The sequence below is a fragment of the Callithrix jacchus genome, chromosome 14 (genome assembly GCF_049354715.1).
Source record: "Callithrix jacchus isolate 240 chromosome 14, calJac240_pri, whole genome shotgun sequence".
NCBI classification, from domain to species: Eukaryota; Metazoa; Chordata; class Mammalia; order Primates; family Cebidae; genus Callithrix; species Callithrix jacchus.
In genome coordinates this window covers 53,391,868-53,536,046 of record NC_133515.1, presented here as the reverse complement: position 1 = coordinate 53,536,046, position 144,179 = coordinate 53,391,868, and the positions used below count along the sequence as shown (strand labels likewise).

General features: G+C 43.6%; 1 protein-coding gene and 1 non-coding gene across 6 annotated transcripts; one reads left to right on the top strand and one right to left on the bottom strand.

Moving 5' to 3' along the window:
* Positions 1–60,262: 60,262 nt before the first annotated feature.
* LOC128929630 (uncharacterized) lies at positions 60,263–115,933 on the bottom strand. 5 transcript variants are annotated; one of them, XM_078349288.1, is made up of 4 exons: positions 115,791–115,933; positions 94,060–94,191; positions 72,493–72,668; positions 60,263–65,048 (listed from the first exon to the last, which is right to left on the bottom strand). In XM_078349288.1, the coding sequence occupies exons 2-4, from the start codon at positions 94,113–94,115 to the stop codon at positions 64,885–64,887; spliced, it is 396 nt and encodes a 131-aa protein (XP_078205414.1). In that variant the 5' UTR covers positions 94,116–94,191; positions 115,791–115,933; the 3' UTR covers positions 60,263–64,884. The 5 variants fall into 5 exon arrangements, 3 of the variants coding, with proteins under 3 accessions (XP_078205414.1, XP_078205412.1, XP_078205413.1); XM_078349286.1 differs by having other exon boundaries at positions 115,870–115,933; XM_078349287.1 differs by lacking the exon at positions 115,791–115,933 and adding an exon at positions 98,627–99,421.
* A 1,577-nt stretch (positions 115,934–117,510) lies between these two features.
* On the top strand, positions 117,511–117,619 carry LOC118147559 (U6 spliceosomal RNA). Its single transcript, XR_004734010.1, has one exon. It is a non-coding gene; the product is annotated as a U6 spliceosomal RNA (small nuclear RNA).
* Positions 117,620–144,179: the final 26,560 nt, after the last annotated feature.

Here is a 144,179-nt window from a genome sequence, read left to right as displayed (position 1 = left end):
ATCTGATGTTCTCTGATTAATCAGTGTTGGCCAGCTACACACTGTTCTTTCTCCTCCCTCCCTTCCCTCCTTGTTTATCTACTCAGGGTCCATCATTTGCATATGTCTACTCCGATATGCATATATTCATAAGAAGGTATATTAATTTCCTAGGGCTGCCATAACCCTAGGAAATGACCACACACTGGATGGCTTAAAGCAACAAAATTTATTCTGTCACAGTTCTGGAGACCAGAAGGCTGAATCAAGGTATTGGCAGGGTTGGCTCCTTCTTGGGCCCTTGAAAGGAGAGTCTGTTCATGCCTCTCCCCTGGCTTCTGGTGGTTGCTGGCAATCTCTGGAATTCATTAACTTGGGGCAGCATAACTTCAATCTCTTCTGTCATTGTCAGATGGCATTCTCCCTGTGTGTCTGTGTCCGAATTTCCATCTTATAGAGACACCAGTTCCGTTGGATTTGGGGCCCAACTGAATCCAATATGACCTCATCTTTATTTGATTATATCTGCAAAGACACTATTTCCAAATTAGGTCCCATTCACAGGTGCCATCTGGGCATGAACTAACTTTTGGGGGACACCATTTAACCCAGATCAGAAGGTGAATATCATCAGGCATGTGGTCAGTTCCCTTTCCCCTCACCATAGGCTCCCCGAAGGAGGCCGTTCAGATCGAAACCAGTGTCAAGGCAGCAGAGCCAGGTGGCTTCTAGATTCTCTTAGTTAAATAAATGGGAACCAGCTTATACCTGGGGCGGAAACCTGATTGGATCTCAAGTCCCCAAACAATAATAAAATTTTGATTCTGCATGAGAAGTAATTCCACCATGTTCCCACCCTGGGATACCACTGGGCTTCCAGGGGCTCTGGAGCCTGCCTTGATGTACTTGAGTCACTCAGGGCTGCTGCAGACCAAACCATCTCTGTTTGCTGGAGATCTGGTTGCCAAGTCAGCTCACAGAATCTGGATGTTATTGATTTTGCTCTCTTTGAGATACTAAATCATGAAGGGAATCTAGAGAATGACCTGGTGAATTTGTAGGGTTCATTTTCCAGAGTAGTTGAGTCCAACAAATAACTAGTACAGTCCATTTTTTCTTTTTTTAAAAAATATATTTACAGCTATTAACATAAAAAGCTGTCTGCAAGCTGTTATGTTAAAAGGATTGTAAGTGTCAAAGAGTGTATATAACTTGATCCCAATTGTGTGAAAAATAAATATGAAGATATATTCAGAAGTAATAATAATAACAATAAACAAATATTGAACACTTTACACTATGCCGGGCCCTGTTCTAAGAATGTCATGTAGCTTAATCCTCACAACAGCCCTACGGAAGTCTTATTTTTATCCTTATTTTACCACTTTCGGTAGAGTTGGCTAATCTGCTACATATTAAGTGTGACAATAGCAATATTCACAAATTAGGAGAAATGAAAGAGTTTCATATAAATATTTTAAGGTAGAAATTAAATCCCGTGAATCATTAGAAAAATCACAAATATAAATTTTAAATAAGCCCTGTGTATTTCTCTTTTATTATGGGGTTTTTTGGACATATTTAATTCTTCCCAAAGTATAAACTATTCAGGAAGATTCTCACATTTTGAACTCATATTCCTATCCTTTGATTCATTGAATTTTTGGCCATTCTCTCAGTAGGTTAAAAAAAAATTCTTGTAGGGCGGAAGTTAAGAGTTGCTCAGAGTTTCATGGGGAATAGCCAACTTCTTTTCCGAGACCTGCCTTGTACTTCCTGCTTCTCTCACTGGGGGCAAATAAAAAACAGGAGATTTAGGAGACAAATTATCCCAGAGAAAGCCTCCTAGTACAGAGTAAAAATAATTGAAAAATGATAACAAGTGGCTGAAATGTTCAGAGAGATCAATGTGATTTATCATAGAGCGCATAAGCACAGACGTGAAATTGTAACTGCAGACTTCCCTTCACATCTGGTGACCTTTGGAACTTTCAGAAAAACTTCCATCACACACAAACACCTATGGATTTCTAGCTAGACATGAACCCTGGTTTGTGTTCCACATTCCTAGATGTACCTTTTAATTTTCCTTGTTTTGTATTTTAGTCCATCTTGAGAAGTACTTCTTAAGAACATAAGCAAAAACTAAAAACAAAACCAGTCTGCCTCCAACACTGTAAAGTCAATTTGAGTTTCCACGATGAAGATGTGAAAGGTTGTTTCAAGTAAGACATTTTTCCTTCTCAACATATTTGCTAAAGAACGAGGATAAAAAGAACATATGTGTATTGCTTCATTGTTATCAGCAAGTTAGTTTTAAATTTCTGTCTTCGCAGCATTTTCTCCTTGTATAGCTGATTTTCTCACCATTCTGTTACAGAATATGAGACAAGCACCACCACAAAAGAGATAAAGGTTTCCAATAAGAGTCTATTGCTCTTTGGTATGGAAATTTGGGGTTTATGCTTCTTTGAGTTTTTTTTTTTTTTTTAAGTGTAGCAGCCAAGAATTCAAGAGTTAAGGCTGATAAAACTGCATTAAGATTATCTCACCTGCCCAAGTGTGGGAGAAAACATGAGTCCAGAATAAGTTGCTTTTCTCAAAATAGAAAGATTTTTCTGCTTTTATTTGGCCTGGGAACAAAGCTGAAAGGTAGGCGGGGCTTCCCCCTCTAACATCTGCTTCTTGGATCTCTAGGAGGCTCAGAAACTCGGAATCCCCTAAGCACCTTTATGGATGAAGTGAGGGCTCCAGCTTCCCAAAGAGCAGTGGGCAGGAGACAGTCACCCTGGGCAGCTCCTGCTGCCTCCCTGAAGCAGCTTCTGTACCCCCAAATCTCACAGACTCGCATAACATCACAAATCCAGATGCAAAACAGAGTAAGACCCCAAATAATATCTTGAACTATGATCTAATACATATATCTGTAGGTGTTTTAAAGACACAGCTAAAATTATGGCAAGGCATGGTGGCTCATGCCTGTAATCCCAACACTTTGGGAGGCCAGGGCAGGAGAATCCCTTGAACCCAGGTGTCCAAGTTTGCAGTGAGCTAGGATCACACCACTGTACTCCAGCCTTGGCAACAGAGCAAGACCTTGTCTCAAAAAATAAATAATTAATTAATTAGAGAAAATATATATATAAGCATACACACACACACATATTATAAAACCAACACAAATCCCAACAAACATGCTAAGTGTGTATACTGTTACTGTCCCCATGGCAATCCGTCATGCACTTAGATGCTGAGGAAGACTCATTACCAACATGCAGTACTAATGGTGCTGTCAGTCGGGTCCACTAACCCTAACTGCTGCTATATCTCCTTGAATTGTTCTTATCCAAATCAACATCTTTAAATTCCTTAACTGTGTTGGTCAGTCAATTTCGCAGTTCCTTTTAATATACATCTTCAAAACCCACCATCTTCCCTAACCAGGCCTATTAACCAGAAATCAATTCTGAAACATTGTTTGTTTAAATTTTTAAATTGCAATTTAACTGCACACACCATGGGATCATGGACCAAAAGCCCAACTGGAGAATAACCATTTTTTAAAACAGCTCTGGGTAAAAATGACCTTGTGAAAATGTATTTTGCACATGTTCCATTGGTGAATTTTTGCTGTTCTTTTTTTTTTTTTAATGGGAAGCCGTCATTTTAGGAAATAATATAGTAACCTCAGTTAATTCGTATGCCGCTGTTCAATCAGAGTCTGAAAGCTGAAGGCCACAAGGTTGTGCTGTAATGGAAAAAAGCTTTTTAACTGAAAGCCAGGAGACCTGGGTTCTAATAGCCGAGCCGCTGCCTCGCTGTGAGACAGTGGGCAAGTCGCTTAACCTGTCTACGTCTCAGTGCCTTCATCTCTAAAATGGGGATAGTGGCCCCGTCCATGCACACTTGAGGTTCTTGTAGAGATTAAAAGCGGTGATGGAAGTAGAAGCCTATCATGAATTAGGAGTGCATGTATTTGCTATGTTGTTGCCACTGTAGGGTTTTATCCATGCCTTCTTTAGACACGAGGGAGCCAGGACTGGATTCAGGGTACCTTTTCAGAGCATCCCACTACAGGGCTTTTGACATTATGGACTGAGTCCAACCACCCTAGGTTTAAATACTGGCTCCGCTATTTACAAACTGAGTGACCTCAGGCAAACTGCATAATTTCTCCAGCTCTCAGTAGCCACACTGGTAAAGTAGTCATCATGATATCTACCTCTTAGGGTTGCTGTGTGGACTAAATGAGTCATAGGGACTAAATGTACCTAGTGAGCACTTAATCCCATCATCATACTTCTTAGTTGTAAGCATATAAGGAGATATTATTTTATGGAAATAACAGTCAGTATAATATCCCAAGTCAATCTGGTCCCTGGCTATGTTCAAGTAGCTCACCCATGAATAAGTTTGAAATAATTGGAGACCAAAATTCAACCATTTTCTGATGTAATCCAAAGAATTCAGATAGCATTCAGCTAGGGAGTTACCACCATCCCTCCAAAAGCCAGTGACAGATAGGACAACAGGCAGAGGTGATTTTGCAGAGCATGAAGCAGACTGATATGGACCTTCTTAAAATAAGTTCCAGCACAAAACAAGTTCAAGTCAGAAATGGGATCATCTGGAGCTGCCTAAATATTTATTAATGGCTCATGGCTTAAAACACAAACAGATTCTGAAGACAGAGATATACAAGAATTATTCACAATCTGCTTAAAAATTCAAATAAAATAAGGTTGCCGTCCAATACCTCCACTGTCTCCTGCATACAGTTAGTTCTCAAATTTCCTTTTAAATCTCCAAACTGATCTTCTCTACCAAGTTCCAGAGCAACACTCCAATTTATGCTAAACAACAGATAATCACAAATTCACACAGCAAATAGATGGTGAGTACCTACTGTTTGCCGGGCAAGCCACACAGAGACCTTGCACCCTGGTGGGACATATAGAAAGATGAACAGATAATTAGGGTATGAGCAGGACCGCAGGGTGCTTGGGGCAGCTACATGGGCTGCTCCCATCTATGGGAAGTAGAGCACTTCCTTCCCTTTCTGGAGGGACTGAGATCTCAGTTGATACAGGAAGGGCAAGTCAACCAGGCATATGGAAAGGGTTCAGAGGAGTGCTCAAGCAGAAGGAACTGCCTATAGAGACCCTGCAGCAAGAGAAGCCACACTGAAGTGACTGGGAACCATAGTTAGCTTCACAGGTGGAAAATCTCTCTGAAAACTATGTGTATTTGAAGGAGGCAAGACTAGAGGTAGGGAGACCAGTTAGGAGGCTGTAGGGTAACCCAGGCAAGAGATAGTGGATGGCAGCAGTTGAGAATTGGAGAAAAGCTCATTAATTCAGGGTTATGAAAGAGGTGCAACCAGTCAGAAGTGGAGGTGGATTGGATGTGTACTGGAAATAGAGATCTGAGAGTCATGATAGAAATCATAAAAATAAACCAGATCATCTAGGGAGAGTAGAAAGTAAGAAGAGAAGAAGGCCAAGGATGCAATCCTGCAGAATGCCAGAGATTAATTGATAGCAGAGGGAATGAAGCAAAGGTGTGACTGGAGAAGTAGGAAGAAACCAGAAGAGGATAATTCTCTAGAAGCCAAAGCAAGAGAGTGCTTCAAGAAGGCATTCAGCGTCATCAGTGTCAAAAATCCAAGTGAAGGGAATGGGGGCTTGAGGGGTGGCTAAGGGGTGTGAGTTTTCTTTCTGGAGTAATGAAAATGTTCTAAAATTGATTGTGGTGATTAATATCTAGAATGTATGCAGAATTCCTACTAATGAACAACAACAAAACAAAATTCAAAAATGGGCAAAGGACTTAAATTATTTTTCCAAAGAACGCACACAAATGGCCAATAAACAAATTAAAATATACTCGACATCACTAGTCATTAGGAAGATGCAAATCAAAATCACAATGAGATACCACCTCACATCCATTAGGATGGCTACTATTTTTAAGGAACAGAAAATAAATGTTTGCAAAAATGTAGAAAAATTGAAATATTTGTGCACCATTGGTGGCAATGTAAAATGGTGCAGTTTCTGTGGTAAACAGCATAATGGTTTCTCAAAAAATTAAAAACAGAATTATTGGCCAGGTGTGTTAGCTCACACCTATAATCCCAGCATTTTAGGAGGCCTAAGGGGGAAGATTGCTTGAGGCCAGGAGTTCAAAACCAACCTGGAAAACGCAGCAAGACCTTGTCTGAAAAAAAGAGAAAGAAAGAAAAAGAAAAGGAATTCTATGATCTAACAATTCCATTTCAAGGTATACACACAAAATAATTGAAAGATGCAACTTAAAGAGATACTTGTACATCAGTGCTCATAACAGCTTTTCTCACAATACCCAAAAGGTGGAAACAACTCAAGTGCTTTCAATGGACAAATGGATAAACAAACTGTGATACACACACACACAATGGAGTATTACTCAGCCCTAAAGAGGAAGGACATTCTGACGCATGCTATAACATGGATGTACCTTATGGACATTATGCTAAATGAAATAAGCCAGTCACAAAAGGACAAATACTGTATGATTCCACTTACATGAGGTGCCTACAGTAGTCAGATTCATAGAATCAACAAGCAGAATAGTGTTTGTCAGAATAGTGTAATCCCAGCACTTTGGGAGGCCTTGGCAGGTCAATCACTTGAAGTCAGGAGTTCAAGACCAGCCTGGCCACCATGGTGAAACCCTGTCTCTGCTAAAGATTAAAAAAAAAATATCCAGGTGTGACGGCATGCACCTGTAATCCCAGCTACTAGGGAGGCTGAGGCAGGAGAATCACTTGAACCCGGGAGGCAGAGGTTGCAGTGAACTGAGATTGTGCCATTGTGCTCCAGCCTGGGCAACAAGAGTTAAAAAAAAATGGTAAATTTCATATTTTGGGTATTTTACCAGAATTTAAAAATATATAGATAATAATTAAAGAAAATAGATTGGTATGGGTGTACAACTCTGAATATATTAAAATGTGAATATACTTATTGTTCAGTTTAAATGGGTGTGTTACATAGTATGTGAATTATATCTCAATAAATCCATTCAAAAGAAAACCCAAGGATAGTCAAGTAAGAAAACGGATCAATATTTGTTATGACAGCTACAAAGAGGTTGTTAGTGACAGTGGTAGCAGCGGTTTCAGTAGAGTGATGCAGAAGGAAGCCAGACAATGGAGTGAGGAGTCAGCAGAGAGCAAAGAGGTAGGGAGAGAGGAACCTACCGTGCATGTACACTGCCGGCATGAACAATTCTTTCAACAAGCTTGGCTGGGGCAGGGAAGCAAGAGGAGTGGTACTGAAAAGGATATGTGGCCAACAGAGAGCTGTTTCTAAGAAGAGAGAGATTTGAGCATCTAAAAGTGTCCATAGAAAGAATGATAAACAAAAGTCAGTGTACAGGAGAGTGAGGAGATAATTGATCATTCCAGGTTCTAAAGGAAGTAAGTAGGTAGAGTTCAGGTGTGCATTAGTTCATTTGGGCTGCTATAACAAAATGCTAGCTAAGCACAGTGGCTCATGACTGTAATCCTAGCACTTTGGGAGGCCAAAGCGGGCAGATCACAAGGTCAGGAGTTCAAGACCAGCCTGGCCAACATAGTGAAACCCCATCTCTACTAAAAAATTTAGCTGGGTGTGGTGGCGGGCATCTGTAATCCCAGCTACTCTGGATGCGGAGACAGGAGAATCACTTGAGCCCTAGGTGGAGGTTGCAGTGAGCCAGAGATTGTGCAATTGCTCTCCAGCCCGAGTGACAGTGCAAGATTCCAACTCAAAAAAAAAAGAAAATATTTTTGTACAGCTGTACAATATATTCATTGTTTTAAGATATTATTATAAAACAATCAAAATGTTTTTTAAAATTAAAAAGTTTATAAAGTAAAAAAAGTTACAGCAAGCTAAGGTAAATTTATTGAAGACAGAAATTATATTTATTTTCGTTTTTTATTTTTTGAGATGGAATCTTGCTGGAGTGCAGTGGTGCAATCTCGGCTCACTGCAACATCTGCCTCCCAACATCAAGCAATTCTTATGCCTCAGCCTTCCCAGTAGCTGGGACTACCGGTGCATACCACCATACCCAGCTAATTTTTTTTTTTTTTTTTGTATTTTTAGTAGAGATGGGGTTTCACCATGTTAGCCAGGCTGGTCTTGAACTCCTGACCTTAAGTGATCAGCTTGCCTCAGCCTCTCAAAGTGCTAAGTAACAGGCATGAGCCACCATGCCTGTCTGAATGAAGAAAAATTTTTAAAAAAAATTTGATGTAGCCAAAGTGTATCATTTTTACACTTTTTGTCCTAGGATTTCACTTTCACTCACCACTCACTCAGCGACTTACCCAGACAACTTCTAATCCTGCAAGCTCCATTCATGGTAAGTGCCCGCTAGAGCTGTACTATTTTTTATCTTTTATACCATATTTTTACTGTACCTTTTGTATGTTTAGATGTGTTTACATATACAAATACTTACCGTTGTGTTACCGTTGCTTGCAGTATTCACTATGGTCACATGCTACCCAGAGTTGGAGCTTAAGCAACGCATGACTGTATTTATTATTTTAACCCATTTGTAAGTGTATAATACAATGCCATTAAATATATTCACAAGGCTGTGCACCCATCATCATTATCTATACCCAAAACTTTCTCATTATCCGCAACGTAAACTCTGTACCCACTAAACAGTAACTTCCTTTTCCTCCTTCTCCCTAGCCCTTGGTAACCTCTTCCACTTTCTGTGTCTGTGAATTTGCCTGTTCTAGGAATCTCACATAAGTAGAATCCTATACTACCTGGCCTTCTGTGTCTGGCTTATTTTACTGAGTATTATGTTTTCAAGGCCCATCTATGTTGTATCTTATATCAACATTTTATTTGCTTTTATGGCCAAATAGTACTTCATTGTGCATATATGCCGCATTTTGTTTATTCATCTATTGTTAGACATTGGGGTTATTTCCCCTTTTACCGATTGCAAATAATGCTGCTATGAGCATTGGTGTACAAGTGTATGTTTGAATCCCTGCTTTCAACTCTTTGGCTATATATCTAGAAGTAGAATTGCTGGGTCGTATGGTAATTCTATGTTTAAGTGTTTGAGGATCTGCCAACTCTTTTCCACAGTGGCTACACAATTTTACATTCTCTCTGACAACACACAAGGGTTCCAATTTCTCCACATCTTCACCTATACTTGTTATTTCCTTTCTTGAAAAAAATGTTATTATAGCCACCCTAGTAAGTATGAAGTGGTATCTTATTGTAGTTTCAATTTGCCTTTCTCTAGTGACTAATGATTTGAGCGTCTTTTCGTGTGTTTATTGGCCATTTGTATTATCTTCTTTGAAGAAATGCCTATTCAAGTTCCTTTGCCCATTTTTTAATTGAATTGTTCGTCTTCTTTATTGTTGAGAGTGTTTTCTTTTTTAAAAAGGTGTCTAGAGCTGAACACAGTGGCTGATGCCTATAATCCCAGCACTCTGGGAGTCCACGGTAGGCAGATCACCTGAGGTCAGGAGTCTGAGACCAGCCTGGCCAACATGGTGAAACTCCATCTCTACTGAAAACACAAAAATTAGCTAGGCATGGTGGCAGGCACCTGTAATCCCAGCTACTCAGGAGGTTGAGGCAGGGGAATCACTTGAGCCCGGGAGGCAGAGATTGCAGCGAGCCAAGATTGTGCCATTGCACTGCAGCCAGCCCAGGTGACCGAATAAGACTCCTTCTCAAAAAAAAAAAAAGTTGTCTAGGAAATACAAAAATATAAAATATAGAAATAACCTGTGGTCACTTCACGTTTGGTGAAAACCCACCATCCAGTATGAAAATTTTCTATAGTCTATTTAGTTCCCAAATATGTACATCCATTTTCCCTATATTCTCTTCATTTATTGAAGTGTTCAGATTCTTGGATCTCTTAGATCCGAGAGAATCCACTCATTGAGATAGTTAAACCCAGACCTTCCAGGCAGCCGCCTACGTTCAAATCTATACATGGCATTAAAACATAACAGAGCAACCTGGAAATATTACATCAGTTAACGTGGACTTCACCCTGAACTCATCGTAACTTGAAGCAATGTAATTAGTCCTTGTTATGAATTGGACTGTGTCTCCCCCAAAATATATTTGAAGTCTTAATTCCCAGAATCTCAGAATGGACCTTATTTGGATATAGGGTGTTCTCCTATCTGCGGGTAATCAAGTTAAAATGAGGTTATTAGGCTGAGCGCTAATCCAGAATGACTGATGTCCTTATAAAAGGGTGAAATTTGGGGCCAGGTGCTGTGGTAGATGCCTGTAATCTCAGTATTTGGGAGGCTGAGATGGTAGATCACTTAGGGTCAGGAGTTTGAGACCAGCCTGACCAACATGGTGAAACCCTGTCTCTACTAAAAATACAAAAATTAGCCAGGTGTGGTAGTGCACACTTTCAGTCCCAGCTACTCAGGAGACTGATGTAAGAGAATTGCTTGAGCCCAGGAGGCGGCGGCTGCAGTGAGCCAAGATCATGCCACTGCACTCCAGCCTTGGAGACAGAGTGAGACGCCATCTAAAAAAAGGGTGGAGAGGGGATGAAGGGAAATTTGGACACAGACATGCACAGAGGAAGAAAGCCACATGAAGATGAAGGGAGAGGCCAGGCATGGTGGCTCACACCTGTAATCCCAGCACTTTGGGAGGCCGAGGCAGGTGGATCACAAGGTCAGGAGTCCAAGACCAGCCTGGCCAAGATGGTGAAACCCCATCCCTACTAAAAATACAAAAATTATCCCAGCACAGTGGTGGGTGCCTGTAATCCCAGCTATTCTGGCGGCTGAGGCAGGAGAATCACTTGAACCCAGGAAGTGCAGGTTGTAGTGAGCTGAAATCATGCCTCTGCACTCCAGTCTGGGTGACAGAGCAAGCCCATCTCAAAAAAAAAAAGAAGATGAAGGAAGATGAAGGCAGAGATTGGACTGAGACATCTCTACAAGTCAAAGAATGCCAAAGATTGCCAGCAATCACCCAAAGCTAGGACAGAGTCAAGGAACACAGTCTCCCCCACAGCCCTGAGAAGAAATCAATAACCCTCCCAACAGCTTGATCGTGGATTTCTGGCTTCCAGAACTATAAGACCGTAAATTTCTACTGTTTATGCCACCTAGTTTGTGGTACTTTGTTAAGGCAGCCCTAGCACACCAAGATAGTTCTTTTCCTTCAGAAACAGATCTGGAGTGGTACAGCAGAGTCATTTAGAATGGAAATTTAGAGAGAGGATCCAAGATGGCCGATCGCTAACATCTCAGGACTGCAGCTCTCAGTGAAGTCGCGGAGAACTAGACAATGCCACACTTTCAGACAAATTCTGGTCGCTCACGGAGCAGAAGATCCTCAGTGGAGGAATCACACAGGTCGCCAGCCAGCGCGACTTTTGTGGCTGGCGCAGCAGTTTGGCCGGCGCCTCGGCGCAGCAGCTCTCGGAGCAGAGTAAACAGGTTCGGAGGACCCACAAGGGCCCCCAGCATGACACCAGAGCCTGGTGCAGCGGCTGTGACGGCACCTCGGCGCGGCAGCGCTCGGTGCAGAGTAAATGGGACCAGCTCCCCTTCTGACCGAGGTTTGGAGCCCCGGGAAGGCAGAGTCACCCACTATGGACACAAGAAGGAACTCAAACAAGAGAATCCTGGGCAGAAAAGCACCATCAGTTTTAACGTGGCTGCTCTGGCCCTGGGAACTAACAACCTCGACGCCCACTCAAGAGACCTAATCTGAAAGTTGGTAAATTCAAAGACCACAGGAGGATAAACTTACAATGACGGGAAGAAACCAGCGTAAAAAAGCTGAGAACACTCAAAGTCAGAACGCCTCTCCTTCTAAAGATGATCACAGTTCCACATCAACAATGGAACAAGGCTTGATGGAGAACGAGCACATCCCAATGCTAGAATATCGCTTCAGGGAATGGATAATAACAAACTTCAGTGAGTTAAAAGAACATGCTGTAGCCCAACGTAAAGAAACTAGGAACTTTGAAAAAAAGTTTGATGAAATCCTATTGAGAATAAACAGCTTAGAGAGGAGTATGAGTAAAATAATGGAACTGAAGAATACAATACAGGAACTCCGAGAAGTATGCACAGGTTTAAACACTCGAATTGTTCAAGCAGAAGAAGGGATATCAGAGGTCAAAGTCCAACTTAATGAAATAAAACGCAAAGAAAAGATTAGAGAAAAAAGGATAAAAAGGAATGAGCAAAGTCTCCAAGAAATGTGGGACTATGTGAAAAGACCAACTCTACGTTTGATAGGTGTACCTGAATGCGACGGAGAGAATGAATCCAAGATGGGAAATACCCTTCAGGAAAATTTTCCTAAACTAGCAAAGCAGGTCAATATTCAACCCCAGGTAATACAGAGAACACCACAAAGATATTCCTCAAGAAGAGCAACCCCAAGGCACATAATCGTTAGATTCACTAGGGCTGAAACAAAGGAGAAAATACTAAGGGCAGCCAGAGAGAAAGGTCAGGTTACCCACAAAGGCAAGCCAATCAGACTTACAGCAGATCTCTCAGCAGAAACTCTACAAGCCAGAAGAGAGTGGGGGCCAATATTCAACATCCTCAAAGAACAGAACCTTCAGCCCAGAATTTCACATCCAGCCAAACTAAGCTTCACAACTGAAGGAAAAATACAATCTTTTATGAACAAGCAAGTACTCAGAGATTTTATTACCACCAGACCTGCTTTACAAGAGCTTCTGAAAGAAGCATTACACACAGAAAGAAACAACCAGTATCAGCCCTTCTAAAAATATACCAAAAAGTAAAGAGCACCAACATAAAGAAGAATTTACACCAACGAATGGATCAAACAGCCAGTTAACATCAAATTGGAGTAACCCTAAATTTAAATTGACTAAATCCCCCAATCAAAAGACACAGCCAAAACCCAACGGCATGTTACATCCAGACCTGTTTCACAGGCAAGGATACGCAAAGACTCAAAACAAAGGGATGGAGAAAGATTTACCAACCAAATGGAGAGCAAAAATAAATAAATAAATAAAAAGCAGGAGTTGCAATTCTCGTGTCGGATAAAATAGATTTTAAAGCAACAAAGATATAGTGGTAAAAGGATCAATGCAACAACAAGAGCTAACGATCCTAACAGCCAGTTACATAGAGACTTAGACACAATGAGACAGAAAATTAATAAGGATATCAAGGACTCGAACTCAGATCCGGAACAAGTAAACTTAATAAATATTTATAGAGCTCTCCACTTCAAATACACAAAATAAACATTCTAGTCAATACCACATCACACCTACTCATAGGTTTAAATGAAACATTGATTGGCCATTATTAATACCCATTTTTTTTTTCAGAATAAAGCAATATTTCCATTCACTCTCCCTCTTTCTCTTCCTCTTTCTTCCTCTCCTTTACTCATTTTTTTCTTCTTTCCTTCACTCAAAAAAAAGAAATCAACTTGTAAACCTCTAGATCCAGGTCGCCAATGTCTCTCTCATTGCTTGAATTCCTTCCTTTCCTTCCTTCCCTCCCTCCCTCCCTCCCCACTTCCTCCCTTCCTCAAAAAAAAAAAAAAAAAAAAAAGAATGGAAATTAAAAAAAAAAATCCTGGTAGTATGTGGAAGTTGTTTATGGTGATGAAACAGCTCCATGTGTTGATTGCAGTGGTGGTTACACAAACCTATACATGGAACAAAAGTCCATAGAACTATACACACACTCCAAGGAGTGCAGGTTTAAAACACGGTGAAAACTGAATAAGGTCTATCTCTAGTTAACAGAAATATGCTAATGTCAACCTCTTGGCTTTGATAGAATACTTCAGCTGTATAAGATGTCACCTTGGGCTGGGCAGTGTGGCTCATGCCTGTAATTCTAGCACTTTGGGAGGCAGAGGTGGGCAGATTACCTGAGCCCACCTCTGGTTCAAGACCAGCCAGGGACACATAGTAAGTCCCTGCCTCTTTAAAAACTTAAAAATTAGCTGGACGTGGTAGTGTGTGCCTGTGGTCCCAGCTACTCAGGAGGCTGAGGTGAGAGGATTGCTTGAGCCCAGGAGTTAAGGCTGCAGTGTGTCATGATCACACCATCACCCTCCAGCCTAGGTGACAGAATGAGACTCTGATTTAAAAAAATTTTTTTTAATTAATAATACAATGTCATCTTTGGGGGAAGCTGACTGAAGAGTACACAGAATTATTTTACTGTTTTGCAAATTCTTGAGTTTGTAATTATTTCAAAATACAAAGCTTTGGAAAAAATAAACAGCAATGTTCCTGACCAAAGCTGTCTTCTTATTTTTGCACCACTCATGTGCAAGCTGCACACCAACAGAGACCCCAGCCCTGAAGTCGGCCAACTCACAGCAGCTGTCTGAAACTCTGAAACTGCATAATGCTAAGCACAGGGTGACTATCAGGAACAAGTGCTACATTCTGGTCAGGTGCAGTGGCTCACACCTGTAATCCCAGCACTTTGGGAGGACAAGGCCAGTGGATCACTTGAGATCAGGAGCTTGAGATCAGCCCTGGCCAACATGGTAAAGTCCCATCTCTACTGAAAATACAAACATTAGCTAGGTATGGTGGTGCATGCCTACAATCCTAGCTACTCAGTAGGCTAAGGGAGAAGAATTGCTTGAACCCAGGAGGCAGAGGTTGCAGTGAGCCAAGATTGCACCACTGCACTCCAGCCTCAGCAAGAGAGTGAGACTCCATCTCAAAAGAAAAAACAATCTGAAAAGAGGATAAGAACAGAAGGATAAGAAACATTATGCTGCCTTTCTTTCAGAACTGCACTCCAGCCTCAGCAAGAGAACAAGACTCCATCTCGAAAGAAAAAACATTGTTGCTACTTCACCCCAAATACATTTAGTAAAAAAATTAGCCTGTGACTATAATTTTCATTTCTAGAAAATCAACGTTTTCCATATCCTATTAAATACAAGCTAAGCAATTAAAAAAAAAAAAGATTGGTTTGAAGGGAAGTCAAATTATTGTCATACCTAGAGCACTTTCGTGTCTCTAAACCCAACTCTACAGGTAAGACTTTCAAAGCAACACGTCTTTAATAAAACAAATTGAATGTGGGTGCAAAGGCATGTGAGAGTCAAATTGCTGAGAGAGACCAATTCCTCTTGGCTCTGTCACCCCACCACTATCTCCTACCTCCTCTTTGCTTGCTGGCTTTCTCCTTTTCCCACCCCTCTATTTTCCTATTCATTGCATCATGGAGAAATGCTTGCAAAGGGTCAATTCTGCCCAGCATGGTTCTAGTGGAAACACGAATCACCATCAGCAGCAACTACAAGAAGTGACTAAAAATTATAGGATGCTTTTCTTAAAGGGGGTTACAGATATAGAATATGTCACAACCTTCCTGAAGATTCAGACCTGATCAACACTTGAAGGGAATGAAGCCCTAACTCCTGGGGCTATGTCTTTGGTCAAAGGTAACCATTATCCTGGGATGATTAACTCCAGTGTCTCCACTGAAAACAGGTTCTCTGTCAGATGGAAAAATGAAATTCTTCCATTTCCAGAGAAGGCAATTACTATGAATACTTTTATCCAACAAAATGATTTTTTGTCTGCCCTCCTGGGTCTGGAGGCTGCACGGGCTGGCTCATGGGGTAGCTGTTTCAGTGGGAAGAAACCTCTCATCTGGACTCTGTTGCTTTCAGGCTTGGTGCTTTGTTTCTTGGGAGCCTTTAATGAAAACAAGTTCACTGGGATTTTAACATAAGTAAATTTATCTTTTTTCCTTCTGAATAAATGTATCAAGAATGGCGTCCACAAAAGTATAATGCCAGCTGTGCCTGTAGTTTTTACAAAGCTTTGGTCCTTCTTACTTGTGAGAAGTTGAAAACAGTGATTAAAAGTAGTAATGCTGGCCAGGCATGGTGGCTCATGCCTGTAATCCCAGCACTTTGGGAGACTGAGGTGAGAGGATCACATGAGATTAGGAGTTCAAGACTAGCCTGGGCAACATAGCAAGACCTTGTCTCTATTTTTTAAAAAATTTTTCTTAAATAGTAATGCCATGAAGAAGTAATAAAGAGCTTCAGCAAACATGCGCCAAAGGATATCAAGTTGATTCCCACCTTTACCTCCTTTATATCTGTCCCTATCCAGGTGACTTATGTAACATCACCCATATCCCTGTCAGTTCACTAACAGGGCCCTCCTGCTTGAGACACCGACCATTCCTTCTGGTTTGCCACAGAAGGTTTGTGCTTCCCGTAGCCAGTAGGCTTTCTGATTTAGCCTGAATTCTAGTCCTGACCTTGGGTGAATCACTTAGCTTCTCTGGGCTTTCATTCAACAAGCACTCACTGTGCATTCACCTTATACCAAGCACCATGACAGCAAACAAAGAGAAGGTCCTATGCTAAAGAAGTTTCAGTTTCAGTAGGAGAACAATAAAAAAAAAGAAAGAGAAAGAGAAGGAAGAAAACAGGATCTGGGTTAAGTTTTGAAAGAGTGACAGGATTTAGTTTTTTAACAAATCTTTTTTATCAACAATGCCAAAAGAAGGCACAAAGGGAACTCTTTGTCCCAGGCCAGCCTCTTCCTTCTAGAGACCCTCCTCCTCCTCTTCTCCAGAAGCACCTGAGTACTGGAAGCCACTATAACTGGAAAATGGGGCAGATAGAAAGTCTGGTAATACCCAAAGAACTTCAGGAGGTAAGCCAAGAAAACACATACGTATCAAATCCACAATGACTGCAGAATGTGAATGCTTATTTTTAACAATCTTTATTTCTTTTTATCATAAGAGCAATTGATATGCATTCGAGAAAGAGAAGACAAGAAAGTAAGAAATCAGAAAACACTCATGATCCCATGCATCCAGATAACCACTATCCACACCTTTTTTGATATAGACCATTTCCCTAATTCTAAATGTACATATTATTGCTACAGTTCAAAGTGGGTTTACACTATTCTTATCATTCTCACACCTATTTTTCTTCCTCATATAGAAAGACAAAACATATTTTAGACACATTAATAAAAAATAGTTCTTATATGTTGACTTTAAATTAATGTATTTTGCCCGGGCAAGGTGGCTCATACCTGTAATCCCAGCACTTTGGGAAGCCGAGGCGGGCAGATCACAAGGTCTGAAGATCAAGACCAGCCTGATAAACATGGTGAAACTTTGTCTCTGCTTAAAAAAATTAGCCAGGCATGGTGGCGAGCGCCTGTAATCCCAGCTACTCAGGAGGCTGAGGTAGTAGAATTGCTTGAATCTGGGAGGTGGAGGTTGCAGTGAGCTGAGATCATGCCACTGCACTCCAGCCTGGGCAATAGAGTGAGACAAGACTGTCTCAAAAAAAAAAAAATAGCGTATTTTAATTACTCGCTGTGACCAACTTTGTAGAGCAAACAAGTCTATTTCAACAGATGACAAATTCTTCTCCCACCCAGTATATTTAGAAAAGAAGAAAGGAAATCTACTATGGAAAGACTATGCATTCATTTTTAGTGTCAAAGTTCCAAGAACATGGACCTTACTGCATGTATTCTCATTCAGCTTTGAGGAGAAGGAAAAAATATTTATGAACTAAGATGTTTAATGATTACAAAAAATATATCTATTAACTTTTTTTTTTTTTTTTGAGACGGAGTCTTGCTCTGTTGCCCAGGCTGGAGTGCAATGGTGTGGTCTTGGCTCACTGCAACCTCTGTCTTCCAGGTTCAAGCAATTCTCCTGCCTCAGCCTACCATGTAGCTGGGACTACAGGCACATGCCACCATGCCTGGATAATCTTTGTATTTTTAGTAGAGACGTGATTTCACCATATTGGTTAGGCTGGTCTCAGACTCCTGACCTCAGACAATCCACCCACCTCAGCCTTCCAAAGTGCTGGATTACAAGCATGAGACACCGCACTTGGCTAGCATTTATTCTTAAAGGGGTAAGAGAGAAACTTTTGAGATTTTCTGGAAAAGCCAAGGTTCCACCATTGTACCTTGGCTTCTCTTGTGAGAAAGGAGACTTAAAGCAGCCACAACCTGATGGCTTTTTATGGACGGGTGCCATGACTCTCTTTGGCTTATGTGCCTTTGAGTACTGCGATTTATCTTCACATCCCCTGACATTGCTGTCTCATCAGCTGGAACATAGAAGTAACTCTCTTTCTTTGTAGGCAGATCTGGCCCAGTCTCAAACTTGATAGAAGCCTTTGCATCCTGCATGAGGATGTTGGTGATAAGAAAAGATGCAATTCAGAATGTCATTCGTGCACACTGTAGCTGAAGACAGCTGCAAGTGGGCCTTAGTGGTGTTGGGTCACCTGAACTTTCTATGCCTCTGTTTAGTTTTACAGAAGTTGAACGCTCTGCATTGAGTTCTCCTTCCCTCTGTTGTTTAAGTTACATTTAATTCCTCCTTCCATTTTCATTTTACAACTGCTCCTTCCCTTGAGTAATCCACCTCCCACCTTCTCTTCACTGCATCTTATGCCTCCATGTAAGGAAAGCAGGAACTATAACATGCAGCACTGTAGGCTATGTTCTGAAAGGACCCCGTCCTGGAACAGAAATGAGGTATCTCTTATGCTTGATGTTAGAAAGCCATTGTCCTGGCCAGGTGCGGTGGCTCACACCTGTAATGCTAGCACTTTGAGAGGCCAAGGCGGGTGGATCTTCTGAGGTCAGAAGTTTGAGACCAGCCTGCCCAACACAGCAAAATCCTATCTCTACTAAAAATACAAAAAATTAGCTGGGCGTGGTGGCAGGCACCTGTAATCCCAGCTACTCAGGAGGCTGAGGCAGGAGAATGACTTGAACCCAGGAGGTGGAGGTTGCAGTGAACCAAGATAATACCACTGCACTCCAGCCTTCTAGCCTGAGTGACAAGAGCAAAAGTTCATCGGGGAGAGAAAGAAAGAGAGAGAGAGAGACAGAGAGACAGAGAGAGAGAGAGAGGAAGAGGAAGAAGGAAGGAAGGAAGGAAGGAAGGAAGGAAGGAAGGAAGGAAGGAAGGAAGGAAGGAAGGAAGGAGAGAGGGAGTGAGGGAGGGAGGGAAGGAAGGAGGGAAGGGAGGGCAAGGGAAGGGAAGGGAGGAAGGAAAGGAAAGGAAGGAGAGAGAAAGAGAGAAATATAAATAAAGAAATAAAGAAATCTATTGCCCCTGGGACTTTCACCAGGGACCAATGGAACAAGTGCAGATGACTCTGGCCAGGGCCCCTTCTGTGATAACATCAATTCTGATCTGGAAGTCAAAACAACTCAGGAGGTTATAAAAATAGCCCAAAATTAGCTTATCTAGGTTCAAAGTGAAAACAAAAAAGCCGAAATTCAGCGACACTGCCCTTGACGTTGGTAGACAGAAGTAGAAAGCTTGTGTTTGTGCTTCACTGAGCCTGGCACTCACTGGCTGAGTCAAATACTAAACACGATCCATCTGCCCACTCCCCAGTCTCTTAGTAGTGCTTGTACTGTTGAATAGAAGAAGAAATTTCAAGGCTCAATTAGTGCAAATGAAGAAGTGTTGACAGTAGTTAATGTACCCAGCCAACGGTAAAAATTTTATTAAACATACTTCACACAGATGCAATCTCTATCACCTGCTATAGTTACATTACTATCTGGCATTAATAAGTGTAGGACTGCAGAGGTAGTTAAATAATAGATATTACCATTACTCTGTTTTTAGCCAAAGCTTATGACATTCATTGATTCAACAAATATGCATTGAGCACCTACCAAGTGCTAGGTACTGTGCTGCATACTGAGAATAAGCACTGAAAAGGCAGATCCCTGCTGTCCTGGAGTAATACAGGCTGTTGACCATGAAAACGGTTAGTACAAGTAAGATAAAAAAAAGGAAAAGGTAAATTTTCAAAAGAAAAACCCTCACTGCCTTTCGGTTTTAAAAGGGCCTTCCGGGCCGGGCACGGTGGCTCACGCCTGTAATCTCAGCACTTTGGAAGGCCGAGGCAGGTGGATCACAAGGTCAAGAGATCGAGACCATCCTGGCCAACATGGTGAAACCCCATCTCTACTAAAAATACAAGAAATTAGCTGGACGAGGTGGCGTGTGCCTGTAATCCCAGCTACTCAAGAGGCTGAGGCAGGAGAATTGCTTGAACCCAGGAGGTGGAGGTTGCAGTGAGCCAAGGTCGCGCCACTGCACTCCAGCCTGGTACCTGGTGACTTAGTGAGACTCTGTCTCAAAAAATAAAATAAAATAAAAAAGGGCCTTCTGAGACCATGAGGTCCAGTGGTCATCCATTCTGCACAAACAACTCTCATGTCATTCGTCTTTTTGAAACACTCTTTATCACTGGTCAGTTGAAGGCCAGGCTTGAAGAGCTTCTTTGATTTTTTGATTTTTCTGGTTTCCTCATTCTGTCTTTCAAACCACAACAGAAAAGGATTAATAGCCAGGAGAACAGAGAGCCTGACAACTCAATTCCATCACCCATGAGTCCTTACTGAGCTCCACCTGGACAGAGCCCATTGCTAGATGCTCTTGCTAATAATAGGTATGTGTGTCTTCTTCCTGCAGGGCCTTGGCACACACAAGACTTGACAGGAAACTGCTCAAGAGTCCATGGTGGGTGTGTTATTAGGGCCTGAGATGAGACTTCATGTGTGAATCTTTGGGGGGAGCAAGGAAAAATGAGGCAAATATGAGCTAAGGTTAAGTACATCCCAGGGAGCTCACACTCTGAGCAACATTGTGGGGAAGCGCTGGCTGGTGACCATCTGAAGGTTAATGACACTATTATATATTCAAAGAGTCTATATTGTTCTATGACAATTAATTATAAAGAGATGGACTTCTTTTTAACAATAACATAATTGACCATAACCACTCTTCTGGTGCACAGAGACATGGCAGTAAAAACGAGGAACATTATTAGAAGACAAAAATGCACATACACATACACACACACACACACACTCACAATCACACACCCCAAACACTTTGCAAGGAGACTCACTTCACTATCTTCGGCCTCTCAAATGATTGTGGCATCAGTTAAAACTGGGAGAATTTAATCATTCCTTTGGTTATTGAGTGATAAGGTCTGCCTCTGTGTCCCCACCCAAATCTCATGTTGAATTGTAATTCCCAGTGTTGTGGGAGGGACCTGCTGGGAGGTGATTTGATCATGGGGTAGGTTTCCCCTTTGCTGTTCTCAAATAATGAGTGAGCTCTCATGAGATCTGGTTCTTTGAAAATGTGTCATGCTTCCCCCTTTGTTCTCTCTCTCCTGCCACCAGGTGAAGACATGCTTGCTTCCCCTTAACCTTCCACCATGATTATAGGTTTCCTGAGGCTTCCCTAGCCTTGCTACTTGTACAGCCTATAGAACTGTGAGTCAATTACATCTCTTTTCTTTATAAACCACCCAGTCTCAGGTATTTCCTTATAACAATGTGAGAACAGACTAATGCATTGGGTGAAACTCATTTGAAGATACCAAAATGCTAAAGCTTAGCATGTAAAGAGTTTAAGGTTTCCTTAGAGTGAGACTTTTAAGGCAATGTATGTTTCTGCATTGGACTCATTGGGAGACAGTCAACCAGGCACACTTGGAAACTGTGTCTGTCTCACTCTCTCCCTAGCATGCAACATCTACTCTGTGAATACCAGCTAAATGAAGACTCTTCAAATCCCAGAAAAGTGGGCAAGGCTGCTTCTGCATCACCCTGGGGGCAAGACAAGAGCAGAGACAGAAAACTGACTATTGCTTGAAGCCTCGGCTTTCTTTCCTTTAAAGGACTTGTCCTCTAAACAATTTTTTCCCCTAAAACTGGAGACTAATATTTGAATCTTGAATTTATAGTTTAAATGAGGCTATTACTCCAGTTTTGAGAATTACATGGGACAATAGTTGAAATTATTTTTTAATTATTAAAGGGATTATAAATTTAAGAATTTATTTTTACTAGTTTAAACACCTGTTTAAATGTTTCACCTTATTAAGGGTAAGAGTATAATGCTTTAAAGAAGATGTTCAGTCTGGAATATATGCATCATACAGTGACTCTTAGTTCACCCAGGTCGTGTAAATGGGGGTTAAGGAAAACAAGTGCAAAAGAGTTTTCAGTGTCACTATTCATTCCAGTTTGCCCAGGACTAAGAAGTTTCCCTGAGTGTTTTCAGTGCTAAAACCAGAACAGACCTGAGAAAACCAGGATGAGTCATTCACCTGTTCCTGTTCAACTCTCTTAATTCCATGAGCTCCAAGTTTAGTTTTCTTATTTCTAACAGAGTGTTAATAAACCTATGAAAATAAAGACAATATCCTTGAGTGATGTTGGATATTGAATGAGTGGCAGAAAAGCTGTCCCTGTGGTCCTTGGTGAGACGGTAGGGGTACCACAGGAGCAGATGAAAAAAATACTCTCTTTCCTTCTGTTTCTTCTCCCAGACCCCTGTTACCCATCTTTGAGAAGAGCTGTGAGTTGCACAATGCACACTCAACACTGGCCACCTGAAATCAGTCACTGTGTGCCTCCCAGGCTTCTCCAACCACAGATACGCAAGAATAATGTTTCCAAAGTGTCAGTGGAGAACCTAAGTTCTACTGAAAACAAATTTGGGAGGCGAGTAATCAAGTGGTTTACCTGACGAATGAAGTGGGGAAGAAGGTATTATCGTTTCAAATATATTTAGCACATTCCCATTAAGCCACGGAACTTGCAGTTATTAATCACCAAAATAAATGCACCTTGCCCTTAGGTAGGTGCAGCCTTGCACAAGAGAAAACTACCAATACAGTGCTTTTCTTTTCCATCAAATTATCAAAAATGAAATGAATTTTGAAACAATATCCTAGGTGAATTAGCCATTCAGTTACTTAACAAGAGGTTTTGCTGGGACCCTCATTTATTATTTTGAGAAGCTAAGTCAGTTCCTGCCAATAATGCAGTAGCATTCTGTTTACATCTCCATTATTTTACAGGCAGGAGATTCCGTGGCTAATGGCCAGTTCTATTACATCTCGAGTTTGGCATTGGAAATGGTTACGAGAGCTTCCCACTGAGCCAACAGTCAAGTTAGAGATCTCCTGTGCAGAAAGGGGTGGGCATTCCATTATTCTGCAATATAGCAGAGTAAAATAAGTAGGATTTCATTTAGGCTGTGTGTTTTTGTTTTTTGGGTTTTTTAGATTAGGTTAAATAGCCAAGATACTAAAAGCCTCCTATCTTACACAAATCGAGTACCTCTGTCTGCTGATTCTGACCGTTCTGGCTGCATATTCTGAGAAGCTTTTGTTAAGCGTCTTAAGTGTAGACAGACATCTCATGTGTCTTGCTAAGCACAGGCACGTTTTCATATTGAAAAGGTGCTGCACCTTTTTAAAATCTCCCTCTTCCTTCAGGGGTACTTTATAAGCAACACAGAAAGTTTTAAACTAAACTGTAAATTTGAGACTCAAACATTGGTTTCCTGTTTGAGGGGGAAAAATGTTTAGAGGACAAGTCAGAACGTCAATATTTTGAAGTGTACCCCCCAGAAAGATATGTGTTCTTGAAACAGAGAAAGCTCATTTCGCAGTTTAAAGAAAAAAAGAAAAGGCACAAAATGAAAAGAGAACAAGCAACCTGGGTCTACTGTGTGTAGGTCCACCCATCTGCAATCCGGCCTTGCCCTCCCTGGACCATCCTCCTCTCCCTTCAAGGCCAGAGGAAAGGTCCCTCTGGCAGCAGAAAATCCTCTTCCACCCACTGGCTGATGCTCAAAATTCTACTATTAGGACATAATCCCTTTAGTTTCAGTTTTGATCCCTGTTAAAATGCAAATACCTCTGGGTGGGGTAATACTTAAACTGTTATCAGCCCTTTACAGTCCACCGAGGAAGAAGGAGCTGGGCAAATTTCACTAAGCTTTCCAGGGCAGCTCTGGAGACCGAAGAGCCATGGAGGGTAACATGTGGGCACCCAAGGAAGATCCAAAGGCCAGAAAACAAGCCGCTTCTCCCATGTTCCAGATCATGGCTGGACCTGAAAACAGGAATCTTATTTTGTCTGAATGGGACAGCATACATTTATGTGGAAATCCATCCACCTGAGAATCTAAGAAAAGCACTAGCTGAACAATGGGACTAGCTATCATTCTACTAAAAGATAATTCAAATGTTGGGGCTCATTCTGCAATAAAATATAATGGCTAATCCTCAGGGTTCAGCCTTTCTGTTCTAACTTTAACTAAGGAAAAAAGTTTAGCCTTGTTAAAGCTATTATCTGTTCCTAAATTGCATAGTATATAAAATGTAAATGTGATCACACCACTCTTAAATTATTATAACAATACGCCATTCTGTTTTCTTCCCCTTGACATTTACAAAATTCATTTGGAAGAGTGGGATCTACCTCACAGAGATTAGTGATAAATCATGTATTTTTAATGAATATCAATAGGAGAAACCCCATGACATAGCCCACCATCTAATTTGATTAAACTGTGCTTAAGGCAACACTACCTCTCTGGCTAGGGAATAGCTCCATAATGACTTTGTGAGCATTATTGCAGGCTGTTTTAATGATTTAATGAACTGCCTCTATATTTAGTTCAATAGCCTTAAAATGATTAGTGTTTAAGAAAAATTAGCTCACTTTGATTTGATTCTATTTGATGGTAAGTTTAAATAACCTAACCCTTCAAAACACAGTGGAAAAAAAAATCCTACAATCCCAGCCAGCTAACTGCTAGAAAACATTATGACCATCATTAATAACCATTCATTTATGTTTAGCTACAGTATCTAGCCTGACATGCTCATCCGAGGAGCTGGGCTATAGCAACAAGGGCTAATGCTGCATTTCATCTTCCCTTTCTGTGACCGGGAAGGGGAGGGAGAAGAGAGGAGATGGGAGAAGCAAGACAGAGCCTTCGATTTCATATGTTGGGCTATAAGGAATTTTCTCTAGTTCAGGTCAAACTTGGGCATCTGTCTACACTTGGGAGAAGTTCTAGGTTTGTTAAAGAGAAGAAGGGGGAATTGGTGTGAGGTTTTGAGCCAACCTCTCCTGCTGTGTTGTGGGCAGCCAGCATGCTTAGGTTTGAGCAGTGTGGTCAAGAAGCTTCCTGGGACACCCCGATGGGAGTCAGGGAGGCTTTCTGCAAAGAAGACTGAAGCAGATGGCTTTTCACCAGGGAAAGTGATCTGAGAGTTGGTGTGACACCACAGGGACCAAAGCTATCTTCTTACTCAAAAAGAAAGAAGGTCACAGCACACACACAGAAGTCCATTCTGCAATATCCTCGTGGGTGACCACTGCATGTCCACACCCCAAAACATGGAAAATAATTGCCCATTGGGGAACCCAGTACTGCACTTCACCTGAAACCATCTAGGCCAATTAACTTCTGTGAAAACCACAACGTTAGGAAACCATTATCGGGAGAAAGAGACAAATTGGGAAGTCTGTTTAACTTTGAACTTTGGAATAATAATAGGTAACATCTATTAAGCACTCACCAAATGCCAGGCCCTGTTTACTCTTTACATAAACCCAAGAGGTAGATACTGACTATCCCCATTTTCTGCAGAGGTCAGAAAGACTAAGCAGCCTGCCTAAGGGCACACAGAGAGTGTGGGGAGGGGACAGGCTTGCACCCAAGTCTCCTTGACTTCTGGTTCTTACCCATTCCATCCCATGGCCTTCATTTCACCATCTGTGCCATGTGACGTGCTGACTGTATTCTGCATTACAAACAGGGATAGATTTAAAGAAAATGGATGTTAGAGGAAGGTTGGTGAGTATCCAATGAATAATTCAGTAAATGAGGCCACTCACCCCAGTCTTCATTACTCAGAGCTGTCGCTGTGGATTCTTGGGCCTTGGGGCAAGAATGCAATCCACTAACCATTACTACTCCTTGTCTTTGGGAAGAGAGAGGAAATATTTCTAGATGAGCCATTGTCATCTAAAGAAAAAGCCCTTTATTTCTTGGCATGTATTGGGTACTCCCAAGATACCTTCCTCTTCTCTCTCTCTTTCTGTTAATGTTCACCCTTCCCTCACTTTCGTAACCTGCCCTTTCTCACACTCAGATGTATGCACACAGATCCACACAATGTGCTCACACATGTGACACAGGTACATATGCACACACGCACAAGCACACCGTTCAGTCCGATTTCATGGACATCTACTGAGTCCACAGTGTGGGGCAGGTACTATGCTGATATGGTTTGGCTCCGTGTCCCCATCCAAATCTCATCTTAAATTGTACTCCCATAATTCCCATATGTTGTAGGAGGGACTTGGTGGGTGATAACTGAATCATGGGGGTGGTTTCTCCCAGACTGTTCTCATGATAGTGAATAAGTCTCACAAGATACGATGGTTTTACCAGGGGTTTCCATTTTTGCCTCTTCCTCATTCTCTCTTTGCCTGCTGCCATTCATGTAAGATGGAACTTGTTCCTCCTTGCCTTCTGCCATGATCATGAGGCTTCCCTAGCCACATGGAACTGTGAGCCCAATTAAACCCCTTTCTTGGCCAGGTGTGGTGGCTCATGCCTGTAATCCCAGCACTTTGGGAGGCTGAGGTGGGTGGATCATGAGGTCAGGAGTTTGAGACCAGCCTGACCAACATGGTGAAACCCCATCTCTACTAAAAATATAAAAATTAGCTGGGCATGGTGGCACGCGCCTATAATCCCAGCTACTCAGGAGGCTGAGGCAGGAGAATCACTTGAACCTGGGAGCAGGAGCTGAGATCGCACCACTGCACCCTAGCCTGGGCAACAAAGCAAGACTCCCATCTCAAGACAAAACAAAACCCCTCTTTCTTTTGTAAATTACCCAGTCTCCAGCAATTATAACTCATCAGCAGTGTGAAAACTGACTAATACATATGTCAACCTGGAAAACAGAGAAGAATGAAAAAGGGTGCCTGCCCATGACTCTGTACTTGAAGGAGGGCTGAGTCCCCTAAGCAGGAGGAAGTGGTGCAATAATCATGCCCACCATCCCATGGACTTATATAACTCTCTTGGTCTAATCCCAGATAACCCAACACTTTTTCAGAGTCCTTTTTGCAAAGGTGTCAACCTTCCTCCACTTCTATTTTTTTTGTTTGTGACAGAGTCTTGCTCTGTTGCCCAGGCTGGAGTGCAGTGGTGTTATCTCGACTCACTGCAACCTCTGCCTTCTGCCCCTCGAGATAAGTGATCCTGCCACCTCAGCGTCCTGAGCAGCTATGACCACAGGGGCCACCACTGTGCCTAATTATTTTTTGTATTTTTTTGTAGCAACTGGTTTTTACCCTGCTGCCCGGGCTGGAACCTCCCTTCTGATATCACCTTCCCCAGTGCCTCAGAGCAACCCTTTGTCTTTCCCACCCTGACTTTAGATTTTTCTCTTCCTTCCCCATCCCCTCATCAAAAACAAAAGAAAACAAAACAAAAAATCCTGAACCCACGACTCACTTTCATAAGGCCAGTTGTTCTGACACACTCACCCTAGACTTACACGTAAGTAACTGAGAATATCTTTAGCAGCTTTTCTCCTCCCAGAGAGGCTATGAGCAACCATTTTATACCATTTAAGAGAATCAAGCCATTCGTGTGGACATCTCCTGGTGGCGGAGCCATAAATTCTTGTATAAGGCAGGAAATGTAAATACATGAAGTAAGCTACATGAGAACAGACCAACTAGACCAGCTAGCTTCATCTAAAAGGGGCAGCAACACTCAGTGACAGCCCATGGGTACCAAGCAGTGTTCCCAGAGCACCCCAGCTTTCAAGGAAAACACAACATCCTGATTTTTTTTTTCGAGTTGGAATCTTGCTCTGTTGCCCAGGCTGGAGTGCAATGGCACGATCTTGGCTCACTACAACCTCTGCCTCCCGGGTTCAAGCAATTCTCTTGCCTCAGCCTCCTGAGTAGCTGGGATTACAAGCGCACGCCACCATACCCAGCTAATTTTTGTATTTTCAGTACAGACAGGGTTTCACCATGTTGGTCAGGCTGGTCTTGTACTCCTGACCTCGTGATCTGCCCACATTGTCCTCCCAAAGTGCTGAGATTACAGGCGTGAGCCACCGCACCCAGCCAGATCCTGATTTTTATTCAAAACATTCTATTTTTTTTATGTTGGCTCAGTAAAAAATAAAATCAAATCCCATACAGGCTCAACAAATACAGTCCACAGCTGCCAGTTTGCAACCTCTTCCCTACTGTTACACAAGCAGCATTGACAGACCTAGCTATGTGATGGCCTATAGAGCAGGAGTCTCCTATGCCACAGCCATGACCACCCTCCGTGGGAGGGGTGCTCTGCACAGGCTTGCTTTCTGATTTTGGAACGGGGTCTCCCTCTGTCCAGGTTGGAGTGCAGCAGTGTAATCACTGCAGCCTCAACTTCCCGTGCTCAAGTGATCCACCCACCTCAGCCTCACAAGTAGCTGGGACTACAGGCATGTGCCACCATGCCTGACAAATTGTTTTCTTTTTGTGTTTTGTTTTTTTCACCCAGACTGGAGTGCAGTGGTGCAGTCTTGGCTCACTGGAACCTCTACCTCCTGGGTTCAAGTAATTATACTCCTTCAGCCTTTTAAGTAGCTGGAATTACAGGCACCTGCCACCACACCCAGCTAATTTTTGTATTTTTAGTAGAGACAAGATTTCACCATGCTAGTCAGGCTGGTCTCAAACTCCTGACCTCAGGTAATCCACTCGCCTCGGGCTCCCACAGTGCTGGCATTACAGGCATGAGCCACTGCACCTGGCTGTATTTATTATTTATAGAAACGGGGTCTTACCATGTTGCCCAGACTGGTCTCAAACTCCTTGACTCAACCAGTCCTCCAGCCTCAGCCTCCCAAAGTGCTGGAATTACAGGTGTGAGCCACTGCGCCTGGCGGCACAGGTTTCAAGAACAGTGGTTCACGCCTGTAGTCCCAGCACTTTAGGAGGCCAAGGCAGGCATATCTCTTGAGGCCAGGAGTTCAAAACCAGACTGAACAACATAGTGAAACCCTGTCTCTACTAAAAATAAAAAAATTAGCCGGGTGTGGTGGCCACATGCCCAGCTACTCAGGAGGCTGAGGGATGAGAATTGCTTGAACCCAGGAGGCAGAGGGTGCAGTGAGCCAAGATCACACCACTACACTCTAGGGGCAACAGAGCAAGACTCTGTCTCAAAAAAAATTTTTTAATTAAAAATAAAGAACAGTGCTAAAATAAGCACGTAGCAGCACATGTGTAAGCATATATCGTGTGTGTACATGCACGTATTTGAGTGTGGAAAGGGGCAGGTTGGGAGAGTAGATGAAGGGTGGTCATTAACAGAGAGACAGAGAGAAGAGGCTGACACGTGCCTCTTGGGTGAACCTAGAAGACCCTAGATGTTGCTGCTAATAACTTTCCTGTAACCCACTCAAATCTCCAAATCTCTAATTCTTGATGAAAAAAAAAAGCTCCTGGCTATGCATATGCAATATCTTCCAATTGGAATTAAAAATTACTTGACCTACATTTAGATCTTCTGACTCTGTTTTTGAGCACTGTGTTCTTGAAACAGCTGCTGCTGATTCAGAATTCTGACCCGACTTATTTGCCTCTGCTCTGCCTCTGAGAGCTTTCTGTAATCACAAATTCAGTTGTTTTAACAGAAAATATGAAGTTTTATGCAGAAGACAGGACTTAAAATTTAGAAAGCTTTATGGGAAAGTGACAGACTGTGATTTTCAAAGAGTGGGGAATCCCATAAATTTTCCACTTTAAATTCCATCATCTCCTGGCAAGTGGAAAACTTACCCTAAAAACTGGGGTAAAGAGATGGATCAGCGGTTTTGGACCCAAAAGGGAAAATCTCAACAGGTTTCCTGTATGTGCAAAGCCACTTGAAATTGAGTATGTGTCAACACAGATTTAATTAACTCCCAGCCAGGACCTATTGGAAATGATCCCAGAAAGTTGGGACAAAGGAGAAGGTGTTAATTTCTCAGCAGGAGAGAAAGTGCCTTTTAACTGCATTGGATTATGGCTTAGGGCCTGGTGATAGAGCCGCAGTACATTTTCAGATGATTCATTTCAAGTGGGCTGAAAACAGGTGGCAATAAAAATCAACAAGTCAGTCCCTGCCGGTAAGGCCGGAAGATGCAGGATGGGGTCCAGCAGTCAACACCACTCACATTATTCACTTATTCCACACACAGGTAGTCCCAGAATCAGAGATTCTGGGAAGACCAACAGGAGAGTGTCCTCAAGAATTTGAAATCCAGGTTACTTTGTAAGAGTTAAACCAGTTTTAAAAAATGAAAAATGACACACTAATATGATAACCCTCTTGTAGGAGAAAGCCAGGAGACTGGGAAGTTTAGAAGCTTCAAATCCCACTTGATAACAGCAGCCCCTAAACCGGGATCTTCCCTGACATCCTCAGAAAGCCACACAGACCCACGAGGACAGCAAGCAAACCGCACAGAAGCAAGAAATTCAGCATAACTGGGATGAATTCTGTGAATTTCAAATTACCTCTAAGTAATAGATATTGATTGATAGATGATAGGTAGGTAGGTAGGTAGATAGATAGATAGATAGATAGATAGATAGATAGATAGATAGATAGATAGAAGCAAGCATCAGTTGAACTGAGTGAAGTCATCAGAATATAATCTTGGAGGAGCAGAATTGGCTGTGATCGTAATGTAGTAAGCAGACACAAAATCAATTATATGGTACCCTGTTAAGGGAAAGCCTGGAACATAGAAAGGAAACTCTAAGGAGAGGGAAGTTGCCCCTGTTTATTCATTGGTGTTCAAGGAGAGAAGGCATTGAAGTCAGGGGATTGTGAACCTCCAACTCCCTGGAGAAATTGACTTTGTTGTGAGGTAGGAGTGACTCACGAAGCCACATGGTAGGCAAGATTGAACACTTTTCTTAAGAGTCCACTTATCCACACCGGGGTTCCAGGCTCACCAAGCAATCTTACCCAGACAAACCTGGCTTCCCAATCATGCAGGTACCCAGAAGGGGCTAGGCAGGATGTATGAGCATTTCAGTGATCAGAAAGCAATTCTCCACTCTAAACAATAAGCTGACATCTGGCTGCTATGTCTGCATCACTCATCTGTGAGCTTGATTGATGTGGGTCTGCCTCCCCATGTCCAGTCAGCTACAATGACGTGGCAAAGGGCTAGACCCAAGACAATAGTACACTTACCAACAAATTACCTTTTGTTAGATAGTAATTCTGACCCAATCTATGCCCCTTTTTGTACCTAAAATGCTTTCTGTGTGCCCAGACCTGTTCTAGGCACTTGAACATTATAAAATAAGGTCCTACCAATCTACTCAGAAGACTAAAACTTGACACGCAAAACAATTAGAGAATAAAATACAGTAATAAGTAATTGAGTATTAGGTAGGGCTCATCAGACAGTATTTGCATGAAAGTTGAAAGAGAAGCATATCTCTTGGGGACTAGAGCTGTGATATGTTTAATTGTATCACATTTCATCATCAATAAAGCAATTACACATATTTGATCTAATTTAATCCCTCTCACTAACCAGTCGAAGAAAGTGCTATCAACCCCTCATTACAGACAAAAAACCCAAAGACCAGAGAGCTTCAGTTACTTGGTACAAGTCTTAAAGCTAGCTAAAAGTCAAGCCACATCTCCTGATTCCAAAGCCAGTGCTCCAATACTCAGCTGAAAACAGGAAAGTAAATGAGTAGATACTGAGGACCTTAGTGAGGGAAGAAAGACGTGATCCCCAACATCAGGGGAAGCTCCCTGGAGGAAACAAGATTTGGAGGAGAACCTGCAGGTAAATGGGCATAAGACAGAGGGAAGAGAACATATCCCAAGCAAGGTCAGACTCTCCCCTGACCCCCAGATGTCCTGAGGTGTCTCTGGGTCATGTTGTTGCAAATCAAGACTAAATCATCGCCTACACCAGAGCTGGATCCAGATTTTGTGGAGCCTGGGGTTTGTAATATTGAAGAAAAAGAACACAAATTACGAATACAAATCCCCCCAGACCCCCTGGAATAAGTCTCTACAAGTCTTTAGCATCACATAAACCCATCTTTGGCTGGGCATGGTGGCTCACACCTATAATCCCAGCACTTTGGGAGGCCAAAGCAAGGCAGGAGTTTGAGACCAGTCTAACCAATATGACGAAACCCCATCTCTACTAAAAATACAAAAATTAGCAGGGCGTGGTAGCATCAACCTGTAATCCCAGCTACTCAGGAGGCTGAAGCAGAAGAATCACTTGTACCTGGGAGGGAAGATTGCGGTAAGCCGAGACCGCACCACCGCACTCCAGCCTGGGTGACAGAGCGAGACTCTCTGAAAAAAAAAAAAAAAACATCTTTCGTCATCACTCTGATATTCATAAACCCCAAGATCCTATTAAGAACCCATCTGCTAATCTGCCTCCAAAACCAGGAAAGGCTCCTGCCCTTCCCTGGAACCTGATTTAAAGAAAGGATCTATTTTAGTTTGGATTAGGCTCCACTGCCAGTGACAACAATAAGAGCAACACCAAAACAGTGACATAGGTGAAAGAGAAGGTGATTTTTCCCAATATAAATGTAGACCATTTGGGGTTTATATGGTAACTAATGATCAAGATAAAAGAGACTTACACCCCTTCTATCTTGTTGCTCCACTGTCCTTAACATACAGCTTCTACCTCATGGTCGAACATGGCTGCTCAAGTCCACCCATGATCTGTCTTCAAGCCACCACAAAAACAGTAATTTCTGGAAGATGTGCATACTTTTCTCTTTAAGGACACTTTCTTGGAGTTGCACACACTTCTTATGCTTGCAACCTATTGGTTAGAATTTATCAGATGGCCACACCACACTGCAAGGGAGATTGAGAATAAATACGGTCTTTATTATGGATAGCCGTGTAACACACAAAACATCCAGGGTTCTATTACTAAGGAAGAGGAGGAAATGTATGATAAGAAACAACTCACAACAGAACTCAAGTTCCTTTGAGGAAGACTGTGGAACTCACAGTGAAATCACTAAAAATGGACATGGCAATGATTGTACAACTTGGAGGCAAGATCACAACCAGGCAAGAAGCAGTTCATTTCATTCACCCTACTTCAAGCCCGAATGAAAACCACCAGGGAGGAACACTGAACATGTGCAGCTCTCACAGCCATTGGTGTACTCGGGGACCTTTGGAGGACTGAGCTCAGGTTCCTTGGGCAAACTTAGGTTTAACTCCCAGCTCCACCAGTCATGAAATACATGACATCAACCAAGTTACTGAACTGCTACATTATTCAAAATCCTTCTGGTTGCAAGTGATAGAGGCCAACTCAAATTAGCTTACATTAAAAAGGGAATTTATTTCCCCCACAATCCAGAAGTTTAAGAGGTTGTCCAGTTTAAGCATGTCTGAATCCAACCACGTGTCTCTGTCTCAGTCTTGGACTCTGCTTCTCTCTAGGACTGGCGTCATTCCCAGACAGGTTTTCTTACCATGTGTTAGCAAGCCCCCCAGCAAAGCTTCACATCTCATTACTTAGCAACCGCAGAAGAAAGAGGGCCCCTTTCTGATTATCCCAACCAAAGACCCAGGTCAACTCTGGTCCAGCAGAGGTGATTCGCACAAGCTTGAGCCAATCCTGGTGTCTCTGACTGGCCTGGAGCTGGGTGGGGCTGGCCTCACCTGAATTACAAGGGCTGAGAGTGGTTTTCCAAAGGAAACTGAGGATGCTATTAGAAGAAAAGGAGAGAATCATGCTGGTTAAGCAGAAGCAACAAGTCTTTGCCCATTTTGTGTTACGATAACAATACGTGAGGCTAGGTGATTCCTAAAGAAAAGAGGTTTATGTAGCTCATGGTTCTGCAGACTGGGAAGTACAAGAAGCAGGGCAGCAGATGGCTTGGCTTCTGGTGAGGGCTCTCATGCTACATCACAATATGGCAAAATGTGGAGGGGGAATGGGCTCATGGGAAGAGGCAAAACCCAAGAGGCGTACTGGCTTTACAACAGCCCACTCTCATGGGAACATTAACTCCGGAACTAGTCCAGTCTCCAGAGAGCAAGAACAGCCCCAAGCCATTCGTGAGGGATCCCACAACCCAAACACCTCCCACTAGGCCCCACCTCCCAGCCCCATCCCCTCAGGGATCAAACACCAACATGAGTTTTGGTGGGGACACACTCAAACCATGATATAACAGAAGCTTATTTTTTTCATCCCTTAGTATAATACTTACCTCATCCAACAATTATGAGAATGAAATGAGATACCACGCATTAACACACGTAGCATAGTGCCAGGCACATCGCAGGAGCCTAACACATACATGTTTCTAGCTTTCAGGGGCTATAACAGAGTGGGGAACCAGCACACACACTTCAAAGCAGAATGCCAGTCAAGTGTGTGGCCCAGAGCAGAGGCAGTGGGGAAAAGAGGGACAAACTGCAGGGTGTGGCAGGACAGAGGAGAGAAGTTCCAGAACAAAGCGTGTGGCAGCATCCCTGGAGTAGGCCAAGCAGCTATAGCAGGTCAGAGGCAGACCTGATGGGGAGACAGCCTAGGGGACAGGAGTAGGGTGGCAAGGTCAGGTAGGGACCTGGCAGGAATCACAACCCATGCAGAAGGGTCCAACTGAAGAGTTTAGTCAACTGTTCGGTTGATCCAATTACTTTTGCACCAACCTAATATTTATAGATGACTTACAGAGGCGTGGTCAAGGTTAGGCAAACTCCTGAGAGGCTTGTGGGTCCTACAGACCAGCAAGAGAGGCCCATGGTTTTTTTCATCCCCCAGGTTGAGGGGGCCAGGGGGAAAATTGAATTGCTAGAAGCCAGTGATAGCTGGAGTCCCTCCAAGAGGAGAGGCCACCCAACAGGAGCTTAAGTCACCGAGGGACACAACCCCTGCCAGGCCCGGGCTCTCTCTCACCTACCTCAACCTCCTGCTGATGCTTCCTTTTGGCTAACCCAGAGCACAAAGGAGCCAGGTGATGTGCTCTGCAGAGGTTGGCCTCCCAGGGCACAGAGCAAGCAGAGAAGGTGGACAGAGATCTGGAGGGACAGTGAAATACCCAGCCCCACCAACACTGATGGCTCCTGGGAACCCTAACTTTCTGGAATCTTCTGCCCCTAATAATAATAATAGGGAAAGACATGGTAGTGATCTTTCCTCCTTCTCAAAATCTCTCAGCAGTGGGACAGAGGCATGGCTTCCAGAGGTCCAAGAAGGCAGGAACTCCAAGCAGACTATAATTTCTCATCGGCAAATACACTCCAGAAAACTGTCCTTGCCTACCCTGGCATGGCCAGCTGACCTTACAATTACCCTCTACTTATGGGCTCTACCCCAAGCCCTGAGCCAATGAGACCATGGCAGGCAGCAGGGGTAGAGGGTGGCAAGGCCCTTAGTAGTCATGCCGCATTCCTGGAGAAAGCCTCAGAGGATCTGCATGCCTGCAGAGCTGTGCCCCCGACCCTCATCTCCCATCTCCTATGCTTCGTCCACAGGGTTGGGCTTTCATTTCCACTCCTGGTTTGTTCTCCAGTCCCCAGCAGGCGTGGGAAGCACCTAAGCTCCAGCCTGTTTGGCCTGACCCTCTGAGACCCCACTTTCTGGACATGATTCTGCCCCACTGTACAACAGTGCTTGGTACTTGTTTTTTTTTTGTTTTTGTTTTTGTTTTTGTTTTTGTTTTTGTTTTGAGACGAAGTTTTGCTCGTGTTACCCAGGCTGGAGTGCAATGGCGCGATCTCGGCTCACCACAACCTCCACCTCCTGGGTTCGGGCAATTCTCCTGCCTCAGCCTCTCGAGTAGCTGGGATTACAGGCATGCGCCACCATGCCCAGCTAATTTTTTGTATTTTTAGTAGAGATGGGGTTTCACCATGTTGACCAGGATGTTCTCGATCTCTTGACCTCGTGATCCACCCGCCTCGGCCTCCCAAAGTGCTGGGATTACAGGTGTGAGCCACCGCGCCCAGCGGTACTTGTTTTTTTGAGATGGAGTCTTACTCTTGTTACCTAGTGCAGTGGTGCGATCTTGGCACGTTGCAACCCCCACTCCTGGGTTCAAGCAATTCTCCTGCCTCAGCCTCCCAAGTAGCTGGGATTACAGGTGCCTGCCACCATGCCCAGCTAATTTTTTTTTTTTTTTTGTATTTTTAGTAGAGATGGGGTTTCACTATGTTGGCCAGGCTGGTCTCAAACTCCTGACGGCAGGTGATTCATCCACCTTGCCCTCCCAAAGTGCTGGGATTACAGATGTGAGCCACCACACCTGGTATTTGTTTTTTGAGAGAGGCTTAAGGTAACAATTTAAAGTACTAACCCTGTGGCCAGTGGCTCCTCCACTCACTGTGCATCCTTGGGTAAGTTACTTGACCTCTCTTCTCCCTAGTTTCCTCATTTATAAAATGGGGACAATAATAGTACCTGTCTTAAAATTTTATTGTGATGATTAAATTAATTAATAGCTGTAAAATGCTTAGAACATGCTTCACACATTGTCAGCAACCAGTAACTTTTAACTAATGTTACTATATTTTCAACGAATGAGAGTTAAATTAGTTATGGCAGAGATGAGGACTGAATTCGGGAAGCTGCTCTTGAATTATGAAGCTGCTCCTCCACTGGTGAAAGAAATGACCAGTATGTCTTCTCAATTATATTCAACTTGGATTTGAGAGGATCTCCCTGGGAGGTTCATCCTTTGATGACCCAAAGCCATGCTCTGCGTGCTTTTGTGGTTATGTTTATTAACAGGACCAGGAGCAAAGTTATTTTTAGTATGCCTGGAGACCAATCAGAAAGTCCATAAGAACTAAAATTAATCTTCCAAAAGTCTCCATTGGTGATCAGCGTATATTTACACAGGCTTTTTGAGTATGATGAAGGCTCAATATGTATCATACACTCTGCTAAAACCAGCTTTCTGAAGGCTGAGGAATTTCTATAGAACTTGGGGAATTCATTATTTTAAACCAGAGACAATAAACAACACCCTCCCTCTCCGTCCTCCCAGACTCCACCCCAGTGACAGTCCCATGTGGTGGGGATGTCTCAGCCCTAAGATCAGGGAAGCTGAAGATGGAAGAAATTGAGGCTCCCTCACCATGTCTTCAAATGTAAAGCAATGAATGAGGCGACTCACCGCTCCTTCAGATCATGGTAAGATTCAATAATTTTATTTATTTATTTAGAGAGAGTCTCCCCGTGTTGCCCAGGCTGGAGTGCAGTGGCACAATCTTGGCTCACTGCAACCTCCACCTCCCGGGTTCAAGTGATTCTCCCACCTCAGCCTCCCGAGTAGCTGGGATTACAGATGTGTACAACCATGCCTGGCTAATTTTTATATTTTTAATAGATTTGGGGCTTCACCATGTTGGCCAGGCTGGTCTCAAACTCCTGACCTCGGGTGATCTGTCCACCTCAGCCTCCCAAAGTGCTGAGATTACAGGCGTGAACCACTGTACCTGGCCAATAATGATATTTAATTCACATAGAAAGTTCACCTTCTAGGGCCCTGCCCGCTGTTTATTATTTAGAAAGACAAAACAGCAAGGATTTCAAGTTGCAAGCAATGTCAGACATGGTGGCGAGCACCTGTGGTCCCAGCTACTTTGAAGCCTGAGGTGGGAGAATCGCTTGAGTCCAGGAGTTCTGGACTGTAGTGCACTGTGTCAATTGGGTGTCCACAATAAGTTCGGCACCAACATGTAACCTTCTAGGAGCAGGGGACCACCAGGCTGCCTAAAGAGGAGTGAACCAGCCCAGGTTGGAAACAGAGAGGTCAAATCTCCCATGCAAATTGATACTGGGATGACACTGATGAGTAGCCACGTTACTCCAGCCTGGGCAACATAGTGAAACCCTGTCTCTATTTAAATAGAGTTGTGGGTAGGCTTTGCTGATCCCTCTCTTGTGCCCTCCCGTTCCTCATTTTCAGCCTCCATGCCATCAGCAGCAGTGTAGGGTGTTCCTTAAGAATCACCTGAGGCTGTGAGGGTCTCTTCCACCATTTCCTTCTGTCCCTAGAGCTCTAACACCAGAGATGATTCTCAGAGTCATGTTCATGCTCATGTTCATCCATCCAACCAGGAGTAAAAATTGAGTTCTGGAGGTGTTGGATCTGAAAGACACCTCAGATGCCATCTAGAACCATCACTTCAACTTACTGAAAAGTACACTGCAACCAGAGAGGAGACAGGATTTATACAAGATTATAGAGCTAATAACTCTCAGCTCAAGAATGTAATTTAGACCTCAAGACTTTCAAGTATGTGTGCATGCATTCATTCTTCAACTAGGGTATTTGACAAGCATTTCTTTTAAGTATTTGTGGTGTGCCTAGCACTAGATGAGCAAGACAGGCAATGCCTGCCCTCCCGGGGGACATAAGGCAGCAAATGGACCATTTCCACATACATTTATAGCCCAGAGCTCCTTCCCTACACCTCACATCTGGTATTTGAGCACAGAATCTGCTCCCTCCACATCTATAGAGGTATACCTGCAATTGAGATGCATATCACTTATAAGAATGACAAGAATAGCATGAAACCACTCACTTTAATCCAACTGACCTGTGATGACAATAAGCAAAATGAAAATGTACACACCAAAGCACCACCCTTCCACAGAAGGGTTGTGTGCTTAAAGAAAGAGCATGAACTTAGAAATCAGAAAGCCCTGGATTTGAAACTGATCTACTGTTAAAAGCTACTAGCTGTGTGATGCTGTGTAAGGGACTTCGCCTCACTGGGCCTGTTTCCTCACCTTTTAAAAGTGATAATGCTGTTTCATAGGGTTATTGCAGGACTCAATGAGGTAAAGGACCGATGGATGCAATTCACGCAACACTGTCCCTAACACACCGCAATGCTCAAAATACATCAGCAACTTTTCTTTCTCCCTCTGCTATAGTTAGCACTGCAGTTCCATTGCCAGCCCCTTTTGAGGAAATCATGGGCCAGGTGCAGTGGAAGGTAGAGGCAGGTAAATGTCTTGAGCCTAGGAGTTTGAAACCAGCCTGGGCAACCTGGTGAAACCTCATCTCTACCAAAAATACAAAATTAGCCAGTCATGGTGGGAAGATTGATTGAGCCCAGGAGGTCAAGGCTGCAGTGAGCCATGATCACACCAGGCACTCCAGCCTAGGTGACAGAGAGATCTGTTAAAAAAAAAAAAAAAGAAAGAGAAACCATGGCATTTGGAAGACTTAATAAAATGAGTCACTTGAAAGGGTGATGTGATTACAAACAAAACCCCAACCAGTTTTCCTTTTATTTCCTGGAATTTTTTTTTTTAAAGCAAATTTCTTTGCACACTTATTAATAAGTGTTAGAGTCTTCCCCCTAGTGGTCATGTCACACAGTGTGGGCTTTTGCAGATGACAATTCAGCCCCCAAAACATTTCCCCCATCTGTGTCTGATTAACCTTCTGTGGTGCCTCTTGGCCTAGTCACAACAGACTTTTATCTCAATAAAAAAATTAAACAGGAACAACTGTGACTAAAGTTAATAAGATTGATTGGCATAGAGGTTAATCTTGGCTGCACATTAAAATCATACACAGGTGCGCGCGCGCACATGTCAGTGGTGCCTGGGCCCCACCCCAAACCAGTTCAATCTGAATGTCTGGGGGAAAGGTCCCAGCACAGAGAGTTTTTAAAGCTCTCCAGGTGATTCTGATAAGTAGCTGGGACTCAGAATTGGAGATTTCAAAACTCTATCAGAACTTGACAGATGACAGCCCAGGCCATCCCCTGGTAGGCTGCTCTCCCAGACCCCGCTTTTGCTCTGCAGAGATATTGCCCTCAATCAGAATGGTTTTGGTCCCCTCTGAGGAAGCTACTTTCAGATCATATTGCATATATTTTGGAGCACTCTCAATACTGGCAAATTTTTGTCTTTTGACAGTGGATTTGAGTTTGAATAAAAATCCTCAAATGATTCCAAAATCAAGCTCGCTGACTATGCTGGACCATTTTGCAGGATAAACTGGGTAAGACCATTTTTGGTCAAACACAACATATGGCCAAGGGGATGGATCTGTCTCATGCGCCTCATAATTGACACAAAAAGCAATTCCAAAAGAGGGCCACAAACATTTTTATTAGTAACAGCTGTATTGGAGCCCGCTCGCTGCTCCCCAAAGCACTGTCATTAAAAGACAATGTTGATCTGGACCTGTGAGGGCTGGTGGGACTATTAAAAACTTGCCTCATTATGTAAGGGTCAAACCCGAATTTAGAATTGAAAAGGGGAAAACTGGTGGAAGGGTCAGAACCAAACCCTTTATGGTCCTCTCTGTTCATCACCCTACACTGTCAGAATCCAATCTGCCGCATCTAAGAGGGACCTCATTCCAGGCTGGCAAAGCGATGGCCAACCCTGGGAGCTGCTGAGGATCTCTGTTCAGGGATACCAGACGTTTCTTCTCAGGAAACTCTGCGACCAGGTAAGACGACTCAATATTACGTTGTGGTTTTTGTTAGTCCTCTAAACCCTCATAATGAAATTCCCTCACATTCTATCAGATAAATCCTAACTGGTAATAACACAACACATTGTTAAATGCAAATAGTCAATTATAAATAATCGGACTTCACTTCCAGCTCCAACATTTTGTAGTTATGTTCTTTCCCAGAGGAGATTTTATTTTGCTCTCATACCTCCGCAGTCTGCTGTGGACATTAACCATTGCACCCTCCTGTCTGGAGTCTTCTGTCTCTAGGATGGAGTTTCCCAATGTGTATTCCAAGGAACACTATTCACTTGGTGCAAAAGTAATTACAGTTTTTGCCATTACTTTTGTAACCACAGTTACTTTTGTTCCCACCCACCATTTGTTCATCCATTTATCCAATAATGATTTGTTAAGCACCTAGTGTGTTCTAGATAGGGGTGGATCCAGCTTTCGTGAGGCCTGAAGCTTATAAAAATTATAACAGTCTTTTTTTGTTTTTTGAAATGTTAAGATCTCGCTCTGTCACCCAGGCTGGAGTGCAGTGGCACCATCTCGGCTCACTGCAACCTCTGCCCTCCCAGATTCAAGTGATTCTCCTGCCTCAGACTCCCGAGTAGCTGGGACTGCAGGTGTGCACCACCACGCCCAGCTAATTTTTTGTATTTTTAGTAGGGACAGGGTATGTTAACCAGGATGGTCTCCATCTGCTGACCTTGCGATCCGCCTGCCTCAGCCTCCCAAAGTGCTGGGGTTACAGGCATGAGCCACCACACCTGGCCAAAAATTATAACAGTCCTTTTTAAGGAAAACAACACAAATTTGTGAATACAAAATTAGGCACAGGGTCTTGGAAGGGGCCTGTGCAACTGAGGGACCCCCAAAGCTTATGCTGTATCACTTCACAGCACTTTCACCTCTGGTTTCAGGCACTGTTCTGGGCTGTGGAGCTATAAATACAGATGAAATGGACAAAGACCCGCCCTTGTGAAGCTGACATTCTAAAGGGATAGAAATGGGAGCTGGAGACCAACAGAACTTAGAGCAGGGAAAGATCCATGGTCATAGGTTTGGAAATGAAGGTGCTAAACAAAATTAAACAGTCTTCGAACACAGCGGGGGGCATCACACTACCGAATTTCAAACTATACTACAAGGCTACAGTAATCAAAACAGCATAGTACTGGTACCAAAACAGAGATATAGACCAATGGAACAAAACAGAGGCACCGGAGGCAACACAACATATCTACAACTATACAATCTTCGATAAACCTGACAAAAACAAGCAATGGAGAAAGGATTCCCTGTTTAACAAATGGTGTTGGGAAAACTGGCTAGCCATGTGCAGAAAGCAGAAACTGGACCCCTTCCTGACACCTCAGACTAAAATTAACTCCAGATGGATTAAAGACTTAAACATAAGACCTGGCACCATAAAAACCCTAGAAGGAAATCTAGGCAAAACTATCCAGGACATAGGAGTAGGCAAGGACTTCATGAACAAAACACCAAAAGCATTGGCAACAAAAGCCAAAATAGACAAATGGGACCTAATCAAACTCCACAGCTTCTGCACGGCAAAAGAAACAGTCACTAGAGTGGATCGGCAACCAACAGAATGGGAAAAAATTTTTGCAGTTTACCCATCTGACAAAGGGCTGATATCCAGAATTTACAAAGAACTCAAACAGATTTACAGGAAAAAAACAAACAAGCCCATTCAAAAGTGGGCAAAGGATATGAACAGACACTTTACGAAAGAAGACATATATGAGACCAACAATCATATGAAAAAATGCTCATCGTCACTGGTCATCAGAGAGATGCAAATCAAAACCACATTGAGATACCATCTCACGCCAGTTAGAATGGCAATCATTAAAAAATCTGGAGACAACAGATGCTGGAGAGGATGTGGAGAAAAAGGAACACTTTTACACTGTTGGTGGGAGTGTAAATTAGTTCAACCATTGTGGAAGATGGTGTGGCGATTCCTCAAGGCCTTAGAAATAGAAATTCCATTCGACCCAGCAATCCCATTACTGGGTATATATCCAAAAGACTATAAATCGTTCTACTATAAGGACACATGTACACGAATGTTCATTGCAGCACTGTTTACAATAGCAAAGACCTGGAATCAACCCAAATGCCCATTGATAATAGACTGGATTGGAAAAATGTGGCACATATACACCATGGAATATTATGCAGCAATCAGAAATGATGAGTTTGTGTCGTTTGTAGGGACATGGATGAATCTGGAGAACATCATCCTCAGCAAACTGACACAAGAACAGAAAATGAAACACCGCATATTCTCACTCATAGGCGGGTGATGAAAAATGGGAACACATGGACACAGAAAGGGTAGTACTAAACACTGGGGTCTATTGGGGGGAAAAGGGGAGGGCCAGTGGGAGGGGGAGGTGGGGAGGGATGGCCTGGGGAGAAATGCCAAATGTGGGTGAAGGGGAAAAGGAAAGCAGAGCACACTGCCATGTGTGTACCTACACAACTGTCTTGCATGCTCTGCTCATGTACCCCAAAACCTAAAATCCAATAAAAATTTTAAAAAAAAAAACAGTCTTCTTCATGTGAGGGCTTCTCAGAGCCACTAAAATGCTGATGCATTCCATGAGTCTGTAAGAGGGGAATTGTGATGCATCATTCCCCAGATTTATTTATTATAGAATTCTACTTTTGTGAGGCATCCCCATGGACAGGATTCTGTGAAGGCCACTTGGGGAAATCCTGCTCTGTTGTGTAGTGAATTGCTTGGCACATGGACATCATCTGTATGTCATCATCCATGAAACTGGGTCTCCTTCTTGTTTGGGGAAAAGCATTTGGTTTTTGCACTAGAGAAATAATTTAAATCATTTTTCATTATTGTAGTTTTCTAACTCCTCTCCTACTGTTTTAGGCATTTTGAACACTTATCTCATCTCCTCTGCCTCTAACATTTCAGACTATAAGTCTCAAAATACATGCTTTAAAAGCCTTCCAATCAGGCCCTGGATTTTACATAGCATAGGTTCCTCTGAAAGTAACAAGAATTCACCTTATGAAGGATTTCCATATTTAGAAATGCAAAATACCAGGATACCTTGTGGCTTTAAAACCAGACGTTATTCTTAAGAATCACAGAAGAGTCACCATTTGGGGTCCTCAATCTGCCTTCACACCTCCCTTGAACCCCTCCAACAGGGCGAGAAGGCTCTTGCGTGGGGCCTTGCTTTCCAGTGGTAAGAATTATATTTGTCTCAGTGCTGGTTTCAGAGACATCTGTCATGGCAGCTCATCCAGCTCTGTTCTCAGGGAGCTAACTTTAGCAGCAGATTCTGCATCTGCTGGCAGAGTTTGACACAGCATATGTTTGCCAAAGCAACCCTTCCCAATGGCTGACTCTCTCTCGTGTGAGGACATTTAATATATCCTGAGAACTAATCATCCCCCCACTTTCCTAACGTGTAAGCTATTTTTAATTTCATCCAATTTAACAAGCAGTCCTATCTGGAGCCCATCTTCTGAATTCAAAATAAATAAAAAAGATTTTCTGTAACTCAGATTTCTCTCGGCAGGCCAGCAAATTCATCCTCACCTTTCTCCAAATAAAGTCCTTCTTTCATAGGCTCCCTGACTCTCCTGTTAACCTTCTAACCACTTGAGGAGATTAAGTACAAGTGAACCACCACTGTGGTGGTCTTCGAATACATCCACAGTTTCTTTAACATTTCTTTCTTTGAAGGTCAGAGTTTCATTACCCTTCCCTTGCGTGTGAGCTGGACTCACTGATAAACTTCTAACAAACAGCGAGTGACGTGTTTGACTTCTGAGGCTGGGTTATAAAAGGCACTGTGGCCTCTTTTTCTTGGATCACTTGCTCTGGACAGCCAGGTGCTGTGTCATAAAGACACTCAGGCAGCTCTATGGAGAGATCTGCAGGGTAAGAAACCAATGCCCTCTGCCAATTGCCAGGAAGGAGCTGAGGATTTTGCCACAGCCATGTGAGTGCGCCACCATGGAAGTGGATCCTCCAGCTCCAGTCCAGCCTTCAGATGAATGCAGCTCTGACCACATCTTCACTTTGACCTCAAGAGAGACTCTGAGACAGAATTGCCCCACTAAGGCCAGGTCTGGTGACTCATGTCTGTAATCCCAGCACTTTGGGAGGCCAAGGCAGGTGGAATCACTTAAGACTAGGCGTTCAGAACCAGCCTGGTCAACATGAAACCCCATCTCTACTAAAAATATAAAAATTAGCCAGGCATGGTGGTGATACCTGTAGTCCCAGCTGCTTGGGAGGCTGAGGCAGGAGAATCTCTTGAACCCAAGAGGTGGAGGCTGCAGTGAGCCAAGATCCTACCACCACACTCCAGCCTGGGCAACAGAGTGAGACTCTGTCTCAAAAAAAAAATACACTAAAAAATAAAAGAATCACCCAGCTAAGCTGCTCCTGAATGTCTGACCAACTGTAAGAGAGAATAAATGCTTATTATTTTTTAAGCCACTAAGGTTTGAAGTAATTTGTCATGCAGAAATAGGTAATACAACCATCTTATGGGCTCTCATAGGATGGTCCAACTGCATTACCCTGGAGCACCTGTCTCATCCACCTGCAGCAGCTGGCACTGGATTGGCCTGGAGTATAATTACTTGAGTAATGGGAAGGATTTCCATGGACTTTACCCTGTGGGTAAAGTTAAGTCCTGTCATGAGAGGGGCACTAGCTTCTATTAGTCCCAAGGCCTGCTTTCAAGATTCCCAGGCCCCTGGTGGGAAGGGAGGGCGGTACCCACAGCACTCCCAGTTTAACCCTGTCTGCTCTCTACACACTAGACAGCTGCCCCTGCACATCTCCAGGGCCCCTCTTCATGCTTCCCCAGGCCACCAGCCAAGCTGCTACCATTGCCCACTGCTTGGCTGCTGAGAAGGGCCCTGTCATTGTCACTGGATGCTGAGCTATCTGACAGCTATCCTCTTCTCTGTATCTCTTAGAGGGGCCCCAACACAATGTTAGGGCTCCTTGAACTTTATACACACAGCCTTGCTTTCTGTGGGGAGGCTGCCACCACAAGGTACCACATACAGGTAGCAACCAGCATGCCAGAGAGGAAGCATCACTCCCTTTTGACCTCCAGAGCCCTGTTGCAGAATTTAGCTAAACACTCCTAACACTTCTGTTCTTCAGAGTAGATTCTCTCCCAGAGCCAGCAGCCTCCTTCTTCATTGCTTAGTAATCCCACCAGCAGCAGACACAAACAAGCCCATCAAGGTTTCCTGTACAAATATATGAATCCTAGTCATTTATCTTATTTATTTTCCTAAAAAGTTCCTTGGCCCCTATAACAATGAGATGACTCTTTCTCTGAGTGGGAAAGCTCTCAAGTTTTAATCGTAATAGCCCCATTTAAAAAATTATTTCTAAGATAAGTACATACATGTGTATATTGCAGGATGTAACTGCTAAGCACTGATTGGCCTCCAGATGGGCTCCTGTTGAAAGGAACTATGGCTATATTTATATGTCACCAAAACCTCCAACTTTTAAAATCTTTCCAAATGTGTTGTACAGCACACCAGCTCTTCATGATGCTGGGGTTCTGTGGTCATTGGGAGAAATGCCAAGCCTAGTGTTTCTCTGCTATTGGCCCTCTCCAAGCCTTTAATACGGAATGTTCATTATGTGACACCAAAAAAGGGTTTCGATTAGATGTGTAATGTTTCCCAAACTCACCTCATCACAAAGAACTCATGGAACTAGTATTATATGGAGCATACTTTGTAAAATGCTGGGTGAGACCTGCCCCAAAGAAAATGGAATGTAGCAAATTTGCTACCTGTCCCAGATCATGCAGCTTTGATCTGCTTCCAACAAGTCTTAGGAATGTACAGGGGAAATAGTTCCTTAAAGGCATAGATCTGGAGTTCAAAGCACCTTTAAACCAAAATAAGCTCGTTAGCCCATTTTCTCCCCAAGGACAGAAAGAATACAAGAGCACTCAGTGGATATCTATGGGTAAGTCAAATCCAATTTTGCTCTCAGTCATTAAACTAAGACCAAATGTTCCACCTCAAGCCCCAGACTGAAAGCCTGGGATACCTAGACAGAGAATCATCAGAGCCAAGGCCCCTATCCCAACCCTCCTTTTCAAAAAATCCCCATAAAGACTCTCAAATGAAGGAAGGTGAGATGTAGGGGAGGGGGAGAGAGAAAAAAAACTTTATTCTTTCAACATTGACCCATTTTGTTCAGGTCTAACAACTCAAAAGCAGCAGAGTCATTGAAACACAATTGTAAAACTATAACACTCCTCAATTACTTCTTGTTGGCCAGACAAGCAAACCTATTATTTGACAATGCATCATGCTCCAAGATAGTAAACTTTATCATACAGAGGTCATGAGAAAAAGACCACAGGTACAGTTTGCTAACCTCCACTAGATAATTTTTCACAGTTATCATCCAAGCACTGTAAAAGCACAAAAGATATGTTATCTTCAGGCTCAGTTTATTATAACGTGTGGGTGAAACTCCCTATAAAACCACTTACTAGGTAACTGTTGCACGTTCTCCTGCACAGAAAGTCAAATCAGTAAAACATCTTTTTGACAGTGTCTTTTTAAGTGTCAGAAATAAAAGGACGTGCTCTTAAAGGAGAGGTTGCCGACGATTTATCATCCCCCCTCACTTTCCCACACGTACACAAGAAGATCCCCATCGCCTCTCTGCATGCCAGAGACACTCAAAAGAATCCTTCTCAGTAGTCTCGTTTCTTTTACAGCTGAGTATTTCACAGCAGAATTGTTCCTGGATAAAGCTGCAGGTAACATTAACTCAAAATACTATAGGTGCCAGCCTCTCAAATACTAGTCATGGTATTTTTTTTCCCTAGAGTCATAATATTGAGTGAGACCCAGGAAATACAAATAAAAGGATGATGGATTTCCACAGCAAATGCTCTCAAGAGTCACGGATTTAATATTAGAGCCTAAGAGAGGTCGTCTAACTATAGCTCAAACCTTGGATTTTTAAAAGATCCTACCTCTCTCCCACGATAATGGCTTCATGGTCCCCAGGGACAATTCAGGGGGAGGGAGGAAGTCTTGGGTGATTAAACCCTAGGATACATAATGACATTCAGGAAGCTCCGGGTTCACAATTCTATCCCCAAAAGGAAAGACAAGTTAAAGAATGTGAGATGGGGAATTCCTCCCAGAATGCAGTTCTCTTTAGAATTCACTTCTTCCCATAGTCCAACAAGTCTAGGAGCTTTTTATCCATTCAAAGCAAAGAAACAGCTTTCTAGATTGGTACACACTAAAGCAGTGATTTTTCAAAGGAAATCAGCAATACTTTGGAGGGTTAGTTGCATCTCCCCACAAAAATCTGCTGAATAAATATTGAGGGGTTTTTATGTTTCTAATACAAAATAGAGGCTTTGGAAGAATAAAAAGAAACAGAACATGCGATTGTACAGCATAGTGACTATAGTTAATAACAATGTATTGTATTCTGGAAAATTGTGAAGAGAGTAGATTTTAAGTGTTCTCACCACAAAAAATGATAAGTATGTGAGGTAATGGATATGTTAATTAGCTCAATTTAGCAATTCTGTGGTATATACATACTTCAAAACAATATATTGTACACAATAAATAGATATTTTTATTTGTCAATTTCTAGAATTCAAAAATAAAATAAAAGCCCCCAGCCAGGGATAAGAACTACTGGTATAGGTTTGATTTGAGGCCAAATGAATGGGGGGCAAAACCAAAATTAACAAAACAAAACACCTATTCCCATAGTGGATCTCTTAAGGGTTTGCCAAATTGGCCAAATTGGTTTCCTGCTATTCTTTAGAGCAGTGTTTTCCAAAGTTCAGTATGCATCAGAATCACACACACACATACACAAGAAGGAAGGGAGGGAGGGAGGAAAAAAGGAGGGAGGGAGAAAAAAGGAAAGAAAGGAACAGAAAAGAAAAAGAAATAGACTAGGTACTCCCTATGCTTTTAAAGTTTACAGTTTGGTTGACAAGATAATACTTTTACAAAGAGAACAAAGAAAAACTAGCAAAATGCTAAATTGGTTGTCTAATAGTTAAAACGTTTCCTCATAATCAAAGTATGCTTGGGGACCAAGAAGAGGGTGTACAAATTTTCTTTTCCTGGAGCTCAGCTCAAAAACCAACTCAAGGAACCTGAAATACAGCCACAAACCTTTAACAGGTAAGCAAAGCCTCCTTTCCAAATCTTTTTTCTATATCCACTGTGTTGAAAGACCTTTGAAATCTTCCTAGTGAATGCCTCACGTAGTCAACCTTAAGTCTTTGAATAGACATTGATGGAGCACTCTCTGTGGTCTAGGTACAAGGAACACAGGATTAAAGACCCAGTCCATGCCTCCCAGGGCCACAGAAATAGCCCTGGGATCCATTCTAGGCCCCGCATCATCATCCATTGGGATTTCTAAGCCAGACCAAGTATGTCAAAGAAAACTTCTGGAAAGGAAATAGTACCTGAGTTGAAGCATGAAGGTTAGTGGGAGTTAGCCATTGGAAAAGGGTAAAGGAAGAAAAGCCAGCATGCACGAGGCTTGGGAAAGCATGGGGTAGCCACAGAGCGGCCAGTCACTTGATTTGCTTAGAGAAGAAGGTATCAGAGATTTCAGAAAAAAGGACGGCTAAATATTTGGGGAGGCTTTGTGGAGGAAGTGAGGTTTAGAGCTGAGCTTTGGCAAATGGGTAGGATTTCAGTTAGACAAAATAAGATGGGAAAGGGAGGTGGTGTTCTCCAGTTTCCTGTACATTGCCTGGCAGGAACAGGTGTTCAAAAAAATTATTAAAAGTTGAAAAGGTGGCCGGGCGCAGTGGCTCATGCCTGTAATCCCAGCACTTTGGGAGGCCGAGGCAGGTGGATCACGAGGTCAAGAGTTTGTAGACCATCCTGGTCAACATGGTGAAACCCCGTCTCTACTAAAAATACAAAAAAATTAGCTGGGCATGGTGGCGCGTACCTGTAATCCCAGCTACTCGGGAGGCTGAGGCAGGAGAATTGCCTGGACCCAGGAGGCGGAGGTTGCGGTGAGCCGAGATCGAGCCATTGCACTCTAGCCTGGGTAACAAGAGCAAAACTCCGTCTCAAAAAAAAAAAAAAAAATTTGAAAAGGTACCAAGGGAATATCCGAAAGCAGAAAACCCAGCTTAAGGTATCCAGAACAGTGAATAACTAGTTTGTTGGACGCATAGAATCTTTATGGAGAAGATATGGGAGATAATGTAGGGAAAGTATTCAATAAACCAAGGCCAGATTAATGTCTTGACTGTCAATTAAAGAACATGGGAAAAATCTTCTAAGCAATGAAGAGCCATCAATGAATTTTGAGCATGATAGTGGCAAGACCAAAGTATGCCAAAGAGATCTTTTGGTAGGCTGGAAGAAGGCAGGAATCAAAGTCTAGAGGCCAGTTAACATGCTAACAATAGGTCAGGCTCATGCCTATAATCTTAGCACTTTGAGAGCCAAGGTGGGCGGATCACTTGAGCTCAGGAGCAACATGGAAAAACCCCAATCTCTACCAAAAAAATAGCCAGACATGGTGCCTCATGCCTATAGTTCCAACTCCTTGGGGTATTGAACCGGAAGGATCACTTGAGCCCAGGAAATCAAGGCTGCAGTGAGCTGAGATCACGCCATTGTACTCCAGCCTGGGCAACAGGTCAAGACGCTATCTGAAAAACAAAACTGCAATTCAACTTTGTGCTATTTACAAGAGACATATTTAAGAAGAAATGACACAGAACAGTCAAAAATTAAATGAAAAAATGCTATGTCAGCAAACACTAATAAAAAGAAAACTGGTATGGCAAATTTAATAGCAGAAAGAAAAAAAGATGCTAATGATACAACCCAAAGTGACATAATTAGGTGCCTGGCCAGGTGGGACCATAAGAAAGAAGGAGACTGTGGACTGACCAGTTATAGGTAGAAAGGAGGGACTGAGGAGAGAGGAGTTACAATGCTCTGAAGGTTTAAGGCTCTGTATTTTAAGAATGTCTAAGCCTACATCAAACACCAATCACTAATGGCTGAAAACAACAATCACTATTTTGCTCAAAAATAGGCCAGGGGTGGTGGCTCATGCCTATAATCCCAGCACTTTGGGAGGCCGAGGTGGGTGGATCATGAGGTCAAGAGATCGAGACCATCCTGGTCAACGAGGTGAAACCCCGTGTCTACTAAAAATACAGAAATTAGCTGGGCATGGTGGTGCGTGCCTGTAGTCCCAGCTACTCGGGAGGCTGAGGCAGGAGAATTGCTTGAACCCAGAAGGCAGAGGTTGCGGTGAGCCAAGATCATGCCATTGCACTCCAGTCTGGGTAACAACAGCAAAACTCCATCTCAAAACAAAAAAATGCAGTTTGAGTAGGGCTCAGGAGGGAGAGCTCGTCTGTGCTCCATGTAGCATCAGCTGGGGCAAATGACTGAGCTTGAGGGTCCACTTCCCAGATGGCTCAGTGGCATGGCTGGCCCCTTGGCGCTGGCTGTCTCTAGGAGCTCAACCAAGGCTAAGGGGAGGGGACCCTCAGCCTCCCTCCATGTGGTCATTTCTGTGGGCCTGGGTTTCCTCAGAGTATGGTGGCTGCAGTCCAAGGGCAAGTGTGGCAAGAGAGGCAGGCAGAAGCCGCATGTCTTTTATGAGCTGGCCTCAGGAGTCACACAGCGTCATTCCACCATACTCAGTCGAAGTGATTGCCAAGGCCCACCCAGTTCAAGGAGAAGGGGCATAAGCTTCACTTGTTCATGGGAGAGTAGCAAGATTCTGGAAGAGCCCAGGGCATAGGAAAGATTACCTGTGTAATGTAACAGGTTGAATGGACCCCAGACACACACATACACACAGGCACACTTCATGTTACTGGGGACCTCGGAACATGATCTTATTTGGAAAATGGGTCTTTTTAGATGTAATTTAGTTAAGATGAGGTCATATTGCATTAGGATGGGCCATTAATCCAGTGACTGGTGTCATAAAAAGAGAATTTGATGTGCAGGCTCAGAGACAGAGACACACAGGGAAGAGGTGGAGACTGGAGAGGTGTACCCACAAGCCAAAGACAGCCAGGAGCCACCAGAAGCTGGAAGGGGATGAAAGCCTTCTCCCCTAGCACCATTAGAGGAAGCGTAACCCCACCAACACTTTGATTTCTGACTTGGGGCCCCCAGGCAACACATTTCTGTCGTTCTAAGCCATCAAGTTTACGATAATTTGTTTCAGCAGGCCTAGGAAATTAACACAGAGCCCTTTTTGGAGAATGCCATCTGCCACACCCAGTAACCTGAAGATTTGGAGGATGGTCTTGAACGTAACATCAGGAAGAGGAGCTGATCTAGGTGGGCAGGTTTTATTGTCAAGGTTAGCTCTGTGGAGTTCGTCAGGATGGTGCTGGTGTGAAATGTGGGACTGTTGCTTGGGACTGGGCTGGGACTACAGAGGCAGTTTTAAAATTTAAAATCCCGGCCATCGGCAAGAAGCTCAGCACAGAGTCAGACATCCTCTGTGTTGCCACGTCCCATGGGGGCTACATCAGGTGACTGCACATGTTTCCACGTTTTAATTATTTATGGTGCGCAGTCTAAAGTGGCGTTCAACCAGCCTAATGACTTGGGGTGATTGAATCAAAGAGGAAGGAGATTGGAGCCGCACGTGGAGAGTTTCTAATAGACTTCTCCAGAGTGCGCAGCTGAAGGGAAGAGCCGCTCCCTCTGCTTCCTAATAGACTAACAAACCTCTCTAAATCTTCTTCTGAGACCCCAAAGGTACCCGCCAGTTGCTCTTTCATTCGAGAGCCAAAATGAGTACAATAAGTTTTGTGGCTGGCACAGATGAAATTAGGAATTTGTTAGTGAAATGTTCTATACGCTGATTTTCCTGACAACCCTCTCATGGTCGCAGATAGCAGTCCCTGATCAACCGGAGGCCAATTAACAGAGAGCAGCCGTTTCACTCATCCAAATATTTCCACTTCGCTCAAAATGGATTCCAAACAGTCCTGGGATTCTCACAGATGCTTTCAATTCTTTTTCCAAGCTAGACCGTCTTTTAGATTTTCTGCTTAAGACCCTCGCCCTTCATCGCAAAGCTTAAATGGAAATTAGACCTCAGTTTGGTTGCCCACTGCCCTCCCCCACCCTCCTCCTCTCCACACCCCATGATAGGGCACTTATTAATTTAGATTTCCTGGGAACTCGGGTCCCTCCTGGCCAGGGCTAGTAAAGAAATCCTATTAAAGATAATGGATTTTTTTCCCCTAAACTTTTTGGGCTGGTAGTTTTCCTGAAAGGTGCAGAGGGACAGAATTTTCTTCGTAAGGCACTAAGCTGCGACCACTGTGGATGAGTCCTTAGAGAACTCAAGATGAGGATAAGATGGAGAGAGGAATCAGAGGGGAGTCCATGGAGGGTGGGGCGGGGGAGGCAAAAAAAAAAAAAAGGCGAAGAGGAGGGAGCAAAAGTGGTGAAAAAGTGGTGAAGGGGAAAGAAAGACACAAGGATGCCTTGCTGCCACAAAACCACGGGCGGTTCCACGAGTGCTCCACAGATTTGTGGGGCGGGCAACCAGAAAGCTGCACACAGAGCACCTGGATGAGGGATTACTGGGAGCAAGAGAGACGGGTCCGTGGATTCCAGAAAGGCAGGGAGGGAGCAGAGCATGAGCCAGCCATAGGAAGGACTACTGCAGAGCCCAAAAGGGTTTCTGTCCTCACCTTCCCCCTCCCATGGAAGGCAAACACCCTCGAAAAACTTAGGGTATGGAGAAAGGAAAAGGTTCTCCACCTTTCTATACCAGTCTCTAAATCAAGATCAATTTTTTATTTTTTGCTGGGAGAAGTGGTTTGCTAGCTAAACTTCCCACAGAAATTTAAGCCCACAGTTTTTCTAAGTTATAGCAAATAATAAAATTCATAATACAGCTAACATTTAGTATTTAGTGTATACTAAGAATTGTATTAAGCTTCTTTGGGGGTGTTTTGGGGGACAGAGTCTCACTTTGTCACACAAGCTGGAATGCAGTGGTGCGATCTCGGCTCACCACAATCTCTGCCTCCTGGGTTCAAGCAGTTCTCCTGCCTCAGCTTTAGTAGCTGGGACTACAAGTGCCTGCCACCACACCCAGCTAATTTTCATATTTTTTTTTTAGTGGAGATGGAGTTTTGCCATGTTGACCAGGCTGGTCTCAAACTCCTGACCTCAGGTGATTCACCCACCTCAGCCTCCCAAAGTGCTGGGATTTCAAGCATGAGCCACCGTGCACAGCCCAAGCTTAATTCTCACAAGTTTCCTATGAGGTTGGTGCTATTATTGTCATGCCCACTTTTAGAGGAGGGAACTAAGACATAGACAGGTTGCATATTTGCCCAAGATCACTCAGAGCCAGGATTTAAACTAGGAAGTCCAACAACAGAGCCAACCCTTTGACACTTACTCTACTACACCATTGTCTGGGCTAGTGTAACAAATAATCAGAGGTGTAACATACTGAACAAAGTGAGCTAACTATGAGGCTCTTCAATGAGGATCTCCAGACTGGCACATTATGGAGTGGAAGTTACAGGATTATGCAATAGCATTTAAAACTGAAAAGACTTCAGCAGTCCATTGTCCCAGTTACCGAGGCTGAGGCAACAGGGAGGACTTGCCCAAGGTCAAGGTCATACAACTACTTTGGCAAAGCTGACTAAGAATTGGAGCCTACTAACTCCTGGCTTGTTGCAGGGATGACTGATGTGTTAATATCGCTTGGCTCCTAGAATTAACCAATGACACGATCAGCCCAGAAGACATATATGGAAACATTCAAGTGTGCCCCCGCAGAGGGAGAAGAGTCTACAAGCATGGGCTGAGCAGAGGTCCGCAGAGCTGTACTGCGGACACAGCATCTTTGCTTTACCTTCACCTTCTGTGAATGTAGACCCCAAATCCCAAATCTGTCATTGGGAACACAGAGGGAAAGAAGCTGCTGATGAGCTGACCCTCCAGGGGCTGGAAAGTTTATCTGCACAAACGAGAAAGGAATTGGAGCTGCAAAGAGAGCTGAGCTGCACAAGGGCTTCTTATTTGTGTTAACAAAATAATCAAACCTTTCCTTGTATCCCTTTATGGCAGATTAAGAAGGCTTTGGGGGATCCCGGCATACCTGTCACTGAGCATTTGCATTTCACACAGCAAAAACCCTTTAGATTAATGACCTCCCTATCTGCAAGATATTCTTGTCTTAATAGTCAAGTTATGTGTAATGTCAATCCCACTAAGATTAAAGAGGAAAGCATTTCTGATACAAAATTTTGCTAATGACTGACGAAGACATAAAATCTTGCTGCAATAAATTAACACTTGTCTTTAATATGGACCTGCTGATTTACTCTAGGCAAAATTGCTCTGGAACCACACACCTGGGCATCGTCGGACCCCCCTTAGAAACAGTGGGTTTGATATTTATGCTCAGCTGCAGTGAACCCTGAGGACAGCCATCTGGCGCTGAAAGCACCAATCGCCCTGAAGAGGAAAGTGGCATTTCTGTAACACTGCAATTAGTAATCCTGCAGGCAGGGTGTGGCAGAGAGAGAAAAAGACACCCCCTTAAACCCATCATTACCACCTAGGCCCCCATGCTCTCCTTTACTGGCCTCTAGGCACTAGACATTGTTACCCATTTTGTGGGTATTGCATGCAGGTAAAACAGTGTGCCAAATTCTGTGCATGCTCTATTCCATAACATCTCACAGCACAGCAGGAGGCCAGAATAGCCTGGCCCCTAAGAACAAGGATTCTGATCCTACCCTGACTTGGTTCAGGTCCCAGTTCTGCCACTTATTATTCATGTGGCCTCAAACAATTGACCTCTTTATGCCTTAGCTTCCCACCTGTTGTTAAAAAAAAAAAAAAAAAGGAATGAGGTGGGTGAATAACCATACCTATATAAGTCACTTAGAATATAGTTCCCTGGCAGATAGGAGGACATTAGAGGGCAGGCATAGCACTGAACTCCCTCTTCTAATTTTTCAGCCCCAGCCTGCATGCAGAAAAAGCAATTGACCTCAGTGCTCGCCAATAATGTAGCACTGTTCATGAGCGACTTTGAAGACTATGAGCTAAATAAGCTTTTCCTCTGCTGAGCATTTATTTAAATACTGAGCCTAGCAAGGAGAATGTGAGGCATTTTTCACGTCACTATTGAGTGAGACTAGCCACCCTCTAGGCATTAGGTTGCCCACAAAACTGAGAGGCTGAATCTTCACCAGACACCTCCGCTCCTCCACTGTTCTCTGAGTTCCCCAGTGCTGGGTGGCATTAAGCTCCTGCAGATCCCGGTATTCCAGTTCTGTTGCTTTTTTGGTTCCACCAAGACCTTTCCCTGATGCTGACAGTTTTCAGTAGTTGCAAAAGGAAGTCTCTCCATCAGCTTTGTGACTATGAGTTTAACCTGTTCAACCTATAGCATAAGACAGTGGCCCTCAAAGCCTGGGATTTCAGAGGCTAGGACCTGAAATGTGCCCAAAGCCCAAGTCTCCATGTCTGAATTTATACCACCAGTTACCATGATTACAAGGATTCCTGCTTCCCTCCCTATCCCTTTCCCTGCTAGTGTCTGGCTGAATAGGGCATCTCTTCAGGACCAAAATGCCCTGACATCTCGCTCCCTTCCTCTCCCTTCATTTTTATCACTGAAGGATGTGGAGGGAGCCCTTAGCAGCTTGAGATTCACAAGGTAAAAATGTAGTCCTGTCTGTGTAAGACGGTGACAAATGAGACTTTCAGCATACGGCTTCACTGACCTGTCCACAGAAACTCTGGCAGGCAAGAGAGCATGGAGCAGGTCTAGGACCAAGCATACCTTATCAGTTGCCTTCTTATACACAACATTCTGAATGTCTATTAAGAGTGAGTGGAGGTGGGGCATGGTGGCTCACACTTGTAATCTCAGCACTTTGGGAGGCCAAGGCAGTCAGATCACTTGAGATCAGGTGTTCGAGACTAGCCTGGTCAATATGGTGAAAACCTGTCTCTACTAAAAATACCAAAAAAAAAAAAAAAAATTAGCCAAGCATGATGGTTGATGGCATGCACCTGTAATCCCAGCTAGTTGGGAGGCTGAAGCAAGAGAATCACTTGAACCCAGGAGGCGGAGCTTGCAGTGAGATGAGATGGTGCCACTGCACTTCAGCCTGGGTGACAGAGTGAGACTCCATCTAAAACAAAAAAAAAAAATGTGTGTAAGTGTGGAAGGGAATGCTGAGCTCCAGGTGAGAATGCAGGCCTGTTGACAACTTGATTTTAAGACTCTGAGCAGAGAACCCAGTGTTCAGACACTGTGTCCAGACCTCTAACCTACAGAAACTGTGAGATTACAAGAGGGTGCTGTTTTATGCCATAAAGGTCATGGGAATTTGTTACACAGCCATAGAAAACTGATACACTCACCTTGGCACTTGATCACACCACACCAGTTTTAAGGTAGGGCTGGCTGTAGGTCTGTTTCTGTGCAGCTTGGTTGTCCTTGGCCTTTTCCCTCCAATACTTCTCATGTGTCTCTCCATTTTGAGTTGTCTTTCTACCAATACACTCTCAGGTCTTGGCTCATTATCCTGCTTTGAAACAACTGTGAAATCCTCAGCTCACCCAGCCTCCTATCTGCTGGGACCTGCTAAGTTCTCTGTTTGATAGCCAATGTGTTTGGCTGGGTCACCACCCAAATCTCATCTTGAATTGTGGCTCCCATAATTCCCACGTATTATGAGAGGGACCCAGTGGGGGATAATTGAATCATGGGGGCGGTTCCCTCATACTGTTCTCATGGTAGTGAATAATTCTCACGAGATCTGACAGTTTTATAAAAGGAAACTCCTTTCGCTTGGTTTTCATTTTTTCTCATCTGCCACCAGGTAAGACATGCCCTTCGCCTTCTGCTATGATTGTGAGGCCTCCCCAGCCACGTGGAGCTATGAGTCCATTAGCCTCTTTTGCTTTATAAATTCCCAGTCTCAGGTATGTCTTTATTAGCAGCATGAGAACAGACAACACAACAGGCCAGCATCTGCACGCAGCGCAGCACAGCTTTGTTTCTCTCCGCTCGTCTCCATCGGCACCACGCTCCCAAGAAGAGCTCTTATGGATTGCCCAAGTCTGGAGATTGCAAAGTTCTCTCAGCAATACCCCTTAAGAATTTCAGGGGGCTAGCATGCCTTGGAGTTCCACACAGAATACAATCTTTGGTAGAAATAGGAGCTGGGATTTCTCAAAGTGAGATATGTGAATGACTGACACGAATCATGGGGACAGTGAAGTTATTTGATGAACCAGTGGACTCTGCATATTGAGGTTTTACTGTATTTGATTTAAATTGCAGAAAGTTTCTCCACGGCCCACACAAGTCTGTGATTAGTAGTTTCTAAATGAAAGAATGTGTGAATGAAGGAACCAAACACTTGACTCAGTCAGTGATAGAACTATGGGCCAGTAAGAATGGTACCTAATAAATATCAGCATCCATGGGTGAATTTCACCTCTTGATGAAATTCACCTGTTTAAATACACTTGTCAAAAATAATAGTTACTCCTTTCGCCTAGTTATTTAAATAAAATGACTTTTTAAAATAACATTTAATTGAGAGGGAGGACACTCTAGCTTCTCTCTGCATATGCTCATAGGGAGAATAGCTAGCCAGTCCACAGAAGTGTAACTACACCCCTAGAGGCAACAGACACAGACATGGAGGAGGGGAGGAGGGTAAAGCACCCTACAGAAAGTAATTGGCCAGCTGAATACTGTCCCTGCAAAATTCCAATCCAAAAAGTGATAACAAGCAACTCAAAATTTATTTATAAATATTTTATCATTCTCAAAAACTTGAAACAATCTAAATATTCATCAATACAGTTTCCATTAGATAATTTAGCTACACTTGAAGTAGTACACAGTCATTAAAAATAATAAGGATCTATATTTATTGGCACAAAAGGATTTCGTGACATATTGTTAAGTAAAAGGAAAGCAAATTTGAGAATATTATTTATAGAATAAGCATAAGGGAAAAAAAAAAGACTAGATGGCTATGTAACAGAAATGCTAACTGTGGACGTCTCTGGAGAGGGGACCTTGTAGGTGGGGTGACCATACATCCTCGTTTGCCAGGTACAGTCTAATTTTTGGAACACTGGTTCATTCTGGAAAGTGTTCCTGGTTGTGTGACAAATTATATGGTCACCTTAGCTATTGGTCGTTTTACTTTATTCTTGTATTTTTACATGTTAGCCTGATTTCTTTTTAATAATCAATTCGGTTGGTGCAAAAGTAATTGCGGTTTTTGCCATTACTTTCGATCTGCTGTCTGATGTTCTACTGCTGAGCTCCATCCCCGCCTTTTGCCATTACTTTAAGCAGGTATTTTCATTTCTGAGGGGGAAAGCACTTTATACTTTTTAAATGGACTGTCTTCCAGGTTAATCCAAAGTATGTGTTTTGGCTAAATTCCATGGTGTCGTCTAAACACCAGGTACTGTGCTAGGCACAGAGGATACAAGAATAAATTCAGCAATCCCCGTTCTCCACAGCTGGAGGAGCAACCACCACAGACCACCGTCCATGTACCAGGCGAATCACTATGTGGATGATCTCGTTTGAGCCTCACAACAGCTCTATGAGGTGAGCACTATCATTATTCCCTTTTGATAATTACTATCAAACAGGTTGCACTACTTCCTCAAGTTTACATAGCCAGAATTTAACTCTAAGCCATCTGCTCCAGAGCCCATGTCTTACTTTGAGCATGTGGCCGGGGGGTGTAGGCAGTGGAGAGTAACAGGTAAATGCAATACCTATTGTATTGCATCATGGAAAGTCCTATGATAAAAGCAGGCAACAAGTGCTATGAGAGCACCCAGACTGGACAGGTAACCCAGCCCAGGAAGGCGGAAGTTGGGCCCTTCAAGAATGAGCAGAATGGGGATGTAGACAGTGTGAGTTGGGGGAATGTGCCAGACAGAGGCAATAAATAGAACAGTATCGTTGGAGTCCTCAGGGAGTGGCAGGTAATACACGATGGCAACCTGTAAAGTGCAAAGGGGGTAACAGGGGTACCAGACTGGCCCATGGAGGGTTTGATGTGCCCACTGTGGAGCCTCGCCTGTGCCCAGAGACAATGGGCTACTGGTGAAGGATGCCACAGAGGATCCTTCTTTTTTTTTTAATTTTTTAATTTTTATTTTTTAAATTTTTTATTGAGATAGAAATTCAAGACCTTGCCATGTTGCCCAGGCTGGTCTTGAATTCCTGGGCTCAAGCAATCCTCCTGCCTCAGTCTCCCCAGCTGCTAGAATTACAGGTGTGAGCCACCACATCCAACCCCAAACAGGGCCCTTGGACAGCTGATGCTGGAGGCCATATGAAGGAGCACTGGAGGAGCTGGACAGATCAGGGAGCCCCTGCCACATAATCACAGAAGGATTTACTGTGATGCTTCTGTGGCTGAAGTTTCAGGGACTGCCACCAGCAGAGGTCCCTTCCAGGGCTTATTTCCTTTTTTCTTTCTTTTTTTTTTTTAATAAAAAATAAAGATGGGGTTTCACCATGATGGCCAGGCAAGTGTTGAACTCCTGACCTCAGGTGATCCATCCACCTCGGCCTCCCAGAGTGCTAGGATTATAGGCATGAGCCACCGTGCCCAGCCTCCAGGGCCTATTTCTAATTTCGTATCCATAATTTTATAGCCTTTCTCTTATAAGCCCCCCCAAACCTGGTTAAGCTTCAGGCCCCCAAAAATCTAGATCTGCCCCCCTGTGAATAGTAATTGTTTTCTTGTGCCAGCTTCCAATTCCCAGCACTGTAGTAAAATTCATCTTCTTTAAATTCCTCTTTTGACTTAAGTTTCTCTTCCGTTTTTTAAAAAGAAATACCTTGTTTTTCTTAATATCCTAATCTATTCTTATCTTCTTGTTTTCATTTTGCCACCTAGTTATATTTGTTACTGTCAAACTTCTGCTGCTTTTCATACCATTTCCCTCTCTCTGCTGCACCTCATAATATTTTAAAGTGTAAACAACAACAGAGTCTGGTGAAATGGAAATAGAATAATGCCATACAGACCCCATCCATCATGGAGCAGAGCCTTCTGCTGGCAAAGACTTCCTCTGCAAGGCCCCTCTGCCCCTGCTGCTCAGCTTCTGACCAGCTTCTCCTGTCTCTGGAGTTCTCCCTTCCCCCTTACCTTCTGTCTCCAAATTTTCTGTTAATTTACTTTCCTTTTCCGCTAATTTACCTTACCACTCTTTTCTCTTCGCCTCTGACAGGCCTGAGGTCACAGCCCCAGCTCTTTCCTTCAAAGCCAAGCTTTGTCTTCTCAATGTGATGTCCACTAGGCACTAAAGAATAGGGTGATTATGACAGGGTCCCCCAAAACACGGGCCCTTGAAGAGTACCGTGCAATGGGTGTTGAAGAAGGAAGCAGAAAGGGGCGATCACTATACCATACGCATATGTGAGTCACTATGCGGATCTTGCCCCCAAAATCTGCTGCTCAAGCCCTCTCTGTTGCTCATCCTCAGTGTTGGAGGACACCAGTTCTGTCACTACCTGTGTCCTTCCCACCATTCCTGGACCCATACTTTCAGAGCCTTCTGGAAGCACCCTGACTTAAATATTTAGCACCCATGCCCATGCATCCAACTATGCAACCAATTAGACATCCTCATCAGCAGATTCGTGAATATGGTCACCTAACCCATATTTCACAACATGGACTCCTTTAGGGCAGTGGCTGGTTAGTCCTTGTGGCTCTCTAGTACTGCCTTGCCTGGAACTCAGTATTTGTTATATAAATGAAAACTATCCCCAAGGAGATAACATGCCCTCCAAATGTGCCTTTCACCTTCCCGGCTCACACATGTCGCCCACTTCCTGGATGGTCGGCCCAGATCAATCTCCCTCTCCATCTCAGCCTTGCAGGATGTGCCTTCCTGCATCTACTGCTCCCTGCTCTCACCAGCTGAAAAAGCAGGGCTGAGAGTGGGAGAGACACACACAGCATTGCCCTAGTAACAAGTTCTAGGCCACTGAGTCCCCCAGCAGGGTCAAACACTCTTACATTTCTGAGTGCATTTTTCACCCTCCCAAGTCAAAGCAGCCAAATAAATGGCCACAGGCCCATACTGAGAATGTCAGATTCGTCAATAGCAATTAAGGGTCCCACTTAAAAACCGGATGGTTGGTCCACAGAACTGGCAGGATTCTTGCACGGGCTACTGAAGATCAATGTCAGCACATGTATCATGATGCCACATTGGTTATTGTTAGAAAGATGTATAAGCAGGAAGGTCTTGGTTCTCACCCATGAAAAGTCAGTGGCTAGGCTTTCAAGAGACCTCAGGGCTTGGAGTGACTTTGATGAATATATCACTGTCCAACATTAGATCCTCAGCCTTACAGTATCTGAAATGGACTTGCTTGACAAACCCAGAGATGACCAGACTTTCAGTGGTAAACTCCAGCTAACTAAACTCACAAAATTTGGTTGTTTCCACCTTTTGCTTTTGGCTATCATGAGTAATACTGGTATGCATATTCAGGTACAAGTTTTGTGTGGGCATATGCTTTTATCTCTCTTGGGTATATATCTAGGAGTAAAACTGCTGGGTCACATGGTAACTTTATGTTTAACTTCTTGAGGAGCTGCCAAACTGTTTTCCAAAGTAGTTGCACCATTTTATATTCCCACCAGCAATGTATGAGGTTCTGATTTATCCACATACTCATCAACACTTAATATTATCTAACTTTCTGATTATGGCCATACTGGGTATAAAATACTCTCAGGGTTTTGATTTTCACTTCCCTGATGTTGAACATCTTTTTGTGTGCTTATTGGCCATTTGTACATCTTCTTTGGAGAAATGTCTATTCAGATCATTTTTTGATTGGGTTGTCTTTTTATTATTGAGTTGTGATAGTTCTTTATATGCTTTAAATACAGACCACTTATCAGATATATATTCTTTTTCACATGTGTCAATGGCACTGAATAACATATTAAGGCATTGTCTCCTCCCCTTTACCTGTATATTCTTGGTTTAAAACTCAAGTGTTTTTAGACTTTAATATTTCTAGAATTGAACTAACTTTATAAATAATGTGTATTCTCCTCCATACCTGATATGGTTTGGCTGTATCCCCACCCAAGTTTCATCTTGAATTGTATCCCCACAATCCCCACGTTGTGGGAGACACCCAGTAGGAGGTAATTGAGTCATGGGGGTCGTTTCCCCCATGCTGTTCTCTTGATAATGAGTTCTCATGAGTCTGGTGGTTTTATAAGCACCTGGCATTTCCCTTGCTGGCACTTCTCCTTCCTGGCACCCTATGGAGAAGGTGCCTTTCTTCCCCTTCTCCTTCTGCCATGATTCTGAGTTTCCTGAGGCCTTCTCAGCCATACAGAACTGTGAGTCAATTAAACCTCTTTCCTTTATAAATTACCCAGTCTCGGATATTTTCCATATAGCAATGTGAGAACGAACTAATACTCAAAAGCTGGAGTTAAGTCAATGGTGTACATTATGATGGTAATGACTTGTTAAAGAGCATCCTGAGGTCACTCCCCTATAGCTTTGATATGTAAAAAGACAATGGAAGAACTGATGGAAGAATAAAAAACTAGAGGAAGCAGCCTGGGTGCAGTGGCACACACCTATAATCCCAGCATTTTGGGAGGCCAAGAAGTGTGGATCACCCAAGGTCAAGAGTTCGAGACCAGCCTGGCCAACATGGTGAAACCCCATCTCTACTAAAAATAGAAAAATTAGCTAGATGTGGTGGTGGGCACCTGTAATCCTGACTACTTGGGAGGCTGAAACAGGAGAATCGCTTGAACCTGAAAAGCAGAAGCTTCAGTGAGCCAAAATCACACCATTGCACTCCAGCCTGGGCAACAAGAATGAAACTCCATCTCAAAAAAAAAAAAAAAAAAATAGAGGAGGCAAATAGTATCTTTGGATATGGACTTGGAACTGTTAGAAATGTATTCTGCAAATATTTCTGAATACAGAAAAAAAATCTAATGCTTTTGGCAAGCACAAGGACACTCCTTACTTAGGTGGCCCACTACCAAGTGTTTACTAGAGAAATCAGTGGCCCTTACAGTCCTAATTGACCAGAAATCAAACCACAAAAAGTTAGCAAGTGACAACAGGGTATAGGCTTTTTTCAACATCTTCTTCTGTACTGGAAGAAGACGGAGGGTGCTCTCTATAAACTCAGGGACAGATCTGCCAGGCCACATTGAAGAGCCATTATTGTAATACAACATGGACTTTCATCTTGTTAAGGCTCTTCTGGAAGTAGGGAATGGAAACCCCGAATCCCAACCTGGCTCCGGTAGAAAATGATGGGATGGCCATCACCATACAGACATGCTGCTGAAACACCTGACCACCAGCCCCAATGAGGCCTCAGCAGGCCTCAGGATAGGATGACCAGTCTCCAGCCCCAATGAGGCCTCAGCAGGCCTCAGGATAGGATGACCAGTCTCATAGCCAGGGAGATAGGTCTTCCCAAGGGTCAGTAATCATAAAGTACTTATGATTAAATAATTTTCCCAAGGTCACATAGCTAGGAATTGATAGAGTCAGGACTCAAACCCAAGTATTTTGGCTTCAAAGTCCATGCTTTTCACCACTGGCCTTTTTTATACTTTATTCCAGGATTATAAACTAAATGCCTGAACTACACAACTGCCTACAAATGCACATGAAGAAGGACTGAGTTGGAATTATAAATGAATCTATATTAGTCATCATTTTAGATTCTTAAGGCTCACACCTATAATCCCTGCACTTTGGGAGGCCGAGGAGGGTGGATCACTTGGGGTCAGGAGTTTGAGACCAGCCTGGCCAACATAGTGAAACCCTGTCTTTACCAAAAATATAAAAAATTAGCCAGGTGTGGTGGCACCTGTAATCCCAACTACTTGGGAGGCTGATGCAGGAGAATTGCTTGAACCTGGGAAGTGGAGGTGGCAGTGAGCCAAGATCATGCTATTGCATTCCAGCATAGGTAACAGAGCAAGACTCCATCTCAAAAAATATATATATATACATATAGCTGAGCAGGACTGAAACCTCGATCATGTCAGGGTCACCACTTGAGATCACGTCAATAAACACTATTAATGGGTAATTCTTCAACTTCTTTTTGAGAGGACCATCCAGCACAAAGTTTATATGAGTAAACAGAATAGAGACAAAAGAATGTAAATAGACTTAACTAAGGAAGCTTTTATTATTCCTAATCTTTACCCTATGATTTAAAGTTCTAATGTAAGAACTTAAGAACTGGCTGCCTTCAACCAGTCTTATTGAAACGTTTTGGCCCTCTACAAAGTTTAAGACTGTAATTTACAACTTCCCTATATTTCCCTTAATATTTTGCCAGCCACTCTCAGTGAATCTTAACACAGGATCTTCAAGATGATGAAGCCGAGCAGTTCTCAATCCATGCATCCACAGACTCCGCTTGAGATCCCAAGACCTGGTGGTACCCAACACATTTTCAGGGACATCTGAAAGGTCAAAAGTTATTTCATAATAATACTAAGACATTATTTGTCTTTTTCACTATGATGACATTTTCACTAATGCTATGAAAACAATGGTAAACAAAATGGCTCATACCTTAGCATGAATCAAAGCAATGGCATTCAACTAAAGCAGTGGTCACCTATATACTCTTTATTATTACACAGAGCAGTTAAAAAGAAAACAGCCAGTGGCGCTGAAGAATGTCCTTGAGGAAGCAATAAAAATTATTAATTGCATTCAATCTCAACCCTTGAGTTAATATTAAGTGAGTAAAATGGGGAGAATACACAGAGCACATCAGCTACGTTCCAGGACAGAGATCCTGAGTGAAAGTACTTGTGCCACTGTTGAGTGGAAAGCTGAACCAGCCGTTTTCTTCATGCAACTTTATTTTTCTGTGAAAGAACTGATAAATAGTTGTTCTTCAGACTAGGGCATGAACCAGAGATTTTCTCCAAAATAACTAAGTGGACCTGTTCTCTCAAGGAAAACAACTGACAGTATTTGTTGCCAATGATAAAACTCAAGCTTTCAAATAAAATGTTGAAGTCTGGAAAATTTGTACTTGCCATAATGAACTTAACAGCTTCCCAATACTTAGCAACTTCCTGAATAAGGTTTGTGGTGATATTAACCAATGTGATTTTTAAATGCCGTATATTTGGTGTTGTATATTTGACATTGTATAATGGAATGTGTTCACAATTTGAATATTTGCATAGCACCATGAACCAATATTTTCCCAATGGCTCCTGCCTGTAATCCCAGCACTTTGGGAGGCCGAGGTGTGTGGATCACCTGAGGTCAGGAGTTGGAGACCAGCCTGGCCAAGATGGTGAAACCCCATTGCTACTAAAGAATATAAAAAATTAGTTGAGTGTGGTTACGGGCACCTGTAATCCCAGCTACTCAGAAGGCTGAGGCAGGAGAATCACTTGAACCCAGGAGGCGAAGATTGCAGTGAGCCAAGATCACGCCACTACTCCAGCCTGGGTGACAGAACAAGACTCTGTCTGTCAAAAAACAACAATAACAACAAAGATTGCCAGTTTAGCATTCTCTCATTCATTAGAACCTGGAAGCCTCCCCCACCCCCATCCTCACTGAAGGGGATTGCAGCACAAATTTCCGTTTATTTGCACCAACCAGAGCTTGTAACCTGTTACCTTTGAGAGATAATCCTACAAAATGCAGTAGAATGTAGATTCCAAAACCTGCAGAGATTACATTTTATGGGAGGGGAATTATCTCTATAATCCAATTAACACAGCAAGTGACAGGGGAAAAACATAGGCTGTAGATTAGTGCTGGGGGGAGGAATTGGGACATTCTAGAAGTTAATTCATATTAACAGGTTCAAAAGCCTCTGAAGTGCATTTATAATTTCCTAAATCCTAATCATTAATCTGTATTATGAACCAGTAGCTTTTGGAAAGAATATTACAGCTACAAATCAAATGTTTTTTGTTTGGTTTTGTTTTGAGATGGAGTTTCGCTCTTGTTGCCCAGGCTGGACTGCAGTGGCACGATCTCAACTCACTGCAACCTCTGCCTCCCAGAGATTCAAGCAGTTCTCCTACTTCAGCCCCCAGAGTAGCTGGGATTACAGGCTTCCACTACTATGCCTTGCTAATTTTTTGGATTTTTATTACAGACGGAATTTTACGGTGCTGGCCAGGCTGGTCTGAAACTCCTGACCTCAGGTGATCCGCTTGCCTCAGCCTCCCAAAGTGCTAGGATTACAGGCGTGAGCCACCGTGCCCAGCCAAATCAAATGTTTTAAATAATTTTCTTTATGAATGTCCTACTTTCCTTGAAAGTTGAGTACATTTCTCCCCATCAAATGATGAGTTTATAATTCACCACATTTCCCTCTTCATCTTGGCTGCCAAGAAGCTTTGAATCAGGTTAAACACACATCCAGATAACCAAATCAATATTTGGCAGGTGATTCCCAAATTCCTAGAGGTGGGAGACTATTTATGTCATATGGGATTAGCTAGCTAATCCCTTCCTTCTCAGTGGGTCATTTTGTCATCTGTTGAGCCAAAATGAAATGGCCACTATCAAATTCCCTTTACAATCTTCCCAGGTCTCCAGGCAACTTCCTGTCCAAGCTCATGGTCCTAGCTGCTGAGAATCAAGGTGTCCATCAGATGGTTACTCCGCCTTCCTTTTCAGTATCTTCCATGCTAATATGATCGATAGTTATGCAGAGGGAAATAATATTAAACTGCTTTTATCCCCTGAAGGAAATGCTTATGTGCTCAAGATTGCCTGCATTTTCTGAGTATATTCCAAAATCTCTGAAGATTTTATTCATGCAAGATAAGTGTGACCTTCAACTAAACTCAAATCTATAATTTAAAGTGGCCTCTTTGACTCAAAATCCTCTCCATTTCCATGCCAAATGGATCATCAGCTGCTCTCCAAGTAATACTTGCTCCAGAGGAAGGTTCCAGCTACTGATCGACGCACATTTTTGCATTTCTACTCACAGACTTAAGTTCTGCTCTCCAATATGTGACTGTAGCTTAATTGACGGAGGAATGCAAAAAGAGATTTGGAGGCGTCTGACTACTGTCGACTCATTGACTTCCCTCGGAGAATTCTTTCACTTGTCTTTTAAATTTTCCTTTCTTGTCAAAATTGCAGGTGCAGATAAATGCTGGAATCTTATTTCAATCAGAAAGTGCCAAGAACAAGAAAAGATGGAGAATTTTGATTGTCGTTGAGGACAGAGCCTCAAACAGCTGGAGGCCTTCCATTCTCTTTTAGCTTCCATCCATCTAAGAAAAAAAATGCACCAAGGATTTCACTCAATTTGTGCAGAAAGATGAGGAAATTCACACTGAAATGAAGAATTGCATTCCCAAAATAGCGTTAACCTAGAACAGCGCTGATGGGGGAATAAGAGACCTTGGATGTGGTGGGTCCAACCTTTGGTAAAAAGTCCAGGGGATACCCCAGAAGGGATTTCTGTGTGACAGTTAGCTGATGATACACTGGCCTTTCCTTTCAGCGAGGCTTAGAGCCAGCTTAGGGATTCTCACCTCAGCCAGATTTTCTTTCTCCAGACAAATGTGTATTTCAGACAACTTCTAAGTAAATCTGGAAATGATTATGAGAAAGGAAAAATAAAATGCAACAAAAGCCTCTGACTTAGTTGTCATTCAGAGTCACTCCTCCAGGGTGGGTCAAATCATTTGTCCCAGGGCCCACCTCAGAGCCTGCCCATAGACTTGCTGTGGTGGGTGTTTCAGGGATTTGAAAGATTCTATTTCTGGCCAGGTGCAGTGGCTCATGCCTGTAATCCCAGCACTTTGGGAGGACAAGGCAGGTGGATCACCTGAGGTTGGGAGTTCAAGACCAGCCTGACCAACATAGAGAAACCCTGTCTCTACTAAGAATACAAAATTAGCCGGGCATGGTGGTGCATGCCTGTAATCCCAGCTACTCAGGAGGCTGAGGCAGGAGAACCACTTGAACCTGGGAGGTGGAGGTTGCGGTGAGACGAGATTGCACCACTGCACTCCAGCCTGGGCAAGAGCGAAACTCTGTCTCAAAAAAAAAAAAAAGATGCTGTTTCCATGCTGTCTCCCAAATACTCTGGACCCAGGTCCTCAGCATCAGGGACTATACTTGATGACTTACATATCTCCAGTCTCTGGCCCAACTGCTAGCATATAGTAGATGCTCAATAACGAACTGGCACACAGTGGCTCACACCTATAATCCCAGCACTTTGGGAGGCCGAGGCAGGAGGATGGCTTGAGCCCAGGATCTTGAGACCAGCCTGGGCAACATAGAGAGACCCCACCTCTACAAAAAAATTTTTTTTTAATTAGCCAGGCATAGGGGCATGGGCCTGTAGTTCCAGCTACCTGGGTGGCTGAGGCAGGAGGATCACTTGAACACAGGAGGTCAAGGCTGCCTCAAGCCATGATCATACCACCCCACTCCAGCCTGGGTGACAGAGTGAGACCCTGTTTCAAAAAAAAAAAGCATTGAAATGTAGCCCTTTGGTAAACGTTTATGTATAAAAACACCAGAATTTGTCCCCGGGCTAGATGTTAATCCTTCTCAATTTCTAGTCCTAATTTCCCTTCTCCCCAGCTTTAGATATACTCTTAGAAATGTGTTGCCTAATATGGTGGCCACCTACCCCGGGAGGCCACTGAGCACTGGAACTGTGGCTAGTCAGAACTGAGATTTGCTGAAATATACACAGAGCCTCAAAGAGTTGGGGGAAACATGGAATGTAAACTGTTTTCTTTTTTTTTTTTGAGACAGGGTCTCATACTGTTGCCCAGGCTGAAGTGCAGTGGCACCATCTCACTGCAACCTCCACCTCCCAGGTTCTAGTGATTCTCCTGCCTCAGCCTCCAGAGTAGCTGAGATTATAGGTGCCCACCACCACACCTGGCTAATTTTTTGTATTTTCAGTTGAGATGGGGTTTCACTATGTTGGTCAGGCTGGTCTTGAACTCCTGACCTCGTGATCTGCCTGCCTCCCAAAGTGCTGGGATTACAGGCATGAGCTACAGCGCCTAGCCCTGTTTCATTAACAATATTAGTACTGACTACATGTTAAAATGATTTTGGATATATTAGGTTAGATAAAATATATTATAAAAATTAATTTCACCCATTTCCTTTTACTTTTTAAACTGTAGCTTTGGACCAGGCTGGTTCAAGCCTATAATCCCAGCACTTTGGGAGGCCAAGGAAGGAGGATTGATTGAGCCCAGGAGTTAGAGACCAGCCTGGGCAACAAAGCAAGATGTTGTCTCTCCAAAAAAATAGAAAATTAACAGGGCATGGTGGTGCACACTTGTGGTCTCAGCTATAAGGGAGGCTGAGGCAGGAGGATCGCTTGAGCTCAGGAGGTCAAGGCTGCAGTGAGCCATGATCATGCTACTACATTCCAGTCTAGACAACAGGGTGAGACCCTATCTCAAAAAAAAAAAAATTAGCTTCGGCCAGCGTGGTGGCTCATGCCTGTAATCCCAGCACTTTGGAAGGCCAAGAAGATTGCTTGAGGCCAGGAGTTCAAGACCAGCCTAGGCAAGGTAGCAAGACTTCTCCTACATACAAAAATAATAATAATAAACAAAATAAATAAAAATATATACACTTTAAAGTTCAAATAAACTATGTAGTTTGCCTTGTATTTCTATTGGACCGTGGTGGCTCAGACCTTACGTGACTCCCATTCAGACCCGGCAGAGTCTACTGTGACCCCTACTGACTTGACAAACCTAGTGTCAGACCTGAGGTCCACAAACCACAAACGTCTCCAGAAAGCCCAGAAGCGAGTAGCAGAAGGCCGCTCCAATCTTGCCGGGCCACACAGCACGCACGGCGGGTCCCCGTGCAGAACCTGTGCTTTGCTGCCCTCTGCTGGCCGCGTCCCGCTTTGCAAAGTCCCTGGGCGGTGCCCTCTCCTGCTGCACCCCGCAAGCAGCAGCAGCTGTGCTCATACTTTTCCTGTGCTTCCCTCTTCCCTTGTTAGCCCTGTTTTTAAAAGAGTAGATGGCAAGAAAAAGGGAGACTGCATCTTTTCAAAAGGAAAACGTGATCTGGTAGAAGCAGTTTCTTTTTTAGATCATGATCTATTTCCTTCAAAAACGTGAAGTTTATCTTGCAGTGTTCTTCACACTTCATCCATGACTTGCATCCTGTGGGGCATTTGTTAAATATACAAATTACCAGTCCTCTCTGTAGCAAATTCTGGATCAGTAGTTTACAGTTGCAAGCCCAGGAACCTGTGTGTAAGAAGCTCCACAGGTGATTCTTGTCCCCCCTCCCTGGAGGAAGTTTGAGAAATACAGCTGTGAAACTGTGCATCTTAAACGTGGAGATGCTTACGGGCTACCTGCGCCCTTTAAAACCTGATTCTGATCCGGTAGATCCTAGCTGAGGCCTAATAGCCCACACCTGTAACAGGCTTCCAGCTGCTCCTACTGCTGTTACTGCTGCTGCCGTCTAGGGTCACACTTTGAGTCAGCAGGGATGTAGTTATGCACGGTCCACGCCCTCAGGTGTAGCCTTAATAGTACACCCGTCCTATTTAAAATCGCTACGCACTCTTGCTACCCACCACTCCCACCAAGGCTGCTCTGAAGAGCAAACTCGAATTATCTCTTTTGTCTGGAAAAGCAAGGATGCCCCCTTTTGACAGCTCAAAATATTTTCTGTAAAATGCCTGGAGAGGAATGATAGATGTATTTTTCTCACAAAACAAGGGTTTTTTTCATCATTATTGGTTAGAAAGAATTCATTTGTCTAATAAACTAACCATGTAGCCTTGTGTGTTGAAACCATGTCGAGATCCTGGCCATTTACACTACAAAGATTACAGGGAGTGACTCAGTGCCACCGTTTAAGAGGGGGACCTCTGAAGATTGTCCCAAAGATGGACCACGCAGGAAGAGCTGGGGCTTGAGAAATGAGCAGTTGCCTTTGAGACCTGTCCATGGTGTCTTATCTTGAAACTCAAGTTTCTGTCTTTAATTTCCTAACCCTTTCCTGCACTGGTTTCCAGCAAACATTTTTACTGCTGTCAAATCGAACAGTCATGCTGGCTCAGGTTGTCACTGCTCCTAGCTGTGCCCTGTGATTCTCTGGAAGTTTTGGGCGAGAGGCAGTGGATGGGGAGGGACTCTTTTGTATCAGCTTTAGTTAAATTCTGCATTTGAAACTCTTTTTAAAGATGCACTTTGGATTTACCAAAGGTTATGCCTTAATTTCCCAAGACATGAGACTGCATCATAAACTGCAATTTCTAGACACTGATGAAACTGAATTCATTAAACAGAGCCCTTTTGGGGGGAAAATCTTAAATGTAAATGTAACATATGCACTAGTGGATAAAAATTATCTGACCATCCTGTTTCTGGCTTAATCTCCAAGGCTCAGAGTGTGAGTCTAACTTCTATCTGCGCGGCTTACATGACGGCAGATTGCTGCTGATGCAGTTGTTTGCTTTTGTTTTATTTGAAGGCCAATAATATAATACATCTTTACAGTTAATACCTTCCCATCCTCATCCCTAAATTTTCAAAATACTCCAATAGTTAGCTATATAGCTCCCATTAAAGTCAAATTTCCTTAGATGAGGAAGTTTCTGAATGCCTAATTACACAGGCAATGCTGGAAAAAATATTCAGACTGCATTTACATTGCCAGCTTTCTTTTCCCATTACACAACAGAAGATTTATCCTTTCATCTTGTACATGAGCATTGCTCTTGCAAGCTTGTGATTCCATGTAACATATATTAGTATATCATTCACTATTAGCACCAACCTTGACAATCTGGAAGTTATGCCTCTCTCAATGTTATATATAGTCTTTCTTCTGAGCTAGAAACAAACCAAAGCAAAAATAATCACCAAATCCCACATCCTGGCTGTCACTTACCCAGACAGAGTGACATTGCAACATCCCAGGGCCCCACAGATCTCCTGTGAGCTGTGTGGATTCCTGCCATGGGCTGCACCCACGTAACTATCAAATGTAGTTCACTGGCAGAAAGCCCATTTAAACCTTTATCCAGTGGCACGCTCAGGATTTTTTTCTGGACAGGTTCCTTCTGCCTGTGGAAATAAGTGAGTGCTCAGTGATCAGTCACTATCCAAGGATCAATCTAGTTCCTACTGAAAGTGACCCAGGAAAACGTGTAAAACATGTATTTGCACATTGAACTTTGTTAATTTTCAAAAGCTTAGACTTTGAAACAGTCATGCAGTTTGATCAGAAGCAAAGCCCAATACCTACATTCTCAAACTCCAAGGTCAGAAAGTAACTAAAGAAAAACTGCAACCTTTAATTGGGCTGCTGCCAAGGCCTCAGGTGTGTGGGTGTCACCTGGTTTTCCCAGATGTCAGCAGAGAGACAGGATTTGATAGACAGATAACTTAGCCCTCAACTCTTGGGAACAGCTACCACAATGCTTAGACCGCCTACCAATTCACATTGCTAGCAGGTTCCCAATAAACGCTGCTGACAGACTGTCGAACTGAGGCAGGTCTACTGGGGGAACAATTTGCTGAATGGTCCAGCAAACGTCATCATGTCACGCAGAGCCTCAACAACTCATCTGGGGAGTGAGCCAGCTTCCAGCCTTGCACCTCCCACGATTCTGCCATGAGAAACCAAGTCACAACAATTCAGTGTCCTGAACACTGGCATGAGAGGACTGGGGTTGGGGACTGGGGCCTGCAAGTTCTCTGCTTCTCATAACTGCTGTCACAAATGGCCCCGGCTCTCACTTCCCAGACTCCTATCATTATAAAAATGGGAGTAAGAGGTGAAACCCCAGGAGAGTCTTCCTGGAGTTCAAAGAGTAGGAAGAAACCTCCTGTGGGGTGGCACCAGTCAGCACAGTCTCCTTAGAGCCTGGGCACCTGCTCATGGCCCCATGACAAGGAGAGATGCCTGGGAACAGATTCACTAAGTCCCTGGGGTTCTTCTCAGGCCTGGGACTGTGCTCCCTAGAGTGACAGTTGTGACCCTGCCCAGAGAGCCAATTTGAGAACTGCTATGCCGCAGGAGTGACAAAGGCAAATAACATACCAATATTCTTGTGCAAATACAGTCGTCTCAACCTGAAAAGGTCTTAGGAACTCCCAGAGGTCTGTGGACCACACTTGGACAATCACTGACCTGTCTCATGATTCTGCTTTTGTCACCCTGTCTCATGTATTTGTTTGTCTACTTGGCATCCCCTCCACCTGGCTGTAAGCCCTATAAGAGCAATGACTTGGTCTTTTTCTCCCCTCTAACCACAGTTTCAGGGGTTGAAAAGAATGCCTGGAACATAATACGTACATAATAAGTGTTTTTTACATGAATGAATAAATGGCCAGGGTAAGGAAGCAAAATAGACCCTCCCAGGACAAGTGCCAGGACTTCGCCGATCACACAGGTAGAGCACGTTCCATAGCACCTGGCACGTGGTCTGCACTCAATACCTTTACTCTCCATCTTGGCTGAGAGTTTGCTTGCTGTTGGACTGAATCCTCCCAGTCCTGACAGCCTTCATTGGCCAGGTCATGGCTAGGGATCTGGGTTCTTGCAGCCCTTTCTCAAGGGAAGATCCCAGAGAAATCCTGGCTGCTCCTCAAGCACAGGTACACCCCCCAGATAGGAGCGTGGCCGAAATTCTTCCTTCCTGCAGCTGGTCTCTCCAAACTCAACCAATGTCCAAGTCCCCTAGTGCTGACTACAGTCGGCTTGAGTCAACCACTGCTTAATCTGAATCTCAGTGTGAAGCCAAGAAGAGAATTAGTAGAGCCAGCAGGTGAAGTCATTAAGGCTGGTCTTTTTTTTTTTTTTTTCTGAGACGGAGTTTCACTCTTGTTACCCAGGCTGGAGTGCGATGGCGTGATCTTGGCTCACCGCAACCTCCGCCTCCTGGGTTCAGGCAATTCCACTACCTCAGCCTCCTGAGTAGCTGGGATTACAGGCACCCGCCACCATGCCCAGCTAATTTTTGTATTTTTAGTAGAGACAGGGTTTCACCATGTTGACCAGGATGGTCTCGATCTCTTGACCTCGTGATCTACCCGCCTCGGCCTCCCAAAGTGCTGGAATTACAGGCGTGAGCCAGTGCGCCCGGCCAACGTCTGGTCTTATGCAAACTTTTTCAAAAGTCATTTTTCTGGGATCTTTCCTGATTGGCATGTCCTTCCCAGTCTACACACATTTTCCCTGTGGAATGTCCCTCTGCACTCCCTAGAAGATCTACAATACAGGCAGGTCACCCTTCCTCTGCCTTATCTGCTCTAGTCAATTAAAATAAAATAAAATAAAATACAGGGAGGACATGTACTCTGACCACAGAGCCCTCTTAGTCAGCAGGTGTGAGCTTCGCTCTATAAACTCAGGATGCAAAAAAATGCCACACTGATTTTCTAGGCACTCCTTTTGTGGGATATTCAGCACCAGGTGTCATGATGACACCCTTTCCCTGGCAATGGCCACATTGGGAGGAGCTGTCTCCAGGGGAATGAGGACCTCAAGGAAGCAAGCAGCTATCTTTGTGTGTGTGTGTGTGTGTATGTATGACAGAGTCTCGTTCTATCACCCAGGCTAGAGTACAGTGATATGATTTCAGCTCACTGCAACCTCCACCTCCTGGGTTCAAGTGATTCTCCTGCCTCAGCCTCCCTAGTAGCTAGGATTACAGGCATGTGCCACCACACCTGGCGAATTTTTGTATTTTTCGTTGAGACAGGGTTTCATCATGTTGGTCAGGCTGGTCTCGAACTCCCGACCTCAAGTGATCTGCCCGCTTCCGCCTCCGGAAGTGCTGGGATTACAGGCATGTGCCCTGCACCTGGCAGGAAGCAGGCAGCTATCTAAGGAGATGGAGACTAATGAGGAAGAGGGCTTTTAGATGGGAAAAAAGTCAGAGAAGGCTTCTTTCAGGAGATGGCATTTGAGCAGATATGTGAATGACATAAAGATCTGCAAGGAAAGCATCAGGCAAAGGAAGAACAAACAAAGATCCAAGGCAGGGCTGAGATGGACATGTCAAGGAAAAGCACGAAGGCTGGTGCGGCCAGAATGGGGTGAGAGTGAGGTTGAGAGAGAGGTAGAGGCCTATCTTTGTTAAGCCTTGTAGGCCTTGGTAAGGAGGTGGTTTCATCCAAAGTGTGATTCATGCCATTGGATGGCTATGAGTAGGAGTGACCTGGCTGACTTGCTTTTTGTAAAGAGTACTCTCAGCCAGGCACGGTGACTCACACCTGTGGTCCCAGCTACTCAGGAGGCTGAGGCAGGAGGATTGAGCCCAGGAATTTGAGGCTGCAGTGAGCTTTGATTACACCACTGAACTCCAGCCTGGGCAACAGTGCAAGACCCTGTCTCTAAAATGATAACTAACTAACTAAATAAATAAATAAATAGCACTCTCACTGCTATGTAGAAAATAGACTGCAGGTATGGGAAAGGAGAAAGAATGATGACAGAAAGACCGGAAGGCGGGCAGCCACAACAGGAGTCCACGTAAGAGAGAGGTGACTTGGACTAGGGGAGTAGCAGAGGACATGGTGAGAAGTCATTTGACCAAGATATGTTTTGGATTTCTTTTTGCTGTTTTTTTTTTTTAAGGGCCTCACTATGTTGCCCAGGCTGATCTTGAACTCCTGGGCTCAAATGATCTGCCTCCCTCAGCCTCTCAGACTGCTGGGATTACGGGCATGAGGTATCATGCCCAATCAACCAAGATGTCTTTGGAGATGAGACTGGATGACAAAGTTGGATTAATGTTGGTGTAAGGGGAATAGCATAACCAAGGATGGCCCCTGAGTGTACAACCTGAGCAAGATCTAGGTGCATCTTGGTAGTATATACTGAAATGGAGAAGACTGAGGTAGGAGATTTGAAGGATAAAAGCAAGTCCTATTTTGAAGAGGTCCAATTTGAGACACTTATTGGACTTCCAATGGGAAATCTCAGATAGATGGATAAACATATGCAAGTATAAAGCTCCAGAGTGTTGCAGAGGTTGGAGCAGAAGATATGTACAGTTGACCTGTGGTATCCATGGGGTTGGTTCTAGGACCTCCTGTGGATACCAACATCCACAGATGCTCAAGTTCCTGATACAAAATGATGTCATAGGCCAGGTGCAGTGGCTCATCACACCTGGTAATACCAGCACTTTGGGAGGCCGAAGTGGGAGGATCAATTGAGCCCAGGAGTTGGAGACCAGCCTGGGCAATATGGCAGAACTCCATCTCTACAAAAAACACAAAAATTAGCCCAGTATGGAGGCTCGCGCCTGTAGTCCCAACTACTCAGGAGGCTAAGGCAAGATGATTGCTGGAGCTGGAGAGGTCAAAGCTGCAGTGAGCCATGATTGCACCACTGTACTCAACACAGGATGAAAGTCTCAAAAACAAAACAAAAGGTGAGTATTTGCATATAGCCAATGCATATTCTCCTGTGTACTTTTTTTGAGACAGAATTTTGCTCTGTCACCTAGGCTGGAGGGTAGTTGTGCAATTTCAGCACACTGCAAACTCCACCTCCTGGGTTCAAGCTACTCCCCTGCCTCAGCCTCCCAACTAGCTGAGACTACAGGCGTGTGTCATCATGCCTGGCTACCTTTTGTATTTTTAGTAGAGACAGGGATTTGCCATGTTGGCCAGGCTGGTCTTGAACTCCTGACCACAAGTGATCCACCCGCCTCTGCCTCCCAGAGTGCTGAGATTGCAGGTGTGAGCCACTGCACCTGGCTTGTGTACTTTAAATCATATCTAGATTACTGATATGGCACCTAACACAATGCAAATGCTACGTAGTTGTTATACTTTACTGTTTAACTGTCATTCTTGCTATAATGACAAGAAAGGTCTGTACATGTTCAGTATAATTTTTTTTCTGAATACTTAGATCCACAGTTGGTTGACTCCATGTACACAGAACCCATGGATATGGAGGGCCAACAGATATTGGCAAATAGATGGCCCTTAAACCCACATGACTGCATGTCAACCAAGAGAATATAAGTAGAGAAGAGAGAAGAGGACTGAGCCCCAGGGCACACATCAGTTAGAGGTGAGAAAGAGATTCCAGAAAAGGATACCGAGATGGCAGGAAAGACAGAGAGCGCTTCAAGGAGAAGGGGCTTCATCATATCAATACTACTGAGAATTGAAGTAAGATAAGACTTGAGAATTGACCAGTGGGTTAGGCCAAGTTTTGACCCTGATACGAACAGTTTCAGCAAAGTGGCAGGGGAGGGCCAGGCACGGTGGCTCATGCCTGTAATCCCAGCACTGTGGGAGGCCAAGGTGAGTGGATCACCTGAGGTCAGGTGTTCAAGACCAGCCTGACCAATATGGAAAAACTCTGTCTCTACTAATAATACAAAATTAGCCGGGTGTGGTGGTACATGCCTGTAATCCCAGCTACTTGGGAGGCTGAGGCAGGAGAATCGCTTGAACCCAGGAGGCAGAGGTTGCAGTGAGCCGAGATTGGGCCACTGCACTCCAGCCTGGGCAACAAGAGTGAAACTCCAACTCAAAAAAAAAAAAAAAAAGTGTCAGGGATAAAAGTCTGGTTAAAGTGGGTTGAGAAAATAAAGGCCTCTGGGCTGAATGTGGAGGACTGAACAGCCGCATTTCTTTTTTTCTTTTTCCCGGAACACATGCACTTTATCGAATGCCATTGTAGAAAAGTATGTAAGAATAAAGGGCATAGACAGGACTCAGGCCCAGGGCGCAGGGCCAGCAGTGGAAGGTGAGTACTTGGGTGCTACTGCTGGTCTTAGAAATCCTTTGTCATCTGAAAAACGGTTTGGAATATTATCATAGAACTACTGGTGAAAAGGATGCTGAGTGCCATGATCATACTGATGCCCAGGATGAAGTCACAGACATTCAGGCACTTGGTGGTGGAGGCGTAGGGCTGGGCCCCAGTCAGGTCACCAACCATCTTTCAGTCCCTAGACTTCACAGAGCAGGTGAATGCTATGAAGCCCTGGCAGCACCCGTTCATGAAGAGGGTGTTGAACGGAGACCAGACGACATGGCTGGGCATGGTGGTCTCCCTATGGATGTAGATCACAGTGGATATCAGGGGAACAAGGTTGCGGGGTGCCCCCAGCACAGCCACCTCATGCTCCTCCTTGAGCATCTCATAGTTGGGGGTGGCCAGTGTTGGCAGGAGTGAAGACAGTTTGCACAGTGTGGTTCATGGTGTCCAGGGAAGACCAGCCATGGTCGAGATGATGGGATGGTTTTCCAGCTACATTTACTTCTGTTTCCTCTTAAATTTTCACTAAAATGACAACAAAGTATTTAAAATGCATAAACCTATGGAAGAAAAAAAACAAGAGCAGTGGTAGGAGCATATGAGAGATGTCAATACGATTTTGGAATCGAGAAAGTAGATGGATGAGGCCGGGTATGGTGGCTCACACCTGTAATCCCAGCACTTTGGGAGGTCAAGATGAGTAGATCGCCTGAGGTCAGGAGTTCAAGCCAAGACTGGCCAACATAAAGAAACCCCATATCTACTAAAAATACAAAAATTAGCCAGGCGTGGTGGTGCGTGCCTGTAGTCCCAGCTACTCAGGAGGCTGAGGCAGGAGAATCACTTGAACCCAGGAGGCGGAGGTTGCAGTGAGCCGAGATTGTGCCATTGCACTCCAGCCTGGGTGACAGAGCAAAACTCCGTCTCAAAAAAAAAAAAAAAGAAAAGAAAGAAAGTAGATGGGTGAACACTAAGTGACTCAGAAGCCTGAAGAAAATTGAAAGTTGAGGATCTATAGTCTAGAGGAGCAAGAAGTGGTCTAATTCATGCCAAGAACCTCAGGAAGTTTCAGGAGTTGAAGATACCAAGTACTTGGGAAGGTGGGGTTGCTAGAAGGAGGTGAAAGCAGGAATGAGTGAAAATCTTCATAGGAAGAAAAAGACTCCTAGATCCTCTCCTCACCCACACACAGCTGGGTGACTGCCACTCCATCACCCAATCAAAAGACCAGAACCTGGGCCAGCCGTGGTGGCTCACACCTGTAATCCCAGCACTTTGAGAAGCTGAGGTGGCAGATCACTTGAGGTCAGGAGTTCAAGATCAGCCTGGCCAACATGGTGAAACCCCATGTCTATTAAAAATACAAAAAAAAAAATTAGCTGGGCGTGGTGGGTGTGCACCTGTTATTCCAGCTACTTGGGATGCTGAGGAAGAAGAATAGCTTGAACCCAGGTAGTGGAGGTTGCAGTCAGTGGAGATCGCAGCACTGCATTCCAGCCTGGCCAATAGAGTGAGACTTCATCAAAAATGAAAGAAAGGTAAGGAAAGGGGAGGGGAAAGTGGGAGAGAGAAAGAGAAAGAGAGAAGAAAGGAGGGAGGGAGGGAAGGGGAAGGGGGGAAGGGAGGAAGGGAATAAGGAAAGAAGAGAGGAAGGGAAGAGGGAAGGAAGGAAGGAAGGAAGGAAGGAAGGAAGGAAGGAAGGAAGGAAGGAAGGAAGGAAGGAAGGAAGGATTAGGAGGATGGTAAGAAGAAACAGAGGGTAAAAGACCAATTCCTCATTTCCCACAACAGGAAGTCAATAGATACTATATAAAACCAAAAAAATCAGAAGTAGCAGTTATTTGGGGAAAAAAAATAAAGATAAAGAAAACCTAAAGAAACGGCTTTAAAATAGAAAGAAGTTGCTTCTGTGGGGAAGAAGTTGGATAATCCTTTTTATTCTAAGCCTTGTAAAACTGTTCGATTTTAATTTTTAAAACTACATGACTTTTTTAAACAATACATGTACAGCCTTGATAAAATAAAGGTTAATGTTTAAAAAATAAAAAGAAAGAAAATAAGAGATGAGAGAGAGAAGACAAGATGCAACAGGTCTATTCAGAAGTCTGGACTTGGTAAGGTATAGAAGGCAAACAGCTTTAATTTTCTTCAATTGTTGCTTTCAATCACTTTCCAGTTGAATTTCATTTTCCTGTTACTTAATGAAATATTGAGCAGATGTCTTAACTTTCTGGTGACTTTCAATTATTAACTCTATTCCATTTTAAGTGCTAATCTTGTCAATCATTTTAATCTCATCCCCACCCACTCCCACAAGCCAACCAGCTTTTGGAGTTGGAGTGTGGCCCCGAAGGAGTCCGTTCTTTTCAACTCCCGCTGCCAGATTCCTGAGGTGGGATATCTGACCTTGGCTCAGACCTCTTCCACCCGCTCAGCTTCTCCTCCCACTTCATCCCTGACAGTTCTAGTCAGTGGGCTCAAAACCTTTCCTTGGGTTTCCTTGAACCACAAAAACTTAACACTCCCAACAGGGAGGACAAGCTGCCTGCTGCAGCCTCTCCTCTGCCTGGTCGCCCCCTAGCTTCCATGTACCCCACTCAGAAGGCCAGAGGGAGACAGATGCCCAGCTGGAGAAAGGATATCATCTCCTCGACTTGCAGTCACAAGTGGGTCTCTGGGACCCCTCACTTGCTTTATGGGAGGAGAATGAAGGGCACAGCTCTCCCCACTAGGCCGACAGCTGGTGTGATCCCCTCTATTTTTTTCTTAATATAAACTAAGGATTGATAGGAAGAGTGAAGTGACAGCTGGGGAAAGAGACAATTAAACCATCTCTTAATACACTTCTTTGTCTCCATCTTTAACGCTCATCATCAGTTCTAGGACCACAGGGAAAGTCCCACCCAATATGGTATTTCAGGATTGCTTAGAATGTTGCTGTTCAGAGAAGCTGAGAAATGGAGCCATTGCTGGAGGAGGATATGGGATCAGAGAGGCACTTCCTTTATTTCTCTCTCTTTCTATTTCTTCTCTCCTTTTTTCCTTTTCTTTTTTAGGCTGGAGTATAGTGGCTCAATCATACCTCATTGCAGCCTCAAGTGAGCATCACCACACCTAGCTATTTTTTAAAATTATTTTTTTAGAGACAGAGTCTCACTATGTTGTTCAAGCTGGTCTCAAACTCCTGGCCTCAAGTGATTTTCCCATCTTTGCCTCCCAAAGGGCTGGGATTACAGGCATGAGCCACCATGCTAGGCCGGGGAGGTATTTTCTTACCTGGGAAGTATTACCTCATGTTTGTACACTGATGGGAATCACCCAGTTGGGAAAGCAGGGGACAGACAGTGACACAGAGAAAGGGGATGATTGCAGGAGCAAGTCCTTGAGCAAGAAGGGGTGGACCAGGGAATACATGGTGCCAGTGATTGGAGCAAGAATGGGACATTCATTGCAACACTCCAGAAGGCAGAGCATAGGCAGCTACCAATGAAAGTACATTCAAAGTTTAAGATGAGCCTGGCCAACATGGCAAAACACTGTCTCTACTGAAAACACAAAACTAGCTGGGCGTGGCGGCGCATGTTTATAACCCCAGCTACTTGGGAGGCTGAGGTAGAGAATTGCTTGGACCCAGGAGGCGGAGGTTGCAGTGAGCTGAGATTGTGCCATTGCACTCCAGCCTCAGCAACAGAGCAAGACTCTTTCTTGAACTCCTGACCTCAAATGATCCACTCACCTGGGCCTCCCAAAGTACTGGGATTACAAGTGTGAGCCAACACACCTGACCAAGACTCTGTCTCAAAAAAATAAGATAAGATAAAAATTCCAAGAAAAATCCCAAAAGGAGCCAGGCCAACAGCTAAAAGTGAGAAGGAGAGAGGTGAGATTCAAAGTCTGATGGCAGAGGAAAAGCTATAATGTAGTCATTTCAAAGAGGGAGAACAACTTGACCTTGGCAATAAGCTGGACAACTGGACAAGGCTGTGGGCTCCTGACATTCACCATCCTTTGTGGACTTTTCTCCAGGCCTAGCCAGCTGCTCAGGTGCGGGCAGGGAATGAGGATGAGAGGTGCTAAGTTCATCAGAGTTGGGGTTTTGCCAGGAAAGTGTGGGTGGAGAGAGAGGCAGGTGAATTGAGTGTCATGTCAGGGGGTGATGTCAGGGATGAACCATGGAATCCGGACTGATCAAGGTGGGAAGTAGGGAGACAAGGGGATCATAGGAAAGTGGGTAACTTAGTGGAGGTTGGTGGACAGGGGTCCCAGTGGGAAGAATGCTGGAGCATGTCAAGAGACTGAACATTTGGGGGCTTTCCACTGGGATTTCCTCCACACTGTGACATACTTGGTCCTGCTATAATTCCCTAGAATTGCCTCACTTACGATCTTTCTGTGGGTACACTTTATGTTAGGTTAGTAGCCTCTGCCACCTCAGATGTATGCCTGCCTCAACCTCTGATGCATGAGATTGAGAGCTTCCCCAGACCTACCTCACTTTCATTAGGAAGGAAATCTATTTCCTTTGCTCGTGCTCATTATCCATTTTCTCTCCTTTTTAAGACATGGTCTTGCTGTCTCCCAGGCTGGAGTGCAGTAGTGCAATCTCAGCTCACTGTAACCTCCTCCTCCCAGGTTCAAGCAATACTCCTGTCCCAGCCTCCTGAGTAGCTGGGATTACAGGCATGCAACATCACACTTGGCTAATTTTATATTTTTAGTAGAGATGGGGTTTCACCAGGCTGGCCTCAAACTCCTAACCTCAGGTGATCCACCTGCCTCAGCCTCCCAAAGCACTGAGATTTTTTTTTTTTTTTTTTTTGAGACGGAGTTTCACTCTTGCTACCCAGGCTGGAGTGCAATGGCGCGATCTCGGCTCACCGCAACCTGCACCTCCTGGGTTCAGGCAATTCTCCTGCCTCAGCCTCCCGAGTAGCTGGGATTACAGGCACACACCACCATGCCCAGCTACTTCTTTTTTTTATATTTTTAGTAGAGACGGGGTTTCACCATGTTGACCAGGATGGTCTCGATCTCTTGACCTCATGATCCACCCGCCTCGGCCTCCCAAAGTGCTGGGATTACAGGCTTGAGCCACCGCGCCTGGCCCAAAGCACTGAGATTACAGACATGAGCCACCACACCCATCCTTATTATCCATTTTATTCCCCTCTCTTTTTTTTTTTTGAGAGACAGAGTCTCGCTCTGTTACCCAGGCTGGAGTGCAGTGGCATGATCTCAGCTCACTGCAGCCTCCGCCTCCCGGGTTCAAGTGATTCTCCTACCTCAGCCTCCTGAGTAGCTGGGATTATAGGCGTGTGCTACCAAGGCCAGCTAATTTTTTTACTTTCAGTAGAGATGGGGTTTCACCATGTTGGTCAGGCTAGTTTCAAACTCCTGAGCTCATGATCCACCCATCTCGGCCTCCCAAAGTGTTGGGATTACAGATGTGAGCCACTGTGCCCAGCCTCTTGGTTCTTTCTCCCTAACATCCACCTCTCTCTCCATGGGCCACCCAGAGGCCTCGTAGAAACTTTCTCTCTCCAACCAACCTATTGACTTCTCTTCCTGTGGTGCCTCCCACACCACCATAGTTGTGTCCTAGTTTTTCTACTCACTTCTTTTCAAATTTTTGTGCATCAGATTAGAAAAAGAAGTAGCAGATTTACAGAGGGAAGGGGTGACCACCATCCTCTTCACAGGAAATAACGGGCAGTCATAGAGAATTAATCCAGTCTGCAATACCTCACTCAGTCAGAGAGAGAGAGCACTCTTCTCTGAGTGTCTCCTGTGGTAGCAGAATTCCCCAGGGCCTGGCTTGCTTGGCAAGGGGCTAATGCAAAGCAATAACCAGCAACAGCTGGCTCTGAGTGTCTACTTCAAAGCCCCAAAACTCATAAGGAGTCATGGGTTATTAACAGGGCAAGAGCATGAGAGAGATTTGTTTCTCCACAAACCTGAGAGCCCCCTGGCTTCGAGTTTTTCAAATTTGCTTTAAAATAATTGTTCTGTTTTCTATAACAGCAACAGTTTTATTGTGGCAAAAGATGGTTCACTGTATCTGCTATAGTTTGACTGTGTCCCCTCCAAAATATAGCTGTTGAAATGTAACGGCTGATATGGTTTGATTCTGTGTCCCCACTCAAATCTCATGTCAAATTGTAATTTCCCATGTTGGGGAGAACCTGGTGGGAGGTAATTGAATCAGGGATGTGGATTTCCCCCTTGCTGTTCTCATGATTATGAGTGCATTCCCACAAGACATGGTTGTTTAAAAGTGTATCACATGTCCCCCTTTACTCTCTCTCTCCTGTTGCCATCTGAAGACGTGCTTACTTCCCTCTGCCCTTCCACCATGATTGTAAGTTTCCTGAGGTCTCCGCAGCCATGCTTCTTGTACAGTCTGCAGAACTGTAAGCCAATTAAACCTCTTTTCTTTATAAATTACCCAGGATCAGGTAGTTCTTTATAGCAGTGTGAGAATGGACTAATACAATGGCCAATTGGTAGTATTAATAGGTGGGGTCATTAAGAGGTGGGTAGGCCATGAGAGCATCTTCTTCATGAATGGGGTTAAGGCCTTTATAAAGGAAGCCTCACACAGCATTTCTCCCCTCCATAGCATGCAGCAATAAGGCACCATCTTGGAATCAAAGAGCAGCCTTCACCAGACAACCAAACCTGCTGGTACCTTGACCTTTAACTTCCCAGCTGTGAGAACTGTGAGAAATAAATTTCTGTTCTTTATAAATTACCCAGTCTCAGATACTTTGGTATAGCAACACAAACAGCCTACAACAGCATCTCAAAATTTATTATCTTCTTTTTAAATAATAGCACCCCTAATTCTTAGCTGGACACATGGGTATCCAAAATAAAAACCAGACTCACTTGTAGCTAGGTATGGCCATAAGTCTAAATCCTGAGCACAATGGGGTGTGATTTCTGGTCATACCCTTTAAAGTAAGGGATGGGTTTCCCTTGCTTCTACCCTTCTGCTTGGAATGGCAAAGAAACAGGGAAGAAGCAGCCAAGGCCTCTGCATGATCTTGTGGACAGAGCCACTATACCTGCCCTGGGCCAGCTTCGCAAGACAGAAATAAGCTTCCATCTTGTTCAGCATGCTGTTACTGTAGGGCTCTGTTACCTTCATCTGAGATTGTATCCTAGCTAATACCCTCATCCTTCTCTTTCTTTGGCTATATATGTGACAGATACATACAAAATGCCTAATACATGCTTTGCTCTTTCCATCCTTCATTCCATTCTTGAATTCATTACTGATAAGCCTGTTACCTTGGTGATTTTCTTCTTAATAATGGAGGATTTAGGCCAGATGTGGTGGCTTAAGCCTGTAATCCCAGCACTTTAGGAGGCTGAGGCAGGCAGATCACACAGGAGTTCAATACCAGCCTGACCAATGTGGTAAAACCCCATCTCTACTAAAAATACAAAAAAAAAAAAAATAGCCAGGAGTGGTGGTGGGTGCCTGTAATCCCAGCTACTTGGGAGGCTGAAGCAGGAGAATCGCTTGAACCTGGGAGGCAGAGGTTGCAGTGAGCCGAGATCATGCTGTTGCACTCCAGCCCAGGCAACAAAGCAAGACTCCGTCTCAAAAAAATAAAAAGTAATGGAGCATTTAAAATTTATATCAGGCTGAGTGCTGTGGCTCACACCTTTAATCCTAGCACTTTGGGTGGCCAAGGCAGGCAAATCATGTGAGGTCAGGAGTTCAAGATCAACCTGGCCAACATGGTGAAACCCCATCTACTAAAAGTACAAAACTTAGCCAGGCATGGTGGTGGGTGCCAACTACTCGGGGGGCTGAGGCAGGAGAGCCACTTGAACCTGAAAGGCAGAGGTGCAGTGAGCCAAGATCTCACCATTACACTCTCCAGCTTGGGCAATAGAGAAACTCTGTCTCTGAAAAAAAAAATTATATCAAAGGTAAGGCTGAATCTTCTTTCTGAATTTCTGGAGTCTACAGATGCAATGGCTAGATCCTATTCCCAAGCTTATGGTGATAAATAAATGTCTTTGGGTAAGTTAGACAGCAAATACTAGAGTAATTGAATAATCATTTTTGAATAGTAATCTTTAAACAGAACTAAATGTATTTAATTCTAAGCATTCCAACAGAAATGGTTTCCTTTGCAGTATGCCATCTTGCCCCTTCCCCATTTGTGTTGTTATTGCTAACCCACCCCCATTTTAATTATCATTTAATTATCTTCATCTACAGTTGAGTGCCCCCCTTCTGTTGGAAAGCTTATTTTATATAAACCAAACCATGGGTAATTACCTATCAAAAGCAGATTTATCTCAATTCCCACTGAAACTAGATGAAGCAGTTCCCTTAAGTCATAAAATCATGCAAAATTAGATCCAGGAAAAAAGGACGGCATTGAATTTGAATTTATAGAATACCAACAACATAGGTACTGTTGGGAAGCAATGCCCATTCATATTCCCTGCTGGGGAGTATAGAATCTTAGTTCTAAATTCATCCTCTAGGATATCAATTGTGGCAGGTACTGTAGGTGGACTCATTCACCACCTTTTCCCAGCCCATATTATATTGCCTTTATCTACAAAAAGACTGGGGAGGCCAGGTGCGGTGGTTCACACCTGTAATCCCAGCACTTTGGGAGGCCGAGGCAGGTGATCACAAGGTCAGGAGTTTGAGACCAGCCTGGCAAACATAGTGAAACCCCATCTCTACTAAAAATACAATAATTAGCTGGATGTGGTGGCAAACATAGTGAAACCCCATCTCTACCAAAAATACAATAATTAGACTATGTGCCTGTAGTCCCAGCTACTTGGACACTAAGGCAGGAGAATCACTTGAACCCAGGAGGCAGAGGTTGCAGTGGATAGAAACCATGCCATTGCACTCCAGCCTGAGCAGCAGAGCAAGACTTCATCTCAAAGGAAAAAAAAAAAAAAGACTGGGGAAAAAAATTAAAACCTCATTTTCTTAGCCCCACCACATTCCCTTGCAGTAAGGATATATTATGTGAAACACTTCCTGTCAGTGAGACACATGTACAAATCACCTATTTAAAATCATGAACTAGCCAGGTGTAGTGGCTTACACCTGTAATCCCAGCACTTGGAGGCCAAGACAGGAGGATCACTTGAGGTCAGGAGTTTAAGACCAGCCTGGCCAATATGGTGAAACCTTGTCTCTACTAAAAATACAAAAATTAGCCAGACATGGTGGCACGCACTTGTAATCCCAGCTACTCAAAAGACTGAGGCAGGGGAATCGCTTGAACCTGGGAGGCAGAAGTTGCAGTGAGCGGAGATCGCGCCACTGCACTCCAGCCTGGGCCACAGAGTCAAACTCCATCTCAAAAAAATAAAAAATAAAAACATGAATTACCAGCATTTCCAATCCTAAGTATATTCCCCAGGGATATATATATTCCCTGGGGAATGTACTTAATATCCCTGGGGAATATACTTAGGATTGGAAAGCAGGGACTCAAACAAGTACTTATTCACCAATATTCATTGCAGCATTATTCACAATAACCAAAAGGTGGAAACACCCCATGTAGATGAATGGATAAACAAAATGTGGTATATACCTATGATAGAATATTATTTAACCATAAACAGGAAAGAAATTCTGCTACATGCTACAATAGAGATAAATTTTATAAACAATTATGCTAAGCGAAATAAGCCAGACACAAAAGGACAAATATCGCATTATTCCAATTATACGAGGCACCAAGAATAGGCAAATACATAGAGACAGAAAGTAGACTAGAGGTGACGGGGGCTGGGAGAAAGGGGGAATGGGGAACTGTTGAATGGTTATGGAGTTTCTGTTTGCAGTGATGAACACGTTCTGGAATAGACAGTGCTGGTGGCTGCACAACTCAGTGAATGTGTATAATGTACATTCAAAATGGTTACAGTAGTAAACATTTGTTACGTATTACGACAATAAAAAATACAAATTTTTAAATCTTTATGCCTATTTTCTACCTAACAAATTGTTACTCTGGGTCTCAATCCTGTATTTTGTAAAAAGATTCCATATGTTACTGACTTTAAATAGGATTCTAGCTTACTACTGAAGATGTCTTGAAGGCAGTTCATTTTACCTGAGGCTAACTAGAGGTAAAACCAATAATAAACAACGACAGGCTAGGTACAGTGGTTTATGCCTATAATCCCAGCATTTTGGGAGGTCAAGGCAGGTGAATCACTTGAGGTCAGGAGTCTAAGACCAGACTGACCAACATGGTAAAACCCTGTCTCTACTAAACATACAAAAAAGGAAATTAGCTGGGACTGGTGGCAGGTGACTGTAATCCCAGCTACTCAGGTGGCTGAGGCAGGGGAACCATTTGAATCCGGAGGTAGAGGTTGCAGTGAGCCGAGATTGTGCTGTTGCACTCCAGCCTGGGCAACAAGAGTGAAACTCCATCTCAAATAAATAAATAAATAATGACAGAGGTCTGTGGCTCCCTAAATATCTGCTTTGCTTCTCCATCTTGAAGACATGGAGAACAGAAGGGATCTGGAGAGAAAGAGGAGGAAATATGTGCAACCTTCTATTTAGTGCTGACCAAGGCAGGGGCACCCACAGGAGGCAGGAGATACCTGTGGCAGATGATCAGGAAGGAGGGATATTCTTTCCAGAAGCTTAAGGTGCTCTTCCGTTTGGAGGTGTCTTGCCACAAGATTTAACCTGCCTAGTTGAGAATCACATTGACGAGAGGTGTTGCTAGCCAGGAGAAGCAGCAGCTTCTGCTCCCCACACCCCCCCCACCCCCACCTCCTCTAGACTCTGGGCCCCTCCCTGCTTGACGCAAGGTTTTTACTTGGTAATAATAATTAATTAACATTTATGGAGTGCTTCCTTTGTCAGGCACTGCTGTAAGCATTTAACACGTATTACCTCATTTGAATCTTACAAGATTCTTATAAGATACATATTATTGTTATTATTTCCATTTTATAGATGACGAAATGGAAGCAAAAAAAGTTCAACTGTCCAAGGTTGCAGATTACAAGAGGCAGAGCCAGGATTCAAACCCAGACAGTCTGACCCCAGTTCCCTCTTGCTTAAGCATTACTTTGTGCTGCTTCTTGTTATCTTACAGATACTTTTCTTCTCTGAGTAGTATCTCAGTCCCCAGCTGTGTTTTAACTTCAAAACATTTTTAGCTAGTATCCTCTCTGCCACAGTCATAGGTTTACAGAGGAACAAAAACGTGTGTGTGTGTGTGTGTGTGTGATTATACAAATCAGATAACTTTCATTTTATAATTAGATTAATTAGGGTAACATTAGCAGCTGTTATGGATACAACCCTAAAGTCTCATTTGCCTAACACAATGGAAATCTAATGCTTGCTAAAGTGCAAAACAGGTGTTCCTAATCAGAGGATAACTCTCTCCTGACAGGCTTCCATCTTATGGCTTCCCCTTCTAGGAAAGTCAGAGCTCCTAAGGATGTCACACCCTTCTGCATCAAGCAGGAAAGAGGAAGAACATGGAGGCTCATCTGTAAAAGGTTATTATGGTCCAGGCCTGGAAGAGGCACACATCACATGAGTTCTCATCCCATTGGCCAGAACTCAGTCACATGGCCATATTATTTAATAGTAAACAGGAAAGAAATTCTGCTACCTGCTACAATAGGGATAAACTTTAGAACAATTATGCTAAGTGAAATAAGCCAGACACAAAAGGACCTGGCTGCAAAGAAAGCCGGCAAATCTCAGCCAAGTGTGGTGGCTCACACCTGTAATCCCAGCACTTTGAGATGCCAAGGCAGGCAGATCACTTGAGGTCAGGAGTTCAAGACCAGCCTGGGCAACATGGTGAAATCACATCTCTGCTAAAAAAAAAAAAAAAAAAAAAAACTTGTCTAGGCACAGTGGCTCATGCCTGTAATCCCAGCACTCTGGAAGGCCAAGGCGGGCAGATCACCCAAGGTCAGGAGTTTGAGACCAGTCTGGCCAATATGGTGAAAACCCATCTCTACTAAAAATACTAAAATCAGGTGGGCGTGGTAGCAGGCGCCTATAATCCAAGCTACTTGGTCGGCTGAGCCAAGATTGTGCCACTGCACTCCAGCCTAGGCAACGAAACAAGACTTCGTCTAAAAAAGAAAAGAAATCTGGCAAATCTTGACCAGCTGTGTGCCCAGGGAAATGAGAAAACAACTTTTGGGTGAACACAAATAGAAATGGCAATCTGCCATGATAGCCTTCCAATCCAACAATGCATTTGCCTAGGTGATGTTTTCAGAGCTCTCCTGAGCCAGAGACTCGAGTCATTGCCAAGGGTCTTGGGAAGGTAAAATGGACCACCAACAAGTGAAGACGTCCCTAAAACTCCTCTCGACTGCATCTATCGTTGCTTACCCTTATGCTTATCTTATTTTATTTGTGTAGGGTCTCACTCTGTTGCCCAAGCTTGAGTACAGTGGCATAATCTTGGCTCACTGCAACCTCTGCCTCTCAGGTTCAAGTGATTCTCCTGCCTCAGCCTCCTGAATAGCTGGAATTACAGGTGTGCACCACCACACCCAGCTAATTTTTGTATTTTTGGTAGAGACAGTGTTTCACCATGTACAGTAGGCTGGTCTGGAACTCGTGATTTCAAGTGATCTGCCTGCCTTGGCCTTCCAAAGTGCTGGGATTACAAGCATGAGCCATGGCACCTGGCCCTTTATGCCTTTTTTTAACCTTACAGATTAAAAAACCACAAATGTGGCTGGGCTCAGTGGCTCACGCCTATAACTCCACTTTGCAACGGGGGCAGATTGCTTGAGTCCAGGAGTTCAAGACCAGCCTGAGCAACATGGCAAAACCCCATCTCTACAAAAAATACAAAAATTATCCGAGTGTAGTGGCACACACCTGTAGTCACAGCTACTTGGAAGGCTGAGGTGGGAGGATCACTTGTGCCAGTGAAGCCAAGGCTGCAGTGAGCTGTGATCATGCCACTATACTCCAACATGGCTGACAGAGGGAGACTCTATCTCAAAATAAATAAATAAAGATGAAATTGAAAAGCCACAAGTAATATGACAGTCTGAATCTTTCACTGATTACTTCCATAGAGAGGTATCAGCTAAGGTCCAGAAGATTTAACCAAGCACAGGCTCCCCAGCTATCAACACTTTTGAGAAGTGTTTTGATACCTTTTGATAATGTTCTTGGGCAAACATTATCTTACAACAGATAAGATCACAATATTAAGCAGCAGAAATTGGGCTATTATTTTAGACCCTTTTCTGCTTAACCTATACTTTAATAGACAGTTATGACTTTTTGGTTACCTGAATGCATGTTTGTATGTCACACTAGATAAAGAGAGGATGATAAGGGTGTTTCTCTATCAAAACTAGGAATGACCCCAAAAAGCAATTGGTCTAAGAGTCTACGACGGGAAGAAAATGTATTCCCTTCAATAAAGTAAGATGATAGTTAAGATAAATTAAGTCATGGCTTTTAAAACACATTAGTATCATATAATGACTTTTAAAAGAAAAAAACGCTGGGCGTGGTGGCTCATGCCTGTAATCTCAGCACTTTGGGAGGCCGAGGTGGGTGGATCACTTGAGGTTGGGAATTCGAGACCAGCCTCACCAACATGGAGAACCCCCATCTCTACTAAAAATACAAAATTAGCCAGACATCGTGGGGCAAGCCTGTAATCCCAACTACTTGGGAGACTGAGCAAGGGAATCACTTGAACCTGGGAGGCAGAGGTTGCTGTGAGCCAAGATCGTGCCTTTGCACTCTAGCCTGGGCAACAAGAGTGAAACCCTGTCTCAAAAAAAAAAAAAGAAAGAAAGGAAAAAAAAAAAAACATTTCTTAAAGACCTGGCATGAAATATACATAAATTGACTTGATACTTGCCAAAAATATCTCTTGCAACTATGCCCAAAATATGTACATATTTAAGTAACGACCAACAGGCAACATTCAAAAACAAAAAGAGTAATTGCTATGGGTGGCTATTTTCTCCTTTCAACATTTTCTCTAGTATTTTTACATGTTATTGTTAACAATTTCTTTCTAATTTGTTACAAAAGAACAAAGAAGCAGACAAATCCTTTCCTGTTCTTAACACAGCTGTAAGAAACCTTCCATTCTTCAGTAGAAGACAGTCACCATTTTCATCTAGATTGGCAGAGTAAGTAGTTCTAAAGTGAAGTGTAGAATTTTTTAAAATTATAGTCCCCTGATCAAGACTGGGGGAAATTAATTTTTTAAAGCATGTGAAAAGAGCACTTTCCTAGAGGATACACAAGGACTGGTCAGTCTGTTCCTAACACTGAGGATGCCCAAAGCCTGCTACCCTGACCAGCACTTTGACTATTAAGAAGCTGAGAGGTGAGACTACTCCTTGACTTAGAGAATATTTTATTGGCAGAAGCTCCAAAGAGATCCTTTCTTTAAATATTCACTGTGTTCAGCGTACCCTATTACCTTAGGGACTTACTGAGAATTCCAAGAAAGTCTGTTTTGCATCCTTAGGCCAAGGTTAGCTATTTCAGGTGGTTGGTGTATGTGATGTGTTTTCTTATGGACACCATAATTTGTCCCTGAAAACCCATTTTTTCTACAAGGTCTTTTAAACTTCCCAAATCTCTTTGTGATTCTTAAGCTCACCAATGACTATCAGAAAGTGCCACCTGTGTCCAAGCCCACAATTTCTCACCTTCATTAAAATATCTACCTTCATTGCCCTATTAGATCCCAGAGAATCTTTGTCTCGCCTACTTAGATATCACTTAAAAATCCCAAACATGTATGAACATTTGAAGCTTCCCTGAGAAGTCAAGTTAGAAACTCAGGGCTCTCTCCTTTATTCTTTGAGACAGAATCTCATTCTGTCACCCAGTCTGGAGTGGAGTGTCAACATCTCTGCTCACTGCAACCTCCACCTCCCAGGTTCAAGTGATTCTCCTGCCTCAGCCTCCCAGGTAGCTGGGATTACAGGCATGCACCACTACACCCAGCTAATTTTTGTATTTTTGGTAGAAATGGGGTTTCACCATGTTGGCCAGGCTAGTCCCGAACTCCTAACCTCAGGTGATCCACCCGCCTCAGCCTCCCAAAGTGCTGGGATTATAGGCATGAGCCACTATGCCTGGCCTCCTTTATTCTATTCTAATAATTCTACCTGAGACATATGCAGAGAGTTAGTACAGTTCTCTTTATCCTTTGCTCATAATCCAGTACTTCCAATGAATTACTTACCGATGTTGGAATTACCCACTAGCAGAAGATGATACTTAGGATGGAGAACCATAGAAAACATAACGCAGAAGAGGGAATAGGAATTGGTATCTGCAGCAGGTCAGGCAAGTATTCCTACGTCTTGTTGGCAGACTCCATGAGTCCCTTGTGTTTCTGCACATCTATGACAGATTTTATTTACTCTGGGTTATCCGCTCAAGTGAATAGCCTTAGAAGATAGTGTCTTCCTCCAGGATGGAGGGCAGATTTGTTTGCTGTCCCAGATAATAGAGATAATGTTGCTCTCCAGGGCAAAGTTTGGACGGGTTTGCAAGCAATCCCCTTATAAGACTGTTGGTTTCCTAAGTTCATGGTTCCTCAGCTGTGCCACAAACCCACTGTGTGCACAACATTCACTGGGCCTGCATCCACATTATCACTGTGGAACTTGGGGACAGGAGGAACAGTTGGAAACATTAAGATTATGCAGCCTACTTACCATGAGTATAAAGTTCTTTCTTTTGGGCCCAGGACATTCATGTCTTCTTCCAACATCCAGGAAACAGTGGCAGACTATCTTGTTATCTTGAAAGTAGAATAAAATCTCAAGCCTTCGCAATTCTTGACTCTCCTAACAAGAAATAGCTCAGTGTTAGGATGAGGAAGTCATTGATATGGTTTGTCTCTGTGTCCCCACCCAAATCTCAATTGTACATCTTCAATTGTAATCCTCAGTGTTGGAGGAGGGGCCTAATGGAAGATGATTGGATCACAGGGGTGGATTTCCCTCTTGCTGTTCTCATGATAGTGAGTTGTCACAAGATCTGGTTGTTTAAAAGTGTAGCACTTCTCCCTTCATTCACACTCTCTCCTGTTCTGCCATGTGAAGATGTGCCTGCTTCCCCTTTGCCTTCTGTCATGATTGTAAGTTTCTAAGTTTCCTGAGGCCTCCCCAAGCCATGTGAAACTGAGCCAATTAAACCTCTTTTCTTCATAGATTACCCAGTCTCGGGTAGTTTCTTATAGCAATGCAAGAACAGACCCACTTAACCACAGTCAAAAGGAATTTTGATTTCACAGGCAAAACAGATAGGTATGTATGATGGCTAAGTATTCATGTGTGCCTTCCATTCAGGTGAACTTATCTCTGATCTCTTATACTTACCAGAGGACTTACCAACTTCTCACAGATCCATTAACAGTATCTCTGAATGTCTTTTTTGTTTTGTTTTTGTTTTTATTTTTGAGATAGAGTCTTGCTCTACTGCCCAAGCTGGAGTGCAGTGGCACGATCTCAGCTCACTACAACCTTCACAGCCTCCCAGGTTCTCATGCCTCAGCCTCCTGAATAGCTGGGATTACAGAAATGCACCACCACACCCAGCTAATTTTTTGTATTTTTAGTAGAGACAAGGTTTTGCCACATTGCCCAGGCTGGTCGCAAACTCCTGAGCTCAGGCAATCCACCTGCCCTGGCCTCCCAAAGTGCTTTATAGGTGTGAGCCGCTGCACCAGGCCTGAATGTCTTTAACAGAGGTAACACCACTATAAACACCAACTATGTGGCCAGGATATGCTCTTACTTTTGAAAAGAGCTTTCCCAGGAGGGAGCTGTTTTGTTCTCATGGAATAGAACAGAGTTCTAGGAAGAAGAGAGTTTAGAGAATGAGAGTTGAAATGTTAAAAAATTTCTACTAAATCAAATAATCTTCAACTAGGAAACAATAAAATATACAAGTCATATGCAGATACCTCAGTTATAAACGGAATCATTAATTTTGCCAGCTATACCTAATGACATATTTTGATTATCAATTACTTTCCATTCAAATTGTAAATCTTTTTCTAAGAATGAAAGAACTAAAAACATGAGAGAATCCAGCCATCTCTAACAATAACAGATTATGATACTTAACCCCAAACTTGTGTTAGATAACTTTGATCTACACAGGACACCTGGGATGGAGATAGATTTCATATTTGTTATTAATGATTATCGAGAGAGAGTCTCAAAATTGTTTTCTAGTATCTATGCCTTGCTTTCAGACTAATACAATCCAAAATTGTTCTAAAAATGTTTAATTGCAGTAAACCAGATATTTATACAAGAATTTTTCTCATTCAATCCAAATATATATATTTCTACTGTAAACTGGAATAAAAGCAGATTTAGCCACTTTAGTTGGAACTCTATTCTTTGCTTTCCACTAAAATAATAGAGCTGTAATGCTGGGCATGGTAGCTGACGCCTAATCCCAGAACTTTGGGAGGCTGAGGCAGGTGGATCATTTGAGATCAAGAGTTCAAGATCAGTCTGGCCAACATGGCGAAACCCCATTGCTACAAAAAATACAAAAATTAACTGGGTATAATGGCATATGCCTGTAATCCCAGCTACTCAGGAGGCTGAGACAGGAGAATCGCTTGAACCTGGGAGGCAGAGGTTGCAGTAAACCAAGATGGTGCCATTGCACTCCAGCCTCGGTGACAGAGTCCATCTCAATAATAATAGTAACAGAGCTGTATAGTAAAATTGTACTAATTCTCGTGAGTATTATCATTTGTTACTACTGAGAAATTCCTTAATATCTAATGTGTTTTGGAAGAAGAGGGGCTAGTATTTTAAAGATAACTTATAAAAGGACATTGAATCTAACTCAAATTGAAATTTCTAAACTTATTCTTGCCTTTCCTTTCCCTATCCAGAAATAGCCCCTACAGATCAAACCCATTCATAAGAAAAATGCAAATTACAATAACATTGCCATGCTGAAATATATATTTTTACCTATAAAATGTACAAAGATAAACAGATTTGGTCATATACTGTGTTACAAAAGTATGGGAAACCAGGCACTGTTATATTTTACTTAATAGGAGAGAAAATTGATATAATCTCTATAAAGAACAATTAGACAATAGATAAGTATTTTAAATGGAGAAACAATTTGGCTGAGAAATTGAACTTCTAGGGACTTATCATACAGATATGCAAAATGACCTGTGCACAAGGCTATTCATTGCAGCACTGTTTGAAATAGCAAAGGATTGGAACAACCAAACACAATGGAATACTGTGCCACCAACCCCCCCAAAAAAGGGCATAAATCTGTATATAGGAATTTGGGCCAGGTGCAGTGGCTCACACCTATAATCCCAGCACTTTCAGAGGCCGAGGTGGGTGGATGATCTGAGGTCAGGAGTTCAAGACCAGCCTGACCAACATGTCAAACCCTGTCTCTACTAAAAATACAAAATTAGCTGGGAGTGGTGCATGCCTGTAATCCCAGCTCCTTGGGAGGCTGAGGCAGGAGAGTTGCTTAAAGAGGTGGAGGCTGCAGTGAGCTGAGATTACACTGAGCTGAGCCACTTTACTATAGGCCTGGGCAACAAGAGCAAAACTCCATCTCAGGAAAAAAAAAAAAAAAAGAATTTCATAGGACCTCTAAGCAAGGTACAAAAGAATGTATACAGTATGGTAGCATTTGTGTAAGAGACAAAAATGGTATGTATATAATGCCTCTGTAATGCGTCAAGCCTGAGCTACATTTCCCAGAATTTTTTTCCCAATTTGTTTCCAGTTAAGATGGGCCTCAGAAATGAGACATTTCTACATTAGGTTTCAGAGGCAGAAATGAAACAGAGCCATTTTAATTTTTATGCGGAAAAGGTGGAAGTAGGCACTTTTGCAGTTCACAAACAATATTGTATATCTGTTGGCCCATCTCTTTGACATGGGAGGCATTAGCTAGCCTGCAACCACTTCATCTTGCCCTGCATTCTTCTTCAGCAAGCCTCTCCATCTCTGGGCTCAGATGTGTGTTTTGGTTTTTGTTTTTGAGACAAAGTCTTCCTCTGTCTCCCAGGCTGGAGTGCAATGGAGCAATCTTGCCTCACTGCATCCTTTACTTCCCAGGTTCAAGCGATTCTCCTGCCTCAGCCTCCTGAGTAGCTGGGATTACAGATGCCCACCACCAGGCCTGGCTAATTTTTGTATTTTTAATAGAGACAGGGTTTCACCATGTTGGCCAGACTGGTCTCAAACTCCTGACCTCAAAGGATCCACCCACCTCAGCTTCCCAAAGTGCTGGAATTATGGGCATGAACCACTGCATCCGGCCAGATAGAGGTTTTATATGAAGGATTGGCTCACTTGAGTATGGGGGCTGAGCGGTCCCATGATCTGCAGTCTGCAAGCTGGAGACCCAAGAAAGTTGGTGGTGTAGTTCCAGTCCAAGCTCCAAAGCCTGAGAACCAGGGGCCAGTGGTGTAAGCCCCATTCTGAGTTTGAAGACCCGAGAGCCAAGGTACAGATATAGAGATAGATAGATGATTGATAGATAGATAGACAGACAGACAGACAGACAGCAGATAGATAGATAGATAGATAGATAGATAGATAGATAGATAGATAGATAGATAATAGATCCTATTGGTTCTGTTTTTCTGATGAAACCTAACTAATACTTATGGTTGCCCTGTCTAGAATCAATGTACACAAATTTAAAAAAGAACAAAACTGGTATGTCAGTTCTCATGTGTTCTTTGTTCTTTGCTCTTTCTACCACTCTGTCAAAGGATGCCATTTGTTGGGACACTTAAGGTGTATAGTCCTAAAAGGCACTGGGATGCCCTACGAGCACTAGTCCCTCCTAAGGCCTTTATGTAGTCAGCATACATAATCATCTGTGTAATCAGTATCAAGTAGACTCTATCAAAGGCAGTTCATCTCTCAATGGTTTGTTCAGTCCAACTGAGATCAACCGTCCTGCATATCATCAGAGTTCCTTGAGGGTGCTTTAACTCAGGACTTTGGAAATAATAGAGAGAATCAGTAAAGAACCAAACTAAGACTTGTGGTAAAGATAATCATCATTAATAACTATATAACTCTTTACAATTTTCAAAGTTCTTCTATATACATTGACTCATTTCTGACTTACATATTAATTGCCACATATCCACATTGTACAAAAATTTCAGCATACTCCAGTCACTCCTGAGGGATCATCATTAATTCCATTTTACAAATGAAGATATTGAGGTTTAAAGACATTGAAACTTACCCAATATATTCAAGTAAGTATCACAATTAAGACTTGAGCCCAGCTGGACACAGTGTCTCACGCCTGTAATCCCAGCATTTTGGGAGGCCAAGGTGGGTGGATCACTCACTTGAGGTCAGGAGTTTGAGACCAGCCTGACGAACATGGTGAAACTCTGTCTCTACTAAAAATACAAAACAAAATTAGCCAGACATGGTGGCACATGCCTGTAATCCCAGCTACTTGGGAGGCTGAGACAGGAGGATTACTTGAACCTAGGAGGTGGAGAATGCAGTGAGCCAAGATCGTATCATTGCACTCCAGCCTGGGCAACAAGAGTAAAACTCTATCTCAAAAAAAAAAAAAAAAAAAAAGACTTGAGCTCATACCTACCTAATTGCAGAGCCCATGCTCTTCACTAGTTCACAGTACTCTTACTATAGCCCTGTGAAGGTGGTAGGGTTGATTTTTTTATCATACTCATTTTACAAAGAGTAAGGCTCCAGAAAGGATATGAGTTGACACAGCCGTGCAACTATGACAAAGTAGAAATCAATAAGAATGTCTGACTTTATATCTCACACTCCGGTTTACTTAGCCCCAGTTGATTATGGTAAATATACATAAATGCACTCTTGTTTGACATGTATTACTTGCAGAAGATTGATCAGTTTTTCCATGAGTAGCTGGAAGCAAAGTCTATAAACTGTTTTGATCTTCAATAGCTCATGTGTGTGTATGTGAGAAAAAGAGAAAGAGAGAGAGAGAGAGAGAGAGAGAGAGAGAGAGAGAGAGAGAGAGAGAGAGAGAGAGAGAGAGAGAGAAATTTCTCACTATGTTGTTCAGGGTGGTTTCAAACTCCTGAGCTCAAGGGATCCTCCCACCTCCGCCTCCCAAAGCGCTAAGATTACAGGCATAAGCCACCATGTCCGGCCTTTTTTTTTTTTCTTTTTGCCCTGGACGTATGTTGTCTGTGTCCTAGGCATCTGCATAGGCCTTGAGTTTGGCAGAGAAGTTCTCAGACTCCTCTTGCAATATGAGTCTAATTATCATGTGGCTCCCGCTCCCACTGATGCTTCCTTAGAGCAAGCCTCAGAGCAGCATCTTCTCTCCTTCTTACCTCCTGATCTTATCATCTTTGGCAAGGATTGCTTTCTTTTCAGTGCCCCACTTTGTGCTACTTCTGCATTCCTGTCGGCCTTTAAGATACATTTCAAGCTTCTGAATTTTAGCCAGTAACTCTCAGATTTGTTCACAAGCAGAACACTTGAAAACATTACTATTAAGGAAGTCAATAAGGGAATCAAAATGGCAAGCCAGGAATTCAAGAGTAAGGAGCAATCTCTAAACAATGAAATGGGAGTAGAGTCCTACATCAATTGCCTACGTGAGGCAAGCAAGACCTGTCAGTTTGCTTTTTAAAACTTTTTTAATATACTTGACACAAATATTAAAGCACATGGAACAACATACTACGTACCTGAGTGCCTACCCCTTCCCACAAATTCTAAAATTGCTTCCTATTTGTATTCTTTTCCCGATTGTAAAAAGCACATAAAGGCCAGGCACAGTGGCTCATATCCGTAATCCCAGCACTTTGGGGGACTGAGGTTGGTGAATCGCCTGAGGTCAGGAGATCAAGACCATTCTAGCTAACATGGTGAAACCATGTCTCTACTAAAAATAAAAAAATTAGCTGGGCATGGTGGCGGGCACCTGTAGTCCTAGCTACTCAGGAGGCTGAGGCAGGAGAATTGCTTGAACCCAGAAGTTGGAGGTTGCAGTGAGCCAAGATCAAGCCACTGGACTCCATCCTGGGTGACAAGAGTGAAATGCTGTCTCAAAAAAAAAGTTGTCAAAATGTTAATTATTGCTAAAGTGGGGTGACGACTACAGTATTTTAAAGGGCTTAGAATAAACTATCCATTGAACATACACACACAATCTTTTTTCTGTTTTTTAAGAGACTGGGTCTCACTCTGTCAACCAGGCTGGAGCATACCGGTACAATCACAGCTCATTGTAACCTGGAACTCCTGGCCTCAAGCAATCCTCCCATCTCAACCTCCCAGAGTATTAGGATTACAGGCATGAGTCACTGCACCCAGCCATCATCTTTTTATTGAGGGAAGTTATCATTTTTATCTTTTTGATTAAAACATACAAATGTGTTTTACGGGGGATTGTTCAGCCACATAAATACATATCTTTATACATTTTATCTGCACCAGTGCTTAGTCTTCTGGTCAGTCAGTTGCTTGCGTTTGTATGCCATGCTTTCCCTCTGGATGCACTTTTCTTGAGAAAATTCTTAATCATCTCTCTAATAAAGCCTGTGGCAAGTTTTACTCTCATTTCTGAATGATAGTTTAACAGGGCATACAATTCTAGGTTGATGGCTTTTTTTTTTCTCAATGAACATTTTCATAATTTCACATCTTTGTCTTTTGGCATCTATCACTGTTGATGAGAAGCCAGCTGTCAACATAGTTGTCATTCCTTTGTAGATAATTGGTCTTCTTCTCCCTTCTGGTCACGTCTAAGATTTTTCTATTTATCTCTGATGCAATGTCACAATGTGGCCAGTGTGTGGACTTCCTTTCATATATTCTGCTTGGTATTTTGTATTTGGTATCATTTCAGGATGCATATTATTTAATTTTAGATATTTTTTCAACGCTAGAATTTAGAAATGTTTAAATTTCCTCAGCTCTCTTTTCCAATCTACTAATATCCTTATCCCTTCTGATCTAGAGTGTGTCCCCAGCTATTGACTTCTCTTTCAAGAACCATATTTTTATTTCCATTTGTTTTCCTTTTAAGGATAGCATCCTTTAATTTTTCCTTTTGAGGATGTGACATTTAAGTTGAGAAAGTAGAAGCCATGGGAACTGGTAGGTCTGGAGTATTCCTGGCAGAGAATACCTTTAGGACCTGGATATTGTAATCTCCCTCCTTCAAACTGCTACTTTACCTTTACCAGCATTTACTTTTTTTTTTTTTTTTTTTTTTTTTTTAAGACGGAGTCTCACCCTGTTGCCCAGGCTGGAGTACAAAGGCTCAATCTCGGCCCACCACAACCTCCACCTCCCGGATTCAAGCGATTCTCCTGCCTCAAGCTCCCGAGTAGCTGGGATTACAGGTGCACACCACCATGACCAGCTAATTTTTTGTGTCTTTAGTAGAGATGGGATTTCACCATGTTGGCCAGGCTGACCTCGAACTCCTGACCTCGTTATCCACCCACCTTGGCCTCCCAAGTGCTGGGATTACAGGCGTGAGCCACCGTGCCAGGCTCAGCATTTACTTTCAACTTGACCTATAAGAACAGCTTGGCCGGGCGCGGTGGCTCATGCCTGTAATCCCAGCACTTTGGGAGGCTGAGGAGGGTGGATCACGAGGTCAAGAGATCGAGACCATCCTGGCCAGCATGAGGAAATCGTCTCTACCAAAAATACAAAAATTAGCCAGGCATGGTGGCACACACCTGTAGTCCCAGCTACTTGGGAGGCTGAGGCAGAAGGATCACTTGAACCCAGCAGGCGGAGGTTGCAGTGAGCCGAAACCACGCTCCAGCCTGGCGACAGAGGAAGACTACGTCTCAGAAAAAGAAACAGCTTGATTAGCCAGCACATTGACTGAATCTAGAGGCTCTGGTGCTCTATCCATGCACTCATTACCAAGGTTCAGGGTTGTGGATAATGTGATCCACAGACCTTCTGAGTAGCTGACTGGGTCTTGGTCTCATTAAGTGAGCATATACTAACTGACAGAATCTTTCCAATATGGCCAGTCCAGCCATATGGTATCCCAGAGACAAACACAAGCTGACTGAGTAAGACTGAATGGTTTTATTTGGAATGAACAACAAAAGGCAAAGTTTTATATTTACTTTTTAATATTTTTGTTCCTTTTTTCATTCATCTATAAATCTCTATTTGTTCCAGCAACATTTGTTTTGTTGTTGTTTTGTTTTGAACACATTGGGTCACATGATGTTGCCCAGGCTGGTCTGGAACTCTTGGGCTCAAACGACCCTCCTACCTCAGCCTACCAAGCAGCTGGGACTATAGGGGCATACCACCACACCCAGCTTAAATTTAATTTTTGTGTCAAATATGCACTTTATGGAAACTAATAAAATTAACTATCATCACTTAGCATGATCTTGATCATATATAAAAGTGCAAACTTGGGCATTAAAATCACATGACAGTCCTCACAAAGGTGTTATATGGATGATTTGGATACTCCAAACTGTACTAATACTGGTTTTTTGGTTTTTTGCTTTGTTCTGTTTTGTTTTGAGGCGGGTCTTGCTCTGTCACCCGGGTTGGAGTGCAGTGGCTTTATCATAGCTCAACTGCAGCCCTGAACTCTTGGGCTCAAACAATCCTCTCACCTCAGCCACCCAAGCAGCTGGGACTACAGGTCCATGTCACTACAACCAGCTAAATAATTTCTTTTTATAATATTTAATTTGCAACCAAATTAAGTTTAATCCTGGCTAGACATTGAAGATACCCCGTTGTAGAATTATTGCTCCCACTCCCTATATGACTGAGTAGCTGGCTGAGTCTTGGCCTCATTAAGTGCATGTATACTAACAGAATCTTTACCTCCAGTTGGGTGGCAGTGGCAGTAGGCAATTCTAATGTTCTTTTCCTCATGCCACGTTACCTTGGATGCCAGAGTCAATCTCACTGATGCCTCTTCTCTCCCTCTTCCCTTCCTCCTTCTCAACAAGTACCATTCTTACAATTGCCGATTTTGTGCCACAGGACAGTACTGTACTTTCTGACTGAGAAATTAACATATCTGGGCTGGGCACAGTGGCTCACACATGTAATCCCAGCACTTTGGGAGGTTGAGGCAGGTGGATTGCCTGAGGTCAGGAGTTCGAGACCAGCTTGATCAACATGGAGAAACCCTGTCTCTACTAAAAATACAAAACTAGCCAGGCATGGTGGTACATGACTGTAATCTCAGCTACTCAGGAGGCTGAGGCAGGAGAATCACTTGAACTGGGAGACGGAGGTTGCAGTGAGCCAAGATCATGTCATGGCAGGCCAGCCTGGGCAACAAGAGCAAAACTCCATCTTAAAAAAAAGAAGAAGAACATATGCACGCATCTTGCATTATCTGATAAAGTCAGCTTCACTATCAGTCTGTCAGACCATCTAGCAGTCAGGTGCTAACACACAGCACAGGTAGGTAAGTTGATCCCCTTGGCACCACCACACAGTGTGCCTACATGTAGCCCAGTGGGCCCACTGACTGTCCGCATGCCATGCAACATTGAAATCATGCTGAATGTTTTTTTTTTATAAACTTGATAGTGTTGGCTTTGTCTAGCATTCATCGTCCTCATTTCTCACAGTGCTACTAAATTAAGATATACTTAGATCAAAAGAGGCTGACTAATATACATTGAGCTTTAAATTTTTAACTTACTTCTGAAATTGCATGACAAAGTAAAACAATGTTAAGTTTCTCACATTGCAGAAAAACTCTCATACTTTGGGGCTTGGCTAATTCTAGTAAGTCTCTTTTTGGATGAAGTAGTTCAAGCACAGAAGCTGTCTTCACAAAAAGAGAAGACTCTCTCTAGTTCCTCCTTAAAAAGAGGTCAGTGCCTCAATGATGTTGTCTTCAAGAGAACAATGTCCTGTGTTTTTCAACCAAGAATCTGTGGTTTCCAATTCAATAACCTGTCACTACCAAATGCTGGTTCAGAAAGAGTGTTTAGGACAACAGAAATCTATGGTCTTAGAAACCAACAGATCAAATAAGTTAATATGAAATCAAATTCAAGTTTTTAAAAAATACTTCTTCCATTTATAAGCAAAGTATGGGTACAGATAATTTCAACAAAATTAATTTTTAAATGAATACAGGCTGGGCATGGTGGCTCATGCCTGTAATCCCAGCACTTCAGTAGGCCAAGGCAGATGGATCACTTGAAGCCAGAAGTTCAAGACCAGCCATGGCCAACATGGTAAAAACCCCATCACTACTGAAAATACAACAATAAGCCAGGCATGGTGGCACATGCCATTAGTCCCAGCTACTCAGGAGCCTGAGGCAAAAGAATCAATCACTTGAGCCTGGGAGGCAGAGGTTGCAATGAGCCAAGATCATACCACTGCACTCCAGCCCGGGCAATAGAGTGAGACTCCATCTCACATACATGCATACATACGTACATACATACATACAATCTGTTAAGATAGGATGAAAGTTATAACTGAATTTCCCATGGCTTTTGAGGTTTCCCATGGCCTTCAAGAACTGGTATGATCTGGCCCTTGCCTTATACCATTTGCTAATTTCATTTTCCAGTTATATTAGTCTTCCATCCACTTCGAGATGAGCTGTTCCTATCACAGGTCCTTTGCATTTATTATTTTCCCTGACTGGAATATTATTCTGCCTCTTCTCATTTAAATGTCACCTCTTCAAAGAAACCTTCCCTGAACGCCCTATGCAAGTAGGTCAGCCTCTTTAGTCCCTGTCACCACACTCTGCTTATTTCCTGCCATAATGTTAATCGGAGTCTGCTACTTTCTTATTGGCTGTTTATTTATGTAAACATCATGAAGACAGGAATCTGATTTGTTTTGCTCTCCTAGACTTTATGTGCTTGGTGCAGAAGTCTACCAGCCAAGGACGTCTTCCTGATGCAGCTGCCTCCAATTTAGAAAAATCATCAATGTGATTCAAACAGTAAAAGCCAAGACACTGTGATGGATTTCATGCAGAATTATCCACATAGAATTTTGGATATTCCCTAAAAGCCACAAACCCTAGTCATGAGGTCTGAAATTTTCAATTCAGTTCTGAAATATTTGTATTACAGTTAATTCTGCATAATGGCCACTAGAGGGGGTCACAGCCAAATCCTATACGCTGAAATTTAAGCTACTTTCTACTTAGAATTTTTAGAAGCTCTGCAGCCCAACCCTACCCCCAACACTGTCGGCACCCCTCCCCCAGGAAACCCCTCTGTTTCTTTCCATGACTGAAAGCTGACATCCCTGACAGATGTCCATCCCAATTCTTTAAAAACAAACAATATATGATGAAGAAGTCACTACCTTGTGGGACAGACTATTCTTCAGCAGAGCGGCACTGTTATTTAGAAAGTCCTCTTTCTCCTGGACCTATCTGTAACGGCCCCTCCTTGCCAAAAACCATTAAGAAACCAACACTTGGCCAGGCACAGTGGCTCACATCTGTAATCCCAGCACTTTGGGAGGCCAAGGCAGGCGGATTCCTTGAGGTCAGGAATTTGAGACCAGCCTGGCCAACATGGCGAACCCACGTCTCTACTAAAAATACAAAAATTAGCCAGGCATGGTGGCACATGCCTGTAGTCCCAGCTACTCGGGAGGCTGAGGCAGGAGAATCTCTTGAACCCAGGAGATGGAGGTTGCAGTCAGCCAAGATCGTACCACTGCACTCCAGCCTGGGTGACAGAGCAACACTCTATCTCAAAAAGAAAAAAGAAACAGGCCAGGCGCAGTGGCTTACACCTGTAATCCTAGCACTTTGGGAGGCCGAGGCAGGTGGATCAAGAGGTCAGGAGTTCCACACCAGTCTGACCAATATGGTGAAACCCTGTCTCTACTAAAAATACAAAAATTAGCCGGGCCTGGTGGCACACACCTGTAGTCCCAACTCCTTGGGAGGCTGAGGCAGAAGAATCACTTGAACCTGGGAGGTGGAGGTTGCAGTGAGCCAAGATCGCATCACTGCACTCCAGCTTGGGAGACAGAGTAAGACTCCATCTCAAAAAGAAAAAGAAAAAAGAAACCAACATTAGGTCAGACATGGTGGCTTATACCTGTAGTCCCAGCACTTTGGGAGGTTGAGGTGGGCGGATCACTCGAGGCCAGGAGTTGGAGACTAGTCTGGACAATATGACAAAACCCCATCTCTACTAAAACTACAAAAAATTAGCCAAGCCTGGTGGCCCGAGCCTGTCGCCGCAGCTACTTCACATGAATCACATGAATCACTTCAGCCCTGGAGGTGGAGGTTGCAGTGAGCCGAGATCTTGTCACTACATTCCAGCCTGTGGGACAGAGGGAGATTCTAACAAATAAAAATAAAGAAACCAACACTTAGAAGCAGATCTTAAGATGAGGAGGGAAAAGCCAGGCACAGTGGCTCACATCTACAATCCCAGCACTTTGAAAGACCAAGGCGGCCAGATCAGTTGAGGCTAGGAGTTCGAGACCAGCCTGGCCAACATGGTAAAAATCCCATCTCTACTAAAAATACAAAAATTAGCCAGGCACCTATAACCCCAGCTACGTGGGAGTCTCAGGCAGGAGAATTGCTTGAACTCGGGAAGCAGTGGTTGTAGTGAACCAAGATTGTACCACTACACTCCAGACTGGGAGATAGAACAAGACTCCCTATGAAGAAAAAGAAAAGAAAGCAATGCAACTTTGGTCTCTAGGCTGAGCCATATTGTCTAGAATATCATTTGGAGTCTTGGCCAGTCTGTGCCAACACGCCTCCCACCCTTCCCATCCTCAGCCACTGCTCCTGAAAAAAGGTCACTGTGTTTTCTCTCCATTGACCCACTGGCCCACTGCTTGCACAGTAAACCTACCCCCAACACTGTTGATAACCCCTCCCTCCAGGGAGGTCTGGCTCCCCTGCCTTTGTCTCTAGGAAAGGTGGTGGGTTTTCCCAGGGTCCCAGTAGCCTAAGCAGGACTGGCATCACCCAGCTGCCGGCACCACTCTCAAGGCATCCCTTCTGCTGGGAGATTTGTGTCATTCTGCTGCTCCATTGCCCCTTGTTTATCCACTGGTCAAGCCAGCATAGAAGACTTTGGTTTCTCATGTTGATCCAGTACCACCCTGTTCTTTGCAGATAACTTGTTCATTCCCCTCATTCCTGGACCTCGCATTGAACCTCACATGGGCCCTAGTAATTGTCTCTCCAGCTTACTCAGTCCCACTCCCCATAGCATCTCCTGCCTCTCACTAAACTTCCACTGCATTTGCTCCTCACAGCTCAGGTTTCACTTCTTTTCCTATCCAACCTACACTCCCGCTATTATTTTTCTAACCTCCTTCATATCCTTTTCCACTTATCTTTCTTCCCCAACTTGCAGAGCCAAAAACCCAACTTTATAAATGCAACCGTTGTCCTTTTTTGCTCCTACACTAAACACTACTAGTGAAGATAACAGTAGCAAGTATTGGCCACGCTTGGTGGCTCAAGCCTGTAATCCTAGCACTTTGGGAGGCCTAGGTGGGTGGATCACCTGAGGTCAAGAGTTCAAGACCAGCCTGGCCATGATGGTGAAACCCCGTCTTAAAGAAAAAAAAAAAAGTAGCAAGTATTTATTGATAACTACTTTACAAGGTAGTACTATTATTATCTGCAGATGACGAATGAGAAAAATTAGGTCCTGAGGGAGTAAGTAAATTGCCCTAGTTTACAGGGAGTAAGCCACATAATTTGGCTTAATCAAATATATTTAAAACATGTAAAGGAGTGGTGGTTCACGCCTGTAATTCCAGCACTTTTGAGGGCCGAAATGGGTGGATCACTTGAGGCCAGGAGTTCGAGACCAGCCTAGTCAACATGGCAGACACTGTCTCTACTAAAAATACAAAATTAGTCAGTTGTGGTAGAGCATGCCTGTAATCCCAGCTATTTGGGAGACTGAGACAGGAGAATCACTTGAACCCAGGAGGCAGAGGTTGCAGTGAGCCAAGATCACACCACTGCACTCCAGCCTGGGGCAACAGAGCGAGACTCCATCTCAAAAACATTTTAAAAAATAAATAAAAATTAAATAAATATGTAAAGTAAAAATTGAAAAAATTACAGAGAAAATTTGACAAACCAACCATCAAAGTTGGAAATTTCAATTCACATCCCCAAATTATTGATAGGTCAGGCAGTCAAAAAAATTAGTAAAAATATAGATGATGAAAGCCGAGCACGGTGGCTCATGCCTATAATCCAAGCACTTTGGGAGGCCAAGGCAGGCGGATCACCTGAGGTCAGGAGTTCGAGACCAGCCTGCAACATGGCAAAAACCCATCACTACTAAAAATACAAAAATTCGCGGGTGTGATGCTGTGCACCTGTAATCCCAGCTACTCAGGAGCCTGAGGCAGGAGAATCACTTGAACCTGGGAGACAGAGGTCACAGTGAGCTGAGATCACACCATTGCACTCCAACCTGGGTAACAGAGCAAGAATCCACCTCAAAAAAAAAAAAGATATAGATGATGAGAACACACTTAGCAAGCTTGAGACATATATAGAACACCATCTCTAATAATTAGACAAGCACACATGAGTTTACAAAGATTGACAATGAACTAGGTTAAGTGGTACTCAAAATGTTTGGTCTTTGAACCCCTTAACACACTTAAAAATATTTGTTATATTACTGGGCTTGGTGGCTCACACCTGTAATCACAGCACTTTAGAACCCTGAGGTGGGTGGATCACAAAGTCAGGAGTTCAAGACCAGCTTGACCAACATGGCAAAACCCCATCACTACTAAAAATACAAAAAGTAGCCGGGCGTGGTGGCATGCACCTGTAATCCCAAATACTCAGGAGGCTGAGGCAGGAGAATTGCTTGAACTTGGGAGGCTGAGGTTTCAGTGAGCTGAGATTGTGCCATTGCCCTCCAGCCTGGGCGACAGAGTGAAACTCCATCTCGATAAATAAATAAATAATAAATAAGTTATATTTACACACTTAAAATTACTGAGGACTCAATAAGCTTGGGTTTATTTGGGTTATATTTACCAAAATTGACTACACTAGAAATTAAAACTGAAAGATGTTTTATGCATGAACATATTAAATAAATTTAAAAATAACAATAGTCCAGGTGCAGTGGCTCATGCCTATAATCCCAACACTTGGGGAGGCCAAGGTAGGAAGATTATTTGAGGCCAGAAGTTCAAGACCAACCTGGGAACGTAGCAAGACCCTGTCTCTACAAAAAATAAAAAATATAAAATAACAATAGTTAAAACCCCCCCATTGCATGTTCTCATAAAATTTTTATGAAAAAATTCCTTTTTTGGGCTGGGCGTGGTGGTTCATGCCTGTAATTCCAGCACTTTGGGAGGCAGAGGTGGGCGGATAACCTTAAGTCAGGAGTTCGAGACCAGCCTGGCCAACATGGAGAAACCCTGTCTCTAGTAAAAAATACAAAATTAGCCAAGCAAGGTGGTGGATGCCTGTAATCCCAGCTACTCAGGAGGCTGAAACAAGAGAATCACTTGAACCTGGGAGGTGGAGGTTATGGTGAGCCAAGATTGTGCCATTGCACTCCAGCCTGGGCAATAAGAGCAATACTCAGTCTCAAAAAAAAAAAAAAGAAAGAAAGAAAGAAAAAAATGCATTTTTTTAAAAAAGTTTGAATCCAAGTCATGGCACCAAAAAATAAAAATAAAAAAGTAAAATAAATAAATAAAAATAAAAAGGGAGAAAATGGCATTGTTTTACATTTTGGCAAATCTTTTTAACACGTGGATGAATAAAGAGCTAAATTCTCCTCGCTTCTGCATTCAGCCTGTTGGGATGTGTCGTGTTGGTTGAAATCCATAAAGAACACCCAGCTTCACATATGAGAGAAAGAAAAGCAGCGCCCAGTGCCCAGCCAGGCCTTGGTTCTTCCAGGAGCTGGCCTGTCACACAGTTGGCCTTCATGATCTCCTGTTGAACATAATGTCACAGAACATCCACATCAAATGAGGCCACCCTGTGACAGTGATGAACCAAAACAAAAACAGGACCAGGAACTTCTCCAAAATGACCAAACATTCTCCTTTTCCATTCAATCTGAGTCATAGCTCACAGCTACAGGGTGGCTCCACTGCACCCTTCTCTTCTCGTTTCCTGCAGCTGCTGTGGCAGAGTACCACAAACCTGATGGCTTCAAACAGAATGTACTCTCAGTCCTGGAGTCTAGAAGTCCAAAGTTAAGGGTTAGGTGAGGCCATGCTCCCTCTGAAGGCTCCAGGGAGAATCCTTCCCTGCTGCCTCCAGCTTCTGGTGGCTCTAGGCTCTCCTTAGTTGGGTAACTTCCATCTCTGCCTCCATCTTCCCATGGACTTCTCTGTGCCTGTCTCAAATTTCCCTCTGCTTTTCTCTCCCCCTAGGTAATCCAGGTAATCCAAGATGATCTTCTCTTGAGATCCTTAATTATATCTACAAAGATCCTTTTCCAAATAAGCTCACATTCACAGGTTCTGGGGGTTGGGATGTAGACATAGTTTTGGGGGCCACCATTCAACCCACTACACCTTCCCAGAAATAAAATTTATGAAGTCTTTTGCAGCCATCATCAAAGGTGGAGCAGACAAAATGAAATTCAATCCCTTTGAGACTTCTGACCGAAGCAAGAACTGCAAAAGGCATTTCAATGCACCTTCCCACACTCTCAGGAAGATGATGTCTTCCCCTCTTTCCAAAGAGCTGAGACAGAAGTACAACGTTTGATCCAAGACCATCCAAAAGGATGATGAAGTTCAGGTTGTGTGAGGACACTATAAAGTCAGCAAATTGGCAAAATAGTCCAGGTTTACAGGAAGAAATATGTCATCTACATTTAACGGGTACAGCAGGAAAAGGCTAATGGCACAGCTGTCCCTGTGGGCATTCATCCAGCAAAGTGATTATCACTAGGCTAAAACTGGACAAAGAACACAAAAAGATCCTTGAACAGAAAGCCAACTCCCGCCAAGTAGGAAAGGAAAAGGGCAAATACAAGGAAGAAACAGTAGGGAAGATGTAGGAATAAAATAATTAGCTTTCATTAAAACTTGAAAGTAAAAAGATTATGATACCCAATTATAGAATTATCCCCATTTCCTAACAATCCAATCCAAAGCAAAAAAAAACCCCACTTTCTTAAACTGTCCCAAAATCACCTAACACAAGCCGAAATCTACAAGTCTTTTCTAAAACTATCTTACTAAAGTGCCCAACAGTTCCCTACATGTATGTTCTCCCTCACTACAATGATTAACAAATCCAACTTTTGCAATTACTGCTGTGTTCCTGGTAATCTTTGGCTGGAAGGCATTGACACATGGATGTGCAGTTAGAAAAGGAAGGAGTGGGTTGGGCACAGTGGCTCACACCTGTAATCCCAACACTTTGGGAGGCTGAGGCAGGTGGATCACCTGAGGTCAGGAGTTCGAGATTAGCTTGGCCAACATGGTGAAACCCTGCCTCTATTAAAAATACAAAAATTAGCCAGGCATGGTAGTACACACCTGTAATCCCAGCTACTTGAGATCATTTGAACCCAGGAGATGGAAATTACGGTAAATTGAGATGGTGCAATTGCATTCCAACCTGGGTGACAGAGTGAGACTTCATCTCAAAAACAAAACACAGAAAAGCTAGGAGTGGTCAGGCGCAGCAGCTCACACCTATAATCCCAGCACTTTGGGAGGCCGAAGTGGGTGGATCACCTGCGGTCAGGAGTTCAATAGCCTGACCAACATGTCGAAACCCTGTCTCTACTAAAAAAGTACAAAAAATTAGCTGGGTATGGTGGCACATGCCTATAATCTCAGCTACTCAGGAGGCTAAGGCAGGAGAATTGCTTGAACCTGGGAGGTAGAGGTTGCCGTGAGCCAAGATCACACCATTGTACTCCAGCCTTGGCAACAAGAGTGAAATTCCATCTTTAAAAAAGGGGTGGGGGGTGTTATTGTGGACGTTTTTCTCTGATACGCCAAAATTCAGCAAGTGATGATTTCTCAAGACAGGGTCTCACTCTGTCACGCAGGCTGTAGTGCAGTGGTGCAACCTCAGCTCACTGCAACCTCCATCTTCTGGTTTAAGCAATTTTTCTGCCTCAGCCTCCCGAGTAGATGGGATTACAGGCAACTGCCACCACATCCGGCTAATTTTTATAGTTTTAATAGAGGCGGGATTTCACCATGTTGGCCAGGTTGGTCTTGAACTCCTGACCTCAGCTACCAGCCTCAGTCTACCTAAGTGCTGGTATTACAGCAGTGAGCCACCACACCCAGCCAACAAGTGAAGATTTCTTTAAAATTACTTGCAATGTGGAATCTGAAACCATATCAATAAACATTTCATACTCTGTTACATTAAAACCCATGAGGGTAGGCCAGGCACAGTAGCTCACACCTGTAATCCCAGTACTCTGGGAGGCCAAGGCAGGAGAATTGCTTTAAGTCAGGAGTTGAAGACCAGCCTGGCCAACATGGTGAAATCCCATCTCTACTAAAAATACCAAAAAACAAAAATCAGTCTATTTTGCACTTTGGATCATTTGTCCAGGCATAATTTTGAACATCATTCATTGACCACTTGAGAAATGTTGGTTCACTGAATTATGCAGACCTTTTGAATGTTGATACATTTCATTATACATTTATTAACCACACCTTTTAATATCACCACCAGTCTCATCAGAAAATCTCATTACGCTTTAGGAAGACGTCAAACTTACAGCAATGAACATAAGATTTATTTTTAGGCCAGGCGTGGTGGCTCACGCCTGTAATCCAGGTACTTTGGAGGCCAAGGCGGGCAGATCACCTGAGGTCGGGAGTTCAAGACCAGCCTGACCAACATGGTGAAAGCCTGTCTTTATTATAAAAAATAAAAATTAATAAAAAATTTAAAAAAATAAATGAAAAAAAGATTTGTTTTTATTGCTATTATAATTTTACTTTTTTTAGAGACAGGCTCTCACTCTGTCACCCAGGCAGGAATGCAGTAACACAATTATAGCTCACTGGAACCTTCAGCTCCTGGGTCAAGAGATCCTCCTGCCTCAGTGTCTCAAGTCACTGGGACTATAGGTTTGTCCCAACACTCCAGGCTAGAATATAAGATTTCATAAATTTGAATTTTCACTTGAAACTCAAATTTTTTCACCAGCGGGGTGCAGTGGCTCATGCCTGTAATCCCAATATTTTGGGAGGCTAAAGTGGGCGGACACTTGAGGCTAGGAGTTCAAGACCAGCCTGAACAATATAGCAAGACCCCATCTCTACTTATAAACTAAATTTTAAAACAAAATGTTTATCACCGACAGCAAATATTGAAAGTTGTTTTCCCCAAAGTGGCAGACTCACTTCAATCATTTTCAAGAATATATCTGCCAAATACCCGTGTCTAAATAACCAAGAATGGGCTGTTAGTTGCCCTCTCCAGTAAAAAAGGTGTTCCTTGGGAAAATTTTAAAAGCTGATTCTGGCCGAGTGTGGTAGCTCATGCCTACAATCCCAGCACTTTGGGAGGCCGAGGTATGTGGATCACCTGAGGTCAGGAGTTCAAGACAAGCCTGATCAACATGGTGAAACCCCGACTCTACCAAAAATACAAAAATTAGCCAGGCATGGTGGCAGGTGGCTGTAGTCCCAGATATTTGGGAGGCTGAGACAGGAGAATTGCTTGAACCCTGGAGACAGGTTGCAGTGAGCCGAGGTCACACTACTGCACTCCAGCCTGGGTGACAGAGCGAGACTCCGTCTCAAAAATAATAATAATAATAATAATAATAGACTCACAATTCAGCATGACTGCCAAGGCCTCAGGAAACTTAGAATAATGGTAGAAGGGGAAGCAAACATGTCCTTCTTCACATGGTAGCAGGAGAGAAAACAAACGCCCAGCAAAGGGGGAAGCCCCTTAAGAAACCACCAGATCTCGTGAGAACTAACTCACTATGGTGAGAACAGGATGGGAGAAACCATCCCCATGATTCAATTACCTCCCACTGGGCCCCTCCCATGACTCAAGGGGATTATGGGAACTACAATTCAAAATGAGATTTGGATGGGGACACAGCTCAACCACATCAAGGGGTATCAGAAAGAAAGCAAGCCAGAGATCATCCACTGGCCTGAAACTGCATCCATCCATGTTTTATTTGCTCTGATTTCCATCACCTGCCTGGCCCCCTGAGGCATTTGAGTTTGTGACATATGACATTTTGCTAATCATCTTCATTATAGAATTCTCCACTTCAGCCAAACAGCAATGGTTTAATGTCTGAGAAAGAGCAATCTCTCAGACGTAGAGGAATAAAGAATTTAGCATTTTCCATCACTGGATGATAAGTCACTTATTTAAAGGTTTTATATGTGAAACCTCAAGGCTAAGTGGACAGGGGGCTGGGAGTGGATTTTAGGAGTTTTCACAGGTACTTTTGTTATAGTAGACAGCCAGATCAGACATGAGCAGGGTAAGACAGCCCTCCCCACCCTCCGCCCACCCCCGCACCACCACCACCACCACCACCACCACCAGGAATGTCAGGTGACCATCAGGTGATGGTCAGGTGGTTGTTAAACCCTCTCTAAAATAATAATTGTTCACAGCCAGTACCAGGGAAAGGCAGTCTCCCAGTAGATAAAAAGCACCTGAAACTGGTGATCAGCAGCTTCCTGATAAGATCTTAGTTGGGAAAGTGGGTTCAAGCATGAGCATTAAGAAGCAAAATGACAGAGTTTAACGTACATGACCACCTTCTAAGGATATGTGGCTGGTAAGGGAACAACACCCCAAGTGAGCACGTGGACAGCTCCAGTAGACTCACTGTGTGTGCTCACCTACCAGGTGCTAGCAGGCCACTGCACATAAGCGCAGCCCACCCCAAGAGAAGACTCAGGGGAGAAGGGAAGCCAGCCCTTAGAAGTATGCCAACATATAAAACCCCAAGTCAAAAGGTCAAACCACACACTTGCCTTTCAAGTTGCCCACTTGGCCCTCTTCCAAGTGTACTTTCCTCTCTTTCCTGCTCTAAAGCTTTTTTTTTTTTTTTTTTTAGACGGAGTTTCGCTCTTGTTACCCAGGCTGAAGTGCAATGGCGCGATCTCGGCTCACCAAAACCTCCGCCTCCTGGGTAGCAGGGATTACAGGCACGCGCCACCATGCCCAGCTAATTTTTTGTATTTTTAGTAGAGACGGGGTTTCACCATGTTGACCAGGATGGTCTCGATCTCTTGACCTCGTGATCCACCCACCTCGGCCTCCCAAAGTGCTGGGATTACAGGCGTGAGTCACCGCACCCGCCCGCTTTTTAGTAAACTGTCACTCCTGCTCTAAAACTTTCCTCGGTCTTTCCTTCTGCCTTACGCCCTTAGGTCAAATTCTTTCTTCTGAGGAGGCAAGAATTGAGGTTGGTGCTGACCTGTAGGGATTCGCCCCTGGTAACATATCTTGGTGCTGTGTGACTCATATACTTTCCACCGCTAACATACTTCCCTTACCAGTTTAGCATTCCCAGAAGAAGGTCATATGCCAGTTAAACGCCATCATTTTGTCTCTTAATGCGCATGCTTGAACCCACGTGCCTAACTCCTGAGATCTTATTGGGAAGCTGCTGATCACCAGTTTCAGGTCTTTTTATCTTTTGGGAGACTGCCTTTCCCTGGCTCCAGCTGTGACCAATTATTACTTTAGCGAGACCATTTAATAACCACCGTACCCTCACCTGATGCTTGCCTGACATTCCTAGTGGTGGTTGGTGGGGGACGGTCTCTCCTACCCAGCTCATGTCTGACTCACCACTACCTACTGTGACACTAAGGGTTATCTGTTGTCCTGGATGTCTCGGTGTGCCTGCTTGATGCTCTCTCCACCTTACCCACCATGCTCTGTGCCTAGGACTCCATCAGCAATAGGCTGACTTGCTCTCTGACTTTGAGCTGGGTTCAGTTAAAGGTGGGAGCTGCTGGTAGGAGACAGAAGATGGAGCAAGAGAACAAGGTCAGGTTGTTTGTTTCCCATCAGGGTCACTTCAAACATCTATACTCTGTCAGGTGACATTGCCCACACAGCTTTCTCCGACTCTGCGTTCCTGTAACTAGTTCCTCTCATGGCCACTGTAGACCTAGGAATGGAAACAACCTGCTATGACAAGTCTTGAGTGTTGCCCAATCTATTGTGGAGGTCAACCTCACAGTGATAGCTTCACAGAGTCCCGTTTTTTTTTTTTTTGAAAGAGTCTCGTTCTGTCACCCACACTGAAGTGCAGTGGTGCAATCTTGGCTCACTGCAATCTCTGCCTCCCAGGTTCAAGCGATTCACCTACCTCAGCGTCCTGAGTAGCTGGGACTACAGGCACAGGCTGCCACACCTGGCTAATTTTTTGTATTTTAGAAGAGATGGGGTTTCACCGTGTTGCCCAGGCTGATCTCAAACTCCTGAGCTCAAGCAATCTGCTCTCCTCGGCATCCCAAAGTGCTAGGATTACAGGTGTGAGCCGCTGTGCCCGACCCAACTTTTTCTACTTTTCAATAACCCAACTTAATTTCTCTTTCAGCCCCAATCCTCTAAGGTTGCAGAAACATAAGTTAAATCAGTGCAGGTTGCCCCCAACAATTAAAATACAATTAATAGGCACAAGAATAGAATGACACACTAGGAACTTGATAGCCAAGAGGAGGGACACCTAACAAAAACCTCAAAGGAGAAAAAAAAGAAATGTCAGGGAACTTCCTGGAGAGTATGATGTGTTTGAGATGAGACAAAACAGCTGGGCGTGGTGGCTCACGCCTATAATCTCAGCACTTTGGGAGGCCGAGCAGGGAGGATCACCTGAAGTCAGGAATTTGAGAGCAGCCTGGCCAATATGGTGAAACCCCGTCTCTACTAAAAATACAAATACTAGCCGAGCGTAGTGGTGGATGCCTGTAGTCCCAGCTACTCAGGAGGCTGAGGCAGGAAAATCGCTTGAACCTGGGAGGCAGAGGTCTCAGTGAGCCGAGATTGCACCACTGCACTCCAGCCTGGGAGACAGAGTGAGACTCCATCTCAAATAAATAAATAAAGTTAGCCAGACAAAGAAAGGAAATGGCATGCCAGGCACACAGGCTGAGCAAAGGCACAGAGGCAAGAAATAGCACAATGTGTAGGAGACTTCAGCAGCACATATACTAAAATTGAAGCAATACAGAGAAAATTAGCATGGCCCTGCACAAAGATGTCATGTAAATTCATGAATCATTCCAAACAAAGCAAACAAACAAATAATAACAATATTTTTTAAAATATATATTCAGGCCAGGCATGGTGGCTCACGCCTGTAATCCCAGCGCTTTGAGATGCTGAGGTGGGCAGATCACCTGAGGTTGGGAGTTCGAGACCAGCCTTAGACCAACATGGAGAAACCCCATCTCTACTAAAAACACAATATTAGCCGGGCATGGTGGCTCATGCCTGTAATCCCAGCTACTCGGGAGGCTGAAGCAAAAGAATCGCTTGAACCCAAAAGTGGAGGTTGCCGTAAGCCAAGATCGCACCATTGCACTCCAGCCTGGTCAACAGAGCAAGACTCTGTCTCAAAAAATATAAATAAATAAACAATCAGACTTGGTGCAGTGGCTTATGCCTGTAATCCCAGCACTTTGGGAGGCCGAGGTTGTCAGATCCCTTGAGGTCAGGAGTTTGAGACCAACCTGGCCAACATGGCAATACCCCATCTCTACTAAAAATACAAAAATTAGCCAGGTTATGGTGATGTGCACCTGTAATTCCAGCTACTCGGGAGGCTGAGATATGAGAATTGCTTGAACCCAGGAGGTAGAGTTGCAGTGAGCCAAGATGGTACCAGGGAACTCCAGCCTGGGCAACAGAGTGAGACTCTATTTCAAAAAAAAAATTAATGTTGTGGGATTATAAGGTTCAAGGCAGGAAGAGATGAGAGACAAGGACTCTGCTTATAACAGGGGAAGGACTTTGAACTCTGTCTTACAGGTCAGTGGTCTACAAGGAGGAGTACACACCACCCATGTGCAGAAGAAAGTTCACTGGAATACAGGAAGAAAATGTTACAACTTCTATCTTGTGTTTCAGTGTTTGTCTTTTCTTTTCTTTTTTTTTTTTTTTTGAGATGAAGTCTTGCTCTGTTGCCAGGCTAGAGGGCAGTTGCACGATCTCTGCTCACTGCAATCTCAGCCTCCCAGTTCAAGCAATTCTGCCTCAGCCTCCGAGTAGCTGGGACTACAGGCATGCACCACCACGCCTGGCTAATTTTTGCATTTTTAGTAGAGACAGGGTTTCACCATGTTGGTCACGATGGTCTCGATCTCCTAACCTTGTGATATGCCCGCCTCCCCCTCCCAAAGTGCTGTAATTCTAGCTACTAGGGAGACTGAAGCAGGAGGATGATTTGAGCCCAGGAGTTTCGAGACCAGCCTGGCCAACATGGCAAATCCCCGTCTCTACAAACAATACAAAAATTAACTGGGGGTCATGGCCTGTGCCTGTAGTCTCAGCTGCTTGGGAGGCTGAGGTGGGAGAATAGCTTTGAGCCCTGCCTCAAAAAAGAAAAAGAAAAAATTAGGCTGGCATGCTGGCTCATACCTGTAATCCCAGCACTTTGGGAGGCCAAGGTGGATGGATTACTTGAGGCTAGAGTTTGAGACCAGCCAGGCCAACATGGTGAAACCCTGTCTCTACCAAAAATACAAAACATTATCTAGGCATGGTAGTACATGCCTGTAATCCCAGCTACTCAGGAGGCGGAGGCAGGAGAATCACTTGAATCCAGGAGGTGGAGGTTGCAGTGAGCTGAGATCATGCCACTGCGCACCAGCCTGGGTGACAGAGCAAGCCTCTATCTCAAAATAAATAAGTAAATAAATAAATAAAAAATAAAAATGGTGGCTGGGTATGGTGGCTCATGCCTGTAATCCAAGCACTTTGGAGGCCAAGGAGGGCAGATCACCTGAGGTCAGGAGTTCAAGACCAGCCTGACCAACATGGTGAAACCCTGTCTTAAAAGAATAAATAAATAAAAATGGTTTGAGGAAAAACTATTCTTTTCACTATAAAACTATTCTTGCAACTTTTCTTATAAGCTTGAAATAATTTCAAAAAAAAGGAAAAAGAAAAAAATAAGAGCAGAGCTTAAAGGACTGTTAAGAGAATGTAACTCGAGAGAGGCAATGTCAGAGGCATTTGAACCAGAGCAACTCCATCTTGAATTGGGGCTGGGTAAAATAAGGCTGAGTCGGCCAGGTGCAGTGGCTCACGCCTGTAATCCCAGAACTTTAGGAGGCTGAAGCAGGCGGATCACTTGAGGTCAGGAGTTCAAGAGCAGCCTGGCCAATAACGTGAAACCCAATCTCTACTAAAATTGCAAAAATTAGCCAGGCATGGTGGTGAGCACCTGTAATCCCAACTACTCAGGAGGCTAAGGCAGGAGAACAGCTTGAACCCGGGAGGCAGAGGTTGCAGTGAGCTGAGATCACACATTGCACTCCAGCCTGGTCAACAGGCGAGACTCCATCATAAAAAATATAAATAAATAAATAAATAAATAAATGGAGCAAGACTCCATCATAAAAAATAAAAAATAAGACTGAGACCTGCTGGACTGCGTTCCCAGGTGGTTCTCAGTCACAGGATGAGATAGGAGGTCAGCACAAGATACAGGTCACAAAGATCTTGCTGATAAAAGGATGCAGTAAAGAAGCCAACCAAATCTCACCAAACCAAGATGGTAATGAAAGTGACCTCTGATTATCCTCACTGCTCATTATATTTATTTATAGTTATAATGCATTCATATGCTGAAAGACTCCCACCAATGCCATGACAGTTTACAAATGGCCATGGCAACATCAGGAAATTACTCTAGATGGTCTAAAAGGGGAGGAACCCTCAGTTCCAGTAATTGCCCACCACCTCCCTGAACACTCATAAATAATCCACCCCTCGTTTAGCATGTAATCAAGAAATAACCATAAAAATAGTCAACAAACGGGCTGCTCTGCCTATGGAGTAGCCATACTTTTGTTTATTTACTTCTCTAATAAACTTGCTTTCATTTTGCACTGTGGACTCACCCCAGTTCTTTCTTGCCCAAGATTCAAGACCCTCTCTTGGAACCTGGGGTCTGGACTGGGACCCCTTTCTGGTTACAGGAGGAGTCAAGAATTACTCCCAGGTAATCCCAACACTTTGGGAGGTCCAGGCGGGAGGATCACTTGAACCCAGGAATTCAGGACTAGCGTAGGCAATATGGTAAAACCCTGTCTCTACAAATAGTCTGGTGCGGTGGCATGCACCTGTTCCCAGCTATTCAGGAGGCGGAGGTGGGAGAATCTCTTGAGCCTGGGAGGTTAAGGCCACAGCAAGCTGAGATAGAGCCACTCCTCTCCAGCCTGGGCGATAAGAGATAGATCCTGTTTCGAAGAAAAAGAATGACTCTCTTAAGTGACTAGGAATCCCAGCTGAAAGTCAGAATACAAAATGTCATGTCTTAAAGTATAGATTAAATATGATTTTTTTTTTTTTTGAAACAGAGTCTCGCTGTGCTGTCCACCTGCAACCTCTGCCTCTCAGGTTCAAGCAATTCTCCTGCCTCAGCCTCTCTAGTAGCTGGAACTGCAGGCACGCACCACCACACTTGGCTAATTTTTGTACTTTTCGTGGAGATTGGGTTTCACCATGTTGGCCAGGCTGGTCTCAGACTCCTGACCTCAAGTGATCCACCCACCTTGGGCTCCCAAAGTGCAAGGATTACAGGTGTGAGCCATTGCACCTGGCATTAAATATGATTTTATAAATTTAATGTGAAAGAGGATTGCATATTGATGTTGCTTAACTTTTTTAAGGTTATCTTGACAATTTCCCTTATTCTTGGCTAAATTCTAAAAGTTGCCTATTTGTGGTCAGTTGCCTATCTTTGGTATAAGAACGAGAACCAGAAATATAGAGTCTCATTCCTGGCTCTAATTTCACACAGAACCACAAAACACTTAATTTCTTCAATGCTTGCTTTTTCATGTACAAAAAGTATTACTGATAATTATAATCTGCAAAGTACTTTCCTCAGGAGAGAGTCATGATTTGAGTGCAATTAACTGCTTCTAATTTTTCAAACACAAAATTCTATTTTGTGTTCACCTAATAGTAGAAACAGTGTCCAAACTAATGGTTTCCTAAAAGTGATTATTAGAGTCAATTTATTTTGAGGTGACTTCATGAAATGGTGATTACATTGAAACTAATTCAGATAAATATAGCATCATTTAACATTAGTCATCACAACAGCTCAACATTCTCTTATCTAGGAAGGTTGTACATCATGGGGGTGGGGAGAAATATAAACAACAAAAAGAAATGTCAATTCTAACATAAAACTCTAGTTTCAGTAATTATTGGTATCTGGCTGGGCATGGTGGCTCAAGCTTGTAATCCTAGCCCTTTGGGAGGCTGAGGCAGGTGGATCACCTGAGGTCAGGGGTTTGAGACCAGCCTTGCCAGCATGTCAAAAACCTTGTGTCTAGTAAAAATGCAAAAATTAGCCAGGTATGGTGGTGTACGCCTGTAATCCCAGCTACTTGGGAGGCTGAGGCAGGAGAATCGCTTGAACCGGGAAAACAGAGGTTGCAGTAGGCTGAGATCACACCACTGCACTCCAGCCTGGGTAACAGATTGAGACTCCATTTCAAAATGCGGTGGCTCAAGCCTGTAATCCCAGCACTTTGGGAGGCCGAGGCGGGTGGATCATGAGGTCAAGAGATCGAGACCATCCTGGTCGACATGGTGAAACCCCATCTCTACTAAAGATACAAAAAATTAGCGGGGCATGGTGGCGCGTGCCTGTAATCCCAGCTACTCAGGAGGCTGAGGCAGGAGAATTGTCTGAACTCAGGAGGCGGAGGTTGCGGTGAGCCGAGATCGCGCCATTGCACTCCAGCCCGGGTAAAAGAGCGAAACTCCGTCTCAAAATATATATATATATATATGTATCCATTCCTCCTGTAAGCTTTCTCAGAAAACAGCCAAGAGAATTATATAATCACATATAGTCTCGCACCTAATGCCCTAAAAAAAAAAAAAAAAAGAATATATATAGTTCCAGCATCAAACTAACAAATTCATGAAAACGAATACCACTGGAAATAACAAGATTCTGCCTTGGGGTGTTAATGTCAGACTTTAACGTTGAAGACAAGACTTGAGCTATGCCTTTTTTATTTATTTTTACGTATTTATTCATTTTTTTGAGACAGAGTCTCACTCTGCCGCCGAAGCTAGAGGGCAGTGGCACCATCTCAGCTCACTGCAACCTCCAACCCTTGAGTTCAAGTGATTCTCCTGCCTCAGCCACCCAAGTAGCTGGGACTACAGGCACACACCACCATGCCCAACTAATTTTTGAGTTTTTAGTAGAGACGGGTTTTCAACCGTGTTGGTTAGGCTGATCTCGAACTCTTGACCTCAGGTGATCTGTCCGCCTCAGCCTCCCAGAGTGCTGGAATTACAGGTGTGAGCCACCATGCCCTACCCAGAGCCATATTTTAATCTAAATGGGACTGACTGGGAAATGGTGTTCAGGTGGACACTATCCGAACAAACGCTCTTGTGAGTTCATTGGTAAGCCCCTTTCCCCACTTCTTCAGACTGTCTCTCAGGCTGTTCTTTAGTAACTAGAAGCTGAGAGAAAAAACAATTCATGTATTCATCATCTCTCCTCACAAAGAAACAATGACTTTTAGAGTACAGTAATTTTTTTAATGTTAATCTCCTTTCTATTTTAATGAGTCTTGAGTTTAAATAGGTAGACTCATAAAATAATACTCATAAAATCATGAAATATGCCTGTAGTAGCAGAAATGAAAGAAAATAATGTGTAGAACATACCTGGATCAAATTCTACAGTCACTGTGCTGAGTCCAAGGGAAATAACTAATAAAATCTTTAGATTTTTTTAAAAAAATTTTATTGGAGTGTAACATATATAGAGAAAAGTGTACTAATTGTAAATATAGAGATCAATAAACAACAAAAAGGTGACTACATCTATGGAAACAATAGTCAGGTCAAGAAATAATAATTAGGCCAAAGCAGGATGATCCCTTGAGTCCAAGAGCTCAAGACCAGCCTGGGCAACACAAAGAGAACACATACCTACAAAAAATTATTTTTTAAAAACTCAGGCATGGTGGTTTATGCCTGTAATCTCAACACTGGGAGGCTGAGGTGGGAGGATTACTTGAACTCAGGAGTTTGAGACCACCCGGGGCCACAGAGTGAGACCCCATCTCTATAAAAAATACATTTAAAAAAATTAGCTGATCATGGTGGCGTGTGTACACAGGAGAATATGCATTGGTTATATGCAAATACTACACCTTTTGTTTTGTTTTGTGGTTGAGACTTGCACCCAGGCTGGAGTGTAGTGGTACAATCATAGCTCACTGCAGCCTTCACCTCCTAGGCTCAAACAGTCTGCAGACCTCAGCTGGGATCTCAGTTTACTGCAACATCTGCCTCCCGGGTTCAAATGATTCCTGTGCTTCAACCTCCCGAGTAGCTGGGATTACAGGCATGCACCACCACACCCAGCTAATTTTTGTATTTTTAGTACAGATGGGCTTTTACCATGTTGGTCAGGCTGGTCTTGTACTTCTGACTTCAAGTATCCACCTGCATTGGCCTCCAAAAGTGCTGGGATTACAGGCATGAGCCACCGCACCTGGCCCCTCTGTTTATACTTTTGAGTAAATTGCAGACATGATGCCACTTTACCTCTAAATAACTCAATGTGTATTTTGTAAAAACAATGACGTTCTCTTACATAATCACAATACAGTTATAGAAATCAGGAAATTAACACTGATACAGTAGCACTATCTCATCTGCATACCTTATTTAAATTTCATCAATTATCTCACTAATGTCCCCTATAGCAAAATTTTAAAAAAAATTTTTTAGCTGGGCATGGTGCTCACACCTGCAATCCCAGCACTTTGGGAGGCCGAGGTGAACGAATCACCTGAGGTCAGGAGTTCGAGACCAGCCTGACCAACATGGAGAAACCCCGTCTCTACTAAAAATACAAAAATTAGCCCGGAGTGATGGTGTATGCCTATATTGCCAGCTACTTGGGAGGCTGAGGCAGGAGAATCACTTGAACCTGGGAGGCAGAGGTTGCAGTGAGTTGAGATTTCGCCATTGCCTAGGCAACAAGAGCAAAACCCTGTCTCAAAAAAAAAAAATATCTTGGTCCAGAATTTAATCCAGAATCACATATTATATTTAGGTGTTATGCGAAAGAAAAACTGGGCCGAGTGTGGTAACGTGAGGTGGGAAGATTGCCTGAGGTCAGGAATTCAAGACCAGCCTGGATGACAGGTAGAGACCCCATTTCTACATAAAGAAAACTCTTTTTTTGTCCTTTAATCTTATAATCAACAGAGAAGACTTCTGAGACCCTTGCCACCAAAATGTGTAGGGATTTCATCCTACCAAGCAATTCTTCAGTGGATTCTCCATCAGGGTGTCCTATGATTCAGTTCAATTCTGACGCTATACATTGCATACCTGTACCAAAATATCTCATGGACTCTGGAAATATATACACCTACTACGTACCCAAAAGAATGATAAGTAAATAAATGAATTAGTGAGTGAATGAATGAAAACTCTGATGCTATCTTTAGGCCACTGGTCCTTCTGACTGGGTTCTGCAACTCCCTCCTTCGGTTTGACTAATTTGCTAGGCCAGCTCACAGAACTCAGGGAAAAACGTTGCCACATTGCCAGTTTGTTATAAAAGATATCCTAGGCCTGGCATGGTGGCTTATGCCTGTAATCCTGTTACTGGTTGAGAATGTCCAGATTCTTGGGGTCTTGAACAAATAATTGGACAAAACACACAAAGTAAGGAAAGAATGAAGCAACAAAAGTAGAGATTTATTGAAAATAAAAGTACACTCCAGAGGGCAAAAACAGGCCTAAGCATATGGGGTCAAGAGCCTGGTTACAGAATTTTCTGGGATTTAGTACCCTCTAGAGGTTTCCATTGGTTACTCGATGTATGCCCTACGTAACGAGGATGAAGTAAAGTTACAAAATCATTTACTCAGGGTACAGCCTGTGTCAATGAAAAGGATATTTCCTATCATAGCTGAGGTGTTTCCATTTGATTTAGTTTTCAGAAGTCTTTAAGTTCCCTGCCTTCAGATCCTATTCTCCTGCCTAATCCTAGCACTTTGGGAGGCTGAGGAGGATTACTTGAGTCCAGGAGTTCCAGACCAGCCTGGTCACCATGGCAAAACCCATTCTCTACAAAAGTATTTTGTACGCCCACCATGTGCCAGGCATGGTGGCTCACACCTTTAATCTCAGCTACTTGGGAGGCTAAGATGGGAGAATCGCTTGAACCTGGGAGGAGGGAGTTGCAGTGAGCCAAGATCACGCCACTGCACTCCAGCCTAGGCAACAGAGCAAGACCCTGTTGTGTTGTTTTTTTTTAAAGACATGGTTTTACCATGTTGGTCAGGCTGGTCTTGAACTCCCAACCTCAGGTGATCCGCCCGCCTTGGCCTCCAAAGTGCTTGGATTACAGGAGTGAGCCACCACGTCTGGCTTTTTTTTTTTTTTTTTTTTAGACAGAGTCTCGCCCTGTCGCCCATTCTGGAGTGCAATAACGTGATCTCAGCTCACTGCAACCTCCGCCTCCTAGGTTCAAGCAAGTCTCCTGCCTCAGCCTTCCGAGTAGCTGGGATTACAGCTGCTCACCACCATGCCCAGCTAATTTTTGTATTTTTACTAGAGACTCCCAGGCTCAAGTGATACACCTGCCTCAGCTTCCCAAAGTGCTAGGATTACAGGCGTGAGCCACCTCACCCGGCCTCTTTATTTTTTATTTATTTATTTTTGTTTTTTGTTTTTTGTTTTTTTTGAGACGAGTGTTGCTCTTGTTGCCCAGGCTGGAATGCAGTGGCACAATCTTGATCTTGGCTCACTACAACCTCCATATCATGGATTCAAGTGATTCTCCTGCCTCGGCCTTCCAAGTAGCTGGGATTACAAGCATGTGCTACAATGCCAGGCTAATTTTTGTGTTTTCAGTAGAGACTGGGTTTCACCATGCTGGTCAGGCTGGTCTCGAATTCTTGACTTCAAGTGATCTGCTCAGCCTCAAAAAGTGCTGGGATTACAGGCATGAGCCATCACGTCTGGCCTCTTTCTTTTTTAAATCTTTACTTGGAGTCACAAAGTTTTGAGGCTTTGTCTTGTTATTTTTTAAGGATACAGGTCAGTTATTATGTAAAATATCCTTGATTTGGGTTTGTCTGATATTTCCACATGGTTAGATTGTTACGCATTTTGATAACTTGGTTCAGATGCTGTGGTATCTTTCAAGTTTTTCAACTGAAATGTTCTCTCTTTTTCCTATTTTATGTGTGTGCCTGTCAGGCAGGTGTTTGATGCAATGTTAATGGCATTGCTTAAACTTTATTTTCTGATTGATTATGGTATATAGAAGTTCAATCGATTATAGTATATTAATCTCGTACCCAACAACCTTGCTAGATTCTCATTTCTCTGTAATTTTTAATGCTTTAATCCTTTTAAAATTCTTTTTATTCTAATAACTTTTCTGTAGATTATGTTGAATTTTCCTGACATACAAGTATGTCAATTCCATATAATGATAGTTTTTTTCTTCTGTTTTGAGCCTTCCACATTTTACTTTTTTCTTGCCTTTGTACTTGCTAGGACAATGTAGACATAGTGGACATGATTGTCTGGCTCCCAACTTCAAGAGGAAAATCTTTGATATTTTACTACCATTTTACAATTTAATTTGCTATGGTTTTTCATTGAATCACTTATCAGATTAGGGAAGATATTTTCTATCCAATGACATTAGACTTTTTTTTTTTTTTGAGATGGAATCTTGCTCTGTCTTCCTGGCTGGAGTGCAGTGGCACCATCTCAGCTCACTGCAACCTCTGCCTCCCAGGTTTAAGCGATCCTCCTGCCTCAGCCTCCTGAGTAGCTAGCATTATAGACATGCACCACTACACCTGGCTAATTTTGTATTTTTAGTAGAGACAGGGTTTCACCATGTTGGTCAAGCTGGTCTCAAACTCCTGACCTCAAGTGATCCACTTGCCTTGGCCTCCCAAAGTACTGGGATTATAGGCATGAGCCACCATGCCCGGCGTTTTTTGTTTTTTGTTTTTTGCTTTGAGAGACAGGATCTTACTCTGCCCCCAAGCTGAAGTGCAGTAGTCTGATGGCAGCTCACTGCAGCCTCAAACTGCAAACTGCTGGGTTCAAATGATCCTCCTGCATCAGCCGGTTTTTTGTGTTTTGTTTTGTGGGTTTTTGTTTTTTTGTTTGTTTGAGACTGAGTTTTGCTCTGGTGCCCAGGCTGCAGTGCAGTGGACCAATCTCAGCTCACTACAGGTTCCACTTCTCACATTCAAGGAATTCTTGTGCCTCAGCCACCCGAGTACCTGGGGTTACTGGCATGTGCCACCATGCCTGGCTAATTTTTGTATTTTTTGTAGAGATAGGGTTTCGCCATGTTGGTTAGGCTGGTCTCGAACCCCTGGCTTCAAGTGATCCACCCACCTCAACCTCACAAAGTGCTGGGATTACAGGCATGTGCCACTTTTTGGCTCATTTTTGTATTGATAATAGAGAGGGGATTTTGCCATGTTGGTCACGCTGGTCTCAAACTCCCTGCCTCAAGTGATCTGCCTGCCTCAGCCTCCCAAAGTGCCACATGAGCCACCACGGTCAATCTCAACTCATTGCAACCTCCACCTCCCCACTTCAAGTTCTTCAACCTCTCGAGTAGCTGGGATTACAGGTGCCTGCCACCACAGCCGGCTAATTTTTGTATTTTAGTAGAGACAGGGTTTCACCATGTTGGCCAGTCTGGTCTCAAACTCCTGACCTCAGGTAATCTGCCCACCTTGGCCTCCCAGAGTGCTGGGATTACAGGTGTGTGCTACCGTGCCCGGCCCCTAGGTTCTTATTTTTGAGACTAAATTGCAATTACCCCAAATGATGTTTTTAAAACCTAACTACAATTCGGCCCAGGTTATAGTAAATTTTGGGAACTAGACACAATTTTGGTAAATGTGTCTAGTTCCCTTTCCCAAACACTATGACTATAAAATCACCCCTAAAATTAATGGGTTTGAACAACAATAACTATTTTTACCTCTCATGGTTTATTTTCTTTTTTCTTTTCTTTTCTTTGCTATTCTTTTCTTTTTGAGACAGAGTCTTGCTCTGTTGCCCAGGCTGGAGTGCAATGGTGGGATCTTGGCTCACTACAATCTCTACCTCCTGAGTTCAAGAGATTCTCCTGCCTCAGCCTCCAGAGTAGCTGGGATTACATGTGTGTACCATGCCTGGCTAATTTTTGTATTTTCAGTAGAGACAGGGTTTCATCATATTGGTCAGGCTACTCTTAAACTCCTGACCACATGGTCCACCCCCCTCAGCCTCACAAAGTGCTGGGATTACAGGCATGAGCCACTGTGCCCACCTCTCAAGGTTTCTATGTGTCAAGAATTCTAGAGCAGCTCAAGGGCAGTGCTGTTCAAAATCTCTCATGAGAGTGCAGCCTGATTGGTTGGGGCTAGTTTATCTCAAAGATTTCTTCACTTACATGCCTGGTGCCTATCCTAGGGAGACTGGAACACCTGGGGCTCCTCAGACACCCCTGTCTAATTCTGTATGGTGTTTCCAGCAAGGGAGCTTGAAGGTAATTAGATTTACATAACAGCTCAGGGTTTCCCAAGGTGGGTGCTCTAACAGAGAGGCAGGGAGAAGCTGTTTTGCCTTTTATGACCTAATCTTAGAAGTCACATGGCATCATTTCACCAGGTTTTTTTTTGGTAGAGGTAGACACAAAAGGCTACTCAGGTTTAAGGCTAGGGATCATAGACCCACTTTTCAATGGAGGAATATCGAGTCACATTGTTAAGGAGAACACATGGAATCAGATACATACTGTCATCGCAGTCTTAGAAAATGCAGCCTGCCATAGCAGCATCCCACAAGTCCCATAAGCAGCCTGATAGCCATCTCTGCCATTAGGCCCAGCTCTAGCTTTTGTGTGTTAGGTCACACCCTTTCTTGCCACTGCCCCCAGCAGCATAGTGCCCACTTCATTGTCTTTCATGCACAGCCACACACTGGAGTCCCACAATACTTACTCTTAAGTCTAGGTCTTTGTTTCTTTGTTTCTTTGACTTGAGAGCAGTGGTGCAAACATGGCTCCCTGCAGCCTCAACCTCTTGGACTCAAGTGATCCTCCCACCTCAGCCCTGCCAAGTAGCTGGGACCACAGGCATGCACCACCCCGACCCAGCTGATTTTTGCATTTTTTGTAGAGATGAGGTCTCGCCATGTTGCCTGCTGTGGGTGAGTGGCAACTATCTGAGACTGGTATCTCGCGGGCAGTAAAGGAATTTACCAAGACAATTGTAAAGAAAGGCAGATTTATTACAGAAAGTATGAAAATGCACTGCAAGGGTACAAGGGGAAGGTCCATGAGAGAGGGGCAGACTGCAAGGAGACAAAGGCTTGCAGGGGATTTTATAGGACGGTACTGTGTGCTGAAAAGGGCTTGGAGCAGTGCTGATAGCACCAAGGTTTCAGTGAACTAATTAATCTGCAGGTATCTTGTGATAAATTGGGTGCAGGAGGGCTACATGCCCTGGACCATGAAGAAAGCCAGACCCATAGGTTATCTCCTTTCTCTTTCTGCTTTCCTTTGGTCTTGCCAGCCTGACTCCATTTCCCTTGGTAGGACTCCACATTGGCCAGGCTGGTCTCCAACTGCTGAGCTCAAGCAATCCTTCCCGCTCAGCCTCCCAAATGATGGTATTTTAGACAAAAGCCCCACACCCATCTTTATTTTTCGTTTTCTTTGAGATGGAGTCTTGCTGCGTCACCCAGGCTGGAATGCAGTGGTGTGATCTGGGCTTACTGCAACCTCTGCCTCCTAGGTTCTAGTAATTCTCCTGCCTCAGCCTTCTGAGTAGCTAGAACTATAGGTGCACGCCACCACCTGTATTTTTAGTAGAGATGGGGTTTCACCATGTAGGTGAGACTGGTCTGGAACTCCTGACCTCGTGATCCACCTGCCTCAGCCTCCCAAAGTGCTGGCATTATGGGCGTGAGCCGCTGCACCCGGCCTTTTTTTTTTTTTTTTTTTTTTTTAAGACAGGATCTCACTTTGTCACCCAGGCTGGAATACAGTGGTGTAATCACTGCTCGCTGTAGCTTTGACCTTCCCCAGCTCTGAGATTATAAGCCTGAGACACCGTATCTGGTCTAAGAGGAGTTCTTAAGCTTCTTCTTATACCCTCCCTGGGATTTTAAAGGGTCAGGGAGAGCCCCTGTGGGCTTGAGAAATGAGTGTCACACATCACCCAGGCTAGAGGTCCTGAGAAATGTCATTACAACCCTAGGACCTCTGAATGCATCTCCATGCCAAGGCGTTAGGATGAATTTCTTTCCTCAATGCCTTAAACATTTCCTCAGTGAACGCCTGTCCCCAGGACTGTGTTAGGAGCCAGGCAGCACAATGATAAAGAAAGAAGACACTGCTCCAGAAGGAACTCACAGTGGAGAGAGGTGTCTATAAACTTGTGGGAGTATCATCCAGAGGCCATAGGGATGGCCTTCACATTTAAAAACATGAAGACGGCTGGGCACGGTGGCTCACGCCTGTAATCCCAGCACTTTGGGAGGCCGAGGCAGGTGGATCACAAAATCAGGAGTTCAAGACCATCCTGACTAACACAGTGAAACCCTGTCTCTACCAAAAATACAAAAAATTAGCTAGGCATGGTGGCACGTGCCTGTAGTCGCTGCTACTTGGAAGCCTGAGGCAGGAGAATCACTTGAACCTGGGAGGTAGAGGTTGCAGTGAGCCGAGATCGAACCACTGCACTATAGCCTGGGTGACAGAGCGGGACTCCATCTCAATAAAAAAAAATCATAAAGGCAAGAAGTATTATGATCCGGTTTGCACTTCAGAAGTCATCACTATATGAAAGCAAAGCTATCCTTACACCTTAATGCCGGGAACAAGGCATAGTCCGTTGCAGTTAGTGTATAAAATCTCCATTACAATGTATTAGACCTGAGGGGGATTTCTCTGATATGAGGTCTGAGAGAAAATCATCCAGGCTAGGTTTGTTTCTGTATACACCAGGAAGCATATACTGAAGAAGACCTGCAACGGAATGGAGTTTGTTTTCCTCAATTAGGAAAACAGGATGAGGAATTGGAGTAGTAACAAATGAATTTACTTCAAATTCTTTGTTTTTGTTTTGTTTTTTGTTTTTTTGCTTTTGAGGCGGAGTTTCGCTCTTATTGCTCAGGCTGGAATGCAATGGTGCAGCGTCTCTCACTGCAACCTCCGCCCCTCGGATTCAAACAATTCTCCTGCCTCAGCCTCCTGAGTAACTGGGATTACAGGCAGGTGCCACCAAGCCCAGCTAATTTTGTATTTTTGTAGAGATGGGGGTTTCTCCATGTTGGTTAGGCTGGTCTTGAACTCCTGACCTCAGGTGATCTGTCCACCTCGAGCTCCCAAAGTTCATTAGAGGCATGAACACACTGCACCTGGCCTACTTCAAATTCTTAATTAACTTTCCCCATTCCAATAGACATAGACTAATTTGATTCCCTGGCTGAGAAATGGGCATAGCAACATTCTTTGTAAAATGTTTAGGAAATGTTTGGTTTCTTAAAAATGCAAGGAATAATCCAGTCCACGTGGCACTTGCCTGTTATCCCACCTATCCTGGAGGCTCCTTTTTGGAGGATCATTTGAAACCTGGAATTCGAGGTTGCAGTGAGCTATGATCATGCCTGTGAATAGCTACTGCACTTTGCCTGGACACATAGTGAGACCCTGTCTCCAAATAATGTAAATATAGGCCGGGAACATGACTCAAACCTGTAATCCCAGCACTTTGGGAGGCCAAGGCGGATGGATCACTTGAGGTCAGCCTATTCAACATGGATGAAACTCTGTCTCTACTAAAAATACAAAAATTAGCCAGACATGGTGGTGCACACCTGTAATCTCAGCTACTCAGGAGGCTGAGGCAGGAGAATCACTTGAACCTGGAAGGCAAAAGTTGCAGTGAGTCCAGATCACACCACTACACTCCAGCCTGGGCAACAGAGTGAGACTTCGTCTCAAAAGAAAAAAGAAAAGTCCTACAACAGTGCTTAGGTATTTTCACAATAGGCTTTCCTGGAACCCAGAGCAACAGCAGTAATTCCTGGTAGGACTGTCTTTTCCTGCACTATAACCTACCTTGGACATAGAAACTATACACCTGATTGATTCAGGAAATCAAAGTAATAAAACTGCCCACGACAATGTAGCCAAGTGATTAGAAGAAGTCTGGTTGAAAATTTAAACACCCTTTTTATTCATTAATCTCCAACCGTCGAAGACAAACAAAAAGCTAAATTAACATGATTGTAAACTAAGCACTTGTGTCCTGTGGTTAGTGTTTTGGCCTGCTGAGAGAGAATAAGCTTATCAAAGCAGGTGAGTCCGCTAAGAACTGTGGGACCGGTGCCGCTTCGGGGAGCGCACAGCTAGGATCCATTAACCGGTATGTTTCAGGAACAGGTGAATACCGTAATTAATCTTGGCTTCAATTTGGAAGGAAGCAGAAAACCTGCCTCCCTGCCCACTGAGTTTATACGTTAATCCTCTGAGTTCTGCGGGAAAGTTTTCACATTGGAATAAAGACTTTTTCTGCCCTTCCTAATGTGTGAAGAACAAACGTTTGGGAAGGATGGCTGAGTTCCTTAACTTCAGTAGTTAAGATGCCTCCTAGGAAAGCTGTTGATTGCTACCTTGCTTGGTTTGACGCATCTAAGCTCACGGAGCAAAGGCTCTTCCAATGACGCTAGCAGGTTTTTTAATGCAAGAAAACAGGGAGCCTCACCTTATAAATGTAAATCATAAAAATCCAGAGACCCGGAAGTTTTTGTAAGGGCCAACTCATCTAATCCATGGGCTCTTGAGTTGCTTAAAGCATGTCCAGGACTTTATTGTTTTGTGTACAGGAAAATGAATAGATACCTGACTTTGCACCAAACTAAGAAAAAAAAAAGGCTACAAGTTGTACAACTATCTGCATCAGCCATGGAAATTTCATATTAGAAACACAGGAATTTCTGCTAAAATTACGTGCTGAATGAACTGGGTAGCAAAATAAAAACCAAACCACACAAAGCAATCTTTCCTCTGAGACAATAAATGGTGAGTGTAAACCAGAGATGCTACAGGGTGCCCTGTGACATTCGTAACATGAGTGGTAGAGGCCTGTTAGATCCCAGGGTCTGAGTCCAGCCCATGCTGAAGAACAAGGGGAGTGGGTGAATGAGCAGAAAGAACATGGTGGGGCTGGGGGGGCCGTAGGCAGATGAAAGATGATTTTATTCAGCAGTAGCTCTCATCAACAGCTTTCTCACACTATCTCTCTCACACTGTCCACCCAGTCTCAGCTGCTTGAGCCAACAGCTCCCACACACAGCTGTGTAGCCAGCTCTCCTTTGCCTTCAGGGTCAGCAGCTTAACTTGTTCTCTCTCTGGGAAAGAGCAAGCCGAGCTATGTCCTGGCTCCTTTCTATCCGTCTAGAAGACAGACAGCTTTGGCTCTCTCACTCGCGCTCTCTTTCTCTGGGCCACGTTGAGCCAAACCAAGCCCCAAGAGCCCCAGTACAGCGTTAGCAGAGCAATTACACCTTTTACAGACAATAGTGGCTCAGAGACAAGTGTGAACTTACACCAACAGGTCACATAACAAATGGAGGTGTGCACCTGCGCGCCAGACTCACTGGGTTATTTATGCAAGGCCTATTCTTGACCAAAGCATATCCATATACCTTACACTCCACCCACTAGGCCGAGGGAGACAGGGTTTGGGTACACAGGCCCAGCACACAGGCTTGACACATATAAGCTTTGGACACACAGGCCCAATATACATACACAGGCTTGACACATAAGACTATCACACAGGCCTCATACAGAGGCTATGGGCACACGGGCCTCTTACAGACATAAGCTTCTGCGCACACAGCCCTATTAGTTACAAACATAAGCTTTGATGAACTGCCCAGCTAGGATCCCAGATTACCACAGGTGTTACCCTCTTAGAGATTATTATTCACACTGCCCTGAGTTTAGCTCATTAGCTACACTGTCTACACCTGGTTTCAAACCATATGATGTTAGTACTAGGCTGGACTGAACCAGCAATCCAGGCAGCATTAGTGCCCCAGTTAGACCTAGCTGTGTACTATGCCCTATTAAAAATGGCAGGACACCCTTCCTAATGGTGAAGGCTCAGGGTCTAGGGGTGCCTCAGGTCCCATGGCCTTATCTTGCATTAAGACTACAGGTCTAAGGCTTCTTGTAACTCTGCTGTAAGGGACTTGTACTCAGCATACTCTGCTGTTCTAAGTAGGCATCCCACTTCACTAAAGTGATGTCTGTGTTGTCCCAGTCTGGGGGAATCATTACCTATGAACACGCCCATCCCACTACCACGTAAGTCATTTGCACGATGACTGTAACTCATCCTGCCATGTTCTTATGAGCCTGAAGGGCAGCCTATGCAGTCACTAACTGCTTCTTTATTAATGAACACTGGAGCTCAGCTCGCTTCCACAGTTGAGACTAACAGCCTATTGGTGCTTTCAAGCACTCCATGCATTGCTATAGGCCCTAGCCAAAACTATCTGTGGTTACATGTTCATTTAGTGTAAGTGGGCACTCTTGACTTACTACCCAAAAAAGTTGTCTCAGCCTCATTATCCCAATATCAGGCAAAAGGGGTGCTACCGCTTCTAAACCTGCAAGAAAATCAGAGATTGGCAGAACATTATTAATATAATATTATTAATTAATATATAAATTAATATAATATAATCATGACACATGGCAGAGCTATACATATAGCCCTGCGGCAACACTATAAAAGTGCATTGTTGCCCTCTCAGGAAGGCAAACTGCTCCTGGCTCTCGGTGGACTGTCCTAGTTCCATTGTCAAATGGTCCATTAAGTTCGTGACAGGTGGCACAGCTGCCAAACTGTGCAAAACATCCACCCCCAGTATGTCTTCAGGTATGGGACAGCGTATATAAGCAGAGAGCCATGCGGCTGATGCCAAGATGTAGAGACACAGGTTTCACTTTCACTGACCAGTCTTCATAGCCATCAATAAATGCAGCTCTGCCCAGAAACTAACCTGAGCTCAGGGACCAGTGGATTGCCAAGTCCACGTGTGGCTCCAGTTGTCCCGTAACCCCTACGCCAGGCATCTTGGCCAGTCTCTTGTCAAACAGAAAAGGCTTTACACTTCCTCCTCACTGCAGGAGGCTCAACAAGGCTCAGTCTAAACTGAGACGCTTAGGCCGGACCGGGTGGCACATTCAGGAGAAGCAATGTCCTTCTCCTGAATGATTGGCACTAAATCTGTGTATCACTGTGGACATTACTTGCCCAACTCCCAGAACTCGGAGGGGGCACAGGCGCCATAGAAATGTGCTTCAGTGGGTATGTCTCTGGGCCCACTCTTAGGGTCTAACAGCTGCTCGCACCGTATTTCCTGGCAGACCACTGGGTGAGCCTGACATGGAGGTTCTTCCTCCTCCCTGTGCTGCGTCCTGCAGGCAAAGGGCATGCACTTCCCACAGCACAGCCGCAAGCACCCATCTGACTCTGCTGGGAAAGGCATGCTTCTTCTCAGTGCTGTGTACTTCCAGGTGCTTCAGCGCCTTCTCCACACTTCTCCACGCTCCACAATGCAGGGGCCCTGTCCATTGCCTCCCATGTTTCCAGCACTGCTGCCACCAAGTACCACTGCCCATGCTGCGGCCACATAGCCAACCTGGGAGCCCTTGGGGGCTGAGGACCCACTCACCTCATCCCATACTTGTCATCAATTTTCAGATCCTGGAATCCAAGTTCAGCCCATGCTGAGGTCCCACGGGAGTGGGTGGATGAGCAGAAAGAATATTTGGGGGTCATAGGCAGGTGAAAGATGATTTTATTCAGCGGCAACTCTCATCAGCTGCTTTCTCACACTGTCCACCCTGTCTCATGCTTGAGCCGACAGCTTCCACACACAGCTGTGTGGTCGACTCTCCTTTGCCTTCAGGGTCAACAGCTTGTTCTCTCTCTAGTCACAAGCAAGCTGAGCTGTGTCCTGGCTCCCTCCTGTCTGTCTGCAAGACAGACAGGTTTGGTTTTCTCTCTCTTTCTCTGGGCCCCAGTTCACCCGCCATGTGAAGCCTTGTTGAGCCAAGCCGAGGCCCAAGGTCTCCTGTACTGTGTTAGCAGAGCAATTATACCTTTTACAGACAACAGTGGCTTAGAGCCAAGTACGAATTTACACGAACAGATTATATAACAAGTGGAGGTGTGCACCTGCACTCCAAACTCACTGAGTCATGTGGGCCAGACATCTGCCCCAGCCTATCCTTGACCAAAGCACACTCATATATACCTTACACTCCACCCCTCTGTCGCAGGGGGCTAAAGAAAAAGTATGCTGACAGTACTTTTAGGAATTGCAACATTTGGGTGTCCTTTCCTCTTCTGACACCTTTAGTGGTGGGCCGAGGTCAACAAGGCACGAATTAGCCATCTAATATAAGACCTTAAAGGGGAGAGTCCTTTTCCAGCAATCCTACTCACATTAGAAATATGGCTTCAGCTATCACTCTACCTTCCCCTTCTACTCTGCTCCTCCCTACAATTTTGTAACAAATCTGCTATATTTCTGAAATTTCACTACTGCCAGCTTTATTCTTGTTTACATTTTAGTTTAATTTAATTTTATTAATTTATTTTGAGACAAAGCTTTGCTTTTGTTGCCCAGGCTGGAGTGTAATGGCAGGATTTTGGCTAACCACAACTTCCACCTCCGCAGTTCAAACAATTCTCCTGCCTCAGCCTCCCGAGTAGCTGGGACTACAGGCATCCACCACCACACCTGGCTAATTTTGTATTTTTAGTAGAGACAGGGTTTCTCCATGTTGGTCAGGCTGGTCTCGAAATCCTGACCTCAAGTGATCTGCCCACCTTGGCCTCCCAAGGTGCTGGGATTACAGGCATGAGCCACCACGCCCAGCTGTTTTATTTTATTTTTGAGATTGAGTTTTACTCTTATTGCCTAAGCTGGAGTACAATGGCACGATCTCGGCTCACTGCAACCTCTGCATCCTGTGTTCAAGTGAGTCTCCTGCCTCAGCCTCCCAAGTAGCTAGGATTACACGCATGCGCCACCATGTCTGGCTAAATTTTGAATTTTTTCTTTTTTCTTTTTTTTTTTTGAGACAGTCTTGCTCTGTCGCCCAAGCTGTAGTGCAGTGGCATGATCTTGGCTCACTGCAACCTCCACCTCCTGGGTTCAAGTGATTCTCCTGCCTCAGCCTCGCAAGTAGCTGGGACTACAGGTACGTGCCACCACATCCAGCTAATCTTTTGAATTTTTAGTAGAGATGGAGTTTCACCTTGTTAGCCAGGATGGTCTCAATCTCCTGACATCGTGATACGACTGCCTCAGCCTCCCAAAGGGCTGGGATTACAGGCATGAGCCATCGCATCTGGCCAATTTTTTGTATTTTTAGTAGAGATGGGGTTTCTCCATCTTGGTCAGGCTGGTTTCAAACTCCTGACCTCAGGTGATCTGCCCATCTCAGCCTACCAAAGTACTGGGATTACAGGCATTAGCCACTGCACCCAGCCTCTTCTTTTTTATTTTATCTGGATCTGGTGTCCTACCATTAAAATTTTGATTGGGAGGCCAGATGCAGTAGCTCATGCCTGTAATCCCTGCACTTTGGGATGCTGAGGCAGGTGGATCACTTGAGCCCAGGGGGTTAGAGACTAGCATTGGCAACACAGGGAAACCCCATCTCTATAAAAACTGAAAAAAAAAAATTAGCCTGGCATGGTTGCATGCTTGAGATCCCAGCTACCTTTGAAGGCTGAGGTGAGAGGATTACTTGAGCCATGGAGGCCAAGATTACAGTGAGCCATAATCACACCACTGCACTCCAGGAAGACCTTGTCTCAAAAAAAAAAAATTGGTTGGGAATCCACATCAATTTTCGACGACATCCAACTCAGCTCCTATTTGTTCAAAATCAACCAAGTAAGACCAGACATGAATCCACTTGGAGCCCATTCAATAATATATATTTTTAATTTTATTTGGGTTGTTCAAAGTGAGTAGGGATTCCCTTCATGGTTGCCACCCGTTGTGCAACAAGGCTTGGGACGAATTTCACATGTTCATTCAGCTTGGGTTAAGGAACAGGCTTAAACAGAGAAACATACAAGCCAAGAGTTGACAAGAGATGACACAGTGGCAGACTCTCCCATCATCCCAGAGGGATGCTAAGGCTATCTGCCATATGTGTTCCAATGGAAGGGCGTATGCCCCCTGAGATGACATTCTTTTAAAATGTGTCAGAATGTGGACACGGAGACTATTTAGAGCCAAGGTGGCCGAGTTTAGGTGTCAGCTGTTTAGGAGTTGTCTGAAAAGCCAGCTACCCAGCAGAAAGCCATCCTAGGAGAAGCTAAGTGCAGGCTCCCTCCTGTTGATAGAAGGGGAGACATTAAACCCACCTGGCACAACATGCAGGCAGCCCTAGCTCCAGCTTCCAAGATTGTTTTTGGATGATCCTAATCTCAGGTAGGATCACCACACTTTTCTAATCATTCTTTTAAAAGTACTCACAGCCCTCCATATTGACCTGCTAACAACCAGTGCAAAAAATACTATGCTACAATAATCTGCCAGAAAAAAAGAAATTCTCCAAGTCAATGAAGGAATCCAGAGATGAAAAACTTTCAATGGAGTATGGTACAACATTCGGACACATCAGAATATTTATTAAGTTAGGAAGGGAGAAGGCAAGGGAGACTATTATACATAGTCTATCAATTGGGGCAAAAGATGGAGAAATGATGAGATAAAGACAGATATAAGAGAGAAAATAATAGTTGAAATGAATTCATTCAACAAATATTTATTGAGCACCTGTGCTAAGTCTTGAACTATTTGTTTCATTCAACAAATATTTATTGAGCACCTGTGCTGAGTCTTCACCCAGTGTACAAGACTGATGGTCCATGTCCTACAGACAAGTAAACAACCCAGCAAATCTTTAAAAAGTTAAGATAATTTTAAAGATTTTTCCCCTGAATTACTTGTACTAATATTTTAACATTCTTCTAAGTTGCAATTCTCTTTACCTGAATGAACTTTTAAAAAATACAAGAGCCAATGAATGGAATAGAAACAATAATAATTTTTATAGCAGAACAAAAAAAGAGTGTATCTAATCTTTAAAAATAATACTCAGAAAAAAAGAATGTTTAGATTGTTCTATATACATTTTTAGGAAAAAGGCCTAATTTGGGGAATTTTTAAACTTCAAAAATAAGAATTTCACCAGGCACAGTGGCTAATGCCTATAACCATAGCATTTCAGGAGGCTGAGGTGGGAGAATCACTTGAGGCCAGGAGTTCAAAACCAGCCTGGGCAACACGGCAAGACTGGTTCCTACTAAAAATTAAAAAAAAACAAACAGGCATGGTGATGTACGCCTATAGTCTTAGCTACTCTGGAGGCTGAGGCAAGAGAATCTGAGGCAAGAGGATCACTTGAGCCCAAGTGGTTAAGGCTGCAGTGAGGCCTGCAGAGCAAGACCCTGTCTCTAAAAAAGAAGAATCTTTACAATGTCTAAGATACAACAGCTAATAATAAAACATTTATCAAGTTCTGTAGGAAATGTTATCATGCAGTAGAAGAGCATTTTCAAATAAGCCAGAAGAAAATGTATCCCCTTTCTGAATAAGCTGACATTCTAGAGCAGGAAATGCTCAAAAGAAAAAAATTCAAGAATAGGGAAGTCGTAGCTGGAAGAGACTGGCAATGAACAATGAAAACAGTTCATCTGTAGAGATGAGTCTTGATAATTAGTTACATATACATACATACACATTTATATATATGTATAGAAAACATATATATATATATATATTGAAAATGGACAAAAGCTATGAATAGGCAATCCACAGAATAAGAAGTATAAATGACTGGTAAAATATGAAAGATATTCACCACTGGTAAATTACGAAAGATGCTTACCTTCACCACTGATGAGGGATCTGCACATTAAAATCACAAAGAAACATCACTTTCCAACATATCCGATTACTTTTTAAATTGTTTAAAAAATATTAACAGAAGCAACAGTTTGACAAAGGCATTTATTGGCCAAAGCTGGGACAATTTTAGCAATAAAAGAACAATGCCTGCAACAAATTGAAACACACTGACTATATAAAAATCCATAAGACAGACCGGGCGCAGTGACTCACGCCTGTAATCCCACACTTTGGGAGGCAGAGGTCGGCAGATCACTTGAGGTCAGGAGTTTGAGACCAGCCTGGCCAACGTAGTGAAACCCTATTTCTACTAAAAATACAAAAATTAGGCTGGCTCAGTGGCTCATACCTGTAATTCCTTGGCACTGGAGGCCAAGGTGGGCAGATCACGAGGTCAGAAGATAGAGACGATCCTGGCTAACATGGTGAAACCTCGTCTCTACTAAAAATACAAAAAATTAGCTGGGCACGGTGGCGTGCGCCTGTAGTCCCAGCTACTCAGGAGGCTGAAGCAGGAGAATCACTTGAACCTGGGAGGCAGAGGTTGCAGTGAGCCGAGATCGCACCACTGCACTCCAGATTGGGCGACACAGAGAGACTCCATCTTAAATAAATAAATAAATAAATAAGCAAGCAAGCAAGCCAGGCCTGGTGGTACATGCCTGTAATCCCAGCTATTCAGGAGGCTGAGGTGGGAGGAGATTGCAATGAGCTGAGATTGCCCCACTGCACTCCAGCCTGGGCAAAAGAGCTAGACTTTATCTCAAATAAATAAATAAATAAATACATATCCCTGCATCTATAGGATTCTTAAAAAAGAGAGAGAGAAGCAAGCAACTAACTCTAAGGTGGCCATTCCACCAAGTTCTTATCTGAAAGGGGAAAGAATTAGGTTCTTTGCAATAACCTATTGCAGAGTAAACTAATGTCCCAGTTGATAAGCAAGAGCCCTTTTTTCCTGAAAAAAGGCTAGCTATCAATGTAGACAGAACTGGAAAAAAAAAAAACACAATTTGCAATCCCTAGGGAAGTAATTAATTAGGCCACGAATTATCAACGGATGCTGAAACAATTAGGTGAAAGGTTGGGAGCTACATATTCACCTGGTGCTAAAGTTATCCCCCTGCAGATTACTAACGAGTTCCAAGATGACTGTCACCACATAGACCCAGTGATCAATCTTAATATCATTAATAATGGGATAAACAGAGCTTCACTTTGTGCCTTCCGGTATAATGCAGTATTTAGCCTAAATCTAATCAAGCCTTTAGATCCAACACCCAATAGAAACTACTGAGGTTATTGTTAAGTGACACCACAAGAAAACAAGAAAAATCTAGAAGTTGGAACATTCGAAGGAAACACTAGTGTGCTCTTTACAAATCAATGTCACAGGAAAAATAAAATGCAGGGAGAAAATCTGTTCTAGATTAAAATATACTTCAGGATGTTGATAATGGAAGACGCTATACATGTGTTGGGGTAGGCAGTACATGAGAAATCTTTGTATTTTTTTGTTGTTGTTTGTTTTTTGAGATGGAGTTTTGCTCTTGTTGCCCAGGCTGGAGTGCAATGGCACAATTTCGGCTCATCAAAACCTCTGCCTCCTGGGTTCAAGTGATTCTCCTGCCTCAGCCTTCAGAGTAGCCGGGAATACAAGCGCCCACCACCATGCCCAGCTAATTTTGTATTTTTAGTAGAGATGAGGTTTTTCCATGTTGGTTAGGCTGGTCTTGAACTCCCAATCTCAGGTGATCCCCGTCCACCTCAGCCTCCCAAAGTGCTGGGATTACAGGCGTGAGCCACCATGCCCAGCCAAAATCTTTGTATTTTTTTTTCTAAATTTTGCTATGAACCTAAAACTGCTCTTTAAAAATAAAGGCTTTTTTTATTTTTTGATAGAGTCTTGCTCTGTCACCCAGGCTGGAGTGCAGTGGTACAATCTTGGTTCACTGAAACCTCCACCTCCCAGGTTCAAGCAATTCTCCTGCCTCAGCCTCCTGAGCAGCTGAGATTAAAGGCAACCGCCTCCACACCCAGCTAATAAAAAAATAAAATTTTTTAAGGAAAAAAAAGCCATTTCAGAAACCCAACAACCAAACACAATCATACTTCTTGATTGGATCACACTGTAAACAAACTTGGTGCAAAAGATATTTGGGCAACAAGTGAAAAAACTTGAGTGTGTTAATGTTATGGTTGTATAGAAAAGTGTTTTCATTAGTTATGCATATCAAAAAATATAAGAGTGAAATTATATGTGTTTACGTGAAGTCTTTTGACTTCAACAAAAAATATGTGAAACATGACAAAATACTAAAAAAAATTCTACATGACAGGTATATGGTGTTTATTATACTATTCTCTCTACTTTTTCTGTACATTTATAGTTTTCATAAGCATAAAAATTTTTTTTTTAAATAGAGATGGGGTCTCACTGTTGCCCAGGCTGGTCTCAACTCCTGGGTTTAAGGGATCCACCAACCTCAGCCTCCTAAAGTACTGGTATTGCAAGTATAAGCCACCACACCCAGACAAATTAAAGAGCGGGTTTTTTGTTTTTGTTTTTGAGAAAGAGTCTCCCTCTGTCACCCAGGCTGGAGTGTAGTGGCTCACTGCAACCTCCACATCCTGGGTTCAAGCAATTCTTGTGCCTCAGCCTCCTGAGTGGCTGGGATTACAAATGTGCACAACCACGACCAATTAATTTTTGTATCTTTAGTAGAGACCAGGTTTCACCCTGTTGGCCAGGCTGGTCTGGAACTCCTGGCCTCAAGTGATCCACACGCCTCAATGATCATGGTTCATTGTAACCTCCATGTCCCGAGTTCAAGCAGTTCTCCTGGGAAATAAAACTGGAGTAAGAGAAGGAAAAGAGGGACAGACATCTACTCTTTTTTTTATGAGTGTGAGTTAGTTTTGTGATTTGAAAATTTTTAACTTAACAAATAGAGTTACAATGTACTCTGTGAATAAGAAAAATGTCCTTATTGAAATTGGGGTTGGCCGGGCGCAGTGGCTCACGCCTGTAATTCCAGCACTCTGGGAGGCCGAAGTGGGTAGATCACCTGAGGTCAGGAATTAGAAACCAGCCTGACCAACAAGGTGAAACTCATCTCTACTAAAAATACAAAAATTAGCTAGGCGTGGTGGCACATGCCTGTAGTCCCAGCTACATGGGAGACTGAGAGAGGAGAATTGCTTGAACCCAGGAGGTGAAGGTTGCAGTGAGCCGAGATCTTGCCACTGCACTCCAGCCTGGGCAATGGAGCAAGACTCCGTCTCAGGGAAAAAAAAAAAAAGAAATTGGAGTTGGGGAAAATAAAGTATCCTTATTGAGATGGGGGTTGGGGACTGTCATTAAATGCCAGGTAGATTAACAAGCACAGGAAAATGGGAAGAAAAGCAATTAATGAAAACATTACTTGGCTGGGCATGGTGACTCACACCTGTAATGCCAGCACTTTGGGAGGCCAAGACAGGCTGATCACCTGATGTCAGGAGTTGGAGACCAGCCTGGCCCACGTGGTGAAACCCCGTCTCTACTAAAGATACAAAAATTAGC

Coding starts and splice junctions, on each gene's coding strand:
- LOC128929630 (XM_078349288.1), bottom strand. CDS start 94,115: ATGTTGGAAGAAGACATGAATGTCCTGGGCCCAAAAGAAAGAACTTTA. Junction 72,669..94,059: donor GAAAGAACTTTATACTCATG/GTAAGTAGGCTG, acceptor TTATTTCCACAG/GCAGAAGGAACCTGTCCAGA. Junction 65,049..72,492: donor TGCAATGTCACTCTGTCTGG/GTAAGTGACAGC, acceptor TTGACCTTTCAG/ATGTCCCTGAAAATGTGTTG.